A 144,179-nucleotide genomic window follows, 5' to 3' on the forward strand; every position below is an offset into this window, starting at 1 on the left:
AATGCATCCCCCTGCGCATATGCACATGACCTCCCATGCTCCCTATGCATGCACACGTGATCCCCCTGCCCCTGGTTTTGGGCCTAGTAGGCCTCCCTACAGCCTCCTGGGACCAAAATCAGGCTGTCGGGGGGAGGGGGGGCACCCCCCCCATGTCCCATTTTGGGCCTAGTAGGCCTCCCTACAGCCTTCTGGGACCAAATCAGGCTGTCGGGGGTGGGGGAGGCACCACACACACTCCATGCCCCATTTTGGGCCTAGTAGGCCTCCCAAAAGCCTCCTGGGAACAAATACAGGCTGTTGGGGGGGTAGCACCACACACACACACACACCATGCCCCATTTTGGGCCTAGTAGGCCTCCCAAAAGCCTCCTGGGACCAAAAATGGGCTGTGGGCATGCCCCCGTCCCCCTGCGCATACATGCGTGACGCCCGCACATGCACGTGCAACCCCGCGCATGCACGCGTGTCTCCCGCGTACACCCCGCCTCACCGCATCCCAAAAATCAGCTGGCTGGCAGGAGGCGTGCACGCATGTGCAGTGCAGCTGAGCTGGGCGACGGCTCGCATGCCAGCAGAGAGGGCTCTGCATGCCAGCTGTGGCACACGTGCCATAGGTTCACCATCACGGCTCTATACTTATTCATACTGATGATCATATCTAGTTGGGTAATGAAATGTCTGCAAGCAAACAGCTAATTTCTGAGAACATCTAGGACTCCACAGGACTCCATATGTAACCCTGGGCTACATATGTACTCTTACATTGGAAAGGAATAGCTAAACATGCCCGTCTAGCTTTCAATAGATTTGAAAGTTTTTTCCAAGGCAATGCTCTGTCTTGGTTCCTTGGCCAAGGGTTTTCTCTGCCTTTTCTCATTCAGATTCATTTTACCAAGAAAAATATAGAGACATCAATGCATCTTGCACCTATCAAATGCTAGGTTTTAAGGGAGGCAGCTTTGTCCTCTCCTTGCAAACCTCTAGCTGTGGTGTACCAAAGGAAAATCTCCAGAAAACTGAACTTCTTGTGGCCTTCTGACAATGCTATAGCTACATCTGAGCTTCAGTAGAAACGGAAGCAGAATGTTTGGTGTAATGGTTAAGGTGCTAGCTTGGAAACCAGGGGTCTGTGAGTTCTAGTCCTGCCTTTGGCATGCAAGTCATCTTGGTGACTTTAGGCCAGTCATCTCTCTCAGTCCAACCCACCTCATAAAGTTGTTGCAGTGGGGTAAAATAGGAGGAAGAAGTAATATGTATGTTTGCCACTTTGGTTTACTTATAAACTAAGAAAGGCAGAATAACAAATAAATAAATAAAGAGAGAAGTAATATATAATGTCTGCCATCCGTGACTCTCATTCATGACTTATTTGTTTGTTTGTGTTGGAGTTGGGGAATGGCTGCTCCTAAAAGTTATACTTAGTTGCTTATCTCATGCATTCATTTATGATATTTCTCCAGGCCTTTGGGATTCCTTCTGATTGCTCCGGGGCCCAGTCCTGAAAGCAAAGCTGTCATCATTCTGGGACGTGGGAACAACATTCAACGGAGTTATGTTATTGAACGATTTCCTATTGCACGGAATTTTAAGCTGCATGGGACTTTGTCCTCTGTCGTCATTTTCTAATCAATATTGGCAGAAAGGAAATTAATTCTCATGAAAGATGATTAAGGAAGTGGATGAGAGAGAGCAGGCATTATCCTAGCTAGAAATAAGCTTCATCTCATTGATCTCTCTGAGAAGAGAGAAATAGAATATACAGGTCCTTGATTTACAGCCATTTGCTTAGTGACCACTCAATGTTGGAACAACTCTGATAAAAGCGACTAATGTTTTTCCAATGAACATTGCAGCATCCCCATGGTCACCTGATCAAAATTTAGTACTGATCCATAAAGCCTTAGTAAAGCCATACTTGGAACACTGCATTCAGTTTTGATCACTATAATGTAAAAAAGATGTGGAGACTCTAGAAAGAGTGCAGAGAAGAGCAACAAAGATGATTAGGGGCCTGAAGGCTAAAACATATGAAGAACGGTTGCTGGAACTGGGTATGTCTAGTTTAATAAAAAGAAGGACTAGGGGAGATGACCTGTTTTGCAAGGTACCTGAAGGCCAGACAAGGAATAATGGAATGGAAACTGATCAAGGAGAGATTCAACCTAGAAATAAGGAGAAATTTTCTGACAGTGAGAACAATCAACCAATGGAAGAGCTTGCCCAGTCAGAAGTTGTGGGAGCTTCATCACTGGAGGCTTTCAAGAAGAGACTGTACAGCCATCTGTCAGAAATGGTATAGGGCCATGATAGTGAACCTATGGCATGCGTGCCACAAGTGGCACGCAGTGCCCTCTCTGTGGGCACGGGAGCCGTCGCCCCAGTTCAGCTCGGTCATGCATGCACGCGTGCCACCCGCTGGCTAGCTGGTCATCAGGTCTCTGTTGTGCATGCACAGGGGCAGGGCATGTGGGGGTGCGCACACACATGTGGGGCCACGGGGTGTGTGCGGGAGACATGCATACATGCGTGGGGGGCGGAGTGCATGCACGGGGGGACAGGGTGCATGCGGGGAGACGCACATGCATTGGGGATAGGGCACATGTGCGGGGGGCACACACGCATTGTATTTTTGGGGTTCGGGCATGCACGTGTGCATTTGCATGCATACACACGCTTTGGGCACTCGGTCCAGAAAAGGTTAGCCATCACTGGTATAGGGTCTCCTGCTTGAGCAGAGGGTTGGACAAGATGACCTACAAGGTCCCTTACAACTCTGTTATTCTGTTACTCTGTTTGGCAACTGGTTCATATTTATGCTGGTCACAGCATCCTGGGGTTATGTGATCCCCTTTTGTGACCTTCTGGCAAGGAAAGTCAAATGGGGAAGCCAGATTCATTTAACAACCATGTTACTAACTCAACAACTGCAATGATTCACTTAACATCTGGGGCATAGGCGTCCAACTCGCCGCATCACATTGCCATCACTTGACAATTTGCAACGTTTTCCCTATTTGAAGAGCTGGGGTGGGTGTGGCCTGCGCGTGATGCCTCTGGCCCGTGGGCCACCAGTTTGACACCCCTGATCTGGGGCAAGAAAGGTTGTAAAATGTGGCAAAACTCATTTAACAATTGTCCCACTTAGCAACAGAAATTTTGGACACAACTGTGATTATAAGTTGAGGACTACCTGAATTGTAAAACAACTCATAATTCAAAATAGTTTCAGAAGCTGAATTTTGACCCACGGAAATTCCAGCATAGTTAGGCTTACCAAAAGACAAAAGAGGACAGACCTACAATTAACTTTCTTGGTATCCACAACCAAAATTACAGTGAAAAATGAAAAAAAGTACTTAGGCCTGCATCTGTATGAAATTACTTTTCCCAGCATCAGAAAGCATTTTTTTCAATCACATTATTTTTCCAACAACTCTTTGCTTTAAAAGAACATTGTTGTTGTTGTTATTAGTTGCGAAGTTATGTCTGACCCATTGTGACCCCATGGATAATGTTCCTCAGGCTTTCCTGTCCTGTCCTCTACCATCCTCTGGAGTCCATTTAAGCTCAAACCTACTGCTTCAGTGACTCCATCCGGCCACCTCATTCTCTGTCGTCCCTTTCTTCTTTTGCCCTCAATCGTTCCCAGCATTAGGCTCTTCTCCAGTCAGTCCTTCCTTCTCATTAGGTGGCCAAAGTATTTGAGTTTTATCTTCAGGATCTGGCCTTCTAAAGAGAATTCAGGGTTTGATGGCCTTGCAGTCCAAGGGACTTGCAGGAGTCTTCTCCAGCACCATAGTTCAAAGGCCTCAATTCTTTGGCGCTCAGCCTTTCTTATAGTCCAACTTTCACAGCCATACATTGCAGTTGGGAAAACCATAGCCTTGACTATACGCACTTTTGTTGGCAGGGTGATGTCTCTGCTTTTTAGTATGCTGTCTAGATTTGTCATATAAAAGAACATATATTAGTGATAAATATAGAATTGATAATGATGCACTTTCCAAATTTCACCATACAAACATACATAAGTCATGCAATCTCCAGACTATAGTGATCATATATTTGAAGGCAATTGATGAAATTAAGAAGTTAATTAAATAAGATAAATCTAGGCTGCCATTTCTGTCAATGGACAAGAGAATGAAAAAAGTAGGCGATTAATAAGGTCTGAATGTTTGAATGGCTACTGTAGTGAAAACAATAAAAAAGCCTACAAAAGACCCAAGATTTGATTTTAAGGGTATGCCTGCCAGACAGAGAATATGAGGATGAAAAGGAGAATATGTCCTCCTTTTGCCATTCATCTGTTAACCCTGAGAATTCTAATGTTAAGAATTAAAAGAATTTTAATAATTAGTAACAATCATAGGAGATTCTTTTTTAAAAAACAAATTTTATTGGTTTTTTTCTTTTCTCCTCTCCTACTTTCACCCACATCTTTTTTTTTTTTTTGAACAGAGTGTTGGTCGTTTCTTATCTTATCCAATTAGTCAAATTCAAATATATTTTACTCAATTACAATTTTTGTCAATATCATCTTCCCCCCTTTCCTTTTTTTTAAATATACCTCAGTATTTCTATACTTGCATACATAAACACCTTCTTATCCCTAAATTCTAACTTTACTATTTGTACATATTTATCCTCTTTTATTCTTAAACAATTTATTATTTTTCTTAATATCTTTATATTTGTTTGTTCAGAGCTGCCTTTCTTCCACTTCATCTTTTTTTTTTATTATACAGCAATCTTTCTCCTCAAACCTAACCTTTCCCTCTTCTCCTTCCAACTTTCTTTCCCCACCTTCTTCTTCTCTTCTCTACTTCCCCTTCCCTTCTAATCATAGGAGATTCTTATCCCCACTGAAATAATTGGCCAAAACTAAAAACTAAGTTGCAATCAAATAGGTATATTTTAAGAAAGATTACTGTAAAACTCACAGAAGCATATCTCTGCTAAACAATCAACTGATAAGTAGTAAAGCCAATTATCTAGATAAAAGTAATTAACCAGACAAAGAATCTGTTCATCCACACTTCCTCAAAACCACAAATAGGATGCCTTGAACTATCTACACAACAAAGGCAAGCAGACAGACACAAAGGACATTTAAGATTGACCTTTTGACAGAGTCATACACTAGAACCAACACACACACACAGACACACAGACACACAGACACAGACACACACACACACACCCCAATCAAGTAAAGGTAAAGGTCCCCCTTGCACATATGTGCTAGTCATTCCTGACTCTAGGGCAGTGTTTCTCAATCTTGGTAGTTTGAAGATGGGTGGACTTCAACTCCCAGAATCCCTCAGCTAGCAGCGCTGGCTGGGGGATTCTGGGAGTTGAAGTCCACCCATCTTCAAGCTTCCAAGGTTGAGAAACACTGCTCTAGGGGGTGGTGCTCATCTCCCTTTCAAAGCCAAAGGGCCAGCGCTGTCCGAAGACGTCTCCGTGGTCATGTGGCCGGCATGACTAAACACTAAAGACACACGAAACACTGTGAACCACTCAAGTATCACACACTAAAACCAGCACATCCACTCCCTCAAGTGTCATACACTAGAACCAGCAAGCATCCCCATCTCTCAAGCCCATACCAAGGACCAGTTCCCCCATAAAACAACCTCTCTGTACTCTGTACAAAGAAACCTCTCGTTTTCTTTGTGGTTACTCCCAGAAGCAAACCTCTTTGCTTTTGGGAATAAATCAATCATCTCCTTTCCACATAGCATGCATGGATTTCATTCTGATTTGTTCTTGCATGAATTGGGACCCCAAATTATTCATCTAACAAACCACAACACACCCCTTCTGCTGGATCTGACAGGATGAGTGCATGTCACCTGGCAGAGGCAGTCCCTCAAATAAGCTAGTCCTGACCAGATATCTCTGGATATCTCCAGAGATATCTTTACTGCTGGGCTGGTGCACCCAGCAGTAAAGTAAATGCACCAGTAAAGTGCATTTGAGAACACCAACTAGCAGTCAGAAGATATGATGAAAATTGCTTTGTTATGCATTACTTGGACAGACTTAACTGTAGTTTCAGCTGGGAAATTGTGAGCATCCTAGGTCAAGCTAGGTCTAAAACTGACCAAATATTCTTGGAAGTGTAGAAAGTTAGCACCCACCCCAGTGGTGAAATCAATTTTTTTTTACTACTAGTCATGTGGGTATGGCTTGGTGGGCATGGTGTGGCTTGGTGGGCGTGGCTTGGTCAGTGTGGCGGGGAAGGATTGTAGGAAGTTAGCACCCACCCCTTTCCTAGAAGAATGAAATATTTTAGGAAATATTAAAAAGGCAGAATATTATGTTTCCCTGTATGAGAACTGGAGAAGCATGTTTTAAAGACAAAGCAGTTCCCACCTTCCTGCCCCCACCCTTTTGTTAATGGGCCAGAGGCAGAAACTCAATTTTTGTCAATGGACCATCATCTGCAACGCAATGGGACCCATTTAGCAACAGAAACTCACCACACGGCACCTGGGAAGATTACGTCAGCCAGCAAGGCTAACTAAGACCCCCACCCCGTGGGAGTCTGACAACCAATCAGGATACTCTTTCGGGGCCCCAGGAAGTTCAAAGCCAGAGAGAGCATAAAACCCGGGGACTCGCTGTATCTCGGCCCTTTTTCTGTTCAGGAATTCAAACCATGTGATCCTGTCTACCATTAAACCATCTTTCCAAGCAATCCCCATGTTTTCAGTGTCTTATTTCCCCACTTGGAGCTGAACCCAGGAGGATATTTCTTCTAACAGGATACCGCAAAATCTCCACTCCCACCCCACTCCAGGGGAAGGATACTACAAAATCTCCATTCCCACCCCACTCTGGGGCCAGCCAGAGGTGGTATTTGCCGGTTCTCCGAACTACTTAACATTTCCGCTACCGGTTCTCCAGAACCTGTCAGAACCTGCTGGATTTCACCCCTCTTCTAGAAGAATGAAATATTCTAGGAAATATTAAAAAGGCAGAATATTATATTTCCCTGGATGAGAAATGGAGAATCATGTTTTTTTGAGGCAGGAAGCAGACTCACTATTAATAGTCTCCACCTTCCTCAATAGCCCATAGCAGATGTCAGCACTTAAGAGATAAAGAGATGGCTAGGCCTATTCATAAGCAAATACCCTCACCCAAGATCCAACAAAGGTAGGATTAGCCCTCAGCCACAATAGGAACTGCCAAAGCCCCTTCTTTACATCACCCAGCAAGATTCAACCAAGCCTAGGACACAGACAGCCTACAAAGTTAGCTAAGATTCCCGCCCCCTGGGAGTCTGACAGCCAATAGGATATTTGCCCTTGACACAGGAACATGAAGCTCAAGTTCAAAGCCAAAGAGAGGGTATAAATAACACTCATTCTCCACTCCATGTGTACAGCTGCCCAGGACCTAAAACCCATGTGGTCCCGTTCACCATTAAACCATCCTTCCAAGCAGCCTCCATGTTTCCAGTGTCTTTTTCTCCACTTGGAACTGAACCCAGATGAAGATTTCTTCCAACAGAAGCTTGGCACTCAGATAAATCAGCCATCAACAGAGGTGACTCCAGAAAAATATAGCAATAGCACTTAGATTTATACACTGCTTCACAGTGCTTTGCAGCCCTCTTTATGTAGTTTACAGAGTCACCTTATATTGCCCCCAATAATCTGGGTCCTCATTTTATTGACCTCGCAAGGACAGAAGGCTAAGTCAACCTTGAGCTGGTGAGAATTGAACTGCTGAACTGCAGTCAGCCGGAAGTCAGCAGAAGTAGCTTGCAGTACTGCATTCTAACCACTGCTCCACCACGGCTCATAAGAGTCGTTACCTAGGGAAAGTGGTCTGAAATATTCTTTAAATCCTAGAAAACAAGGTAAGGACCAAAGGAAAGGGAACATGTTTGCTACAGTGCATTCTAAAGAACTGAAGTGGAAGTGTTTGTCTACCCTGAAAAGGAGCACAGCGGACAAAATGTACAGATGTAGGGAGATGACCTTAAGAAGCAATACAACAGTCTTTAGGTCAGGGGTCCCTAAACTCTTCAGCTCATCAATCCCTTCATGAAGTTTCAGATTGGTCATCGACTTTCAAATATTTATTATATGAAAATAATCCAATAAATACAACTGTAACTAATAGTACTATGAAAACTTCCAGACATTTATCTACTCCTTAGATCAGGGTGGGGAACGATGGGCCTTTTATGACTTGTGGACTTCAACTCCCAGAATTCCTGAGCCAGCCATGCTTTATTCAATAAACCAGAATTATTCTAGCTATGACTCAGGACATGTTTACCAGGCCATTAAAATGTAAATCTCTCTGTGTCTGTCTGTCTGTCTGTCTGTCTGTCTGTCTGTCTGTTTTTCTATCTATCTATCTGCTCGCAACAGAATACCTTATGCCACCATGCTTGAAATTTTGGGCTTAGACAACTTAGAACTACGCTGCCTTCGGTCTGACCTAAGTGTAGTACACAAAATTATCTGCTACAATGTCCTACCTGTCAATGACTACTTCAGCTTCAACCACAACAATACACAATCAAAGAATATATACAAAGTCAAGGTAAACCACTCCAAACTCCATTGCAGAAAATATGACTTCAGCAACAGAGTGGTCAATGCCTGGAATGCACTACCTGACTCTGTGGTTTCTTCCCCCCCCCCAAAACCCCAAAACTTTAACCTTAGACTGTCTACTGTTGACCTCACCCCATTCCTAAGAGGTCTGTAAGGGGCGTGCATAAGAGCACCAATATGCCTACCGTCCCTGTCCTAATGTTCCCTTTTATTTGTATCCTTAAACATGATTTCATAATCATGTTTATACTTATATCTGTTATCTTATACGTGCTTGACAAATAAATAAATAAATAAAAATAAAAAAACATCTATCATCTTCTTGATGAAAAAAAAACAGAACTGAGGGCTGACAGTCAACATAACATTTGTTTTGTGCTCTCTTGGTTGACCTTCAGCTGGTTGTTATTCTTTGTAGTCCCTTGGAAAATATCTTTCTACAAAGCCATAATTACAGGGGGAGATAAGTCTATATATTTTGGGGGCTACCTTGAAAAACAGACCTAAAATCAAGTATTCTCTAATGAATTTGGATAATGAGCAAGAAATTTTATTCTTTTTTTTTATTGAAAAAGTTTTCAAATACAGATTTTCCCCCCTTTTTCCCCCCCCCTCTCCCTCCCCCTCCCTAACCCCCCCTCCCCACCCCACCCATCCCCCCCTGTGACTTCTTCATAACAAAAAAAACCTAATTCATAACAGATTACTTACTCCCTCCTCTAGATATTGACCTTTACTTACTAAAAATATTATTAATATTATAACATCCCCCTTTATCCATACATTTCAGAAAAGAGAAAAGAAAGGAAAAAAAAGGAAAAAAAAAAAGGACATTATACTATGACATTATAAAATAACTTCTCCACTTTAAAACTATACAATAAGTCCTACTTTAACATTTAATCTTCTATGTATATTACTATAACATTTCAAAGCAGCCTTCCCCATCAAATCTAATTTAACATTTATTCCACTCTATCCATTTCCTCCACTCCCCTAAATATATCACTTAAAAATCCCTTTTCTTAGACTAATCAATCTACTAACTAGCTTATTCACCCACTATCATGCAAAATTACCATACACAACATTTCTTAATATCTTTGATTCACTGCCCACACTACTTAAAAATATATGTCTATATTTTCCATTATATCTAAATAAAAAAAAAGAAAAGACAATGACTTTAAATTTATAATCCATATAGTATCTTCTTTAAGGTCTTTCCACTGGATTGGTAGAACCAGCATCCATAATTGGGTAACATAGCTTGCTGGTGCAACAGTTTATTCAAGATCTTCAATCATATCTGCCCCCATCAGTAGTAAATATCTTCTTATATATATAAAAGTAAAAACAACCACCCGAGTGACATTATAATTATATTCCATATAGTAATAATTGTGGGTTTCATCAGGATTATTAATTCCCGTCATCGTAGTGGGTAACAACCCGATCTTCTGCATGCCCCAGCATAATTCTCTTGCCTTATAATTCAAAATAATATAATATATTTATCAACACACAAAAAAAATTCCAAAATGGATAATTCAAATCCATCAGTTTAAGGCTCATTTCACGTCCCCAAATTACGGCCATGCAGAGATCTGCCACAATCTTCAGGATGATATTAACCAATACGTCGCCTCTTCTGTGTTTACACATAGTCATTCATATTTTAAAGTCACTGGCTTCACTGTTGCCTGATTTAGAAATTTCTATTTTTATGCCACCTATTTCTTTTTTCCTTTACTTTTTGTGGGTTTGGTTTCCATCCTGGTTTCTTTTCTACAAATTGTGTATCATCTGGTCGGATTTTGTTCTGCTTTGTAGATTGGTCTTGTTGGTTTTGTTTTTGTATCTCATATTTCTTTTTTATCCCTTGTATTTCCCCTAATTGGTTTCCATGCTTGTCCTTGCCTTGATAAGTCATCACATTAAGGTTAGATGCCACTTCTCTCAGATTTGTAGATAGTCCAGCTGGGGTATCCAATAAATCCAAAGGCAATTCATCTGGTACAGTCTCTATATTTCGATATTTTACCTTTATTTCCAGCTCCTTCTGCTTATCCTGTATTATACCTGAAGATGTTAAGTTCATTTTCAACCTATTTTGATAAAATTCTTCCGCTCTTTCAACAGTGTTTAGCTGATATCTTTCTCCTTGATATCTAAATATAATACCAACTGGGGCGTCCCACCTGAATGAGATATTTCTCTTTTTTAACTCATTCATCAGAAAACCAAATTTCTTCCTTTCCATCAATATCTTAGGTGGGAGTTCCTTGTAAATCCAAATCTTTCTTCCATGCAGTTGCAACTTAGAATTGAAGGAATTTTGCACAATGTTATTCCTAATTTCTTTATCTGTAAAATAAATCACCACATCTCTAGGCAATTGCCTTTGCTTGGCAATCCAAGAGTTGATTCGATAAACTCTGTCAATCCTACAAAACACTTCATCAGGTTGAACCTTTAGAATCCCAGCTAGAAATTCAGAAGATATTTTCCTTAAATCATCTCTATTATTTTCCTGCAAACCTCTTAATCTTATCGCATATTCTGTAAAATTATATTGTACCATTAAAATCTCTTTTTCAATCTTCTGTTGCAGATTTTCTGCATTACCATACTTTTGATCAGCATTCATTTTAGGTTTTTCTTCTAAGCTATTATCCTGAATGTTTATCAAGTCATTTTCAATTTTTTAGATTCTATTGTCCAATTTATCTTGAGTTCCTTCCATTTTAGACTCTAGTACATTAGTATTTGTGTCCAACCGCATCATAAATTCTGTAAAACCATTAGCCATTTTTGAGAATTTTTTCTCCAAAAAATCAAACTTAGATTTCACCAATTCTTTAATTTCCTGCTTAAATTTTTCAAATTGCTGATTCACAATCTCCTCCCTTCTTTCAATCTCTTCTATAAAAAATTCTATTATATTAAAATCAGGTTTCTCAGACTGAAGAGTTAAGACTTGTTCCTTTAAGTTGTTGGTGGGGGAATCCCCCCACCCTTCTTGTTTATCTGACTTTATGAGTCTCAGTGCCATGTTTCCGCCCAGGCAGACTTTGTTAAAAAAAAAAAAACAAGAAAGACTTCTTTCTAATCAACAACAATATCAGGTTTCCAAGGGAGAGAAAAAGAGAAAAAAACACAGGAGCGAAGTTTTGTCTACAAATGTAGCCAGTGGTATTTATTCCGCTACATTGTAGTAATAAAAAACAGAAGGACTTTCCCTTTCAGCCTCTCCTCCAGCCGACGCCATTTTAAAAGGCTTTTTTTCCTCTTTCTTTTCCTCCTCTCTCTTAAGTAATTTCTTTTAAAAAATCAGTAAAATACTTGCGGTTCAGTATTACAGGTCCAGCTCACATTTTCTTTGAGTAGTCTGTTAAATTTGCAGGCTTGCTTTTGACGCCTGGCTCTGCATCAGCAGAGGTCTCCCAAAGCCCAGAGCAGCGGCTGGGGATACGGGGCATCTCATCCGCTCCGTCCCAAAAGTAAAGAAAAAACTTTTGGGACTCCGCAGAGAGTTCTACCCACCCCTGCCGGCTCTATCTCTGTTTCCTCATGGAAACGGAGTTTTTTCGAGCCGCCATTCCGTTGTGAAGGCAGCTCTGACAGGCGATGGAAGCTGACGATCCCAAAGGAACGTCTGGCAGCGACAAGCAGCAAACCGGAAGTCAAGAAATTTTATTCTTAATGGCCACCTGACTTTCTCTATTGTTAGGAAGGCAGGAACCCACCATATTTTCTCACTGAAATTTCAAAAAAAACCCTCCCCAAAATAAAAACAAGTAACTATTTGGTTTAAAGGGTTAACTCTAGTAGCTGAATTAAGGCAATTATTTTTTTCTCATATGACAGGCACACTACAATAACACACAATGATATGGGAAGTCAAAACATGACTGAGTCTTTGGAGAGGGGCGGCATACAAATTGAATAAATAAATAAATAAACATAAAATTAAAATTGTTGAAATCTTGTGAACTTTTTGTGCAGGAACACTGAAATTTTTAATATTTGGGACATATTTATTTTTCATTATTTTTCATTTAATTTAGAGATCTGGTAGCACCATTTTAGGCTGGTTGGCCATACCCGTGGTTACCATGTGTCCATTTTTAAACAAATTTATGACTCACTTCTTTTCCAAATTTATACAGGACTTAAATTGGATCCACTTAAACTGGATTTCATTGATCTACATTAATTATAATTTTTTTAATATTCCGCCTTTCATCATAAAACATTTCCCAGTTAATCACAAAATGCAAAATGTCAACACAAAACATTCATTAAAATAATAACAGTCAGATCAAGTCAGAACATGTCAAATTCAGTATAATATCCTTCTGTTTTAATACTTAATTGCATGATTGAGTAAAAGACCTGAAGAAAAGTAATTATTTTCACTAAGATCTCATCCACACCTCTGTGGTTGGAAGATGTCCCTTTAATTCCTTAAGATAGATCCTCCTTAAAACCAATTCTAAAGCTTTGTCTCATTCCCAGCTCACCACTGAGACCATCTGAACTGATCCAATGATATACAGTAATAGCATTTCCCATCTTCTAACACCAGCCTTGCTATGCTTCCTAGCAGCTCTGATGACAATAGGGTAGCAATTGGGATTGTTCCAGCTACTATTGATGGTTTTCAGTTGCTGAGTGTGTTCTCATTCCTCTCCAATTTCTAGTAACTTCTGACCATAAGCAGGAGTGATCAGGATCTGGACATCTACCCACAAAAGATGTAATTAGCATGTTGCAAAGCCCTTGTCGATCATTATTCAGATTCCTTATCAAGAAAGAGAATATTTGTAGCTCAGGGTTGAAATGAGGGGTCCTTGGTCAGAGGTGGTATTCAGCAGGTTTTGACCAGTTCTGGAGAACCGGTAGCGGAAATTTTGAGTAGTTCGGAGAACCGGCAAATACCACCTCTGACTGGCCCTGCCCCCAGCTGATTGGGAGAAAATGGGGATTTTGCAGTAACCTTCCCTTGGAGTGGGGAGGGAATGGAGATTTTACAGTATCCTTCCCCTGCCATGCCCAACATTCCAGGCCACGCCCACCAGGCCACGCCCACAGAACTGGTAGTAAAAAAATTTGAATCCCACAACTCTCCTTGGTGCTTTCTGGGATTGCTTGTTTTCTTGCAGTCGTTTCATTAACCTAACTAGGAAAAGTCATCAGTGTTAGATTCCTTATCTTCAGGGTCTACTGTTTCATGTGAGACAGTTAGACACATAAAGAGAATGCTCAAACGGACAGATAGCTCTTATCATGGAGCATTGTGGGCTGAAGTGGAGACAGCATTGCTTATTAGCAGTAGCACTTAGACTTATATACTGTTTCACAGTGCTTTATAGCCCTTTCTAAGCAGTTTACAGAGTCAGCATATTGCCCCCAACAATCCGGGTCCTCATTTTACCGACCCTCGGAAGGATGGAAGGCAGAGTCAACCCTTGAGCCGGCGAGAATCGAACTTCCAAACTGCTGGCAGTCGGCAGTCAGCAGAATTAGCCTGCAATACTGCATTCTAACCAGTGCGCCACCCCAGCTTTCCTTTCAGTCATCTGTTGAGCAAAGAGTAAGTGGACCACCGAAAGAATGAGCAAGAAAGAGATTCGTGGGAATGTGAGAAAGGCAGACAAGCAAGAGAATGAGAGAACAAGCAAGTGAGAGGAAGTTGGGAAGACCAAGTGAAGAAACAAGAACCTGAGAGAGAGAATGTGTGTGTGTGGAAGAGGAGAAAACCCGATGAGTGAAAGAAGAAAAAGCAGAGTGAAAGACCTGCGAGTGACATCGTGAGAATGCAAGAAAGTCAGAGAGCAAGAGATACAAACTGAGCAAGCACGAGGAACAGAAAAAGGGATTTTGTAGGGTAGGTGGGGGCTTCCCAGGAAAATAGGAGAGGATCAGCTTCTGAAGGATGGGTAAACTGATGGGTGTAATCCTCTGTCAAAACTCACTTCCTCCTCCAGCAGTTGGTGGTTGTTTTTCCTGGCAGGAAATCCACCAATTGCTTCTCTTAATTTGTCAGACATTAAAGCTGTCAGGAGAGCACCTCCCACATGTCTAATTAGTGAGGCAAACCAGAGATTATGTCAGGCCCAGCCCACAAATGATATAGTACAATCCAGTCAAAGTTCTTTATTTGTTTGTACCATATAGAAAAAAATCTTGTCAGACTAAAACTGTACAGGTTTCTAACAGAAGGTTTATGGTAGACGCATATATTCGTATATACCAGTGATGGTTAACCTTTTTGCCATCGCGTGCCAAAAGTGGGGGGGAGCGTGAGGGGGTCACATGTGTGTGTGCCCACACCCATAATTCAATGTGCCCCACCCTCCCATACTCCCCCGTGATGGCACTGTGGGACAGGTAGGCCCTTTTTTTGCCCTCCCCAGGCTCCAGAGGCTTTCTTGGAGCCTGGGGAGAGCAAAAATGGCCTTCCCCACCCCCTGGAGGCCCTCCGGGTTCCGGTAGGACCGGAAGGCCCGTTTTTCACTCTCCCCAGGCTCCAGAGACTTTCTAGGAGCCTGGGGAGGGCGAAAAGGGCCTCCCCCCCCAGAGGCCCTCTGGAGGCAGGAAACAGCCAGTTTCCCAACTTCCAGTGGGACCGGTAGGCCCGAAAATCAGCTGGCCGGCGCGTGAATGTGTGCTGGAGCTGAGCTAGGGCAACACTCGTGTGCCTACAGATATGGCTCTGCGTGCCACCTGTGGCATGCGTGCCATAGGTTCGCCATCACAGGTATATACAGTATGTTAGCTTTAGGAGAATTTAGCTCCTATAGTCCTTTATTCATTTAGTGGCATTTAGCAATTGCATGATGGGATATCTGGAAGCTATTAGAAGGGTATGATCGGAACAAACCAGAAGCAAATTTAATACTACTTTGTTATGAAACCAGCAGCATTTTTCACACTAAGGCAGAAATTTGAAAAATGTTAGATTATTTTAATAAATTAGCAAAAAGGTTTGTGTGAAGTACTTCTAAATCATTTTCAAATCATACTCAGGCCTAATGCACATACATACATGCATATGTGAATATAAATAGCTATATTTATCATGAAACCAATAGATCATGAAAGAAAAAAAATGCAAAATGTGTATTGATATTGTAGTTTTATTTGTGCAACAGCAACAACAAAAAAATGTCTGTAAGAACTTCATGAAGTCTGGGGTCACCATACCTGACCTGCAAAAATCCATATGACCAATAGGTGGCAGCAAGGAAATAGGGAAATAAAGCCTTAGCTGCCATCTAGTAGTCATCTGATTTTTTGTAGCTCTACAGCAGTTCCATCAGTAGAATTTAAACCGTTCAGTAGCAACTTATATTTTTAGACAGAATGAAGGAAACTCTTTAGATCAGGGGTGGGCTGCTGGGGGGTTCGCAGGGGTTCGGGAGAACCTCTAGCTAAGATTCTGTGCAGTTCGGAGAACTCCCAAACCCCACTCCTGGCTGGCCTCGCCCACTCTGCCCCGCCCCTTCCAGGAGTCCCCATGTGGCCCGTTTTGGATGCAAATAAGTGCAGGGTGCACACGGAGGCTCAGGAAGGGCGAAAAATGGACCTACCAGAAGTTCAGGAAGGCCAGAAAGAGACCAGTTTCCAGACTCCAGAGGGCCTCTGGAGCCTGGGGAGGCCGGGTTTTTTTTATGGTCAACACAGCAAACCAGAAAATATACAAACCAGCAACATTCTAAAGAACTTTGTTGAAAGCATTGAATACTTTTGGAAAAATGAAACTTTTCATTTTGCAAGCATTTATTTGTCAGAAAAAGATATATTAATTGGAATATATGTTTTAATTGACCATACAGTACTTGCATCCTCAGAAAGCATATACCTAGGCCAGGGGTCTCCAACCTTGGCAACTTTAAGGCCTGTGGACTTCAACTCCCAGAATCCTCCAGCCAGCATAGCCCTGGGAATTGAAGTCCACAAGTCTTAAAGTTGCCAAGGTTGGAGACCCCTGATCCAGGCAAAAAAGGCTATTAAAACTCTTGAGAACATAAGGAGAGTCTTCGTCCTCAGACTGAAACTCAATCCATTTGAATTTCAATTGTCAGTCAGATCCACTCTGGCATAAAAGCAATAACCGCAAATTACTTCTATAATTCAACTCCCAACGTTGATTTTACAAAAATGAAGGCAGAGATTATCTACACAAAGGCCAGCTGAACTTGGATTTAATGTCATTGTACCTTGGTGTTTGCTTTCAGAATATTACAATGGTACTAGAGATGTCTCTTTTTCCTCTAGACTGGGCGGGGGGGGGTCAAACTCAATTTCATTGAGGGCCACATCAGGGTTGTGTTTGACATCAGGGGGCTGGGGTGGGCATGGCCAGGTTGATGACACTCCTGTCCAGGGGTGCTTGTGGCGGCCTGCAGTGCCTTTGCCAGCGAAAATAGGCTCCCAAGCTCTGTTTTCAGCTGCCACGGCCTCCTGTAACCCTCTGCCAGTGAAAACCTTGGTAGTACAGTGGGCTAAGGCACCCTGTTATTAAGCTGGTTATTAAGACCAGATGCCTGCAATTACTGCAGGTTCGAATCTCGCCAAGGCTCAAGGTTGACTCAGCCTTCCATCCTTTCTAAGGTAGGTAAATTGAGGACCCAGTTGTGGGGGCAATAAGCTGACTTTGTATAAATATACAAAAGAATGAAGGCTATTGCTTAGCGCATTGTAAGCCGTCCTGAGTCTCCGGAGAAGGGCGGCATATAAATAAATAAATAAAAAAAAAAACAGTTCGGGAGGGTTTTCACCGGCAAGGGAGGCTGTGGCAGCCAAAAACAGCGCTCCGGAGCCCGTTTTCGCTGGCAGAGGCACTGCGGGCCGGTCCTTCGTTGTTTCCAGGGCAGCTCCGCAGGCCAGATCTAAGTATCCTGAGGTCCAGATTAGTGGTGGGTTGCCTCTGTTTCGGACCGGTTCTATAGAACCGGAGTAAAACCAGAGGGAGGCTCCTCCCACTGACCCCAACATCATCAGAATGCTTCTGCACATGCACAGAAGCTTTTGCGCATGCGCAGAAGAGCGCACCTACGCGCATGGCCCCATTGCGAACTGGTAGTAAAGGTGAGTAGAACCCACCCCTGGTCCGGATCGATCCCCGGGCCTCGAGTTTGACACCCCTGCTTTAGACAATCTGTCCAATGAATGGTGGTTTGCATAAACTCCCAGGTGAGTCAAGAAAACTACAGTAGGAATAAAGAGGGTTGCAGTGAGTTACTTCTTACTTAGTTAGTTTTTTCCATGGTGTAATCTAATATCTCTGGAGGATATGTTTGGAGAATGTGGCATAAATATATAGGTAAAATAATAAATAGGACGGCTTCTGTTATATTAGATGCAACATAACATAAAAAACAGGCACAGCTTTAATCATGGCCAGCAGTCACGGCCAGCATCTTGGCTTATTTGACCATAGCCTGCAGATAGCTGAAATACATTCAAGAAGTTTACAGACATGCCCAGCAAGATTATAATCACTCTCCACCATTGTTCCCTAGGAATGATATTTAAATCATGCTGTCTGCGATTCTGGAGGTAGTAAATTAGAATAGAGATTAAAAGTCATTAATTAATAGTCCAATCTGCCCTGATTTCAGAGCTATCTTTTTCAATGGTCTAAATAGGCAGGCATCATTTTGGATGACTGCATATTTCATGGTTTAGCTGTGCACTCTGTAATGATACAGTTTTATTAGTCCCGAAAATTGCACACTTTAATGGATGACACCATTTAAATGTGAAATTAGAAAGCACTAGAGTTATAAGACAAAAGACAGGGAAGAAAAGTTCCTTTTATACCAGAGGCAAAAAATGGCCTTTCTAATGAAAGACTTAACTTGTCAGGAGATTCTGCTTCAGAAGTATTTATGGAAACCCTCAATGTTGGACAAAGAGGTTTGAGGAAAAGTCAGTGTGAAACTGCACTATTTCAATTTAATTCTGGCTTGGTTCTTTTCTTTTAGGGCTTGTGTCAAAATTAGGATTTCCTTGCATAATTAAGGCAGGAAGATGGTATTATTAGCTACCACTTTTGGCAATCTTCCAGGCCAGCCCTCCAACTATTTTGGCTTTATGGCAGAGTGTCTAGATGGAAGCCCGCTTGGAGTTTGCAAAAAAGCACCTGAAGGCAGTGGTGGAATTCAAATTTTTTTACTACCGGTTGTGTGGGCATGGCTTGGTGAGCATGGTGTGGCTTGGTGGGCGTGGCAGGGGAAGGATACTGCAAAATCTCCATTCCCACCCCACTCTGGAACCAGCCAGAGGTGGTATTTGCCAGTTCTCCGAACTACTCAAAATTTCCGCTACCGGTTCTCCAGAACCTGTCAGAACCTGCTGAATAGCACCTTTGCCTGAAGGACTCTCAGACGGTGAGGGACAAACTCTTAAGCGGACTTTCATGTGTTTTGCATGGAGGAGAGGCTTCCATCTAGCCACTCTGCCATAACCCCCAGATTGGTGGAGGGCTGCAGTCATGGTTGTCCTGCTGGAATTCTGTCCTATCTCCACACAAGATCTCTGGAGCTCAGTCCGAGTGACCATTGGTTTCTTGGTCACATCTCTTACTGAGGCCCTTCTCCCCCAATTGCTCAGTTTGACTGGGTGACCAGCTCTCGGAAGAGTCCTAGTTGCACCAAACTTCTTCCATTTGAGAATTATGGAGGCCACTGTGCTCTTAGGAACCTTCAGTGCAACAGAAATTTTATTGTAGCTTCCACAGATCTGCGCCTTGTAATAACCCTGTCTCTGAGCTCTGCAGGCAGTTTCTTTGACCTCATGACTTTTGCTCTGCTACAATATACATTATCAGCTGTGACATCTTTTATAGAGAGGTGTGTGCCTTTCGAAATCATGTCCAATTGATTTAATTTACCACAGGTCGTCTCCATTCAAGGTGTAGAAACATGTCTGCAATGATATAGAAGAAATGGGAGGCACCAGAGCTAAATTTCACGTGTTTTTGCAAAGGGCCTGAATACTTATGCCGAACGTGATTTTTCAGTTTTTTTCTTTTTAATAAATTTATAGACATTTCTAAAATTCTGTTTTCACTTTGTTGTTATGGGGTACTAAACAGTGATGGGTTTCAAAATTTTTTGCTACCGGTTCTGTGGGTGCAGCTTGGTGGGCATGGCATGGCTTGGTGGATGTGGCTTGGTGGGCAAGGCAGGGGAACGATAGTGTAAAAAATCTCCATTCCCACTCCACTCCAGGGGAAGGTTACTGCAAAATCCCCATTTCCTCCCGATCAGCTGGGACTCGGGAGGCTGAGAATAGATGGGGGCGGGGCCAGTCAGAGGTGGTATTTACTGGTTCTCCGAACTACTCAAAATTTCCGCTACCGGTTCTCCAGAACTGGTCAGAGCTGCTAAAACCCATCTCTGGTACTAAATGTAGATTAATGAGTGGGAAAAAAGAATTTTAGCAACTGTAGAATCAGGCTGCAGCGTTACAAAATTGACAAAAGTGACGGGGTTCTGAATACTTTCTGAATACACAGTATATACTAAGAGAATACACAGTATACACTAAGAGACACATATCAGTGATTTGATGGCACATACAGGTGGTTCTCGACTTAATGACTACAACTGAGCCCAACCTTTATGTTGATAAGCAAGACAGTTGTTGAGTTTTGCTCTATTTACAACCTTTTTTGTCACATTGTTAAGTGAATCACCACATTTGTTATATTAGTAACATGGTTGTTAAGTGAATCTGGCTTCCCCATTGACTTTGCTGATCAAAAGGTTGCAACAGGTGATCACATGACCCTGGGCACAGCCACTGTCATAAATACATGCCAGCTGGCAAAAGCTCTGGGAAGAAAACTATAAATTGACAATGGCAAACACTTATAAAGAAAATTTATCCAGAGCCCTTGCTTAGAGAAGTGAGAGGAAACACGGAAGTAAGAGGAATGAAGATTAGGCAGGAGGAAGTTAAAGTCCAGGCTTATGCAGACGATCTTGTATTTATCTTGGATCAACCACTGGACTCGGGCCTGAAAGTATTATGCTTGATTAGAGAGTATGGGAAAGTAGCGGGATTATTGATGAATGAAGAAAAAACTAAAATCCTAGCAAAAAATATGACTCAGATGCAAAGGCAACAGCTGGAGCAGTTAATGGGTTTAAGAATAACAAATAAAATTAAGTATCTGGGTATATGGTTGACTGTCAGATGCTCTTCCATAAAGGAGGATAACTATCTTCCTCTTTACAGCCAGCTGCTCAGAGACCTAGAAAGATGGAAAAATCTCCAGCTATCAATTTTGGGAAGGGTGGCAACCATTAAGATGTGCGTGTTACCCAAATGGTTATTTCTATTCCAAACAGCCCCGGTAAGGTTGAATAAAGAGTTTTTTACAAATTTGGATAGGAGTATATCTAAATTTATCTGGCAGGGAAAGAGGCCGTGGATTAGACTTAAAATGTTACAAGAACCCAAAAATAGAGGAGGATTTGGACTCCCAAATTGGGAGCTCTATCACCAAGCAGCGAACTTGATTTGGATGAAAGAATGGATGGTCCTACAAAAGAGACGACTTTTGACATTTGAGGGAGCCGGTCTTCAACATGGCTGGCACTATTTCCTATGGCCGGGAGCATCCGGCCGCCCTAGACACTTTGATGATCACTATTTACGTAGGACGCTTGGGTACACTTGGGAAAAGGTTAGAAGAAGAATATATTCAAAAGTTCCATGTTGGATTTCGGCGCAGGAAGCTCAGATTTACCCGACATTGTATAAAGGGGAGAAAACCTTGACGTATGAAGTTTTTTTGGATGTTCAGGGTAATCCAAAGTCACGAGAATTATCAACTCTTCAAGGATATAAGATAGACTGGTGGTCTTATTCTTAAGTGCACTCCAGGTATAAAAAAGATTTATATAGTGAAGGAATCTACCGTAAAAGACAAGAATTGGATAAGATCTTATTAGAAGGAGGGAAAGGGATACTATCTAAATGTTATGCATATTTATTGTCTCTGCAGATAGGACAGGATGTAGTGAAGGATTGTATGATAGCATGGGGGCGAAATTTTGGATATCCCCTTGACTTCCAGCAATGGGAACAGATTTGGTTGAAAAATATGAAATTAACTATGGCTTCTTCATACAAAGAAAACATATATAAAATGGTCTACCGGTGGCATCTCCCCCCGGTGAGATTAGCTAAAATGTTTCCCGGGACATCTGCCTGCTGTTGGAAGTGCGGTTACAGTAATGGAACTTATTTTCACCAATGGTGGACCTGCCCGCAGGCGGTTAAATATTGGAAAAAAATATGGCAATGGATTTTGGAAATTACACAGATTAATTTGGAATTAAGGCCCGAGATTTTCCTATTGGGGGCAAAACCTTTGAATGTTAAATCAGATATATGGTTCTTGTTGATTCACATTATTACTGCAGCAAGATTAGCGTATGCGCAGGAGTGGAAAAATCAATACTTACCAATAGATTTGAAAATAATATATAAAATTAATGAGTGTGCGGAATCAGATAGATTAACTAGATTGATCAATGGTAAAAAAGATTCAGAATTTTATAACAGTTGGAAATTATGGTACGATTGGGTCCAGAAAAGGTGGGATAGAATAGATATATGATGATGTATATATATATGATGGCAAATATGTATGTATAAAGGAATGACTTTATATTTATGGACAATGTAATCACATTATACCATGGTGGCAGGATTGTATATTTTATTGGTGTATTGGTGTATAGAATATATTAATAAAAATTATTTAAAAAAAAAGAAAATTTATCCAAAAGGTGTATATAATATATAAGTGGTACTTACAACCAGCGAGATTAGCAAAAATGTTTAAAAATATGTCCACCAAATGTTGGAAATGTAATCACAAACCGGGCACATACTACCATCTGTGGTGGACATGCCCAAAAGCAAAAAGATTTTGGGCGAAAATGCGTATGCGGTTAGAAAAGAATGTTAAGACAGCATATAGATTTTAAGCCAGAACTATTTTTGTTAGGCATAATAGCAGAAAAAAATGACAAAGAGAATGTATATTTGATATTGCATGTTTTAACAGTGGCAAGAATTGCATTTGCACAACATTGGAAACGCAAGGAAACACCTACAGAAGATGTAATTCAAAAAATATTGGAATGTACAGAAATGGACAGATTAACACTGAAGATAAAAGAAAAAGAATACTTTTGAACTTGGAACTTATTTTATTAATGGTTCGACAACAGAGGTAGAAATTAGGAGATTGAGATGTAAATGAATTGACCCAATCAGTACACTGTTCTTTAAGCACATATTGTATGCAAAGGGAAAAAAAAAACAATAAAAAAAAAATAAAAAAAATACATGCCAGTTGCCAAGCATCCCCATTTTGATCACATGACCACGGGGATGCTGCAACTGTCATAACTATGAAAAACGGTCATAAGTCACATTTTTCAGTGCTGTTGTAACTTTGAATGGCCACTAAACAAATGGTTGTAAGTTGAGGACAATCTGTAATTAATTGTTTTGATTTTATGGTGAGACACTGTGGTTTTTCCAATATCCTGGAACTATCCTAAACATTCCAACATATTATCTATATCAATGCAAAGCTTATATATTTGAACGTTCGGTATTCATTTCAGAATTTTTCAATCTAATGTTGCTTTAGTCTCCGTATTTGCATTTTTCTACCATTCTTATAATTTGTCAATTGGACTGAATACTTTCCCCCTCAAAAGCTTATGCTGCAAATTATATTAAGTGACATTACGCAGGCCATTTTAATAAGAAAGCTAACAATTCTATATTTAGTACAAAATTGGAAAATCTGAACTAACAGTTCAGGATGTAAGGTACAATGGAAATATACCTGTTCTGTATATATACCTGCTGCATATAATAGTTAAACCAGCAGAAGCCTGTTTAGAATATGATCCAGAAGTTATATTGCCAGTACAGACAAGTATGTAATACATCTACAATTTTATTTATAGTGTAAGCAAAGCTTTCAACTTCACCCACATTAGATTTGATCTACGAGTTTTCCAAGGGCAAAACACAAAAATAGGTTGTTTTGGTTTGTCAGCTTCCTGCATACACTAATCACTTGAGTTAGTGATTGGAATAAAACAAAACAAATTAACAGGATAGCTGTCCATACTGATTTTAGGGATAATTTTACGTAGAGCAGCAGCTTTTTGAAATAAGCAGATTAAGGATCAAGGCATAAGCAGTCTTGTACTCCAAAGCAAGAGGGAATCATATAAATCTTCAGATACTACAGGTACTCTTCAATGTATGACCATTCGTTTAATGATAGTTCAGTTACACTAGCCTCAGAAAAAGTCGTTTATAACCCAGTCATTGCATTTACAATGGTCATTGGATAGCAATTTGGTTCAGGGGTGGGTTCTAAATTTTTTTACTACCGGTTCTGTGGGCATGGCTTATTTTGTGGGTGTGGCTTGATGGTCATGTGACAATTCTTTAGGATTTAGCAGAGGTACTGGTCTACCAGGCTTTTAACTGTTTGCAGGGTACCGATCTACCCATTTCTTTTTGCAGGCACTGATCTACTGATGTATTTTTGCGGGCACTGGTCGACCCATTTATTTTTGCAGACACCGGTCTACTCATTTGTTTGCTTTTAACACTGATCAGCTGTAGGGCGGCCCTTTGAAGCCCCGCGGCAAGAGTTTAAACAGTTTTTTCCCTCTAGCCATCAGCTGGGACTCAGGAAGCAGCAATAGATTGGGGGTGGGGTCAAATAAAAGGTAAGAATAATGCGGGGGCGGGTGGGGGTGCGGAGGGCTGGGGGGCAGAACCGGTTCGATGATGTCATATTATCACGGCTACCGGCTCGGCGGAACCGGGCCAAACTGGGAGGAACCCACCACTGATTTGGTTGCCTGGCCACTACATTGGTTATGGGATCACGATTTGCAATTTCCCTAGCTAGTTTCAAACAAGCAACTTCAAATGGGGAAGGTGGATTTGCTTAACGACTGTATGATTCACTTAATGACCTCAGTAAAAATGGTAATGAAATTGGGTCCAGTTACGTGATGATTCACTTTACAATTGCTGTGACTAACAGCAGAAATTCCAATCCCAATTGTAATCATACATCAAGAACTGTGTCCAATGTAGTCCCTTAAAATGAAAGCATTTCCATATATTTAAAGTGTGAACATTGAATGTCGATTACCATGTGTGTCAATTCCCATTAAGGATACCAGGTGAAATGGTAAGCGGAAAAACTTTTTGAGAGAAAATATAGAGTACAAGAGAATGACTGTTGGAAAACTGATAAGGGAAGTATACAATGTGTATAGAAAGCAAATATTGTAAAGAATCTCATCAAAGGCGGCATCAACAATACAAAGCTATTCTGATAGAACTTTAAAAAAAAATGTTTTCAGGAAAGAAACCTCTGGCAGAATGAATAGCAATTAAAATTAAAATTAAAATAAAAAATGGAAGCAATTAAAAGTTTGGGGATGAAATTGAAACGAGGAAACCCAGATACGCATTTCTATGAGAATACGGGTGAAAAATAGAAATTCCGTTAGTGTTCAAGAAAAAAAATAGATGAAAGGGAATACATCATTACTGTGGGAACTACTGAAAAATGGCAAGGCTGACATGTACAAAGTACATCTGGGGAAATGTTAAATATGGATTGGCCTTTCTTGAAGCGGCTTGCAATTTTCACGGTGGGCAAGGGATGCATCTGCACCTAGCATTTGGAAAAGTACTATTAAGCCCTTCAAAAGAGGCACAGTTGCCTCCTCATGAGTAGTCAAGCTCAGGGGGTCTCCAACCTTGTCAACGTTGGCTGGGGAATTCTGGGAGTTGAAGTCCTCCAGGCTTAACGTTGCCAAGGTTGGAGACCCCTGGTTTAGGTGACTGGTGGTGTGCCTGTCTCCTCTCTGCTGTGTGTGTCCTTGGGTCAGGAAGTGTGGACTCCCATCCTTATTGTTAATGGGCAGGAGCTGCTCCGGCCTGCCAGGTCAATTTGCTGCAGCTGTGGCTTGCCTCATTTAGCCTCAGCCTGTTGCTCCTCCGATTGTCCAAGCCGAGGCTGTTCGAAGCACTCTCCTGAACTCCTGAACTCTGATCCTGATCAGCACTCGGCTCCGTGTTTTCCTCTGCCAACTCACCCTCTTCCTCTGAACTTGCATCTTGGAGGGGTTTGGAGGCGGATCCGTAACACGAGGTTAAGAATAAAAGGCAATGATGAAGTGGGGGGGGGGCGGGGGAAGAGGCTTGTATAGTGGATACAATGACAGAAATATGGAGAAATATAATGAATGCTAGTATGAAATAGATTTAGGTGTAATTTTTTAACTTGTGCCTTAATTTCTTTGGCTTACTGTTTTTAACTCTGATGACTAGAACTGCGGGGTCAAGTGTCGCAATCAGGACTTTTTTCCTTCAATAAACCGGGCGTGGGCATGGCCAGTGTGATGCAACCGGCCCCGTGGCAGTGAGCTCGACAGCCCTGCCCTAGAAGTTAAATGTTTTTTTAAAAAATTTTTTTTGATTTATATGCCGCCCTTCTCCAGACTCAGGGCGGCTTACAATGCGTTAAGCAATAGCCTTCATCCTTTTGTATATTTTATACAAAGTCAGCTTATTGCCCCCACAAACTGGGTCCTCAATTTACCCACCTTAGAAAGGATGGAAGGCTGAGTCGACCTTGAGCCTAGTGAGAATTGAACTCGCAGTAATTGCAGGCAGCTGGATGTTAAATGCTGCCTTAGGAGGCATTAGCCTCCTACGCCACTCAGGCTCCTCATACATACATGTATGCACATAGTATGTATGTACACAGGGAAAGCATAATTGGAAATGTTGAAGGTAGTTGTACCTTCAACAAAATTAACGAAGTAGACTGATACTATTATCTTAAAATGTTCCAAAGGTTTTTTTTCTTATGTGGAGATTAATATCAAATGGCCTATTATTAGTTTAAATCAGGGGGTCTGCAACCTTAAACACTCAAAGAGCCATTTGGAGCCATTTCCCTCAGAAAAGAAAACACCGGGAGCCACAAAACCCTTCCCATGCCTGACTATTTCTTGAGCGGCCACAAAACTAGCATATTTAGTTGAATTAATCGTTCTGTTTTCTCCTGAAACTTTTCTTTTCTTGGATTTATCCATGGTTGGCCTACTGGGGGTGGGTGGGTTAAAAGCTCAATTAATTGCATGCTGGGGGGTGTCGCACATTGGCGGTTGTAACACACATTTTGAGTTACAGGGAGCTATAGCAGAGGGGTGAAAGAGCCACAAGTTAATGACCCTTGGCCTAAATGCAGGCTATGAGTTTTTACATTAAACCTCTGTAATTGTTAATGATCAACCAAAAAATATATATCAAGACAAAGCTATAATGCAAGTTTTATTGTTCTACACCAGAGCATAAATCAATAGATGCGTCATAATTCTTTCCTGGGTTCAGAAAGATTTCTGCAAAGTAAATTATACTCGTGAAAACATATGAATGACCCATGCTGGAAAGCACCTGTGTTGTAACTAAATCCTATGCAATTTTATTCAGATGCAAGTTTCTGCTCAATGGGTCTGACTCTTCTTTTAGTGCACCCTGCAACCCTACACACACACTTTATCCTGGGTGATAGATCTGTGTTTGAGACTGAAGCCCTGTCACTTATGAATAGAGTTCCCCTTGATCTATGCTTCTCCTTCAATTAGGTTAGTAATCTATAAAGAACTCAGGAAAGCACTTATTCCAAGAACTGGTTTTGATTTGAAAAATCTTTGTGGCTCGCTGTAAGAGATTCTCTTTTCTATATATATTGGTATCAACCGTTCTATGCTGCCCAGTTTGAGAGTGTCATTTGGAAATTCCTTTCTTCTCTATAATAAACCAAGATACAGCCCACCTAGCACTTTTCTTGGGATCCCTGCATAGCATATCATTCTTAGCCAGTGAAAAGTTCTTATAGATCACATCTCTTCTAGGCATTGCAAAAGCAATCGTTGAATATCTCTGGCCTGATTCTGTGTCTAAATCAACATATCAGAGACCAAATCTAGGTACTCCATTAAAAAGGTAAAAGGAATTTCTTTTCAAGTCTCACACAAGTTTCAATTGTTTTCTTCTGCCCTGGAATGTAAAGTGTATGCTATACTTAGTGAAGTTACATATTTGTAACTAAAAAAAAAAAAAATGTGGAAAAAAAGTTTGTTGCAGCGACAGGTCTTTATCAACACTGACATATCATTATCAATAATCTCGTAGGTCGCTCTCCAGTCCATATATCTTTGATTTTAAGTTTTTAAGTTCTCCTTGTAGCTTCTTGGTTCTCTTGTTCCCTCGGCGAACTTCATGCAGAATTGCAAGATCTTGGTCGGGTCCCACGTTCATTACCACCTAGAAAGAAAAACAATTTCAAAGGAAGAAGAGTTTGATTTTGGAAAAGGAATACAGAAAGTTTTGAGTAGATTTTATTGACTGATGGACTGAAAGGACATATATGGCTGCCCATCTCAAGAACAATAATTTTGGGTGGCTCACAAAAACAGCAGTAGAAATGTAACCAGAAAGAATGAAACCATCATCAAAAGATAGTTCCTAGAACACCCCCTCCCCAAAACACTCAGTCATCAACATTTAACAATTAATGGGGTGCAGCCACTCCCTAACTCAGGAGTCTCCAATCTTGGCAACTTTAAGACTTGTGGACTTCAACTTCCAGAATTCTGGGAATTGAAGTCCACAAGTCTTAAAGTTGCCAAGATTGAGTTAGGGCAGGGATCTCCAATGTTTGGGAGATTTTTAAGGCCATCTGGAAGACTAATAGGTAAAGGCTTGTGAGATCTGGGGAGGATGTTGCATAGGGCAGGGGTTGGTACAGAGAAGGCACACTTCCTAGGTCTCACCAGATAACATTTAAGGAAACGGGAGAATGTACTTATCCTATCTAACCTAGTGCAACCTTGGGTAGATATCCTCAGGGAGAAGCCATAAATAACTTGACGCTATACCACATACAGTTTTAAAGATGATAATCAGCACCTTGAATTGGACTCCAAACAATAATGGTGTCCAGTGTAGCTCACAGCAATTGCATAACACCGACAACTAAAGGGTGTCCAGAGGTGCAAGATGCAGATGTCTTTTGGCCAGTTGTAAATTTTAGATGGTCTTCAAGGGTAGCCCCACGTAGAAAATATCGTCATAATCCAACCAGGCAGTGCCCAGAGCATGTGAGCAAGGCCTCTTGCTCCAGGAATGGTATAATTGGTGCAGAAGATGGAGCTGCACAATGACCAACACCCCCCCCCTTCCCCCACCAGCCATTGCCATCACCTCAATCAGGAGCCCCAAATCTAGGATAAGTGTGGAATAAGCTCTGTGTGGTAGAGTTCTACCTTGGCAAGAATCAAAGATGGTACCCTCATCAGATTGGGGGGGCATAAAAATCAGATCCACTGCATCATGTTATGGTTGTGTCATGGGTTTGTTTCTTCTGATCCAGTACCTCACAACTTAAGACAATGGGTCAGAACCCAAATGGCATTGCCTGGCTGACCAAGGGTAAAATTTATAACTGGTTATCAGCACACTGATGATACAGCACCCCATACTGGGAGGACTAGAACTTTCTTCTTCCTAATCCAGTCTCTCTTTAGCCACCACATCATCTGGCTCTTGGTAAAAACACACTTAACTGAAAATAGATTCTGCTAATTATTGTTTCTGAAGTTTGGAAATTTGCATTATTTCAGAGGAATTGTTATTTTAACCTTTTCTACCTTGAAAAGTTGCTTCTCCACATCCTGCAGCTTTTGTTGGAATTGTTTGATATCGTTTTTAAACCCTTCCACCTCCATGGCCCGCCTTTTTTCCAGTGCCTCGTAGCGCCGGGTCATTAACTGTAGACGCTTTCCCATCTTTTCTGACTGTTGCTACAAATGTGGAAGCAAAACGTTAAGAGTATAGTGTGATCATCAGATATCTGTCAGCAGTTCTCATGGCAAGATAGAGGAAGGAGCTACCATACTTAGTCAAAGTTGCCCTCAAAAGCCATTTACCTTGAACATTTCTTGACCTAAATTTCCTTCCTCCCGAGTCTTAGACAACTCCTCTTCCAATGAAACACACTGTTCTCGATACATGTTTGCTAATTTCCGCTCCTGGGTCAACTGATCTCTTAATCCCTGGAGGCGAGATTAAAAAAAATCTTTATTTGAGCAGCTAGAAGGAAGTGCAGAAATGGTAACATCAATAAATAATTAAGAAAAAAAAAATGACTGGCAAGAAACTTTTATGACATCATTTCAATGCACCTGTCAGAGTTCCAAGTAACACCCCCCAATGAAAGAAGACTCCGAGGCTTAAGTTTCCTCAAAGTTCCTGTTTATTGAAGATGTCATATTGGCACATCTGGGAAAACCTGAATCTGAAAGTTTCCAGGTTTTCCCCACCCAAGTGAAAGTTGTCCCTGCCCAGCACCCACATGTCCATCACGTGGCCCAATCATCCACCATCCAAACTGGAGCCGCTTCCCAGTCATCTGACTCCAGGTGCCAGGGCAAGGTGCCCTTGACTCTCAGAGAAAGAAATGTTATTTTGACTACATATCATCCATACTCTATGCCCGTGATGATGAACCTATGGAACGTGTGCCATAGGTGGCATGTGGAGCCATATCTGTGGGCATGCGAGCATTGCCCTAGCTCAGCTCCAGTGTGCATGCGCATGCCGGCCAGCTGATTTTAGGCATTCTGGCTATTTCTGGCCTCCGGAGGGCCTCTGGGTGGTTGGGAAAGGCAGTTTTCACCCTGGAGCCTGGGGAGGGCAAAAAACAGGCCTTCCGGTCCCACCGGAAGCTGGGAAACAGGCCATTTCCAGCCTCCAGGATGGGGGGGAAGGCCAAGAAAGCCTCTGGAGCCTGGGGAGGGCAAAAAATGGGGCTACCGGGCCCACTGTGCCATCACGTTCCAAAAGTGGGGGGAGCACAAGGGGGTCGCACGGGCATGCGCCGGGGAGGGGGAGTGCATTGAATTATGGGTGTGGGCACACACGCGCACGACCCCCCCGTGCTCCTCCCACTTTTGGCACGTGATGGCAAAAAGGTTAGCCATCACTGCTCTATGCAATGCCCCCTCCCATTTTCCCACAGAAGAAAATGTGGCAGGCCTGAAAGCCCAAATGTAAAAGATGGCTTCTGGGTCTGACAGGACCATGGCATCACAGTATTGAAGTTGTATGGTACAGGTAGTCCTCAGCTTATGACCACAATTGAGCCCAAAATTTCCATTGCTAAACAAGACATTTGTTAAGTGAGTTTCGCCTCATTTTACGACCATTTTTGCCACAGTTGTTAAGTAAATCATTGCAGTTGTTAAGTTAGTAATACGGCTGTTACCTTAATCTCTCCTCCATATATTTTGTGAATGTTCTGCTCTCCTTGAAAAACACATCTGACAACTTTTGGCTTTCTCCTCTTGAAAACTTCAACCTTCTCACTGGGAGGTGATCTCTTGGTGAAACTTTGCTGATGAGGACTACTTCTCCATTCATCCAATGTAGTGTCCTGCTTCTCTGGGCTAGCAACCCACCAGCTTTGACAACTTTCATAACTCTGATTGACGTGATCCTGGACCGGACTACCATCCTTATAAACCCTGCTCTGCTTGTGTGCACATTTACATTTGTCCATCTTCCTCAGCAGAGTGTCCTTCTCTGCCATCCAGGATTTTTCATTTGCTCGTGCATCAAACTTTATCTGCAGAAAATCTTTGGTACTCTCATATAGCAAATGTTGAGCTTTATGGTATCTGCGGAGAGGCAGGTTACAATAAATTAGTAACTGATTTATTGGCCAATTTATACTTTAACTCCACTACAAGGGTGAATCAGGATGTGGAACAGGAAGCAACAGCTTCAGTATATCGGCGTGTCCTAGGTTTATGGCTGCTGTGTCACCAAGTGTATTCTGGATGTGAGTCTACATGGATCTGGATCCTAACCCAAATTGGATTAGTCATCTAGGACTCTATTCTGATTTGCAGCTCTCCAGGATTGCTAGACAAAGATTTATCACAGAACCAATATAGTTTTGGTGATTGAATTTGGAACTAATTATCCATGTAACAGCTAGGCTCAATTACAATATGATGGACTCTTTCCTAAGTAATAACATTATCTAGAAGTAATCACTTACAAAACAATCTATCCCACACATACTGTAGCAGAGGTTAAAATCAGAAAGATCATTTAAAAAAAAAAAATGATATTTTGCCCAGGGCAGAATAAAATGCTTTTACAACACCCAACGTATCATTCCTTTTGGTATGTGATCTCAACTGGTCTTTTGCACCTACTTTTCAGTAATATCTTTGATCTGTTCCTGATCTCTCTGATGCTGCACCTGAGCTTCTTCGATACGGATGCGTCGATCTTCTAGCAGTGCTTCAGTCTGCTCCTTTGACAGCTTAGTCTGTTCTTCTAGTTGAGCTTGAAGAGACTCCACCTGAATCCACAAAGAAAAAAAAAATCTGAAGAATATGCTATAATGCAAATAAAAGCTTTCCCTTGCAAAACAGCCTCGTTTGCAGATTTTAGCCAGTTTGATGTAGTGAATTAAGGTGTCGGACCAGAACAGGGGTATCAAACTGGTGGCCCGTGGGCTGGATGTGTTACGTGCAGGCCACGCCCACCCCAGCTCCGTGAAGGGGAAAAAACTTCATGACACATGACGCCACGAGTTTGACACCCGGGATGTCAAGAAGAAGAAAGGAAAGTTCTAGTTCTCTCATAGGTGCAGAAGGTGGCTGGGTGATTTGAACTCTCCAAGTCCAACCCACTGTTACTGGAAAGATTATGAGGAGGGAGCATTATGTATTTATTTATTTTTTTTAGAAAAGCATCACAGTTGTATTTCCAACCACTGAATGTCAAAGATAAAATGATTACTGAAACTGTCATCTGCCATTAATCACTTGTTCTTTCTTCGGACCATACATTTCCAGAGTTGCTCTCCCTTCTCCCAACTTCATTCCCTTCATCTGTCTCAATATTTGCATAGCCACAATTCTCTGAATGAGAATAAGGGGGAAAATGTAGTTTACAGCAGACAACTCTCTCTTGTAATAAAAGATTGCAAACCTGTTAGGTTACATTGTACTAGGAGCCCCGCCTGGAAGAGAAGCGGGGGTCCATTCAAAATCCCTTCAATGATTGTAGTAACATAAGAGAATAAAATGTTAAGGTGAGTCCTGGGTAACTTGATCAGAGACCCGATTAGTGTATAAGGGCGTGGGAACATACATCTGCATAGCTAAATTTATTATTTATTCAATTTATATCCCGCCCTTCTCCTGCAAAATTCTGATGAAACAGTGACATATTACCAGGAAGAGAACTGTATAGAAATGGCTCCTGAGTCATCAATTCTTGTTCCTTTCAGTCAGTCAAAGCAAAAAATCAGAACTCTTGGGGATATTATCTTGTCAGACTTCTCTTGATGGATACCAGATCTGGAAGTTTCCCCAGTGAGCCATTCAAGGCTGCAAATCTCTTAAACTTCCAATTGCAAAGCCAAGACAGCATCCCAGCAACGGCTGAGTAATATATAGATAGGTTCTATTAACAGATCTACTACATTCTTATGCCATTTTTCCCCCGCTCACACTTTGTCATGTTCAGTGCATGCTTTTTGAGTGGGAAGAATGGTTGCTAATGGTTCCATTGTGGTGAACGGCTAGTCTAATTTCAGCTTGTTCTGGTTCTCTCCTTGACAACACCGTCTCTAGCGTGACCTCTTTTGCAATCTTTTGTTCAGTAAGGCAGTAAAGTCAAACTAGGTGCCTGAGAAAACGGTCCCTTTTTAATGCTCTTTTGGTAGTCTCTACTACTTTCTTTCTCCCACTTTTCTCAGGAAAGACACACCTGAAATGGAACAGATTAAGGCCCTTAGTACCAGATCTGTCTATAATAGATCCAACTTGTACACCAAGAAATGGTGGATTAGAGGGAAGACTGGCATCCATTACCAAAACCTGGCCAGATGAAAATACCCTTCATTATGTTGTTTAACCGGGATGTAGTCAAGATTCCAATGCAGGAGGGGCAGGGGTGAAATGTTCCCGGTTCGGACTGGATCACCCGATCCGGTAGCGATGGCGGCGGGTGGTTCGGAGAACTGGTAGCAAAAATCCCTGCGCCCCCCTCTACCATGCCCAGCTGAGCCGCACGATCATCAGAGGCTTTTTTTTTTAGTTTTAAAAGCATTTTTTCTACAACCTCTTCCGATGAAAAAATGCTTTTAAAAGTAAAAAAAAAAAAAAAAAAAGCCTTTGATGATCGCGCGGCTCAGCTGGGATCCTCAGAGGCTTTCCAAAGCATTTTTTTCTGCAATCTCTTGGCCGAAGAGGTGGTTAAAAAAAAAATGCTTTGAAAAGTCTGACGATCCCAGCTGAATTGCCTGATCAGCAGAGGCTTTTCAAAGCATTAGAAAAAATGCTTTGAAAAGTTTTTTTTAAAAAAAGTTGGCCACGCCCACCCAGTCACATTACCCCCTACCAAGCCATGCCCACCGAACCGGTAGTAACAAATTTTACATTTCACCCCTGAGGAGGGGTGGAATGTCAGTAGTATATCACCATGAAATGTAACCATGTTCATTACCATATACACATTCTTTAACACCTTAGTAGAAGAACCGATCCTGACTTTGATTTGATGAACTGAAACCCAGACCAGCATGGTGATTCTACAGTTTTTCACGTAATCCTACCAATTACCTGTAGTAGGAGTGTTTGGTTGTCTTTTTGGTATCTATTTGCACATTCGGGTTTCTCTCTTCTATTTTTAAAACCTACAAAGAAAATAAGTGACAAGATGTTATCCCATTCATTTTATTTATCTGAAAGGTTTTCTTTGAGGTAATGTTTTAAGGCCACAATAGTTAACAGAACAGAACTATGCACTTACTATGAACATTCTTTTTCTATACACGGAAAACCAAGTTGCTCTTTGCCCTTGCTCCAAAAGAAAAAATTAAATGCCTGAATTAGGGGGAAGAACCTCTTTCTTAAAGTTGCAGGGTAAAAGAAGAGAAAAAAACCCTATCAGAATAAAAACTCAGGATAGTTTTTTCCCTATGATAAAAACCATCATCTTCATTTGCTGTAGAGAAATAATTTTTGCAATCATTTCTATTTCTCTTTTCCTACAGTGGAAGGAGGCATCCTGAAAACTGAGATATACTAATGGTGTCCAAAAAAAAAAAAGGGGGGGGGGATTGAAAGAACTTCAGGAATGTAGGAAGGCAGATTGTAACAGATTTGCCAATGGCAATTATGGGAACTCTGCTAAGAAAAAAAAAAAAGCCTGAAGTAGCTACATCCTTTACAGAATGGGTCACAACTCTCTCCAAAGCAGCAAGAGGAATAGGAATATTCCTTATTGGCCAAGCGTGACTGGACACACAAGGAATTTGTCTCCGGTGCATAAGCTCTCAGCCTACATACGAACAACAAGTGATAAATCAAAAGATAACAGTAGGAGTAGTAGGAAAGATGAGAAGGGATAATGGAAATAACAGCCCTACCACATGGGTGTATATCTTTAGGCATAAGACAGTGCTATGGGAATTAAGTGTGTAGCAGAGTGATGGCACGGGGGGCGGAAAAACTGTGTCTAGTTGTTTTTGCATGCAATGCCCTGTGGCTGCGTCCTAGCCCTGATTGCATTGGTATCAAATAGCTTGCTCTGTTTTACTATTATTTTATGGATTATTATATTACTTTATTATATGATATGGGTAGTCTACAGCTAGATTTACAGTCTAAGACTTGTAGAAACTTAATTCTAGTCCTAACCAAGGACCTATGAATTATTAAGGTATAATAATAATATTTATCCCACCCTTTTAATATATAACTTGAGGCGGCAAACATGCCTAATACTCCTGCCACCTATTTTCCCCACAACAGCCTTCTGAAGTGGGCTGAGTGACTGGTTCAACGTCACCCAGCTGGCTTTTCTTGCCTAAAGAAGACCTAGAACCTATATTGGTTTCCAGGACAGCACCTTCACCATGACACCAAACTCTCTCTCCAATTCTCTCATTCTAATTCTACATGCTATTGGTAAACCTGAAACGTAGAACAGCCTGTGTATTTCTGGACTCATTGCTTACACCAAAAGTTCTTATTGATGCGCCACAAAATTATATAGAGGTAATCCACTGGTGGTTACGCTACTATGGCTGAAATCAAAGTGATTAGCACAAAGAGGGGTAGTCATACGGATAGTACTTCAGATAGCAAAGGAGAAGAACTGCTATTTAGAGTTTGTCTCTTTTTGACTGGTAGTTAAAATTTCCCCTGTTGGTGTTCTGCCTATCTGAGGGATTCCTGAAATAACTGAGAAAAACTTTTAGGTTTTACTTTCTTTAACGAATCAATGTGACCAATTCATTGAATTAACCATAACAATTGATCAATGGAATAGCTTGCCCGCAGAAGTTGTAGGTGCTTTGTCACTGGAGGTTTTTAAGAAAAGACTGGACAGCCTGTGGGAAATAGTATGGGGTCTTCTGCTTGAGCAGGGGGTTGGACTAGAAGACCTCCAAAGTCCCTTCCAGATCTATTCTGATTGAAATTAGTTTGAGATTCTTTGGGAAAAGAAGCCCACGTAATTCTGTGCAATGGAACTTAGCAGGAAAATCGCTGGGAGGGCATGTTTTCTCCCTCTATGGCTGTTCCAAATCTTAGCCTTGTCTAGTGAAAAGGAGAAACCCAGTTTTTAGGAAAGGAGAGAAGAGGAAAGATTTCAGCTCAAATCATTTAGGAAAAATTAAAGTACAACTCCCAAATTTACAGGCAGCATCTTGAGAGTTGTAGCAATACATTCATTGGGTACCGCAAAGGAGAAGGCTAAATATTCAAGTCCAATTAGAGTCAGATCTTTTCCATAAAACCCTATGGTATCTGAATGTTATCTCTAATGTTTACTCAAAGTAATTTTTATTTTTCCACTGACCTATTATTGAAGTGTATTTGTCACATCCTTCCTGGGAATCTCTTTTAGTAGGTGCAGGTAGTTGATCTATAGTGACCTATAATAACCAAAACATTGCTCATATTTTATTTTATCAAAGTATTTCATATACACATTAGACACAGTAATTATAAGAAATAATAAAATATATAGATAACAATGATCTAGTTTCAACTATTAATGTTATGCTTGTATCTTAATATTTCTTCATACATTTTCCTACCTCTTTTACCAAATTGTGCAAATTAACCTACTTGCTCTAGTTAATTTTCCCCATTAATCACGACTACCCTGTCTTTTATAACTTAATTTTCCAATCGATGTTGATGTGTGAAATAATCTATCATTTACTGCAAGTCCTTCAGATCTCAACTAAGAAGGCGGCATAATCTGGAGCGATAGGTATGTTTATGTTTCCAGCTGATAAAAAGTCTAAAATCACTAGAAGCATACATTTTTATTAATGTATTAATACATTAAACCACTAGGGGGACATCACACAACTTTGCTTTACACTGTTTAATGTCAAGCTATTACCTATGCGTTGTTTTCTCTTGCATGCTTTATTTCCTTCATATACCCACTTTTAAAGCTTTCACCAACCAATCTCCAATTTCTTATTTCTGTGAAACACCCCATGCCTATTCACTTTAGCATGTCTTTTCTCTAGATCAACAAATATAAACTTTCTTTTTTGAAATTAATTTTTCAATAAATCTATTGAAGAAGAAAAAAAATCTGGTCTCTGCTCACTTCTCTGTCAATAAAATGCTGCATTGCATTTCCCAAACCTTTCAGTCAGCATTCACCAGTTTCCTAGCACATTTAATAACAATAGCACTTAGACTTATATACCTCTTTACAGCCCTTTCTAAGCGATTTACAGAGTCAGCATATTGTCCCCAACAATCTGGGTCATTTTACCGACCTCAGAAGGATGGAAGGCTTGAGTCAACCTTGAGCCTGGTGAGATTCGAACTGCCAAATTGCAGTCAGCAAAAGTAGCCTGCAGTACTGCACTCTAACCACTGTGCGCCACCATGGCTCATTTAACAAACTGATTTGCTTCTGACTGTGTCAGCGACTGCATATACTTCCAAGCTGGTAATATTATACTGGCTTGCAGCATAATCTCTAGATTAGAGATCCAAGTTTGCTCAGAATACTTGTGGCACAACTGGAATTTAGTTGTACTTGTAACACACATGACAAAACCGAGCAGTGCTGTCTTTATCATGTATAGGTAATGTTGCAAGTAGCACAACTAAACCGTCTCTTATCATTAAAAGTCATTCCTATGAAAGCGGACCTATATAATTATTTATTTTTAACAACTTGACTTGAATGATAGATTGACCAACCTTGACTTACAAGGCTTTCTGGAATTGTCACTTGGAAAAGTATTGGGTTTAGGCCTATGAGGCACAAATTCATCAATTTCATTAAAACTTCAATTTATTGATTTACATTAGCTTTTGCCTGAAAATTTATGCATGTGATTATGTTTATATCGTGCTCTTTCTCTGAGAACTAAAGGGTACTTTTCATTCCAAAAATATATTGCAGTTCCTTGAATATATTTTGCTGCCTTTAAAAAAAAGATCTTGTTGCAGCTACATTTTATATCATTATTTAAATCTTTTTAATAAGCCATAACAATAATGTAAGTAATGTATTATATAAAATAAACAAATGGAGTAAAAATATCTAGGTTAATTGATGGTCCTTACCTTATTTGGGGGTTCTTGGTGAAAATAGGTAATTTCACCCTCATCTGTTCCTAATAAAGCCAAAAGATGTTGAATCTTCTTTCTGTCATCTAGTTCTCTGTAGATTGAAAATAAAGCAATTTATTTTCTGTCCTCTAAATCCCCGTGCATTGAAAATAATGCAATTTATTTCTGTTCCTAAATGCTGATGTATCCTGCACTTTTTGTTGACTTCAAGGTTCACCTAAATCTCTGAAAACCATTTTTTAAAAATTTTACATACTCTAGAAGTTTTCTTTCTTGTAGAATCTAACCACTTTTAAGTCTTCACGAAAACTTTATGGCAAACTAATGGTCGGAAACACTGTGTTTAAAATGTAATTTCTTCTCTGCTGAAGATATTATTTCTCTCAATGTCTTCTATTTCAGAAAGAACAAATAGAAATTAGAGTAGCACCTTATGACTAAGAACGTGAACTTGAATCTTTAGCCACCAGGAGGCAATGTTGGCAAATCATTTTATAAAATAGAGGCTGCTTAAAATCAGATGCTTTGGAAGAGGAAGTTCTATTTTAGGACTAAGACATACATATAAGTAGAAATGTACCAGCATAACTCCCGGGACCCGTATCAGTCCAGATATGGTAATTCTAAAATTCCTATCATAGGATTGCAAAAAATAATATCCCAAAACAATGGGAGAAATCCTCTGTGCTTGACTTGCAACAGAGTAAAGTTGATAAATATGAACTGTTCATATGTGAATTGGGCTTGTTGTTTTTTGTTCAAACAGAAAGGCAAGAAAGGATTCTGAGGATCTGATACAATTTCTTGGAAATTATTTTTATGAAATGGATTATCTGGCCCTTTTTTGGGGGGGAGGGAGATTTTTGATTAATACTCTATTAATTGAACAAAACAGATACCTCTCTTACTCAATTGGATGTATTTATTTTCAACATTTTTATCCAATATTTTAGGTAAGAGAAAAATATACTGCTCAAAAAAATAAAGGGAACACAAGCAGAAGACATCCGAGATCTGAATGAATGAAATAGCCTTATTAAATACTTTGTTCATTACATACAGTAGTTTATACACTGTTCAAACTAAAGGGAACACAAAACTACTGTATGTAATGAACAAAATATTTAATAAGGCTTTTTCATTCATTCAGATCTCGGATGTCTTCTGTTTGCATTCCCTTTTTTTGAGCAGTGTAGTATATTTGGGATCCCACACTGATATATATACTGTACAGGTAGTCCTCCACTTACCACCACAATTGAGTCCAAAATATCTGTTGTTAAGTGTTAATTTCATTTGTTAAGTGAGTTTTGCATGATTTTACAGCCTTTCTTGCCCCTGCTGTTAAAGTGAATCACTGCAGCTGATAAATGTCCGGTTGTTAAATGAATCTGGCTTCCGCATTGATTTTGCTTCTCAGAAGGTTGCCAAAAGGGATCACATGACCTTGAAACAGCAACATGAACCAGTTGCGAAGCATCTGAATTTTGCTGCAAAAATTGTAACTGTTCTGTAGTTCAAATTGTATTCCAGTGAGAAAAGAGAAGATTCATTTGCAGTTTTTCTCAAGAAAACAGCAGAGGAATGAAAGGGTCTGTAAGTTTACTCTCTCACTGACAGTCTGCATCTTTGTCATAGATCCTTTCCCCTAAGAAGCAAGTACCAATTATATTCCAATGTCATAAAATAAAAAGGTAAGGAAGAAGCAAATTGCTCTCATCTGCATTCCATTCACACACATCTTATTTTTTGCCCAAGTGCAAAATTCCAATATATTTCAAATCTATAAATCCCATCAATCTCTTGCCATTTTTCAGTGTTCCAGACCAGGCCACAAACCTGATTTTCAGTCGATCGTTTTCAGCATAAAGGCGCAGCACATGCTCTCTTTCTTGAAAAAGGTACATTTGCACGTCACTCAAAGCCTTCTGCAGTTCTGCAATTTCTTCTTCTCGCTGACGCATTTCCCATTGCAACTTGTGCTGTGGAGAGAAAAAAATATTATCAATCCCCTGGCAGAAGAAACAAAAGTAGAATACAAGTTTTCTCAAGACCACGTTCCATCCCACACCCAAGGGAACTTCTTGACAGAACGCTAGCATTTAGCCTGTCAAGAAGGTGCTTAATATCAAGTTCTACAAATTGTAACAAGTGTTTTCTTCATGCTTACCATCTCTTCTGTATGCTGAGAATGGTCTTCTAGACTTCAAACATCAATGGAAGTTCAAGTAGCTATTAAGTGAACTGTCCAGCCCTCTCTTAGCCCTATTACAGGGGTCAGCAACCTGAGGCTCTGGAGCTGCATGTGGCTCTTTCACCCCTCTGCTGCGGCTCCCCGTCACTCAAAATATGCATCCCAACTGCCAATGTGTGACACCTGCCGGCACACAATTTATTGAGCTTTTCAACCCCCGGTAGGCCAACCATGGATAAATCCAAGAAAAGAAAAGTTTCAGAAGAAAACAGAACGTTTAATTCAACTACATATGCTAGTTTTGTGGCCACTCAAGAAATAGTCAGGCATGGGAAGGGTCTTGTGGCTCCCGGTGTTTTCTTTTCTGTGGGAAACAGGTCCAAATGGCTCTTTGAGTGTTTAAGGTTGCAGACCCCTGCCCTATTATAATCATTACTTTCCTCTATGCTTCTAATGTTTGTCCTATTTTCTAATTTAGTTCCACTTTCTTTTCTCTTAGCATATCGTATCAAACTCTCAAACTATAAATTGGTTGGTTTATTATCTACATTCGGCTTCTTCAATAAAAACACTTTTAAGGAATAGACCAGGGAACAGCTCTACTTAGACCTAGCAGAACTACTGTGAGCCAGAATAATCGCTATGGTATTGGCTTAGCTTAATCAAAGATCAGTAAATGAATCAAGAGAGGATAAAAGTGCTTTGAATAGGACTACAGAACTGCCATGGTCCTTGGAACACAACTGCTGTCTCCCATTCTTAAGGAGTATAGTCTACAAATAAAATATATATAAGAGGGAGTCAAGCTATTCTCCAAAGCACCTGAGGGCAGGACAAGAAGCAATGGGTGGAAACTAATCAAGGAGAGAAGCAACTTAGAACTAAAGAGAAATTTTCTGACAATCAGAACAATTAATCAGTGGAACAACACGCTTCCAGAAGTTGCGAATGCTCCAACACTGGAAGTTTTTAAGATGATGTTGGATAACTATTTGTCTAAAGTGGTGTAGAGTTACCCTTCCCAGCAGGATATGCCAGGAAGGGATTGGGCCATGAAATCTTGCCTCATATTCCTTCCTTACTTGTATGGAGAACCTTGTTCAACTGGCCTCTCACTTTCCTGGGTGCCTCATTTTCTTCCTGGGAAAGTCAGCATCCTAAAGAAAAGCAACACTTCCTTGCACCTCCCAGAATTATCTGTGTTTTCCTTTTTTCCCAATGTGAGTATAGAGTAATAAAATAGGGAATAATAGAGCAGCAACAATAGCAATAGCACTTAAGACTTATATACCACTTCACAGTGCTTTTACAGCCCTCTCTAAGCAGTTTACAGAGTCAGCCTATTGCCCCCCAACAATCTGGGTCCACATTTTACCCACCTCGGAAGGATGGAAGGCTGAGTCAACCTTGAGCCGGTGAGATCTCTCCTCACAGTAACTCATGTCCTTGTCACCTCACGGTTAGATTATTGCAACGTGCTCTACATGGGGCTACCCTTGAAAGGTGTTCGGAGACTACAGTTGGTCCAAAATGCAGCCGCGCGAGCTATCGTGGGTACACCTAGATACACCCACATTACACCAATTCTCCACGAGCTGCACTGGCTCCCTATTAGTCTCCGGGCACAATTCAAGATGTTGGTTATTACCTTTAAAGCTCTACATGGCTCAGGGCCAGGTTATCTTCGAGACCGCCTTCTACCACATAGCTCCCAGCGACCGATAAGATCCCACAGAGTTGGTCTCCTCCGGGTCCCGTCAGCTAAACATTGTCGGCTGGTGGGCCCATGGGGGAGGGCCTTCTTTGTGGCTGCCCCAGCTCTCTGGAACCAGTTACCTCCTGAAGTCCGGACTGCCCCCACCCTATTGGCCTTCTGAAAAGCGGTGAAGACCTGGCTTTTCCAGCAGGCCTGGGGCCATTGATCTTGCTGTTGCGATCTTGTGAGATCCGGCCATGAATGATGTGAATCGGTTTTAATGTTTTAATTTTTAAATGTTTTTATAATGGTTTTTTAAATGTATTGTAAGCCGCCCTGAGTTTTCGGAGAAAGGCGGCATATAAATTGAACTAATCATCATCATCACCATCATAACTGCTGAACTGCAGCTAGCAGTCAGCTAAGTAGCCTGCAGTACTGCACTCTAACCATTGTGGCACCTCAGCTTGGATAACAAAGTTATCAATTACTTAATGTTCCATATTATCTTAGAATTTATTAACACAATGCACATGTGTAAGCATGTGTACACACACACGCATGCACAGAGCACTTTGAACCTTTTTGATATCACATCTATTGACAAAAAGCATAATTATGCAATGAAAATTATTCTTTTCATCCTGCTTGTTTTTTAAAGCCACCACCCAAAATTATATATTTTAAAAAGTGAAATATAGTTTTGGTTTAATTTAGGTCAGACTAGAATGCATTCTCCTGTTAAGACTCTGAATGAAAAACAAAGATGGAAGCAGGAGAATGCTGCTTCAGCTCATATTGATTCTTTTAAAAACTAAGGCGGATAAAGATTTCTTTCACTATCAGTGATTTAAAACAGTTTTTAAAAAAGTATGAGGATTCAGATAAATATAATGTATGGAACCAAGTTCCAGATAATTCATATTTCTCTTTAATACTTTTCAGTGAAAATGCCTTCTATGTAGCTTTGGCAAAAAATTCAAAGCCATAAAAGGACAAAGGAGTAAACCTTGAAGCTTCCTTATGTGGCTTTCCAGATCACTCATCTCTTGGTGGATTAATAACCTGACTAGGTGGCTCAGTGGCTAAGACATTGAGCTTGTCGATCAGAAAGGTCGGCAGCTTGGCGGTTTGAATCCCTAGTACAGGTCTCCTGTGTGAGCAGGGGGTTGGACTAGATGACCTACAAGGTCCCTTCCAACTCTGTTACTCACTCTCTTTTTCTTACCTGTTCATCATAAGACGCTTTGTACGTCTCCAACCGTTTGACCAGTCCTTCATGTTCTTCATCGAATTCTGCAATCTTCTTTCGATAGTACTCCAGCAGCTCCCGAGAGGGACGAAGGTAGGCCAGACGTTCATTGATTGAAGGAAGAGGGGTAGAATCATTTTGGTGAGGCGAAGGAGAGAGAGCACCTTTGGAAGCAGCACATGGAGTGCTTGATCTGGAAAAGATAATTAAATACCAAAAGAAGAGTTAACATTACTAAAAGCTTTTAACCCTATACTTGCATGTGATCTTAGACTCATGTGGGACACTGAGCGGAAAGGTATTATAAGGCTGGGAGTGGTCCCTGAAACAGGATTCCTGCCTACAATCCAGATTAGGATTGTTCTGTTAAATAAGGACTTTTAAGAGCATTTATTTTCATTTAATTTTGAAAAGGGTAGAAATTAGGTAAACTATGCACCTTAATGAAAGAATGCAATCTGTTTACTCATTGCTGGTTGCTACAGGCACAGCATAGCTGGCTGGAGAATTCTGGGAATGGAAGTCCACAAGTCTTAAAGTTGCCAAGTTTGGGAACCCCTGGTCTATAGGGACATCAATACATCGTGACATCTCTTCAACGGGCAAGATTAAACTTTATTGTAATTTGTTTTAATTATATTATTAATAATTTTGTTAATTATATTACATGCAGTTTTAAGCACCCACAGTGATCTGACTTTGAAAAGGGTATCACACCTCAAACAACAAATTCATAAACTCCAACAAAGGCCCAAAATTTCAGCTTTGCCTACTCCTGAGTATGTTGCTTTGGAAACTAAAAATGGGATGCTGGGAGGTCTATGAATCGTGCTTTGCAAGATTCTTATTACTCTTGAGATAAATGAAGAGGAAAACAACAAAAGACATTTGAAATCAGCATCTAATTCTTTGACTTACTTTTTGCAAGGTGTTCTTGGAGAAGTAGCCATGGCGCTCGTTCTCCCCATCTGCAATGCATTTAATATATTGAATTACTGAGCCATAAAACATCTCTCACCATTTGGCCTTTATCCAAAAAGATCAGAAAACAAAAACATTTCTTAGACCTTTTTTCACAATCTGTCCCCCTATGCCATAATAAAGAACTTAACGAGATGACTTATACCAATGGTAGGTGTAATCCAACTCAATAAAAATGGGATAGCTCATGGATTACTGTAGATTCAAAATAAATTAGTCCAATTCAGCTCTGATCTGTAACAGCTCTAAAAACTGGTCATTTAAGTTATCTTAGGTTTATTTGTAACACCTGCTGTAGAACTATGGCTTGGTTCATATAATGCAGCTATGTGGTTTCTTTGGTTTGTCTTAGCACGCTCTATGAAGTATTGTGGTTTGAAAGGCATGGTTTATGGATGAAAGTCTTTTGTGGACCGAATCAATTGTGGCTTACTTGTAGTTAAACAACAATGATTGAAACAATATGGGTATGACACTAATGTTTGTATTATTGCAGCTCTTCCATTAACATTTAACTTTATTAAAATGTTCCAATCATTAAAACAAACAATCCACTGAAATCTTTAATATAATTTAAGAACTTCACTCACGCAAGTGAAGTTCAATTCAAATTTACTATTCAAATTGTATGGAAAAAAATTGTTTGTATTCCAATTAAATTTAGTTCCTCTTTTCAGCTTCCTTAATCCTCCTCCAGTGAACCTCACTTATTCAACACACCTTCCCATAATCCACTTAATGGTTTCTGGCAGATTTATTTAGCCCACTTTTAAATGCAAAATTTCAGGTCTGGAATATATTAAATAAGAATATCTTGGTGCATAAAACCAATTCCTCATCAATACAGCTTTTCAATGAACATATGTTCCAAAGATATACTCACAAGAAACTTCATATATTGTAACGTATGGTTTCACTGTGCACATCATTCACCACAAAATTAGACAAACTATACACAAATTCAATTCTACTCAAATTAAACAACCAGAATCTCTCACTAGTCCATGTTAATAACCATATGCATCTATTGTTCTATCTCTGGGCCTCCAAGTCAGCATTTACAAGTTAAGAGTGTTCCCAACATATTCGTTCGTGCTTACGGCATCCAGTTGTCTTATACTACAATTATGATTTGCATTTCCTTCAGGTTCCTTTTTTAAAGAGTGAGAAACTAATATGCTGCAACCCTAACCATTTAACAATGTGCTTGAAACCCACAGGTATCTTGGAGACATCCTTAGAAAATAAAATGGAGGATAATTGAAACCCAGTGCTTTATATATTGGTATATCAGTGTTTGTAGGAAGCAATCCCTACTTCCTGCTATAAGCATAGAGGATGCCTTAGTTTGTTTCTGCATAAAGGGCAAATACATTCTTTGAAAAAGTTTAGCCCCACCTCTTGTGCTTTTGAAAATTAAGGGCTGATATTGAACTGGATGGGTCAGAAGACACAAAGCAAGTTATTCCCTATAATCCTGTAGAGTTCACCAGTTCACAAAGATAAAGAGTCCACTTTATATTTAAATCCTATCAAATATGCAGTTTCCTAACCCTTTAAGAATACATACAGGTGTCGTCTGTCTAAATAGAGGAAAGCAAAGGGTCCCTAACTATAACCTGCCTAATCATCTTCTATTCCATTCAAACTACAATGTTAAAGGATTTACTTTTAGGAAAAAAACAAAAAACCCGACAATGGCTATGCTTAGGCAACACTGTAACCTGTATTGAACCATGGTTTCTCAACCTAATTTTTTGGGCTCTTACCACGTACTATACCAGGGGTCCCCAAACTTGGCAGCTTTTAAGACTTGTGGACTTCAACTCCCAGAATCCTCCAGCCAGCAATAGCTCTGGGAGTTGAAGTCCACAAGTCTTAAAGTTGCCAAGTTTGAAGATCTCTGTACTAGACTATAAGCTAATAGTGTGGGAAAGGCTTGTGTCACATGCCAAAGTATGGTTTCCCAATGCATAGTATAAACCAGAGGTCTTCAAACTTGGCAGCTTTAGGACTTGTGGACTTCAACTCCCAGAATCCACAGCTGGCTGGAGAATTCTGGGAGTTGAAGTTCACAAGTCTTAAAGCTGCCAAGTTTGAAGACCCCTAGTATAAACAAAGCTGGGGGGTGGGGTGGGGCTATATTCAAGATAAGATTGAGTTAGGGGTCTGAAAGGAAGTTTTAAGTCCAACAAGTAATGGAAGATTCATTGCTGGTCAATTGCTTCTGAAAAGTGATAGTTTGCAGTTTCACCCAATAATTTTGTGAGTTTGGCTATAGAGGGAAGCTTACTACGCAGCTGAAAAGGAATCCGACCCCCATACTCAGCCAGCTCAAACCCCACATCAAAACCGTCATACTAATGCAGGCTTCCTTAATAAGAACTGAAAATAAAATCAAATCAAATCAAAACAACGAAGCACGTTTTTTTTGGTGGAGAGAATCTGGGTTTTCCAACCTCTTGAACGGGATACTTCTGGTTTAACGTCAAAAAAAAAAAAAAAAAAAAGGACGAAAGCAACCAGAAGCTACACTATTTTCCCCCCTTGTCCTACCAGAACGCCGTGCAAACCCGTAACACACACCCTTCTCCGTCCCATTTGGAACCAGAAGTTTGTACTTCTCCTCTACGAGACGCTAATTCTGCCGTTCACGACGCCGCTGCTGCTGCTGCTGCTCTCAACGGAAAAACCCAAAATCAAACAACGGGCTGCGAAAGCCCTCCAATCAGGAGAAAGGAAATAAACGAGGGCCCGATATTTTGGCCAATCACAACTCTCTACTCATCACGGCTCGTGTACTACACCTCTGCCGGTACAATAATGAAGGCTAAAGAGTAATTAGAGTCGATACACGTGTGAAGAATTTCCTTGGGTCGTTTTGGCAACGGGATGAAAGTCCTAAACCGATTGGATGAACGGAAAGCACGGATGGTTTTAGTGCAGTCCACATAGCCGAGAACACGAGGTCTCCTTAAGGCTGTCTAGCATTTCCATTCCTCTTCTAGTAAATAATTCGTGTATTGCTTATTTCCTGAAAAAGACCCTTATTCACGTTATTGCACTAACAAAAAGCTTGTGGCACAATATTATCTAAAGATAAGCAACAGTGGACTATCCACAAATTGCTTTTTATCCTGTGATTTAGGAGCACTAAATAGAATTTAATACTGTATTTACGTGCAGAAGTTAAATTCTTCCTGGTGCAGGATAAGATTAAAACCGTTTTAAAATACTAAATTATGAGATATATTGTGTTATTTTAATATTACTAGTTATCATAGTTTATTTTCATGTGGGAATTCCTTGATCAGAATTGACATTTATATAATAACACAGTTGGAATGGACCTTGGAGGTCATCTAGTCCAACCCCCTGCTCACGCAGGAGACTGCTGTACTGATGACCTTTCTGATCAACAAGCTCAGTGACTGAGCCACCTAGACAGGCTCAATTATAATATAATTACATGTATTTCCAGGACTCCACCAAAACATAATTGAGAAATAATATGTACCAGTTCATGAGTTTGACAAATTTAGTATAGTTTAACCCTTTTGATTAAAAATAGAGATTAACAACCACTGGGCAGGCATGTGCATGTGCATATGAAATCTTGTAAGTTGTGTAACCATCCATCTTTGAACACATTAACCAATTAGTGTCCTAAACAGGTTTGGCAAATTGGCAACAGGTTAAGTAGTCAAGGTTAATTGTAACTAAAGATTTTTAGCAATTATGTTAGTAGCATTACTTGTCCTATAAAACAGAACAATTCGGTATATTTATTAAGTCTAAGCAGATTTTATTATTCCATATTTATTACCTACATTTTAGATTTTGTAATTGGTATTTTATTACTTCTACTTTGTGATATTGTAATATTACTATTTTTCTACTAATTGTTCTATAAGCAATGTTGGAAGGCAGTTTATAAATCCTTAAATAAATTTTAATAGCCATGTAGAAAAGATTTTTATTTCATTGCCCAAAGCAAAATTGTAGTACTATGGAATGAACCCTTCCTGGAAGTGATACCAGCTTTCAGAAGAAAGGCATGATTTCTGGCAATTTAATTATTAACTTAGCCAGATTTTCTTAGTAAGAAAAAGTATAACAATAAATGGAACAATCAGCTGCTTGAAAATCTCCCTTTATTTTTGTTTAAGAAATGAAAGTCATTGTAATATCCCCATTCCATCTTTGTTTGAAGCTGACATGAAATGGCAGGAAATTTTAGGCTTTGTTTCACGGATTTAAAGATTACTTCAGGAAAGCACCTCAAGTGTTTTACATTATTTGAAACAATGGTACCCCTTCCTGATTTGAAGGCACTCAACATAAGAATGAATTTGGCATTTCTCCCTCAAAGAATCCTTTTCAGGATAGAAATGAATGAAATCTCCTTTGACTGAAGCTCAACTCCTTCATGGACGCATCTATACAGATTTTGGGGCAAAGATATAAAAGGGTTTGCCTTTGTTTCTGTTGTTTTCCTTCCCTGGTGTAGCCTGCAGTCCTTGTGGTCTTCCAACGAAGTACTGACCAAAATCTTTTTCTCACATGCAAGTCAATGGCATTTTTTCCCCTTGTGTCTGCACAATGTTCTCTTACCATGAGTAATATAGAGAAAAGTAATCCTTGGTTGTCTTTTAAGGTTACAAGAAGTAACATTTCCCCGTTATTCCAACACAGTTGAGGATGTCCAAGAGGTGTATACAATCATCCATGACCTTGAAGAGCCGTCAGGTGACTGGCAGCGACTTGGAACAGAGGCAGGATAGAGATCAGCTAACAGGGGCACCAATTTCACGCTAGTGTGGTTTTCTGCTATTTAAGATGCTGGTAAATAGTATTGCCATTACAATAACCATATTTTCTTGGGGAGAAAAACAAAGCACAAATCTGAAGGGTTCATAAAAATAAATATATTTTAAAAAATAAAGGGCAAATTTGAAAGGGGTTCATCAGACGTAGTTTTTTTTCCCACACTTGGGTTTACAAAGGAAAAACCAAGACAACTGTATTGAACAAATCTGCACTGTATTGTGAAATAAAGGACCATAATTTATAACGAATGTTGTTTATAATGTGATTTTATAATATAATGTAACTACAACTGAACAGCAGCTAGAAGGCGGCCCAGGTCTGGGCCCTACTTTTTGAGCCACCAAAAGAAAACAGGTGAGCCACAGGCGCCCCATTTTTTTTCAGCAAAAGAGAGGAAAACAAAGGTAACCATTCCAAGATACAATTAACCAATTATCTTGCACGAATATTCTCTTCAGCTGTGGAAGTTGTTTTAGGGCTTGAAGTTCCAAGATGCTGAGGGAATGCTAATTACAGTTTTGTAGAAAAAGAAAAAGAGAAAAAAAACAAAAACACACCCTCTTCTCTCGGGGACCCGACAACAGAAGATCTCCCGAGGAAGTTCGTTGAGGGACTGTGAGGGGAGGGGGGGGCAGGGCGCTGAGGTGGCCGTGTTTTTTTATGGGGGTTGGGGGGAAGAAGGGGCGGACGGTTACTGTGGAGACAGGATGGGCGGGGCCTATGGGGGACTTCAGTACTGTACTTGGCGAGGCTGGTGAGACTTGTAAGTGGGCGGAGTCTGGCTTTTCTCTTTGTCGGCCGGACGGGAGAGGAATGCGAGGCTTAACTGACGGGATAGTCTTGTGAGAGAGGAGCGCGCGACGGCCAGCTCGCGGCCTGCAAGGATTGCACGGAAAGGGGCGGGGCAGAAGCTATTCACAGAGCCCGAAAGGAGGGGGGGAGGGGGAAAACGAGCTTTCGGCACCGGAAGTTCTTGTGGTAGAACGGACTCCGCCGAAAGAAAGACCTGCGCGCACGCATACATACTCTTTCTCCCCCCCCCTCCTCACTACTTACTCCCACACCCACCCTCGCTTGCTCGCTCTGCGACTAAGTCCTCTCAGCGCCCTCGGCTCTCTTCTTAGCGTTTTGCCGGGGCTCCCCCCTCAGTTTCGTCGGACGAGGCGCTAAAGCGAATAACGCCGAGCGAGAGAAGCGCTTCAAGACCGAGAGCGGTTAAAAACAACAACAACAGAGCCGGGACTATCTATCTATCTCTATTTTAAAACAAGATCAGCGGAAGGATATGATTTAGTCGCTTCCGCGAGAAACGTAGGGGGGGGATTTAACTGAGACGCGTCACTTCCGCTGAGCCTCAAGAAGGGGAGGAAAAGGAAAAGGAGAAAAAAAAAACATACACACACGCAAAGCAGCACAAATCCTTGCGAAGGGGGGGGGCGAACAAAAACAAACGGGGGGAGGGAGAAAGAGAGAGAGGCCTGAACCGGCCTTGAGGGAACTGCGGCCTCGCCTTCGAAGGACTCCTCTGCTCGTCGGCCGGAATCGCCTTTGCTCCTCGCTGGGTACCGGGATGTCCCTCCGCCCCCTGGTCCATCTTTGAGCGGTTTCGCCTTCTCCTTCCCCTCCTCCGCTCGGCTCCGCTCCCCGCCAGCCGAGCTCCTTTCTCGTCCGGGTCCTGAGGCAGCGGCGGCAGGGACGACGGCGCCGACGCCATGTCGGGGGACGACGACGGCCTCGATGGGCCGCACTACGTGGCGGAATTCGTGCCTCCGCCCGAGTGCCCCGTCTTCGAGCCCAGCTGGGAGGAGTTCAGCAACCCCCTCGGCTTCATCGGCCGCATCCGACCCTTGGCTGAGAAAACGGGCATCTGCAAGATCAGGCCGCCTAAGGTACCGCCGGGCCGAGGGAGGGAAGGATGGAGGAGAAGGTCTCCGGGTATCTATCCTCGGTCTTCGCTCTTTGAAGAAGTTGCTTCCCCCTTCTCTCTCCCCCGCTTCCCCCAATGGCCGCCCGCCGGCTCTCCCCCTTTTGAATTCGGATGAGGCTGAGGGAAAGCAGCCCGGGCCTTTTTTTTTCTTCTTCTTCTTCTTCTTCTTCTTCTCCTCGAGGGGGTTTTTCTTCGGACTTTTTCCGAAGGTCTTTGATCTTTTGCAGCAATGGCGTCTCTTGTCACGATGGGCCGACGCCGAAAGAAGGGGAAGAAACCCCCCCCCCCCCCACCACCCCTCTGTTGATTCAGGGTTAACTTTGCTTTACAAGCCCCGCTAATAATAAGCCGCCTTTTGAAACGTTTTTCGGAGAAGCGAGAACGAAGGGACGATATAAGGGTTCAGGCAGGCGAAGGAGGCTAAATTCTTACTCCCGGGGAAGGAGAGAGAGAAAGGGAGCTCCTAATGGGTGATGTTTAAAATACCGTCTCTGGTGATCAAGTCTAGCCAGATGGCTTAAATTTATCGGGAGGGGAAGGGAGGGATTTTGACTTGTGTTGCTCTGATGAAGTGGTTGTGGGTGAGCTAAATTCTGACAATTCCGGGGTAGAAAGCTCTGGCTTTTTAAAAACTCGATCCTGGCCTCCATGAAAAAAAAAAAAACGCATTTTGTCTCTTGTATAGCCCTGGGTTCTCCATGGAAATAATTTTCTCTTTGTATCTCTTTGTCTAGAACTACATAGTCCCTATTGTACTGTGTCGTGTACAGCCCCAGTAGCTTTCTCTGTATGTGTCTCTATCTCTCTACTGGTTTTCTTGGTTGTAAATATTTAAAAAATACTCCCGGTTCTTTTTCTACTCTATGTTTAAAGAGCTCTTGTAGGTTAAACCATCGTGTTAATTTGAAGAAAATCTCCTTAAAAGAGATTAGAATGCATAGTCCTGAATAACTCTTTTCTAGTACCTTATAGACACTCCCCTTCATCAGCCAAGGTCAGTCTAGATCAAGGCTTCCATCTTTGCTCCCTTTCAGTGCAGTAGCAGTTTTATTCACCTGACTCTTTTTAACTCCAAAGTGATGTGATCAATCTGAGATTCAGCTCCTTTTCCCCTCTTTTCTGTCATCTACTCCAAGAATCCAAAGGATAATGGGGAAAACAATTATAAGTCATAGCACTTGCCAGCTTTTTTCTTTGTCACTTAGTTATTAAGAGTTATAATAACCAGGAATTTAATTGATGCTGATGGAGGAGTTTTAGGCTTCAATTTGCAAAACATTGCTTTTAAGGTATAAAAAGATATTTAACATAGATCAGCTACAATAACAAGTAAAAAAATTCTTTGGAATGAGGTCTAAGTTATGCAGGTTCTGTAAGTGCAGGAAGAAACAGCCATTACATTTGTATCTCTAGTGGGTTTTTTTCATTAGCTTTGTGTGCAAAGCGATGGAAGTCATGTATTTGGCCTTGTGACATATTACTCTGAAGGAATGCTCATTTTTGGATCTTGTCAAGTACATCAGATTAAAATATCTATTGGAATGAAACACAATCATTCCCAGTCTTATTCAGTTTAAATGTCTCATTTTAACTTATTTAACACCTGCATAATGAATAGGTTACATTGTCAAATAACAGCTTAAAAAGTAATAACTAGTGATGAATAACAGATGTTCTGATTCATATTAAACGTTTAAAATAAACTGTCATTCTGTATTTCAGTATAGCTGGCTGCATTCTAGCTCATTGCATAATTACAAATACATTTAGTTGGAGAGAAATACTATGCTTTTTAAAAAACAGTCATGAAAAGTAGCAATAATTTCTTTACTTGTATGAGAGAAAGGGGGGTTATAAAGAAGTGAGCAGCTGCTGAGTGATGTGCCATTTTTAGAATATTTATAGATTTGTAATTTGGGTCAACATTTGTAACACTTTTTTGATTAGGGACATGCAAACAATTCAGTGCACTGATTGTACTGTGTATGGAATGGGCAAATTTGCAAAGTTCAGGTATGGAGAGAGGTACATGGTCTATCTAGACATGGACCTGAAAAACCTTTTCTGGGGGACAGGTGTTCCAGGGTGGGAAACAGGAAGTCAAACATTTTTGATCGAATAAGGCAGCAGCAAAGGAAGGCACTGGGAAAATGGAGAGGGGGCAGATAAGCCGGTGGAGTGTGCCATGCTTGAAGTCTGGTGTATTGGTGCGCTGGTCATATGGAAGAGGAGTTGGAGAGGGTGAAATACACTACCCTTGTTCTACTTATCATGGAAAATTCCTCTGAAATTTCTCTCCATCAAAATCCAGAACAATACAAATACTTCATTTATGGCCAAACTGTATCATGCCCAAAACAATCAAGTTAAAGTTCAAGAAAGTCAGATTCTAAATTGCAACATAGTGAAGCCTAGCTTTGTTCTAATAATTTTGTATTCTTTTCTGTGTAGTATTAATCTACTGTATATGAGTTCTGGAGTTGCTAGGATTAGGGCATATATAATAAATTGTATGAAAACTTATTCATTTTGTAATACTCTTTCTACCTGAAATATTTTCAGCTTTTCATGGAATGCTTATAAATCATTCAAAAGTAAAAAGTTAAAAAAAAAAAAAGAATACATGAGTTGTGTTTGTTGTTTTATTGAAGGCTTGTATTTTAAATTTGGCTTTCCTTCTTTACCTGTTTAGGATTGGCAGCCTCCTTTTGCATGTGATGTGCAAAACTTTCGTTTTACTCCACGGGTGCAGCGCTTGAATGAACTGGAGGTAAGTTTCTAGTCATCAGTATTCAACTAACTTAGAATTTTTTGGTGAGATGGTTCGATGAATGACCTGAAAAGCCCACACGGTTTCTTATGTTGTATTGATATAATTACATAAAATAACTCTCCCAATATTTATGAGTAAATTTTGTTTTAAAAGTACACATTAAATAACTTTCTGATGCTCCAGTAAAAATGACAGTTTACTAGAACTAATTTCTATCTGGATTCTTTTGTCAGTGCCAGTGGCTCTCTTGGACACTCCTTATTATGGCAGGAGGAAAGCATAAATGTATTCATTATTTAACCATTATTGCATTCTTGATAATTCTGCTTTGCAGCCCTTCATGGGTTAGAATATAACACAAGGGCCTGGTTATGATCTTTTATACTGCAGGGAGAATCTACAGGAATATATTAACCTAAAGCAGTTGAGGTAGTGTAGCTAATTAGTGTATCTTATCTCTTCTGCATTATGCAGTAGACAGCACACGAGGGAAGAGCTGATCAGCACTCATATTTCATGGATTTTGGTAGAACTTAATATTGGTAATGACTAATTCCATAGTAATGAGTATCTATGGAAGATGAAGCTAGTTCAGACTTAATATTAAAATATAGTTTAAGATTGAGAGATTATAGTGTATTATTTTGCTCTTCTTCCAATCTTGCCAGTATTTGCTTTTATGTTTTATCTTGTCTTATTTGGGCTCAATAAACATGGATTTATTACTGCTATGACTTGTTTTAAGCAAGTGATCTTTAAAGTAGAGTTCCAGCTAATCATTATTAGGATTAATCACAGTTTTGATTTCAGACAATTTGAATAATTGTCCTTAATCTCCCCCCTCCCCCAGGCAAGAGAAAGCAACATCTTTTGCCAAAGTCTCCTAAAATTTACTTAAGAGGAACTTAAGTGTGGAGAATGTTATACAATTTTTGGTATACCTGGATATACCTGTCTGTTTCCATAATTCTTTAATGATTTCCCCTGCTGTTTTCAGCCTTTACTAAAGTGTGGAATTTATTCATTTATCATGTTTTAAGGACCCCCCCTTGCAGAATTCATAGTAACTCCATAAGTATGATATTCAACGGTTTCTCTGAAACAGCTGAAATGGCCTCTGTTCTTTTGTTTCCATTTGTTTTTGTGGACAGAAAACTTTTGCATCAAATTTATATGATACCTTTTGCTGGTTTGATTAATAGGCAATGACTAGAGTGAAGTTGGATTTCTTAGATCACCTAGCAAAATTCTGGGAGCTTCAAGGGTCTACACTGAAAATTCCAGTAGTAGAAAGAAAAATATTAGATCTTTATTCACTGAGCAAGGTAAGCGGGGAATCTGTAGTGGTTTGGTAGGCAAGTAATGGATATCTGAACTAGCTTTTCCACTGTAAAGGGTGCATAACTCTTTTGTAAAGAGTTATTCATATTAGGCCAAGATAGTCTGTAACATACACCAGTGCATTTTTGTAATCAGAACTGCATTATTTTTATCTAAGGCAGCAAGGATTTTTTGTGCATATAATATTCTGTATCAGCAAGCTATAAAACATTGTTTTAATTTAGAAATCATTACATAATATATTTCAAGCAGTCTTCAAATAAATGATAACCATTGTAATTCGTTTGAGAAATTAAGGAATGACTGGATGGGAAGAGTAAGAAATATGTTGAGATTTTTGAGAAGTCATTTTTGTTAAGTTTACTATGAAATTAATATATTGAAAACTTCCCAAAATAATTAACTTCTTTACAATTCCTTTTAAAAGTGTTAAATCTTCATTATAGTGCAATAGTCAGCCTAAGTTAATTAGTACTGTTTATTCTTGATCAAATTTTTGACCAAGATTCTCCTAAAGCAACATTTCACCTTCCTGCTCCCATAAAGGTCTTCTATTCCCTCCCTAGTACACTATACATTGTTACTTTATTGTTACTGTTGCACCTTCTTTAAAACAGTTTTAGCAAAATGTAAATAAGTCCTCTATTTTAAAATCAGTTTCTTTGTAATTGGCTATGTTTTCACTTTTTTCAAGGTCTGTCCTTCACAAATCTTTCGGTTGTTTAAACCAGAAAGAATGAGTGGAAGAGAACAAAAAAAAAAACAAAAAAACCCCATTATTTTTACCAAATAATGATGACAAACTTCATCTTGAAAGCCCCTATATACACGCTCTACTTTGCTGCTTTAAGGATCTTGACATAAACTTTCATATGAATTCCAGATTTTCTGAATTAGATAATTGCAAGTCAAATTAATGTGTTTCAGAACATGACTAATCAAACTGAATGTTTCAGGCTCTTGTGTGGTTAAATGGCAGATGTGCAAACTGCTTAGCTAGTTATTTACATGTGTATATAAGAAAACTTTTGGAGGAAGAAAATGTCTAGATTGCTTAAATAATGTTTGTGGTTTTATATCGCAGATGCTTTCTTTGTATCCGATCTTGATCTGTAGAAATCTGCAGCCACGTTGTTTTTAACTTTTGTTTTAGATTGTTGCCAGCAAAGGAGGATTTGAAATGGTCACTAAAGAGAAGAAATGGTCTAAAGTGGCAAGCCGATTGGGTTATTTACCAGGAAAAGCAACAGGTTCCCTGTTGAAGGCACACTATGAACGGATCTTATATCCTTATGAACTTTTCCAATCTGGGGTCAGCCTTATGGTGAGAGTATTTTATTTGCAAGAAATCAAATTACACACTTTTTTTTAGTATCCTTGTCTTACACCAGTTCATTTAGTGGCGTTCAAAGTTACAGTGGCACTGAAAAGTGACATGACAGTTTTTCACATGACCATTGTAGCATCCCCATGTTCATGTGATCCAAATCCCAGACACTTGGCAACTGACTCATACTTATGACGGTCACAGTCATTTCGTAACCTTCTGACAAGCAAATTCAATGGAGAAGCCAGATTCACTTAACAACCGTATTACCAACTGGAAAATGAGGCAAAACTCACTTAACAAATGACTCATTAGCAACAGAAATTTTGGGCTCAATTGTGGTCATAAGTCAAGGACTACCTCTACTAGGTTGACATGTCTAATGTGCATTTACCTTACTTAAAATGTCTTGTTAATGAGAACCATATTATTTGGGTTTTTTGATCTCTTTATTTGTATCTCTTTAGCTAGATAAGATGAGAACACTTTTGAAAGAAAGTCAAACTTGAAGTTTTTTTTTTTTTGGCTAAATAAAAGCATTTGGAAAATCTGCTAACTTTATTTTTCATGGGTCCAAACGACTGTTTCAAATGTACCGTTTGAAACCAGATTGACATCCCAGATCCAATCAATCTGTTGTCCTTTTGTGTTGTGGTTCTGTAGGGCATCCAAAAGCCAAACTTGGATCTTAAAGAAAAAGTGGAAGTTGAGGAAGTTGCTGTTGATGCTCAGTCTCCTCCAAAGCAGGGTGCAAGAATGAATGTTGTGCTGAAAAGAACCAGACGTGTGAAGTCCCAGGTACTCAGGCTATTGGCCACCGTAGATAGACTGCCTTTAAGTTTAGTGTAGTGCAGAAGCATTAAAAATGCTGTGGCTTTTATCTGATCATAAGATTTGTGCAAGGAGACCACAGTGAGACTTTTCAAAGTGAGTGTATGCTAGATAAAAATGCAGTATAATCTAACAGTTCTTCGGTTGATAAACCTATTTAAAAAAAAACCAATGGATTTTATTTGTGATAACTGTTGAACTTTGCATGAGCATCATCTGGTATAGCATGTGGTTCAAACTACAAGCTGGGAAGTTTGATTTTTCTCCTTTAAAATAAACTGTCTTAGAGGGCTTAGGCAAGCTAACATCTCAAACTTAGTCTAAATATACTGTGTTATGAGATGATCTACCTTATAAACAATATGTTTATTGAATGCATCAAAACATTTAGTACAACATACACAACTGTGTTATTTCTAAGTTTGCTACCCTGTATTCCCCAAAATAATAATTATCCGCTGATAATAAGCCCAATCGGGCTTTTGAGCGCATGGCAGTAAGGCCAAGCGCTTATTTCAGGGTTCAAAAAAAATATAAGACAGGGTCTTATTTTCAGGGAAACACGGTATATATGTGTGTGTATTTAATCTATATACACAAACGTGTGTGTGTGTGTGTGTATGTATGCTTACGCAATATCAGCATAAAAGACGAGTTTGGGGTTCTACTCCGACTCGATTCAGACTATTCAAATTTTTAGTGTGAGGAGGAGTAAAACATTTTACAAATACGTGGTTGCCAATTAAAGTAGGCAAATGCTGGCAGCAAGGAGTATTTTCTAGACAGTGTCTGGCTCTTCTATATAATTTCCCCAGTCTTTAGTAAAATAACTATTTTCTCCCATGTGAGTTAGGAGACTTTTCATCAGAATTATGTACTACCGATAATTATTTAAATTCCATTCTCTTCCAGTTTGACTCAAAGAAGCCCAAGAGAAAAGTTGTGTGTATCTTTGGCCACCAGGTCCCTTCCCTACAATTCTTAAAACTAAAAACTGATGTGCAGCTGAGTTACTCACAACAATTGTATGTGTAGGAACAATAGAAGGATCAGACAAAAAGGGAATAAAATTGGGCGAACCACAAACTATGAACTTTATGTTTTAAGAGTCCTACATTTATTGGCAATATTTCATTCAAATTTCTAAGAAAAACTGATTTTGATGTTTTGTACTTTTCCCTTGTTTACTTCCTTGGGAAGGGCAAAACTCTTTCATTATAGGTCTGTTTGCCTCCTATCCAATTCTCAAGGTTCATCTTGTTTTGCAGCTGTTTTTGGAATTGGATATTTAAATTAGGTAGACAATTCCCATTGGCATACTTTCGTAGATTACAGTGGTTTTCCCCAGATTCTGCTTAAGTTTTCCTTCGAGGTTAAGGTTAAAAATATATTTTTTAAAAAACTTTTCAATTCTTTAAATCTGGATTTTATAATGTGTTTGTTTTAAGAAATGTCCTTTAAAGATGTGCGCCCTTTACAATGTGTTGGTTAAGGCTGAAAGAGATCATTTTCGTTCTAGCATTTGAATGGCCATTGTTCCCAAATTGGAAAAGTGTATGAAGTATCCAAAATAATTTCAGTTGTATTTATGTAGCTTTAATAGTAAAATGTTGATAGTTTTAAGGGACATCTGCCCTTGTACCTTTACAGACAATTCAAACAAGCAGCCAAAATAAGCATCAGTAACCCCACCCCCTACTGTGAAGAGTATAATTAAAATAACAGGATACTTCCCCAGTAATCTTTGTACCCTTTTTTTCATCTCCTCCTTAAAACACAGTTGCTGTCACTAATTAGCTTTAATTGGGATTGTTGTAGAACAGAAGTAGTCAGGTTGTGACCTTGCTATCATCAGTTAAAATTGAATTGTGTAGATAGAAAACTTGGGGAGGCAGCCCTAGCCACAACAAAAAATGACCTAATTACAAGCTCTTTTGTTATATTTCATGTGATTTGAATATTCAGAACAAAATTAAACAATTGCATGTTTTCAGAAATACTTGGCTTGTGGAATGGATAGAATTATAAAATCATTTCAAAATGTTAAGTACCAGGCAAACAATTCTGCCTGTGTTTGAGAATTTCTGTATGTAATATCTGGATGTGAAATTTGTAGTTCCTAATAGAATTCTTTCTATGGCTTGAATCAAAACAGTTTTATAATCATTTTCTTTTAAATAGTTACTAGTTTAAAAAAATCAGATAAGGTTAAAGGAAATCGTTTTAATCTGATTTTTCTGAGTCTCAGTTTCTATTGTCTTCTAGTACTCCACATGTTACATGATATTTTCACCACCAGGATTTTCAGCATTTTTAAAAAGAATATGATATGTTAAACATTTATTTAGGAAATCTGTTTAAAATATTTAACTTGTGCAAAAGAGAGCACTTATTGGAAGTATAAGGCATTGTAGGTTAGAATATCAGCGAGAAGAAATAGAACAGTTGATGCTTATTATGGGCTATAGGTAATTGTATTTTTGCTGATGTGGTACATAATAGAATATAATGGGTTTAAAGCAAATTAGTAGGATATAAATGACAGCAAATGCAATATCAAAAAAAATGTATTCTTATTTGTTTCAACATTTTCCTTTAATAAATAATATCTTTTTTCCTAACTGGTTGGAGAAAGTTCTTTTTAAAATGCATAGTAAATGGTCTCTATATATAGAAGTATGCCATTTAATTATCTTCTATTAGTAGTTTGGATGCCATTCCAAGAAGGGTAATTTGTATCATTAGTCTGAAACATGTTGAAGATAGTGGTAGAAATTAAAATGTTGATCCTTTGAAGTGCCTTAGTAGCATTGTTCTTGAAAAAGATATCTGTGAAAGTTGGAATTTGATCCAGCTCATAACTTTTAGTAATCCAGCATAGAAAGTAATTACTTTCAGCCTAAATAGTAATGGTGAATTTATGTAATCTTGTCTTTAGGCAGAGGGAGGAGAGGTGAGTAGAAATACTGAATTGAAGAAGCTTCAGATATTTGGAGCAGGACCAAAGATGATGGGATTGACGTTGGGGACAAAGGAAAAGGAAGGTAAGATTGCAATTCAAATTAACTGTTGACTTTTTATTATTGGTAATGCAGAATTTTACCACCATTCATATAATTCTTAACAACTGGTGTAATGTTATGAGTGGCTCGTCCCACTCGTGCCGGCAGAGGACGCATGTTGCGGATCCCATCAGCCCAATCATTCCGGCTGGCAGGATCCAGGAGGAGGGCCTCCTCTGCTGTTGCTTTTGCCCTCTGGAACTTGGTGCCCCCCAATATGAGGTTGGCCCCAACCCTTCTGTCCTTTTGTAAGGGCTCAAGATGTGGCTTTGGCAGCTGGCCTAGGGCTCCAAATGTGGGAACAGCACAGTGGAGGTAGTTGATCGAGTAACAACAGATTTTATTTATTTATTTATTTATTAATGGAACTTGTATGCTGCCCTATCTCCAATGGACTCAGGGCGGCTCACAACAATTAAAACAAAGCAAACAAACCATTAAAAAAAATTCAGGTTAAAATTAACAGAAATTCAATAAAACCCAGTTAAAATTCTTTTTAAAACCCACATCAGTCCAGGGCGGCCAGGTGAAATAGCCATGTTTTCAGGCCACGGCAGAAAGAGCGAAGGTCGGAGGCCACCCGGAGCTCCAGAGGGAGTTGATTCCAGAGGGTGGGTGCGCCCACAGAGAAAGCTCTCTCCCTGGGGGTAGACAGCCGACACTGTCTGGCCGACGGCACCCAGAGTAGGCCCTCCCTGTGGGAGCGCACAGGGCGATGGGAAGCTGTTGCTGGCTGCAGATGGTCCACCAAATATCCCGGCCCAGAGCCATGTAGGGCTTAGGATCCCACTTCTCCCCTACTCCTCCCCACCCTTTTCACATGTCCTTAGATTTTAATGTTTGATTTTAATTTATTTATGTTTTAATGTATATGTAAAAACATACTTCAATTACGTAAGCTGTCCAGAGTTACCCTATGGTAAGATGGGCAGCCAATACATTTTATAAAGAAATAAGTGAATAAGATGACTAAGTTATTTTCAGTCTTGATAATGCAAAATGTTTGCTTAGCTTCATTTAGTGTTGTAAATACTGGATATTCCACAGTTGTGTGTATGTAATTAGTTGTCATTTCTTGGAGCAAATGCAAAATGAATTATTGTGAGGCTTTTAACCTACCCAAATAGTGTCGTGGCCTCTGATAAATTCCGTATTCTTGGTTTAACAAAACAATGGGGTATTTGTAAAAAAATGTGTGTTTACATATTGCATAGAATGGCATTACATAGGCATAAAATTGTGAATCATCATCTCCTTTTAATGACCCCATAATCCCTTGCGGGGGTGGGGGTGGAATCTAGGCAATTGAATGGAGCTGAGTGTTTACTGGCTGGATGCTCTTCCTGTTGCCAATGCGGAGTTATATTCAGCAAATATATTCTCATCGTGCCCAGAGAGAGAAATATCTCCCTCTACCTAGTATCGAACTCACAGCCTCCTGATTGTGAGGCGAGAGCTCCACCTCTAGGCCACCGCACCACTCTATAGGCATAAAATTGTGAATGAACTAGTAAATTAAGGCTTTATTGGAGTTGGAAAAGATACATTACTGTACATTCAAGTTAAATTTAGTTGGGAAGGATTAGGTAAAAAGTATTCTCTTGGTGCAGGATTGTGGGTGCTTAGAATATTCTACTTGTGAATCTATCAACTGCTGACCAAAAAGAACTTCTGCAATTGTGTATCTGGATTGGCTTTTCTCAGTCCATTTTAGAAACACATTTCTGGGAATAGATTTGTATGCTTTGGTCTGATTTCCAGCTTTGCAATAGAAAATAGGTCTGGTTTGTGCAGTTACTCCCACATTAAATCATACAGTGGAAAAAAACTAGAGATCTGTCCTACCCATATTCTTCTGACTTCCATTTTTTTAAAAGATATGAATCTTGTAAGATGAAAGACATGAATCTTTGAGAAACTGTTTTAGATTCATTTGGCAAAATGTTTTGTGAACTGCTATGCTGTAGCCCTTTGTTGCAATCATGTGATAATGAGTCTTGTGCCTATTGCTTCATATCATCAAACAATACATCTAATATTTTGCTTCTGTTGCCTGCTGTATTCCCGATTTCTGATTTCTTTTGTGGTTTATGATTTATGCATTCTCTTTTTCAGATGATGTTCCTCGGAGACGCAAAGGTACCAGATCTGAAGCTTTTGGTATGCAGATGAGGCAGCGGAAAGGGGCACTATCTGTCAACTTTGTAAGTTTGCTTTACCACATGTTAGTCATTGATATGTTGTTGCATGTCTAGGCTATGAAGATATAGGTAAAGGAATAAGAAAATAAAATGCCTACATTTTATTAAAGTTGTTTGAAAATTAGGGAAGTGGTATCTATTGCTGTGTTTGTGAATAGTAGTCCATTATTAAAATTTGTAGCTCAGCCAAAGTTTTTGTAGTCCAATTTTTACTCAGACTAAAACTATTTTGTATCTTTCTGTCTCTGATCTCAGTTGCAACTCTCCATTTTCTACACTTGTTTTCCTAGGAAGTAGATTTGTGATTTTTTTAGAATTGGTATGGGAGTTGATGCAGATGTACAACTCCATCCCTCATTGTCCACTGTAGAGAACCAGATGTTTCCCATTTAAGTTTTGGAAACTGTCCTGTGGCATGAAGGATAGTAATACGTTTGCGTAACAACTGTCAGATTATATATAAATGTCATGAGATTACAAGAACTTTACTTTTCTCCAGGTTGACTTATACGTCTGCTTGTTTTGTGGTCGGGGAAACAATGAGGATAAATTGCTGCTGTGTGATGGGTGTGATGACAGCTACCACACTTTTTGCTTAATACCTCCTCTGCCTGATGTTCCCAAAGGTGACTGGAGATGTCCCAAATGTGTTGCTGAGGTATAGTTTTTGTAACATATACAGCATAGCACAATGCACGTACACACATGTACACAAGGAAATCTCTGTTAATTATGGCTATGTGCAGCATTTGGTGGATTGTTTTTATGTTTCTATTAGAAGGGGCTTCTGCAAAATAATTTGCAGAATGCAAAATAGTAAGTAATAAGACTTAGAGAGCTTGTAGCTGAAAAAAACTTTTGAGCTTAGTTTAGTTCTAGATTATGCTAAGGAAGCTGCAACACATGCTACTGAATGACTATGGCAGATATTTGTGTCTCTTGAAAACTCACAATCCAACTCACTTTGTTTCTTTCATATTCTTTCTATAAGGCACCGCAGTAAATGCAGGCTTCAGATTTTGAAAAACATGCCTATCTCTTAGATATTCTAGTTGGCCCTTCTTCCTTAAATCCCAGTCTAGAATTTTCATCTGTAGAAAGTAATTGAAAACTTTCTTTTTCTCAAAACTTGGTGAGGAAAAGATTGATCCATAATTGATTGATTCCATTATAAATACTACTTTCTTCTTCTAGGAGTGTAGCAAACCACGGGAAGCCTTTGGATTTGAACAAGCTGTTCGAGAGTACAGCCTCCAAAGCTTTGGTGAGATGGCAGACAACTTCAAGTCGGATTATTTCAATATGCCAGTCCATGTAAGTGGGTCATTGTTAATATCTTCATGACAGCAGATTATATACAGTTGCAAGAAAAAGTATGTGAACCCCTTGGGATTACGTGGAGTTTTGCATGAATTTGTCATAAAATGTGCTCTGAATTTCATCCAAATCACAACAATAGAAAAACACAGTCTGCTTAAAATAATACTACACAAACATTAGATGTTGCCATGGTTTAATTGAACATAACATGTAAATATTCACAGTGCAGGGAGGAAAAAGTATGTGAACCTTTGGACTTAATAACTGGTTGACCCTCCTTTGGCAGCAATAACCTCAACCAAATGTTTCCTGTAGTTGCAGATCAGACCTGCACAATGATCTGGAGTAATTTTGGACCACTCCTTTTCACAAAACTGTTTCAGTGTAGCAATATTCTTGGGATGTCTGGTGTGAATTGCTCCCTTAAGGTCATGCCACAGCATTTCAATCGGGTTGAGGTCAGGACTCTAACTTGGCCACTCCAGAAGGCGTATTCTGTGCTGTTGAAGCCATTTTTTGTTGAATTACTTGTATGCTTTGGGTCATTGTCCTGTTGCATCACCCATCCTCTGTGGAGCTTCAGTTGGCGGACAGATGGTCGTACGTTTTCCTGCAAAATGTCTTGATAAACTCTGGAATTCATTTTCCCATCAATTACAACAATCCATCCAGGCCCTGAGGCAGCAAAGCAGCCCCAAACCATGATGCTCCCTCTGCCATGTTTTACAGTGGGGATGAGGTTTTGATGTTGGTGTGCTGTGCCTTTTTTTCTCCACACATAGTATTGTGTGTTCTTCACAAACAACTCAATTTTGGTTTCATCTGTCCACAGTATATTTTGCCAGTAGTGCTGTGGAACATCCAGGTGCTCTTTTGCAAACTTCAAACATGCTGCAATATAGATTTTGGACAGCAATGGCTTCCTCTGTGGTGCCTTCCCATGTACTCCATTCTTGTTTAATGTTTTCCTTATTGTAGATGTGTCAACAAAAACGTTAGCATGTGCCAGAGATTTCTGTAGGTCTTTAGCTGACACTCTAGGATTCTTCTTTACCTCATGAAGCATTCTGCGCTGTGCTCTTGCAGTCATTTTTACAGGACGACCACGCCTAGGGAGAGTAGCAACATTGCTAAACTTTCTCCATTTGTAGACAGTCTGTCTTACCATGGACACATGAACATCAAGGCTTTTGGAGATACTTTTGTAACCCTTTCCAGCTTCATGCAAATCAACAATTCTTGATCGTAGGTCTTCTGAGAGCTCTTTTCTGCGAGGCATGGTTCACATCAGACAGTGCTTCTTGAAACCAGTAAACCCAAAACAGGTGTGTGTTTTTAAAGGGCAGGACAGCTGTCAGCAACACATCCAATATCACACTGATTAGAGTCAAGGTTGGCTCACTCCTGGCTCCAATTAGCTCTTGGAGAAGTCATTAGGCTAGGGGCTCACATACTTTTTCCTCCCTTCACTGAATGTTTACATGTTATGTTCAATTAAACCATGGCAACATCTAATGTTTGTGTAGTATTATTTTCAGCAGACTGTTTTTCTATTGTTGTGACTTAGATGAAGTTCAGAGCACATTTTATGACCAATTCAGGGAAAACTCCACGTAATCCCAAGGGGTTCACATACTTTTTCTTGAAACTGTGTGTCCTTTTGTACTGAGAGGTATGTTAAAATTCAGCATGATGTGGTCCAACTCCCTCAAATTCTGCAGATTGTAGAAAGTTTTATGAATAATTTATTTGACAGTTGATTGTATTTTTAGAACTTAAAATGCTTTTAGTTATCTTTTAGAATTATATTAATTTTATAGAAATTAGAAAAGGGAAATTGAGTTTTTCAGGGCAGCATGGATTATATATCGTTAATGGCCAGGAGTATCAGAGCTCATTGGTGTGGTCATGTAAAATAAAATTTGAGGTACTCTCAAATTTTGGTAGTTCTCTCGAAATTGACATATTTTTATACAGTATGCATGAAAGCTTTATCTTTAAATTCCAATCAGCATTACCATAGCTTCATCAGACTTTGAATGTGACCACCTTAATAAAACTTGTCCCAGCAGAGTTCTTCCTAAATCCTACTTATCTATTTTATGAACTTGTTGTTGGTGTTATCATGAGATTCATATCCCAGCTTTATTTTGTTCAGGTTAAAACAACATACGTAAAACTCCTTTCCCCTTCTTTCTGCCATAGCAACCACAACTTTTTGAGGTGGGTTAACCTGAAAGGGAACGACTCACCCAAAGTCAACCAGCCAGCTTTTTTGCCTAAGGGAGAACTCATGGACTCCTAATTTGTAGTCCAGAAACTTAAACGTATCAAACTGTTGCTCCAATAGTCTATGGATCTCTTCATTAAAGTTAAAATAACACCATAGAATTCAACTTGTATTTCCAGCTGCCCTGTGTGAAAAATAGCCCAAATTACAATAGGACAAATTACATTAAAATTGCCTAAAGCCCAAAGAAAATATACTGATGCTTTCTTTACATCTCTTTTTATCAATTATGAATACTGTTCCTGCATTAAAATGCAAACAATTTAAATGTGTGCCAAGAAAACTAACACCAGTTAAGTTATAAGCACTGGCAGACCTACTATGACTTGCAGACTTCGAAACCTGAGCTCCTCTTGATATCTCTCTTGGGCTTTTCAGATGGTTCCTACAGAATTGGTGGAGAAGGAATTTTGGCGACTTGTGAGCAGCATTGAAGAAGATGTAATTGTGGAATACGGAGCTGATATCTCATCCAAAGATTTTGGAAGTGGCTTTCCTGTAAAGGATGGGAGGCACAAGCTAATGCCAGAAGAGGAGGTGTGGCCAGGATATATAACTTTGATGAAGTTTGCATGCTAGAAGGCAATATTTTAACTGGATTTAGGTTTAATGCATTTAATTTTTTCCCAATATTGAGAAGAGATAAGTCGTTTAATGTTTTCCCTATTATTCTGTTGGCTGTAATTGCATCTGGCATTAGCATGCTGGGATCCTATGAGGACTGAATGATGTGCCTGTCCTATATTGCTGAGTGCTGAGCAGAATTTTCATACCATAGATCCGTGATGGCGAACCTATGGCACGCGTGCCACAGGTGGCACGCAAAGCCATATTAGTGGGCACGCCAGCTCAGCTCTGGGGCGCATGCGCGTGCCGGCCAGCTGATTTTCGGGCCTTCTGGGCCCACCAGAAGTAGGGAAACAGGCTGTTTCCTGCCTCTGGAGGGCCTGGGGGCAGGGTGGGGAAGGCCCGTTTTTCTTTCTTACCTGGCTCCAGATCCTCTCTGTGTATCTGGGAAGGGCGAAAACAACCTTTCCCACTCCCTTGGAGGCCCTACGGAGGCTGAAAGGGCCCATTTCCCGGTTCCCAGTGGGACAGGAAGTGACGTTTTTTCCTGTCCCCAGCCTCCAGAGGCTCCTAGAGAGGCTCCTAGAGACTCCTAGAGAGGCTCCTAGAGACTCCTAGAGAGGTTCTGGATGTTGGGGACAGCAAAAAATGTCACTTCCTGTCCCACTGGGAGTTGGGAAATGGGCCCTTTCAGCCTCCGTAGGGCCTCCAAGGGAGTAGGAAAGGCTGTTTTCGCCCTTCCCAGATACACAGAGAGGATCTAGAACCAGGTAAGAAAGAAAAACGGGCCTACCAGGCCATCATGTGCCAGGAGCGGGGGGGGGGAGAGTGGGGAGGGGGTTACGCACGCATGCGCGTGGGCACGTGCGCGTGCAACCCTCCCCCACCCCCTCTCTCCTGGCACGCGATGGCAAAAAGGTTAGCCATCACTGCCATAGATGTAGGGGGCTTGTAGGGGTATTCACCTATTAGGGATAAATTCAATGTAATTAACATACAAGGATGTTGGAAATGGTAATTTTGCTTTGGATTCCATACTTTGGCCAACTAAGTAGTGTTAGACTGATAGTGCCACTGTATGTGGTAGAGGATAGAAAGTTCAGAGGCAAGAACAGGATATACTGTGTATTTATATGGCTTATTGAGTGCAACTGGTCTGGAGCTGGACCCTAAACCCATAAGAGAGAATTTAGAGCAGAGGTGTCAAACTGGCAGCCCACGGGCCAGATGCATCATGTGCAAGCCACACCCGCCCCAGCTCCGTGAAGGGAAAAAACATGATATGTCACATGACGGCAACATGATGCAAGTTTGACACCCGTGATTTAGAGTGAGGCAGTACGTTGTGGCATAGCCATGAAGTATAAATGCTAAAAATATTTGTGATTTTGAGCAGTACACTGATTTCTTCCTGGTCACTTCTTTTATGGAGTTTGTTTTGTTGACAGGAATATGCTCTTTCTGGTTGGAATCTTAATAACATGCCAGTCCTGGACCAGTCTGTCCTTGCACACATCAATGCTGACATTTCTGGCATGAAAGTGCCTTGGCTTTATGTGGGAATGTGCTTTTCTTCTTTCTGTTGGCACATTGAAGATCACTGGAGCTATTCCATCAATTACCTGCATTGGTATGGAGTGTGTGATATGCTTCTCATAATAATAGTGATAAGGATTGGCATTTTTTTTTTTTTTGCAAGCAAAGTGTAAATCAGTTCTTTGCATAGCATTGAAGAATAGGCATTTGCCTCAAGTGTATGAATATAGTGTGGGAGTGGACATGTGTTCTCAAAAAACATACAGTTATATGCTAGCGCTTGAAAATGTATGTTGTGGAAAAATCAGTAAGAAAGAAAATTAGATTAGAAATTAGATTTGATCCACAGGTGGGTTCCCATCTTATAACTGATTTGCAAATGTTCATATTCTTAAGTATGATTTGTGAAAATGGCTAGGAATAGTAGATAGGTCTTATGTATATTCCTATGTCCCATAGGGATGCAGTGGCTCAGTGGCTAAGACACTGAGCTTGTCGATCGAAAGTTCAGCGGTTCAAATCTCTAGTGCTGCTTAACGGAGTGAGCTCCTGTTACTTGTCTCAGCTTCTGCCAACCTAGCAGTTCGAAAGCACATAAAAATTGCAAGTAGAAAAATAGGGACCACCTTTGGTGGGAAGGTAACAGTGTTCCGTGCGCCTTTGGCATTTAGTCATGCCAGCCACGTGACTATGGAGACATCTTCAGACAGCACTGGCTCTTCGGCTTTGAAACGGAGATGAGCACTGCCCCCTAGAGTCAGGAACGACTAGCACATATATGCGTGGGGAACCTTTACCTTTACCTATGTCCCACAGCTTCCTATATGCCAGGAAAGGGTGGCCTCTGGCATTTAGTCCAATCTAACACAAAAGAGGGGATACATCTGATTATGCTTTATATTAAAGCTATTGATGGTGTATAAAAATAAATAATAAAATATGCTGGAAAATATTTCAAATATATGGGAAGGATAAAGTTTCTTTTCAACTTTTCAGATGTACAGAATAAATACTGTAAATTGAATAATTATTTTTTATCATTTGATATAATTTGGTTGGTGTGCAGTTAAGTTATGGGAAATTATTGTCCATGCAGGAAGCTAATGATCAAGTTGTCAACTCTTGGCCTGAAGTATCTTGTTTTTTGGCCAGGTAGCAGCACTGCTTTTGAAATATATTTGCTTGCATTTGTTGATTATAACTGGAAGTTTCAATAGAACATATTTTATACCATATGTTTTCTTTTGGATAATGGATTGTAGGGGGGAACCAAAGACCTGGTATGGAGTGCCTTCCCACGCAGCAGAACAACTAGAGGAGGTTATGCGAGAACTGGCTCCGGAGCTGTTTGAATCACAGCCTGATCTTTTGCATCAGTTAGTCACTATCATGAACCCCAATATTCTCATGGAACATGGTGTGCCTGTAAGTAAATGCAGACTCTTTCTCTCTTTCTCTCAAGTTTAACAATTTATGCCCCACAGAATAAGTTAGAAGATAAATTCTTAAAACATTTCAGTTCATTTTCACATTCCGTGTACCAGATGGCGTCTTTGTAGATCCACCCATGGATATTCTTAATTGTTGGTTTTCTGAGCCACTCTGCCTTTCACTGCTGTTATCTGTAGTGCCCTTCATGGTCAGAATCTAAATACACTGTTCATTCCTCTTCGAAAAAAGCAGTTTCAAAGAATAGTTCACTAGATAGTTGTCTAGAGTGGATAGACCTAGCCATAATACTAAAGTGAACTCTAAATTTAGTAGATTTTCCATGCAACAGGCAAAATTGGTTCATACACACTCCCAATGTGTGCCTAAAATTGCATTTGTCATTCTGCCTAAGTCTCAAATATATTCTAGATTCTACTTTGGCAGTTACCCATTTCCCCAATTAGTATATTGAGGGTTTATTCTGCATGCTTCCATTATATAAAGACTGAATTGGCATGGTACACTTTACTTGGTTCCTAAAACTAGATAAAGCTTTGGACCATTCCATGAATAAATGAACAAGTATGTATTTGATTCATTTGTTTAATTGGTTTCTCTTACCTAATTTTATTGTGTATGGGAAAGAGATATTTTAAGTCATATTTATGCAAAAATATGGAAAATTCAAAAGAGTTTAAATGTTTTAAGTATCACTGTAATTGAGTAATCATCTCACTCCATATAGGACTGCTTGCTCATTAAGATTTTTAAAATCAGTTTAGGTTTGCCTAGTTGATGGAAAATATTCTTGAGTTTTGTACCTCTCGTGACTAGATTTTTTGCGTGGGTGCACGTTAGAGATTAGTTAGCTACTGTGAATCTTTTTAGCAGAAATATAGGATATAAATATTTAAAGAAACGCTTGTAGCTGAGGTGTTAGCTTTCATTTTCAATTATGTAAGTGTGGCTGTTGTGATCATGTAGTATTCTACATAAAAGTTGCAGTTCAGGTTTTGTAGAAGTTACAATTCACACAAGTGATGCTGATTCATTTATAAATTGGCTTAGGATCCAGCACTGTACAGTAAATTGCTATAATTGAAGTCTTTAAAAAAACAATGTGTTTAATATTTCAGAAACATGGGCACATAACATAGATATATGAGCATCAATCTTGTTTTAAAATGGGCATTTTCTGGAATTAAAAAGTGTTGCCAACTGTTAAATGGTATTCAAATCTATTTATCAACAGTTTCTCTACTCTTTGTTAAGAAAATAACATATGGTGCATTCCCAAAGCTTTTAACCTTTAAGTAGGATTTAACTTACAGGTAGAGGAATTTTTTTTTTTTTTAGAAAACTGTAGCATGGGATTCAAACCACATGTAAAAATGAAATGGAATCTTTTTTATATTCTGTGCCAGTTGAAGTAGTTGCTTGTTGAATAAAGTCTCTGAAGTCCTTGAGGAAGTACAGGAAGAGATGACGTGCATGTGATATAGGAAAAGTTCAAGCACATGTTAAATGCTAAATCTAACATTTAGAAAACATCTTACAGTCATTCAGAATAAAAGGCTGCCAAAAGGCTGCCACCTTGTCTGCTGGTAACATGAATTCTGCAGTAGTTAGTACCGCTCCCAAAGCACCAATTCATCAGCAGACAAACTGGTGATTTGCTTCTGGTGGCCTGTTGCCACCCAAGATATGCAATTCCCATCTTATTTTTATCTTCTTTCTGGGTAAATGAGTATAATTATAAACAAAGTAGTGACGTGTAGTCAACTACCATTTCCTTTTTCTAAGAACCAAGGACAGTTTAGCGGATTGTTTCATTCTGCTTTGGAAGATTGTTAATTGTGCAATGTTTATATATATATATTTTCTTCAAATTTTTTTATTTCTTGTATTTAGGTATACCGGACCAATCAGTGTGCTGGTGAATTTGTTGTGACTTTTCCCCGTGCCTATCATTCTGGATTTAATCAAGGCTACAATTTTGCTGAAGCTGTGAACTTTTGCACTGCTGACTGGGTTTGTATGCGCCTAGCATAACCTAGATTATTGCTAATAATTTTCCTGGGCAATAAAAATCGATTATTTTGATGATACTTTGGCCAAACTTAAAACAACAAACTAGTTTGTAAATAGATTGCATTGGATAGTATTTTAACAATTTGTTAATTGGTTTGTTAATTAGTTTCCATTTCTTTAGTTTCTTGATGCTAGCGTGGAACTAGGCAGTCAATTATAATAATAATTCAACATAAAAATTTATGAAAAGTTTTACATCTGTACTCATTCGGCTCCTTTGTACACCTCACACTTCATACTTCCCAGTTATAATATTCTCATAAATATTTACAGATAATGGAATGATCAAAAACAGTTTAAAGTAATATTCTCTTCAGTTCAAAACCTAGGAATTTGAAATCTTGCAACATTTCTAGCAGCTGTGAGATGTAATATTGGGGCCAGTATGTGGAGATTACATCATCCATTTGAAAGTTAAATCCTATGCACTTTGGATAAATAGAGAGATGTTCACTAATAATTTATTGGTTCTAAACTGAAATCCATGCATTATATTATAGAATATATGAATTAGTTATTCTAATTAATAGATTAACAGAGTTGGAGCAAATAGTTCTACTTTCGTGCTGCTTGAAGTAAGAAAGATATATTATATTCACCAAAATAATGTACAGAAGAGGCATCATATGCACTATCCTTGCATTTGACAAGCGTGCAGAAATAACATATGAAATAGCTTGCAGAATGAGTTTATTTCTAGTTACGATGAATGAAGTTCTCGTTTTATGAAATCATTTTTAAGATGCAACATTGACTCCCTATTAAATAATATGCAAGCTGTAGGTATCTTACTGAATGAACAAACTTGTTGTTGCCCTGCATCTATATTAAAACAATATCGTATTACTATGTCACTGATTTAAAAAATGAAGTCTATTACTTTAATGGCTTTTAGATTTTTGTGTAGGGTATTATTATATATACAACAATGTGAAATCATAGCTGCCAATCTTTAACTGGTATTGGCCTTTATATGCATCAAATTTATTTGCTATCCATTTCACGGTTCAGATGACTTTGAGTGGCTTACATCAAGATAAAACAAATATTCATGATTATAAATATAAAATAGATTAAATTATAAAAATTAAAATAAACTCAAAAACAAGGGCTTGGAGGGGAGAGGTGGCAAATCTTTTCTGTTAGTACACCAACCATCTTCAGGCAGCAGTATGTCCTTTAAGACCCGATGCCATTTGGCATAGCCAGGTTTTAAGTCCAGGCAGAAGAAGAATATCATGGCTTCAAACTCTAAGGGACTGGTTTGGACAAAACTCAGCAGCACTTTTTCGTGCGGCTATTGATGAAAATAGTATCTCCAACATGATCGCCAACGTCAGATGACGGATATGGCACAAGAAGAAGAAGATTTTTAAGTCTTTTCCAGAAGACTAAAACAGAGTGGGGTGGGGGTGGGGGGCTTGTCTCCTGAGCCAAGATGTAGGTAGGAGCCACTGGGATTAACAGTGAATAAAGATGATTACACAGAGATTAGCAGTGAGAAAAATAAAGATGATTGCGCTGGGATTAACAGTGGAATAAAGATGTATTTTGTACATTGGGATTAACAGTGGAAGGATAAAAGAAAAGGTTAAATTAGAAAATCGATAGCTATAATAATTGGGATATTGTTTAAATATGTATAACAATTGTGATAACTTGAACATTTATTACCTAAGTGAAAAAGAAAATAAAACTGAAACAATATATGATTATGATTTATAAACAAAAATTACTTAATTGGTGTTATATAAATGGTATGGTTTGATAGATAGAATTTAGAATAATTGGGAAATTATGTTAAAAAGCATTATTTGAACTAAGAACTATGTTTAAATGTTAAATTGCTATATTTCTAAAATTAAAAATATAAGATTTAAATTTGATAAAGTAATAATGAAATAAAGATTTAATGAGCATAATGAAACATAAATATGTTTGAATTGTATTGTCAATAGTGAGAATTTAGGGTAAGAATTGTTGTATTATGAGTTATTAATTGAATTAAGAATTAAGGTGGGTTAATAGAAGGGTTATTGTTTTGATTAAGTAAATATGTGTTAATTTTTTTTAAGATGGTATTAGTTGTATATGTGATCTAAGATTTAGAAATAAGTGCTATGGCAAAATAGAATAGATAAAATTTTGTTAAAGATTTTGTTAAAAATTGAACAAAGTGATGACCGGATCAAAGCTCTGTTCCAAAAGGATGTAATTTGTATGTTTGGAAAAAAATAAAAAAACTTTTTGCAAAAAATAAAATATTTTTTTATTTCAATGTAATCATTTAATTTATTTTAATATATAAAATAGTTAAATAACTGTGTATTTAATTTTGAAATTACTATAATCCATTAATTTTGGATTAGATTTCTCAGGATAATATAAAGAGCTGGGGTTTTGTTGTGTTTATTCTTGCTTACTGCAGTGTAGTTTTTTTTGCTCAACTGATGAAGAAAGAATATAGCTACAGTCAGGAAAGGTTGATTGGAGATTGGCAATTTCAGACTTGTTAAAATGAAATTACTCTTGAAATCTATTTTCTGTACCCGATCATTCAACCATTTTCCTTGTCATTATTTTCCATTTCATTTTAAGAGTTTTAGTCACCATGACCTCTAGAAACATTATCCTTGGATATTGCACTGCACGGTGCCTGGCGTAATTTCCCACTCCTTTAGTTAGTACCATTTTATCTGTTTTTCTGTTTGTCTTTTTAATTTCCTGTCTCTCAGGCCAGGAGGAAAAATAGGTCGGCAATCTACTGGGACATGGTTCTAAATCAAAAGCTCTTGTGTTCCTTGCATTTCTAGCTTCCAATTGGACGGCAGTGCGTAAACCATTATCGACGCCTGAGACGTCATTGTGTGTTCTCTCATGAGGAACTAATCTTCAAGATGGCCGCAGATCCCGAGTGTTTGGATGTTGGACTGGCTGCCATGGTCTGCAAGGAAATGACTCTCATGACAGAAGAGGAGGCGCGCTTAAGGGAGTGTGTTATGCAGATGGTGAGCTTAGGGCAGGGGTGAAATCCAGCAGGTTCTAACAGGTTCTGGAGAACCGGTAGCGGAAATTTTGAGCAGTTCGGAGAACCGGCAAATACCACCTCTGGCTGGCCCCAGAGTGGGGTGGGAATGGAGATTTTGCAATATCCTTCCCCCAGGAGTGGGGAGGGAATAGGGATTTTGCAGTATCCTTCCCCTGCCATGCACACCAAGCCACACCATGCCCACCAAGCCACGCCCACAGAACTGGTAGTAAAAAAATTTGGATTTCAGAGCTGGCTTGGGGGGATTTTGAAGGGGTTGGGGCTGAGCAAAGAAAATGTTAAGGAAGACTCACAATTCTTGGTTTAAGATCTTTATCAGATTTGCCTACTGTTACTACAGGGAGTGCTGATGTCAGAGGAGGAAGTGTTCGAGCTGGTACCAGATGATGAGCGGCAGTGCGCAGCCTGCAGGACCACCTGTTTCTTGTCTGCCCTTACATGTTCCTGTAATCCCGAGCGACTTGTTTGCTTGTATCATCCAAATGATTTGTGTTCATGCCCTATGCAGAAGAAGTGTCTAAGGTATGATTTCCCTGTGTTGCTCTTAAAACACTCCCTGTCTTTAGAACAGGACACACTTTTCCATTAAAATCAAGGAATCCTTTTTTGTTTGTTTGTTTGTTTGATTATGACCAAATTCAGAACGGTAACACATCTGTCCCACTTCTTCCTGACTGAGCATTGCAAGTTGTTTGAAAGCTCTTGTTTCCTTCTAGATATCGATACCCACTGGAAGACTTCCCTTCTTTACTATACGGAGTGAAAGTCAGAGCACAATCGTATGATACTTGGGTCAGCAGGGTGACAGATGCACTTTCTGCCAATCTTAACCACAAAAAAGGTGAGATGCGGTTTTGTTTCTTGGAAAAACTTGTTCAGGGAAATCCTGGATAGTAAATTAAAATGTTCCAGCTTAACGATATCACGTTTCCAATCCCCAAATTTGGAAGGTGAAACATGAAAGTTGAACCAGTTATTTAAGAAAATTATCTCCTCAGTGTTAATGTGATGTAATATCTAGAATGTTACTTAAGGAGCAGAAACACTTGTATTCTGTATTGTATAGCCGTTCAGTGCTCAATCAGTTTGTTCTAACCCAGGGGTGTTAAACTCAAGGTCCATGGGCTGGACCCGGCCTGTGGGGTGCTTAGATCTGGCCCATGGGGCCAGATCTGGAAACAGCAAAGGATCGGCCTGCTATGCCTCTGCCAGCAAAAATGGAGGGCCACACACAGCCCTCCCGGGCCCCATTTTCACTGGAAGAGGGCTAGCAAAACAAACTAAAAGCAAAACAAAACGAAAGAAGAAATGTTTCCTATTTTGCATTGGGAGAGGGAGGGTCTGAGCGAAGTCCTGTCTTAGCACTTGGCCACCACAGGTGTCCCCAACATGAGTGACTTTGCTCTGGCCACGCCCCTCTGGCCACCACCACCCCTGAGGTCAAACACAACCCTGATGCGGCCCTCAATGAAATCGAGTTTTGACACCCCTGTTCTATCCCAACCATAAAGAAGCATGCAGATGAGGATATAAAACCCAGTCATGTACAGTATAAATCTGTGAAATTTTATCACCTCATCCATCTGAAATCTGGACAGATTACAACATACATAATAAAATGCAGGTAATCCTCGCTTAACAGTGGCAAGTGGGACCAGCAGCTCCAACACTTAAGTTGATGCAGTTGTAAAGCAGAACATCCCGTAACAGTTGTGGAAATTCAACTTGCTCCCATTAGGTGAATTCTGCCTGATCACCATTTGCAAATTCTGCCTACCAGCTGCTTGTTGGTAGCTGGTAGTGAAGCCAACAAATAGTGATCACATGACCATGGGACTTGTTCAGGGAAGTTTTGGATGGTAGATTGAAAAGTTTTGGCTTTAAGGATTTCACTTTTCCAAACCCAAATTTGGAAGGCAAAGAAACCACCAGTTCACTTTGTAATTCTGAGCTGGTTGCCAAGTGCCTGAATTATGACTTCATGACCATGGGGAGACTATGAGGAATAAGTATCCTCTTTCAGTGCTGTTATAACTTTAAGTAGTCACTGAACAAGTGTTCACCGATTGAGGACTACCTGTATAACAGCTTTCATTTAATAGATGATAATATACTGTATATTAACAGCATTCCGTGCCCCTCGGCATATAGTCACCCTGGCCACATGACCACAGAAACATCTTTAGACAATGCTGTCTCCTTCGACTAAGAAATGGAGATGAGCAACCCTTCCTCCCCTGAGTGAGACATGATTGTACAGGGGAAATCTTTATCTTTGATATGGGTGTATTTTTATTATACACACACATATATACCCACACAATGTTTAAGAAAGCTAAATGTAACATTATTAAAATTACATTGATAAATGCCATCCTGAGCTCCTTGGAAGATGGGAAAGATGAAAAATTAAATAAATAAATTTAGCATGCATACGATCCTTTTAAGTCTTAAATATTGATGAAATAAAAGGTTTATTTCAAAAGTTATTTTCTATAACCATACATGAATTTCAAGAATGTTAGGCTAACTGGTGTCCAACGGTGTAATGTAAGTTCAAACTTACATTAAGCAAAGCCATATGCACAGATATTAAAATCTCAAAAAAAGTCTTAATCGGGAAAACTTCTACTCAGTACTCTAGAATCAGTAAAGAAGGATATACATAGGCTCCCCAAATATTAATGGTTGGTTCTTTGAGGGAGATTACCGTAATATAAGTTTTTTTTAAAAAAAAAAATAGCACTTGTCTTTAGGGCGTTCTGTAAAATCTGTATTAGAGCAAATGACTTTACAGTCATTTTTTTTTGCAGATGTGATTGAGCTGAAAGTAATGTTAGAAGATGCTGAAGACAGGAAATATCCAGAGAATGACCTCTTCCGTAAACTGAGGGATGCTGTGAAGGAGGCAGAGACTTGTGCTTCAGTAGCCCAGCTGCTTTTGAGCAAAAAACAAAAGCACAGGTATGAGCAGGCATGTAATTTTAAAACCAGCCACATGAAATGTTCACGGCCCTTTCATAAAATAATAAATTGCACTTTGCCAAATGGACTCTTTTCAAGTGGAACACGTCAGCTGATATATTGCCAGAAGTTTAAAAAAAAAAATGGAAGAGCTATTTACAGTTGTCTGAGTTGTGCTCTGAAAAAAATTATAAGAGTGAGCAAATTGGAGAACTTGTGCAACTTGTGTCTATTAAAAATGTTTGCAAATGTATTTAATTAATAAATTTATTGCAGTATTGGTATTTGGGAGTTGCAGTATTAATTATTTTTAACCAGTTTTTAACATGCAACTAAAGGGAAGGTGGTTTTCCTACTATTAAATCTTGTCAAGATTATTTAGGGAAACCCAATATCTCACCATCAGAATTTACAAGCGACTTCTCATACATGATGCCTTGACTTGACATACCTTCAATATGCGGACATGGTGCTGATTTAAGCTTAAACTGATTAATCTTTCTGGACATTTTTATCTCTTCTCTCATATATTTAGTGCTATTGTTTTGGTTAATTAATATTATTGTTATTAATAGAGAATATCAAAATGAAAGTATTAAATTATAAACATTTGTGTGAGAGAGGAATAATACAGCCTATTCTACAAAGGCATTAATCAAGATGACAATTCTGTAATAAGAGTTTTTCAATTAAGAAATCTTTTCTTTCATGGCACTTGTCTAACTTCACTGAATGGTCTATCCAGAGAAGAGCTTCTAACAATAACAGAAATGTCCAGTCAAATATACAAGTAGTCTTCAGTTTATGAGGGCAATTTGGAATGGAATTTCCATCACTAGATATATTGTCACATGACCACGTTGCTTAGCAATGTCAATTGCCGACATCCTAGTTGCCATTATCAAGTGAGAATCTCATGTGACCTTGACTTCCAACTTCCTGCCTGCTTCTCCATTGACCTTGATTGTCGGAAGCTGGCAGAAAATATTGGAAATCACAATCATGTGTCTGCGGCTAGCTTGTGATGTTGTTATCATGAGCCGGCTGGGGATGCTACAATGGCCAGAACTGTGAGGACCCATCAAAAGTACCATTTGTTCAATGCTGTTATAACTTTTGAATAGTTAATAAATAAATGGTCATAACCCAAGGACTGCCTCTATAAGGGAAGAACGTTTCTATAACTATTCTTACCTCTAAGCCATCTTAGCCTTTAAGACCAACGTCAACTTTGATCAAGCTTGCTTAATTTTTTCTACTAAAAAATTGTTAAGTCTTTTCAGCATCAATTTTGATGGATATTTCTGAAACTAGTAATTTTTTAAAGTTTATGAATCTTATTTAAGCTTTAAAGTAAAAATCTATATAAAATTAGTAACAGGAAATGTTACTATTTTATTTACACTATTCTCTTTTATATAATAGACTGAGTTCAGACAGTGGAAAGACACGGACTAAACTGACCGTAGAAGAACTGAAGGCTTTTGTTCAACAGTTGTTCAGTCTTCCGTGTGTCATCACTCAGGCTCGACAAGTAAAGGTGAGTTTCTGAAGAAGGCTGCATTTGGATAGAGTTAAAAATTGCTATAGAAATACTTCTTCAAATGAAATTTTATAAATTAGTCCATTAGAAACTCTTGACAACATTTTAGTTTTAATTTCAGTAAAACATTTTAAGATTTGGGCTGTTGTTTTGAACCAAGGTACTTTGAAGCAAGTGAATATTTTGTTTCTAGGTCCCTTCAAAACCCTCAAAAAAAGTGATTCCCCTTACTGTGAATGGTTGATTTGATATTGTTTGCTGCAAGAATTGTTTTAAGAATACTAATTTTTTTTTTGCCTGCCTCAAACAAACCTAGCTAAACATTCAGGTATTCCTTTAATGTCTGTTACTGCCTCCATCACTGTCCTGAATGGTTGCTTTGTTCTAAACCCTTTTAAAAGAACCTGCTGGATGATGTTGAAGAGTTTCATGAGCGTGCCCAAGAGGCCATGATGGATGAGGTCCCAGACTCATCCAAGCTGCAGATGCTGCTAGACATGGGCTCCGGGCTGTATGTGGAACTTCCAGAATTACCTCGTCTGAAGCAAGAGCTACAACAGGCACGTTGGCTGGATGAAGTGCGGGTGACTCTTTCAGACCCTCAGAGAGTCACCTTGGATTTGATGAAGAAACTGATAGACTCAGGGGTGGGCCTAGCACCACACCATGCAGTGGAGAAAGCCATGGCTGAATTGCAGGAGGTGCTTACAGTTTCAGAAAGGTGGGAGGAAAAAGCCAAAGTCTGCCTTCAAGCAAGGTGAGGGGTGTTTTGTTCACTGTCTTTATGGGTCCGTCAAGAGTTGAGCGTATTTCAAAGGCCTCCTGCCAAAATATGGCACACAATTTTCTTTGGATAAAATCATAAAGAGAGGGGAATCTAATGGATATTTTGTTTATTAATGAAGTCAGCATCTCTGAAAAGGTTACATTGCTGAGCCTTTCTGAATATGGTGTTAGAAAAGTCTTTTGCAATTAAGTTCATATGTTTTTGTTTCAGACTCTTTGAGTTAGATTCAGTGGTGAAATTAAAAAAAATTCCCTACTGGTTCTGTGGGTGTGGCTTGTTGGGAGGTCATGTGACTGGGTGGGCATGGCCATCTCGACATCGCTCACATAGAGGGGCTCCTCACTGGCCCCTCTCCTCCCAGCCACTCCTTGTAGCGAATGGCAGGAAAATGGGGAGGGGAATATTCCTGCCTACCATCCTTCCCTCAGTCTGTGTTGAGATTGAGGAATGGATGACAGGCAGAAAAATCCCCTTCCCCATTTTCCTGCCTTTCACAAAAAACGGCTCCATTCCAGCTGCTCCTCTCCCCCCCCCCCCGTCCCTCTCCCTCCTGGGGACTACCTTAAAAGGGACAGGCTGCAGCAGCTCCGTTCTGAATGGAGGGAGAAAAGTTAGCATTCTCTCTGCTGCATTTAACATTGAATTCTGTGGAATATCGAACGGCCGGAAGAGGTGAGCAGCGACTGGCCAGGCATGGGTGGGGCCAAAGAGGGGTAATCACTACCGGTTCAGCGAAATGATGCCCATAATCCCTAGTGGTTCGTCCGAACTAGTAGGATTTCACCCCTGGTTAGATTGGATAGAACATTTGCTTGAAGAGTTCTTATCTGTCTTAAACTTATTGATCCAATTGAGCAAATTATTTTCAGCCTTGACAGAGTGCCTCTGAGGGTAGAATAGGATAGAATAGGGCAGCCTCATAAATGTCTGTAAGATAAACTCATATTGACGACTTCTTAAGAGGTCATGCCTTCTTTACCACTTATCTGGATCAGTGCAATGTGCTGTATGTGGCGCTCCCTTTCTAGACTACTCATAAAATGAAACCAATCCTAAATGCTCTGCCTTCTTTAGTAGGAGTAGCATTTGTCACCAATGTTTGGATCGTATTGCACTGGTACTCTGGACACAACCTGGCTCCCAAAACTAATTCCAGATTGTAATCATTATCTATAAAGCCCTGTATTGCTTGATATCTAGATATATGCAGGACCAGTTTTGCCATCTGGGGTCAATTTGCCCAACTCTTACATCTTTGGAAATACTATCAGTTGTGACATTCTTCTATTCCAGTCTCCCCCTAAAATTAGAAACATCTGACCTTCCTGTTTTGGCCTTCCGCAGCTTTTGAAAACTGAATAATTCCAGTGAGTCTCACGATGAGTGCTTCAACCCAGTTGAATTATTTGTGAAATTTTTAGCTTTAGCTTAATCCCTTTTGATTATATGCCCCGAAGCCATTAAATAAAATAATATACGAGATTAGCATTATTCCTGATGTAGCTGAGGTGTTCGCTGCATGGTATTAGTCCTGTTTTATAACTGAGTTTTTATTTTTGATTTGGACCAGGAAATAAGATTGTAATGGCTTTTTTTCCCTCTGCTCTTAGACCTCGACAAAGTATTGCCGCTCTGGAAAGTATTGTGAGTGAAGCAAAGAATATTCCAGCTTACCTGCCCAACATTTTGGCATTGAGAGAAGCCTTGCAGCGTGCTCGAGATTGGACAGCCAAAGTAGAGGCCATTCAAGTATGTTTAATTCCAAACAGTCCAGCAAGTGTTCAGATACTGCCTTCCATTATAAAGAGTCAAATAATAAAATTGTGATACTCTCTTGCTTCTTGCTGCAAAATTTACTTGTTTCGCATAAAGTGAGGATTCTGGCTCAGGTTGTAGTTAAACTTAAAATTTAATTACAGGTACTCATAGAGGGGTTAATTGCTGAATCTGAATATTTTTTAAATAAAGCCATCTACTAATTAAGAGACTTATCTAATAACACACAACTCCATTTGACTCATTTAAAAATAAATGAATAAAACCCCTTGTTAATTTCCCATGCCCTTTGTTATTTATTCTGCAATAATTGTATTCTCTTGCTCTATTCTTGCATTCATGTTTATTGGGATGTTTTATCGTGTTAATCCGTTTTATCATTGACTATCCCGGTAATAGCTACATTGAAGATCAACATATGGTTTAAAATAATGCAGCGATTAAAATCACGTTTTAAGTTGTGATCAGTTCCTTTTGATCTATTATGAGAGAGCATAGACGAGAATGATTTTTTTTAAATCCACGCAGAATGGAAGTAATTATGCGTATCTAGAGCAACTTGAGAACCTGTCTGCAAAAGGTCGCCTCATACCTGTCCGTCTTGATGCACTGCCCCAAGTTGACTCACAGGTAGCAGCAGCCCGTGCATGGAGGGAACGCACAGGCCGAACTTTTCTGAAGAAGAATTCAAGCTACACACTTTTACAGGTTAGTTGGGAAAACAGGTACTGGGATCCAGAGAAGCAAGTTATAATACTTTGTTGCTAATGATCTTTTTTCGTGCAAGTGATTGATGTAGCCTTAAAATGTAAGTTAAGAGTTTAAAAAAACAGCAGTTTTATATAGGTAGTCCTCATCTTACAACCATTCTTTTAGCAACCGTTCAAAGTTCATAAAGCAGAGAAAAAAGTGACTTATGAGCAATCATTCGCAGCATCCCCACAGTTACATGATCAAAATTCAGGCAATTGGCAAACTGGCATGTATTTACAATGGTTGCAGCATCCCAGGGTCATGTGGATCATCATTTGTGGCCTTCCCAGCCAACTTCCCACAAGCAAAGTGAGAAGCTGGATTTGCTTTACACTGTGTGATTCACTTAGCTACAGTGATTCGCTTAACAACTGCAGAAAAAAGAGGTTGTAAGATCAGGCACAAGTCAATTTCCTTGCTTAGCAGTGGAAGTTCTGGTCCCAATTAGGTTTGTAAGTTGAGAACTACCTGTATAGAATTTCATTATTGGTAGTACAGTGGTCTAAGGCACCCTGTTATTAAGCTGGTTATTAAGACCAGCTACCTGCAATTACTGCAGGTTCGAATCTCGCCAAGGCTCAAGGTTGATTCAGCCTTCCATCCTTTCTAAGGGAGGTAAATTGAGGACTCAGTTGTGGGGGCAATAAGCTGACTTTGTATAAATATACAAAAGGATGAAGGCTATTGCTGAGCACATTGTAAGCCGCCCTGAGAAGGGCGGCATATAAATCAAATTTAAAAAAAAATTGCCATACAGAATTTTAAGGTTTTGTAAAAACACTTCTATGCCTGATCTCTTTTTGTTGCTGTTGTTGTTGTTGTTGTTGTTGTTAATAGGTTCTTAGCCCTCGAACTGACATTGGTGTATACGGAAGCAGTAAGAATAGACGAAAAAGAGTAAAGGAGCTGATAGAGAAGGAAAAGGAAAAAGATCTTGACATGGAATCCTTGAGTGAATTAGAAGATGGAGTAGAAGAATACAGGGATACTGCAGCTGTGGTGAGGGCCCATATTCTTTTGGTTATTCTTTTTTCCCAGTAGGAAGCTCCGATATCTTTTACTTTACTGTGAATCTAAAAGCCTATTACTTTTAGAACATTAAATCTTGATTTAATGGACCTCTTGGAGGAAAGGCTTTCTATTAAATACAAATATCTATTAAATCAGAATTGCATTGATGTAATTACTTCATTTATGTAATGACAGAAGTGATGCTTCTATATATTTGCTGTTAGTTTATAGTAAATTGATGCAGGTAACATAAAATAACTTTGGACTTAAAGAATTAATATAAATTATATATGTAGAAGCTTCTGAAGCAACAGATTTGGTCCATTATTTGGGGAATCTGAAGTAAAATGGTGTCTACTCATTGGAGGTCCAGACCAGAGAATCCAGATTTTACAGGATGAACTAATAGCTATTAGAATGCACGTATTGTAATAGAAGCCCCATTAGATGTCAGAGTGATTGTTTTTTTTCACTCTGTTGGGAAGATGGAGCCATTGAAAGGTACTCAGTAGCATTCGATCGGAGTTAACTATTGGTGATAATTCCATTGGTAAAATGAAAGAATTTTCAGGGTTTACCTTGTCATAAGTTCTATTTTTTTTTTTAAAAAAATGGGACCCATGTGTGTTTATGCTATAATTATTAGTCTAATTATTTTAGTCAAAAAATTATAATTTTTTTGAATTCTTATTGATAAGAAACTGCTAAGAATTGCATTTTACATATGCAAATCTTTTAAAGTTTGATTTTTGTTTATGTGTCATCAAGTTGTAGTCAGCTCCTAGAGACAACTAACAACACATCTCTTAGGTTTGCAACCATTATTAAAAGTAAGCATCCTATATTTTATTTAGTTATTAGCATTTTCATACTTTGAATATTCAGTGGTATTAGACTTTTAAATTAGATATTAGAGATAACATCTCATCCTTCAAGATAAAATTTGGAATTGTCCATCCATGCCGTCATTCTAGTTACTGATTTATATGTGACTAGTACAGGTAATCCCCAAGTTATGAGCATTCATTTAGCGCCTGTTTGAAGTTACGAGATAGACACCCCCAGTGTTTATGAGCAAGTCCCAAAATTACTAATGTTGCAGTACCACGGCAGTTGTTCACCCGTGCGAACAACTGCAGAGGTCTGCAACATCCACCCTATTCCCCCTGCCCTCAGTCCCCACAACTGCTTCCCCCTCCCATCCTGCTGCACCGGACTCACTTATCTTACAAGATCTGTCTCTTCTCTGCCACGTTTTCTTTGCTTTTGAGGGAAGAGGAGACTTGATGGAAGCCCCTGGGTGCTTTAATATTGCACAAGTTCAGACCCCCATCCTCTTGCAGAGACTGGGTGCCTGAACTCTCGCGAGATCACGGACCCCAGAAATTTTCATTCTCAGCGTGAAAAGTGTTTGCGGTGCTTGTCTCCTGCTCCTTCCCCCCAACTCCTTCCCACCACCACTGGGACACTTTTCGCCCTGATGGAGACTGGAAGCTTTATCTGCATGCAAATGGGGCCTTTGAAAACGGAGGGATTTGCTCTGTTTCAAACGCCCCATAGGTGCCTATGAAGCCTTTGAAAATGGGACAAATTCCTCTGTTTTCAAAGGCCTCATAGGTGCCTATGGGGCATTTCAAAATGTGACAAATTTCTCTGTTTCAAAGGCCTTATATGGAGTGTTTCAAAATGGAGCAAATCCTTCCGTTTTCAAAGGCCTCATAGGTGCCTATGGGGCATTTCAAAACGGGGCAAATTCCTCTGTTTTCAAAGGTCCCATTTGCACACAGATGAAGCTTCCAGTCTCTGTCAGGTCTCTGTCTGGGTGAAAAGTGTCTTGGTGGTGGCAGAAAGGAGTTGGGGGAGGGGGGGGAGTAAGAGACATGCACTGCAAACACCGTTTCCGCCCAGGAGCTTCCATCAACTCAAAGGGAAAGAAACTGCGGCAGAGAGGAGACAGATCTTTGCAAGGTAAGTGACTCCAGCACGGCAGGGAAGGGAAAGCATTAGGTATGTTAGTGGGTTGGCGAGGCCTTGGGAGCCTGTTCCATCACTAGGCTCCCCAGAGCCTTCTCTACCCTGAGATACCTCATGTGCACTTAACAAACCATGCATTCGCCAATGCATTAAATTAGCGAATGCGTGGCCGAAAGCAGGGAGTGATCTCGTTCAATGTATGAGATTCACTCCCACGAATCATCGAGGTATGAATGGAATGGACAGGCTCCATTACATTCGTAACTCGAGGACTACCTGTATAGCTTATTGATATTTTAATAGACCATATTTTTGAACCTTAAAACCTATTTTATACTTTCTTGAGTTTTCAAAATGTCATTCTTTGCTGAACATCCTGCTAAATATTTACTCTTGAGCACAGAATAAACATTGCAGTTGTGCAGATCACTTTAGCAAGCATGAATTCATTTTGGAATAATTACAGAATCTACTGACCACAAATTGATTTTTATTTGTAGCTTTAAATTTATAGCTAGCATAATTGTGAAATATCTGACAACTCACCAAAGCCCACCTAAAGGACTCAGCAAAATAGACCAAAAATGGGGACGTTAAGATTTATAGCCACATAATTTAATTAGTAGGCAAAACTCAACTTGAGAGATGATCATACTGATGACTCAGAGCTCTGTATCTTTTTCAATCAATACCAAGACGGCTTTTGGAAATCCTAAATCTGTTTGGACACAGTGAGCAGTTACATATTAATGTGTTAACTGACCTATAGTCTAGAGAAGGTGAAAGCCTTGATGGCCAATTGAAATCTGGGATTTGGAATTATCACATGTTCTTGCTGGAGTACCACTGTGAACAAATGTGTCATCTGAAAATGCTTTGGGATCTGGCACTGTCTCAGCAGTTTTAGATGCTGCAAAATATCTTAGCCAGGTTATTATTTAAGGTACATCTAACATTTAGGGCTAAATTTTGAAAATGGTTTGGAAGAGTCTTCTGGAATTTGCAAAGAGTCTAGAAACATGGGTGGTTGCTTCAATTCAGTAATGCAGCTTTATTTTTTAAGAAATTAATTTAAAAAGTCATATCCTTTTTTTTTCCAGGCTCACATGGTTTGAGGATCATTCATAGTCTTATGCATTCTAAAACAGCTCTTATAGCCCTACTTTACATAAAACTGATATAATAGAAGGGTTGAGCCCATAAGCAAAAATGCCGGATATCTCAAACATTTTTTCTAAGAAGCCCTCTGGGTCTTCATAGCCACGTTTCTCTCTATATTTATATCATATCATATATGGTATTATATATAATAATGGAGGTCTGTAACTTATAACTCTTGGTAACTTTAGATGTTAAAGTGCAAAGCTTCCCTGTTAAAGAAGAGACAATCGAAACTAAAATGGAAAAGGTATGTCCCAGGCATATCACAAGATGGCAGTAGTCTCCTACAAATGCTAAAAAATATTTGGAAAAAAAAAACTTTAAAAAAGAGACAAAGATTGGAGAATACCAGATTCTACAGAAATATTCTAGTTACACAAGTAAAACTTTCCCTACTTTATGCAGAAAATAGAATCAGGGGACTTTACCACCGAACAATAATGCAAAGATTAAACCTAATGTAACACATCCAGCAGTTTCCCAAACCAGATATTTCCTTTTTTTCAGTTATTTTTGGATTTCCTGGAAATACTGGGATTACTGGAAATCCCAGTAATTCTGAGGCTCCTGGGAAGCCGAAGAGACCTTTATTGTTTTCTCCTGCTTCTTTCTCCAGTTTCTCTCCATTGGTTCTGCCATCTGTGTACTTTTTTTGTTTGGAAAGAATAATTCAAGCAGTCTGTCTCTGAGGGAATTACTGGGTTATCTCTCTCTGTGTGTCAATACGACAAGCAGCATCTTTTTCTCCTGAAGGTATTGATTTTAGGTCTGTACCTGTCTGGCAGGTAGATTGGCAGGCTGTGATTATCAGCTTGTAAGTTGTCATTCACATCAAGTGGTATGAAACTGCTAGTACTGTACAGCCATCTCTGAAAGCCCCCTTATGTTTCTTGACTCATGATGGATGAAGTTAGGTTGATGGAAAAGATTTTTTTTCTGCAGCAGAATTCTGTCTATGAACTTTTTAAATATGGAAGCCAGATTAGACCTTCATAAGTAAGTTTCAGGTGGTAATTAAAGATGATACAGGTAGTCCTTGATTTATGACCACAGTTGAGCCCAAAATTTATGTTGCTAAGTGAGAAAATTGTTAAGTGAGTTTTGCTCCATTTTACGTCTTTTCTTGCCACATTTTTTAAGTGAGTCACTGCAGTGGTTAACTTAGTAACATGGTTGTTAAGTGAATCTGGCTTCCCCACTAACTTTCCTTGTCAGAAGGTCACAAAAGGTGACCCCAAGACACTGACCCCAAGACACTGCAACAGTCATAAATACGAACCAGTTGCCAAGCATCCAAATGTAAATCATGTGACCATGGGGATGCTACAATGGTCATAAGTGAGAGAAATGGACATAAAGTCACTTTTTTCAGTGCCATTATAATTTCAAACGGTCACTAAATGAACTGTTGTAAATCAAGGACTACCTGTATTCTATTGAAAATGTTGATGATTTTAGATTCCACATACAATTATTTTTCACAAGTCATTTTTTAAATTTGATCCAGGTATATGAGTCAACCTTGAGCCTCGCTAGGCTCAAGGTTGACTCATCCTTCTGAGGTGGGTAAAATGAGAACCCAGATTGTTGGGGGGCAATAGGCTGATTCTGTAAACCGCTTAGAGAGGGCTGTAAAGCACTGTGAAGCGGTATATAAGCCTAAATGCCATCGCTGTTGCTATATTAAGATTTTAAAAAAAGTTGCAGCTTGGAACAAGTATTCTGTTGATTCATTTATACCGTGTATATATAACAAAATGTTGGACCAGTTTAGGAATGTGAATCTTGCCAATGAAACTCATTGAATGATTCTCTACTATTTCCCCCTCTGAAAAGGTGGCTGTCTTCAAAGACCGGGAACAGAAAGAGGTTGAAGCCATGCACGCCCTCAGGGAGGCCAACTTGGCCAAGATGACGATGGTGGATCGCATTGAAGAAATCAAGTTCTGCATCTGCCGCAAGACGGCCAGTGGATTCATGCTACAGTGTGAACTCTGCAAAGACTGGTTTCATAGTACTTGCGTGACCCTTCCCAAAACGAGCTCCCAAAAGAAGGGCTCCAGCTGGCCTGCCAAAGAAGTCAAGTTTTTGTGTCCACTTTGCATGCGATCTCGAAGGCCTCGTCTTGAGACAATTTTATCCCTACTAGTGTCCTTGCAAAAACTCCCGGTACGGTTGCCAGAAGGGGAAGCATTGCAGTGCCTGACTGAGCGAGCTATGAGCTGGCAAGACCGAGCACGGCAAGCCCTGGCCACTGATGAACTATCTTCTGCATTGGCGAAACTTTCTGTGTTGAGCCAGCGTATGGTAGAACAGGCGGCACGCGAGAAAACAGAGAAGATAATCAGCGCGGAGCTCCAGAAGGCAGCTGCCAATCCTGATTTACAGGTATCCATTCATTTCTTGGGTGCATATAACAATTCTCCCCTGTGCATAATGACCTTATTGCTTGAGCCTTGTCACCCAATTCGATCTGAATGCTCCCCTTCTGGAACCTAAATGTTGATGTTTTGTATAGAGTTTTTAAACCAGTCCAAATGACCAAAACTTAGTTGTTGTTTTTTAGAACATAACTAAATACACATTAATTAGCAGAGGCTTTACACTTTACAAAGATTTAGGAACAAATAGTTATATTCCAAGGCAGGAAATTCCAAAATCTTACAAACAACACAGCTATTCAAACACGAATACAGTAGATTTTTATCACTCGAGAATTGTACTTCTGGAAGTTAATGTGAAATTGTTTTCTTATTGGGTATTCTTTTTTCCTACTATAACTATCTCTTTGGGACTTGCATCTCTTTACACTTACATTCATTTTTATTCCAGTTATCTGTGACCTTTCAGGCACTGAATGCAGTTCCTAGCATTCTTTGCCATTAATTTCCTTGGCTAGAGCTGTTAGAATATGCAGTCCCAGTGATTATAGGGTAGCAACATATTGCCAATTTCTTCTATATGCCTTCCTTTGCTATGTATTGTAGAGAATACCTCTTATTTTGAAATTTCTGCTTGCTTTCTAGCAAGAATTATGTAAAAAGTTATTTTCAAAAGGGTTTAATTGTTTTTCTTTGTTGAAGTTATTTATTAGCATCTAATAAATATAAATATATCAATCCCAAATGATTATTAAACATTGATGATAAATGTTTGTTTTTGTTTGGTGCCTTCGGTGTCTAGAAAATTCTAATATTTTCAGGTGCTGTATCAATTACCAACACCAATATATTACAGACAATGATTATAAAAGTGAAGAAGCAATGATGGTGTTCTCAGCATCTGAACAAAGAGAGTATTTATAGTTGTGTCTTAGAAGCTTAGAAATGAAATTTCAACTCTTATTGTTAGAAATATAATTTTAAAGCAAATAATTAGTTTCTTGTAATCTGATCTCTGTTAATCAATTTAAGTAACTTTTGTTGCCTTGTTCACGCTTTACCGGGTGCTTTTTTAACTCAGAAAGTTTCTTCACATAGGGTCATTTGACTAGTTTTCAGCAATCTGGGTTTAATCGGGCTACGAGTAGTGTATCCTCATCTCCTCGACAGACTATGGATTATGATGACGAGGAGACGGATTCAGATGAAGACATTAGGGAAGCATATGGCTATGAAATAAAAGTAAGTCTTGCCATAACATTTCTGAGCTCACTATTGTTAATAATTGTTTTATTCCTTCAGTGGAACTTCACCAGTAACAAACTTTGTAATCATATACTGTAAAGTTGTTTGATGCAATGAGATGATCAGGAGCCCCTTGGGAAATTTTGATTTAAAAAAAAAAGTTAGTGCAGACTTTACATTTTTAGAAAAGCAAAATGCATAATCCTCTTTTTCATTCTGCTATAACTAGCTTTGCCATGTATTGCTGTAGGAACTGAAAAAACGTCACTGGTTTTACCCGCATTTAATGTAACAAATCTTTGGCAGGTTTTATTAAAACAATTAAATCCTGCTCCATAATCTCATGTTTCTGCTGTACTTTTCTTTAGGACAATGCCAGTGTAAAGTCTTCTAGCAGTCTGGAGCCTAACCTCTTCTGTGATGAAGAAATTCCAATCAAATCTGAAGAAGTAGTAACACACATGTGGACGGCTCCCTCTTTCTGTGCTGAACATGCATATTCATCAGCTTCAAAAAGCTGTTCTCAAGGTAATTCTCCCCTCCCCTTACAATTATATCTAGATGCCATTTATTTGTTATTGCAATTTATAAGCTCCTCAATTCACCAAAAATTCTCTAAGCAATTTATAAATTAAATTAATAAATAAAGCACTCTGGGGTCAGAAATTGGTGAGGATATGATTCTCCAGACATTCGCTTTGTAATGTTTTGGAGGCTGTATGAGCACAATACTCTCTATTATCAAGTACTACAGTTGTGTATTTTCCCAGGCTTCTGCATAAACCTGCAAAAAATGTAGCTTGTCTTAATGAGTTAAAATAATTCTTAAAGCAATGGTATATTTTTCTTAAAACTCACATAAAAATCTAAAAAACAGTGTGGCTATTAATGAATAATAGACAGGTAATTGCCCAATTTCTTTCAAATCATTTTCAAAACATGATCACTTTTCTATTTCTGTAATTGTAACTGCAACTTTAGAAGGTTTTCAGAAATTGTATGTATCTCTGGGGTCTTAGGTTGTGTACTCCAAATAAGTGCTTAGTGGCACCTGGGTAACAATTAACTATAGATTCTGAGTTTCTTTAGAGTCTTAAACCATCCAAATGACTTCATGTCATTTTGCCTTTCTATAATTAATGAAATCAAAACTTAAGTCTTTTTTACATTTCATGTTATTTGTTTGTTTTCTACCCTTTAGTCTTAAACATTTTTTTCTTTGTGTTTCTTTTTGAAAGGTTCCAATACCCCAAGAAAGCAACCCCGTAAAAGCCCTTTAGTTCCTCGCAGTTTAGAACCTCCTGTGCTTGAACTCTCTTCTGGAGCCAAATCACAGCTAGAAGATCTAATGATGATAGGAGATATCTTAGAAGTATCTCTTGATGAAACCCAGCACATCTGGCGGATTTTGCAGGCCACACATCCACCCTCTGAAGATAGATTTCTTCATATCATGGAGGTAAAGATGGGCATTTTCTATCATAAAATAGCAAAGTCACATGTAAAATTAAGGTTGGCAAAATGGTATTGCAGAGAGCACTGCTGCTGTTTCATCTCTTTATTGGATTGCCTCCTTCTAATTTACTTGTCAGGATTTGCTTCCTTACCAAAGACTTCCTTAAAGCCCCTATCAGCTCTTCGCATCTGCCCTTTACTCCTTTTTTAAAAATTTCTCACTGAATCCATACAGTGAAACATTGTACCATTAGTGGGTTTCAAAACCTGTTGCTACCGGTTTGTTTGTGGGTGAGCGTGAGCGTGCGCGCGTGCCACTTCTGTGCAGAAGCATCCGGGCAGGTGGGCGGAGCCTCCCACCACCGACGCTACCGGTTTGCCCAATCCAGGGCGAACCGGTAGCAACCCACCACTGCATTGTATCACATATTCTTGCTTGAAAGTCTGGAGCATCCTGGGGTAAGCATCTTATAATTTGATGCAAAAATATCCTGTCCCTATTTCAAGTGCCAGGAATGTGGGGTCATTCCTATTTAAATGCAGCAAAAAGCTTGTTGATTGCCATTAGCAGAGGAAACCCAGAGTCTAAGGCTCTGTTATTGTAAGATGTACATATATATATATATCCTGCCTTTATTATTTTTACAAATAACTCAAGGTAGCAAACAAATCCGGCAAACTTTCCTCCTCCTATTTTTCCTCCAACAATGACCTTGTGTGGTGTTTGGGCTGAGAGACAGTGACTGGCCCAACGTCACCCAGCTGACTTTCATGGCTAGGGTAGGACTTGAACTCATGATCTCCTAGATATTGAAAGTGAAATGGTCAAATTCAGCCTCATGAAAAGAATTCATTTTTGAGGCAGAGGAAGAAGAAATATATCTAGGACTCTTTGCAAATGATGACTTGCTTTCCATTCCAATCCTTCTGATTGGCTCTTCCCAAGAAAGCAGATAACTAGCTTGGGTTATATGTATGTTATTTTACAAGTTGTTTAACACCCATTTGGTTCCAAAATAGAGTGTGCCACCTTAGACTTTAAATTGGCATTGTGATTATTATTTACTCTGCCTCTTTTCCTCCTGTTAATGAGTTTATTCACTCACTGGAAGTGCTGTGTGCTTATGGAAACTAGCTTCTTCATATTGCTTTTATGATACACAAGGGAATAATCTGGCAATTATCAACTTCTTTTGTTTCTTGAAGGATGAGAGCATGGATGAGAAGCCATTAAAGACCCGGGGAAGAGATGCTTCGGAGAGAAAAAGGAAGCGCAAACTAGAGAAAGCAGAGCAATTCTTTGGTGACATGAAGCAGAAGTCTAAAGAGCTGAAGAAGTTGGAGAAACCAAAGAAAAAGAAGCTAAAACTAACAATGGACAAGACAAAGGAGCTGAACAAACTGGCCAAAAAGCTGGCTAAAGAAGAAGAACGAAAGAAGAAGCGTGAGAAAGTGGCTGCAACGAAGGTAGAGCTGGTGAAAGAGTGCACTGAAAAAAAGAGGGAGAAGAAAGTTTTGGACATCCCCTCCAAGTACGACTGGTCAGGAGCAGAAGAGTCAGATGATGAAAATGCAGTATGTGCTGCACAAAACTGTCAGAGGCCGTGCAAGGACAAGGTGGGTCACCTTGATTGATGTTTCAAAGATCATTGCTTCAGACCCCAGGGCTGTATCTTTGAAAGTTTTTGCCATGCTATATTTAAAAGGTCAAAATACAAACCAATAACATGTCTGTTCTTTGATAAGGGAATTTATGATTTATTTATCCATCAAATTTATATGGCTCCCTGTCTCACAAAATATGCCTCTGGGCGGCATACAACACAATTAAAATAATAAATACATAGAAAGAATCATTATTAAAAAAAATATAAAACAGTCATTATGAGCCACGGTGGCGCGGTGGTTAGCGTGCAGTACTGCAGGCTACTTCTGCTGCCTGCCAGCTGCCTGCAATTTGGCAGTTCAAATCTCACCAGGCTCAAAGTGGACTCAGCCTTCCATCCTTCCGAGGACGGTAAAAATGAGGACCCAGATTGTTGGGGGGCAATATGCGGACTCTGTAAACAGCTTAGAGAGGGCTGTAAAAGCAGTGTGAAGCAGTATATAAGGCTAAGTGCTATTGCTAAGTGCTATTTTTTTTTAAAAAAAAAAAACTCACTGCCAGTAGAGAGTGAACATCAATTACAGTGATGGAACCATTGTTAAGATTTCACTGTTCTCCTGGAACCCAGGCCTAATTACAAAGCCAGGCCTTGAGGGACTTCATGAACACCTAACCTAACTTCAGGGGGTGGAGATGTTACAAATGGTAGGCGCCATGCCAGAGAAGTCCTGCCTCCTGGAACCTGCTAAGCATAGATCCGTACTAGCAGAAACCAAAGCATGCCTTCTTTATCAGACCCATTGGAATGGGGAAATATAGTCAGGAAGTGGTACTCATTCAGATAACCCAGCCCCAGGCCGTGAAAGATTTTAAAGATTAAAACCAGCAACTTGAAATTGGGCCCCAAAGCAAACTTGGCAACCAGTACAAACTAGAAGCACACATAACTCTTCACTCTGCTGCATTCTGCACCAATTGATGTTGTTATATATATACTGTTTCAGTATGTATATTTGATAAGACTATGCTAAAGCAGATTCGGTCATGGCCACTGGATTTTGCTCATCAGCAGACAATTAGTAAAGAAATTGTGAATTTGTATATTGTTCTTTATAAGTTTTTTTTCCCATTGCCTCATCTGCTTCCCTGATGATGCTGTAAGAAACCTGCTGATATCCAGAATTCTCTATTACAATACTGTTCCTTTGTACTGAAGTCCCTAAGATGGCTATCTTTATGAAAGAAAATTAATCTTCCAAAGATTCTTGCACAAAAGCTTTTAAGTCAGTTGAAGGAAGCCACATGCCCTGTTCTATTCTTCTCCCTGGTAGTAAACCTGCATAGGTTTTTTGAAGTGATCGGATTCGATTATAGTAAATTTCATTATTTTCCCCCTTTGGAGAATTTTTGCAGGTCTGCTTGCAACAACTATGCATTCCAGTCAGAAACAGTCTTCTTAGAGCAGTACTCTCAGGAGTTTTGCAATTTTGTTTAGGGAACTTCCCACAAATCAATTTTGGATATATATTTACTTCTATATCAGCGATGCCTTAAAGATAGCTAATGCATATGTGCAATAGAATACTTTATCATGCTTGGGAACAAAGGAAATTAAAAGTGTATTGTCCAATAAGAGAAGAGTTTTGTTTCTAAGTGAGCAAATAACAAAAGCTGTTCCTTTGTGGGAAATGTAAATCCTGCATAAGGACTGAAGCTGCTGCAAAAATTTCCATATGCTGCAAAAGACAGAACTTTGCTGCAGGGCTTAACTGCAGAAAACTAAGAAGCACTTTCTGAAGAAATTAAATCATTTTGTTGTATGAACTAATCACATACACAATAGATTAATATATACTATGCACTGGTTATTTCATTTTGTATAAACTTTGTAAATAGTGGTAGAAATTAATTTAAAATATACTACCAATTTATGCCTTTTTATTAAATGCTTGTCCAATTTAAAACTGTCAACTGCCAAGAGATTGGTAGATTTTTTTTTTACAAATCACAGGAAAGATGGCAGAAGACAGTTATGTATACTTGTGTCCTAACTATATTATTATTATACTTAAGAAATCATATTGGTTAATTTGTCCTCCCTTTAATAGTAGCCCTAAGGAAGCATAATGATATATGCTGAATGACTCATTTCAGGAGATGACCTGGAATGATAAATTTAAAACAGTCATTGGAGTTTACTGCTTAGTACTCCAGCTTCAAGGTTTAATTTAATTTAATGTATTAAATTTGTAATGACATCCAATTCAAAATGACTCTGGGCAGTGTACGATACTAAATGCAGATAAGATTAGCTATGCAGAAAAACTTGGCATATACTGGCAACCAGCATAGCCAGGAAGCAGATGTGTTGCACCGGCATACAAAACCACCTGGGTTGCCACATTCTGGACTATCTGTAGCTTCCAAGTGGTTTTCAAGGGTGACTTCATATACAGTGTGTTAGGGTAATCCACACACAAAGTGACCAGACCATGAGTGACTGTCCCAAGGCACTTCCGATTCAGAAATTAGGGTACTTCGTACACGAGATAGGTCTGCATGAAGCAGGAAATGGGATCCAGGAAGAGTCCTAAATTGCATGCCAGCTTTGAATGGGCTAAAGGCTCACCGATCAAGGCAAAAAATGTGGAATCCTTGGATCCAGGAGGGGATATGTACCCATAGCAAGGGTGGGTTCTACTTACCTCTGCTATCGGTCGCAATGGGAGCGCACGCGCACACTTCTGCGCATGTGCAAGATAGTTCATAATGATGCCTGGGCGGGTGGGCGGAGCCTCCTGCCACCGTTACTACCGGTTCGCAAGAACCGGACCAAACCAGGAGCAACCCACCACTGACCCATAGCTATTCAGTCTTGCCAGGGCTGAGTTTGAATGTGTTGCTCATCCAGATTATGAAGATATTTAACACCCTAATTTTTAATACGAAGGAAAAGCTCTAGGTGCTTTGAGAATTAAGATGTTAAAAAGTAGCTCTTGATAGCTGCCACAAGCAATGCTCCAAATTTAAACTGAAATGAGCTCGAGAAATTGTCCGCTCTAGGGTTCTTTATTGAAGGAGTTGTTTTATCTGACTTGGTAGTCATCGAAAGATCTGTTAATCATGACCACCTTGGCCATACTTGACTTTTAGCTGAGTTTTCTCCTTCAGTCCTTGTCTCAAAACATAATATTGAATAAAAAGCACAGCTGTCTCATCTGCACATGCATAATATCAAGTACCAATTTGTATGCATATCATGGTATTTAGTGACATGTTTCGCTCTTAATTTCTTTTAGGAGTGAGAGTGCAGTCTGCCCTGTAAAGATTATCTAATGGAAAGGCACAACTCATTTTGCAAGCCTTTGAGCTTTCACCTGTCATAATGTCTAAAGTAATTTTATGAATACTAACTCTGCAGTTATCTTATAAAGCTTGTGTGTACATGTGCAGGCACACACATCCACACATCCATCGAATTTGTAAGATTATAAAACATCTTAGCAACTCTGGGTGGTGTACAATATTACAAATGAGCTAAAAACCTATTATCTTGATAACATTTAAAGGTGCAGCAAAATTAATGGAAAGGACTAGATAATAATTATGATGATTGTTTTCTCTAGTATTAGAAGGAAAGTGAGCAAGAAAACATTCGCAGTGTAGTTGAAATCTGTAATCTTATGGGCCAAAATAGGAACAGGATGCTAGGCTACATTGGCCTTTGATCTGATCTAGAAGTGATGTTACAGGTGTAATCCTCAAATTATGACCTCAATTGGGGTCAGAATTTCCATTCGTAAGCAAGATGGTGGTTAAGTAAATTTTGCCCAATTTTATGACCTTTTTTTGCCATGATTGTTAAGCAAATCACTGCAGTGAAGTGAATCGTACCCACATAAGCGAAATCTGATTCCCCCCCCTCCCCTTGACTCTGCTTGTCAGAAGCCAGCTGGGAAGATTGCAAATGTTGATCACATGACCTCTGGATACTACAACGGTCATAAGTGTGAGAACTGGTTGTAAACCAAAAAGGGCCATTGCAACTTAGAACAGTTGTTAAATGAATGGTTGTAAATCGAGGACTACATGCCGGTTTACTTCCTGGCTAATTGTGCCAATCTGCAGAATAAATTTATGGAGATATAGACAGTACAAAGACATCAAGCAAAAGAGTCACAGTCTTGGTCTTTGTTATATTACTTACAAGCAAGTTAATAGAAAGATACTGTAGCTTCCAGGGTATGTTTCTTGAAAATATATTTCACCGGATTATATTTTTCAGATAACTGTGGCAGCAGATAAAAATACAGATAAAAATAGTAGTATCTGTTAATTAGTTTCAAAAACACTTCTCTCTTTACTCTTACTCCTGTGATATTCGCAGATCAGAATGCATGCCAATATTTAAGATTTAAAAAGTTAATTGGGTGCAACTGCCTGAAGGCAGCCTCTTGTTTTTTCCCCACTAATCCCGGCCATTGACAAGTAAAAAAGTTAGTATATTCCAAGAGATGTAAAATCTTGTTTACGACAGATCTGTAGCAGCTCATTAACCCAGTTAAGTAAATATAGAGATGGTTCTCCTCTTTTCCAGAAAGTAATATCTGCCCATAATAAATGTCTTTGTAATAGATTAACTTGATTTCAGATTTGGACAAAATGATGATGGGTGTTATCCATTCAGTCGCGTCCAACTCTCGACAAGGTCTCTCTCTGTGTCTTCCGATTTTGCACTACCTCCTTGAATTGTTCTATGCTGCGGCTGGTGTCGGTTTCGATGGTGTTCAGCCACTGTGTTCTTTGGAGGCATGGTTTCCTTGTATTGCTAACTTTTCCAGCATAATTGCTTTTTTCCGGTGAATTCCCCTGAATGACATGGCCAAAGTAAGTGGGACACAGTTTTGTGATTTTGCCTTCCAGTGACATGTCTGGTGTTATGCGCTCCAGCACTTGCTTGTTAGTCCCAACAAATATGCAGAAACCTTCTCCAGCACCACAGCTCAAACGAGTTTGGGCAAATTATGAAATTCAAATCTTCTCTTCTTCTCCTCCTCTCCCCCCTTCAAATCAGTCTTGATGAACTACATAGATGAACACGTTAATGGAATTAGTTATTGGGGCAGACCTAGGATTATCATGGAGAAGCAGAAGTTGGTTGGTAACCCTGAAAGTCTTGCCTGGATGTAGGTGTTGGGAACCACCCATTTTTTTGGCGGGAGTACCCATTATCAGGGAAATGCATTAAGCACTGGGTGAATTTAACATCAGATTATTTATTGTAGTGATGTAGTGTTGTAAAAATAACTGCTACTTTTCTCTCTCACTGCAGTTTGGATAATTCAGGGGTCGGCAACCTTAAACCCTCAAAGAGCCATAAAGGTCCTAACCAGAAGCTCCAATTCTGGAGCCAACCAGAAGTCCGGTTCCCCCACCATAGAGTCTCCTCCTAATGCAGTGTTTTTCCTCTACCTGTCCTAACCAAAAGTCCTATCAATTGTGGAGCCGACCAGAAAACCTGCCCCTTGCCATAGAGTCTCCTGGCATACCATGCTTCCCCTCTCCCTCCCCAAACCAGAAGCTCTTCTCAAAATTGTGGCACGACCAGCAACAATGAGCCGCAGCCAAGGGATGAAAGAGCCACATGCGGCTCCAGAGCCACGGGTTGCTAACCCGTGGGATAGTTGAACAAAATCAAAGCCTTTTCTAGCCAAGTCATAAAATGTAAACAAGACTGCTGTGTTCATCAGAATGAAATCCAGATTTAAATTCCTGCCCCTCAGAATGCTCTGCATTGGCAGGATCTGAATCCAGGATAGCATCTTTTTTAAAAAAAACTGCTGCTGCAAGTGAACTACTTAGAGACAAGATGAAGTAAAGAAAATGGGATTGGATATCAGTGTTGGAATATTTCCCTCACTGCTATCATTTTAACACTTCCACCTACTTGAATTTCCTTCTTTGCCCTAGTTCTGCCAATGTATAGTGGCCATTAATCTTCTACTCCCTCTTTGCAAACAAAAGCTAAAACAGAAAAACAAACCAGGAATCCTTTGAGTAGTGATTTACAAGCACTTGTGGAAATAAAAGTAACCTGAGATTAGAGCATCAAAAGGAGGGGGGGTGGAACCTGTTTTCAGCATGGATGAGAATTTTACAGTAGGCCTACAACCACTGTAGGTTAATGATGAAGCTAATTTCTCTTAAGAGTTCACGATGGCAGGGATTCATGGTTATGTCAGCATTATATGAAATTACAGTGAGTCATGTCTTTTGCCTAGGTAGTCTAATATTGTCTCCTCAGGTTGGGAGCAGCTAAACTTTATTCCCAGATAGGGTCTATAGTTGTTGGATACTGAACTCAAATTTTCTGATCTATTCCTGAACTCTAGATTTTCCCCTCAGGTGTTACATTTCTTTCCAGTTTACTGTTAAAATATAGATTTCACTTTGAACAGAGAAGGCTCATCATTTTATCTCCCAGATTCTTTCTGAGGTTATGAGGATAAATGGGAAATGAACAATGTAATTATTTTTTAAAAAAACGTGTTTGAGTAAAATAGCTTTGGCTCACTCTCAACTTCTGTTGACTCTGGAAATGTTGAAACTATGTATAATATGGAATGTTACTCCATTCTTCCAGCTGTTTCCTCAGCCATCTTCCTACTTTACCCTTCCGACCCTGAGATTTCTTGATCTTCCATCCAACTATTAATCTTGTACAGCTTCCAAGTTCTACATATGTTTGTCTAGGTACTGCTACCCCCATTGTTAAATGGATATCACAAGCCATTTCTAGCTTTGCTATCATGATTTGTCAGATCTCGCTGATAATGGTACAATTTTCGTTCGTACGTTATTTGTTAAAAGCGTCAGATATTTTGCACATAATGTATTTCAAAGTCACAGGTAATATACACTATAATGTAAGAGAGTTGATATTTGTATGGATCTTGTATTCCTCTGGATTTTTCATATTTTATAAAACTTACTTGTATATGAGTGACTTGGAATACAGTTTTGATGCTGAAAATATAAAATACATACATGATACTTTCCCCTTAAAAAGGAAGTATATTTAGGTTATCAAATACTGTCCCAAAGGTGCTTTTTCAAGAGGTGATGGGGCTTTCTTGTTTTTCTTTGAAGATGTTTCGCTCCTAATACGGGTTTTTTTTTGTTCCATGCTCATTCTTGGATAATATCCACTCAACCTCTAACCAAGGTGTTTGCTAAATGATGAACTCATGCAATTTAACTAACATGCATATATTGTGTCTTACAGGTAGACTGGGTGCAGTGCGATGGTGGATGTGATGAATGGTTTCATCAAGTTTGTGTTGGTGTCTCACCAGAAATGGCAGAAAGCGAAGATTATATCTGTATTAACTGTGCAAAGAAACAGAAGCAAGGAGGAGGTAGTCCAACACAAGCTCACTTCCTGCTGAGCTACAAGCTACCCATGGAAGACCTCAAGAAGACAAGTTAGCAGCTACTTGGTCTTGATGGGACTTGAGGGAAATGGAACACTAAGAATGTGTGAAGCTAACACAGCCGCTTGGAAAGCTGCACTTCCGGCAGACATACAGCCCTATAGTGGAGCTGGCCATACGTAGCTGGCTTCCATTACATGAAGCGGATGTCACAGGCAATGGGGTACTGGCCCAGCTATGCAGATATCATCTTGTTTGAAGGCCCAGTCAGTATTTTTACTCCCATGTTTCCTGCGGAAGGCTGAGTGTAGCTGCTGCCTTCAGACGAAGCAGATGTGAGGCCCATGGATATATATGTATATATATATATTTTGCCTCAACAGTTTAAATTGAGAGCACTCTGGAGAATCTTGAGCCCTCTGAGTTGCCCCATAATGGCATGTTGGTTGAGAGGAGATGGTTTTCCTTCAGCCTGTTCAGGTCATTGAGGCAATGTTACGGAACCTGCTTTAAACGCCACACACCAGGAGGATAGGAAACTCCTTTCTCTTCTGCTCTTAGAAGCAGAAGAACTGTAGATCTCGAAAACATTGGCTTTGTATTTACCCCAAAGAAATTTGGATCGTAGTTCTTCTGGGGGAAAGCTCACATATTAATGAATTCAGAGCTAAGGCATGTTACCTTGGCAAAGCACTCCTTCCTGCTTTGGTAGCTATTTTTCTCTTGTCTTAAGCTTTACCAACACACTGTCACTAAATTGTTTAAAGCAAGGTGCAGCTGGTCATGGATATCATGAGTGCATGAGATTTTTCTAACGGGTTGCAAGCAGCCCAGCTTTTTCTTGATTCTGCACTGATATGTCTTCTGTGAAAATCTAAGTCACAGTATCCCCAGCATCATCAAGTTAGTCTTGCAGTACCAATAGGCTGTCCATAAGATGCGGTTTGCTTCCTCGCCTTTAGTTGTTGATGAATTTAAAGGCCTTCATCTGGCCACAAATCCACTTTAACTTCCCCGCCCCTCTGTTTTCTGGAAGATAGGTGGCTGAGGAAGGGGGGGGGGAGTATTCCCAAATAACAATTGTTTTAGTAAACCCATTTTTTTAAGGACTGGTTTTTACTTTTTTCTATGTCTCGGACTACTGACTTGTTCTACAAAAATAAATAGATTATTTTTCTTTGTTTTTATACTTACCACGGTTACCAGCAGCACAGAAAGAAAGAAGGAAAAAGAAAGAGGCTCACTAAACAAAAACCTGCCTGCAGGCTTGGGTTTTTTTACTTCATTCCTTCCTTGTAGTACAAGGAACTTAGCAGTTACTCCCCACATCCTTGTTCCCCCTGCTACCTGTGTTTTAAATAGGTAAAAAAAAAGAAGAAGAAGAAATCATGTGCTACTTTCCTATTGGGGTATGTTTGGTTAGCAAGGCCTCTTCGTCCTTGCTGTGTTCCAGTTTTTGCTGGGTTTTCTGTAAGTAAATGGCTGAAAATAGCCATAGTGGTGTCTCCCCCCACCCCCCATTTATCTATTGTGTTTCCATTCTTCTACAGCTCTAGATGTGTTGTAACTATAGCGTCCAGTCTTCTTAGCTGCAAGGGTTGGGATTTTCTAAAATATAAAAATGGTAGTGTTCTGCCTTGCCTGTTTTGTGTCCCTTCTGTTATACCTGGAATTTACAGAGTTCATTGGTAAACATCACTATCATGAGGCGCTACATAGACTTCAGCGGCCGTATGATTCAGATAAATATAATCAAAATCTGGGATCAGAGGAAGATTTTCAAAGCTTGGAGTTGCACTAATGGCCTACAGTTGCAAGGCTCAAAGTTTTCACTGGGTGCCTTCATTTGATCATGAGACTGCTGAAAAAAGGAAAAGCGCTGCCACATTTCTTATATATTTTGATTACATGCTTAAAGAGGCAAGTTACTTGTGCTTCTGTTTTAAAATTAAATTGGAAAAATAGCTTACCTGTTCAGCAGGTCAGTGATTATAGCTAACATTCTGAAAAAAGAAAAAGAGATTTGCAAGGTTCCTCGTTCTACTGCATTAACGCTGGTAGTCCTTTTTTTTTTTTTTTTTAATGCAAATTGAGCTTTAATTCACATGTTCCTGGCAGTGGCTATAAGGTAAGAAAACACAATGGTTTACAAGGAACAAAGAAAAAGAATACTAATTTTCAATATCACCACACAACACGTTAAAAGTACCAAGTTATAATTGGGATCTCCAGCTAACATTTTGACCTGATGCCGAGTATATTCCAGATAGGTGATTCGATGTTTAAAAAAGCATTCAGAAGATTTGAGTGAAGGAGGTTGAGTATTTACTCGTCCAATCTTTGTTAACTAGTTTTCATTTGTTAATAGAAATTAAGGTGAATCAAGATTTTATAATCTTTCTCTTTCACCAAAAAACATACGAATATAGATTTACAATTTTCCTTTACTTTTCCTTACTTTTCTTGTCCAACAGCCTTTTGACATTGAAAATCTTTCTCAATCTGTTTCAGAACTGGATTCTTATTATTTTTACATTGTTTATTTATCCGACCCATCCTCATCTTTGTGATTCTTTTTTTTAAAGTTTCTGTTAAAAATAGGACTCTGAACAGACCACCTTTCAGTGACCGAGGTAGGGCAAGAAATCAGCAACTGGCACTGTTCTCCAACAATGCTTAATGATGGTCATCTGTTGGGTTTCTTATTAGCTAATTGGGTTAGCCTGAATGTATTAGCATGGCTTATTCAGGTACTAATCATCATTAAGTTCTCATTTGATTTGTTAAGTCTAATGTATTTATGCACATAATACCCTAAGAAGAGTACTAATACAACCATGTCAGAAGCACCGAGTGCTTTCATGGTGAAAGGATTTGCCGTTGCCTGGGGGACACCCAGTTGGGGGCTCTTTTGTGTCCCCATGAAGTTGCCCACCGAAGTGGTGCCCATTAATCTACTGGTCACCTGCTTTCGAACTGCTGGGTCTGCAGGAGCTGGGGCATGTGATGGGGACTCCTCCCGCCCCGCAGCAGCAACGGGTCCTGAATGCAGGCCTGCTGATTGTCAGCCGAGCGTTCCAATCTCGTGAAGTTCCCCGCATTTAAATGAATACGTACTGCTACTACTGTGAGAACTGGAGAAATGTACTATATTCACATTTTGCAGACCACTTATGGTGTCTATGAAACGGAAAGGAAAAAAAAATTCTGCAAAATGCGAACACAGAATCGTAAATTCTTGTCCATCTGCTAATCCCTCCCCCTCAACCCCCAACTATCCTTTCTGCACCAGCCTGTCTGTCCCTTTCCCCCCCTCTTCTGAAATCAGCACAAGGGAATTGCTCTCCAGCAATTGTGTGATTCCCACGGACTATGGATTTACTGGCTTGGCCTTAGGTAGTCAGTTGTGTTGCATGTACTTTCTTTTCCTTTCTCTATAGCAGTCTGCTTTCTAGAATCGGTTGTAAAGCTGTACAAGAAACCCTTTGAGTGTATATCACACATGAATACTTTTAGGATTGTTGCATGATCCATACGCCCCATTAAAATTGATTCTGGGGTGAGAGATGATAAATCTTTTCTATGGCTACATCAAAAGAGTGGGGGAAATGTCACCATTTGGAAGTGATTCAAGAAAACAATGAGAATAACGAATTGAAAAGAGTCCTCCAAAGGGAGATGATATAAATTTGGTATATTAGTGTTGATAAAAGGATACGATATTACTATTGAACTTTGTGCATTGTTATGCGGTGGGAGAGGAGAAACCCCTTGCAATCTATTTGCTCTCATTCGAATTGCAAAAAGACAGTTTCTGCTTCAGTATTGGAAAAGGCCTTCTAGCAGAACAGGTCACCCATAGGGCCAGATCCCGAGGGCTCCCTTTGATTGGATATATTCAAGAAGAGGTTGCTTTTAAAAGGATTTGGAAAGAGTAATTTAGCTAACCTAGATGGATGCATACATTGGCAGTAGCAGTGGATTTAACCGCTGCCTCCTTCTGAAACTTCCTGCCGTCAAATCATCTACCTGGAGTTTCCTGCTTCCTGTTGAATAAAGAACGCCATAAAATACAGCTTAAGTTGTGATGACAAAACTAGTCGTTTTATATGGTAAAATGACAGATGGACCCAGGAAGGTAAAGGGGGGTTGTTACATGATATTCTATAATGACCAAACATACATTGATAGTCATTTCATAAAGCTTACATTAAAAAAAAAAATATAAATAGAATGGTATAGTCTGCATCTGGCATTTTTGGACCTAATGCTCAGATGTGGAAGAGGAAGCAATGGTTGTGCAGCTTAAAGGGCTGGTCGAGTAAATAAATGGCAAGTTGTGCAAAACGCACTCTTTACATCCCAAGGTGTCTACAGGAGCACTATTGTCAGGGTTCCCACGAATGCCCTAATTAAATCATGGAGTCTCGAGCCAAGCTTCAAAAGAAATCCAGTTATTAGGAGCGTCATGTCGGCACGTTCCCAAATTAAGCCAACTTTGACCTCATGTAATTTATGGCCCCAATCATGACCCTGTTTCCTCCCTCCCTCCCACCAGGGTATGTCATCAATAACATTCACCAACAGAGCAATTTAATGGGTTGTAGAGATCACTCCCCTCCAGCTGCTGTAGGTAATCCTGGGAGACAGCCTTGAGAAAGATATGTCTGGAATGTGCTCCTGTCTTTGGCTGCCGTGCTGCTTTGTCGGTTTCCCATCCCACTTGCCTATCGCAACTTGAGAGCAGGCCAGGGATGCTTTGCGGGTTGACAACTGTACTGATTAAGAAATAGGTGAAAGATGATGTGGGATAATGGCAAGACAACAAATTCCAGTTCTGTTGCTTACTGGGCTTTAGTGTGCCAAGATTGTTACGGTTTGTCTCTAACCAGGTCAGTAGAAATGGATGTAAGAATACTGATTCTATCTGGTTCTCTCACTGACAGACTAATCTATGCAGCAAGGAGTTTTGTAACTATATTTTTATATTTGATTTTTGTATTGCTAGCTATTTTAAACATTGGATGAGATAGTAGCCAAGGATTTAAAATGCAATTAATTTGCATATTTTGCACTTATATTTTAATTACAATAATATATCTTATTTTGCTCTTATGAACCAGCACATACCAAACCTCTATATCACATAAGCAACACTTATTTTTTTCTTTTTACCTGTGTTCAGTGTTTAAAAGTACACATTTCTAGTTTATCAGCAACCAAGAGATCGTTCCCATTGCAGGTTTCACGGCCATAATTGCACCTATGCACAAATAATCCTTACAATTCTCACAGTACTAATTATGTATAACCTTCATCAGGAAAAAAAAAGTTACAGAAATAGAATTTGGAAAATAGAAAAATTCAAATGTTTCGGTCTTCTCTGTAGAGCTAAAGTCAGAAGGTGGAGATGATGGACTAGTATATTAGCTGGTTGTGCTAGGAGGTAATTACTCTCAACATGCAGGCAGAATAAAGGTCCACAATAAAAGACTGAAAACACAAATATTACTCCCCATCTCTTTGGGCAAAGTATGCCATGATTTTTGTAAGTTGTACAGAATCCATGTTGGACAGAAAAATAATTCATGTTTTTGAAATACGAGAGCCGGTTTAGTGACATGCTTAAGGCATTAGGCTAGACAGTGGGAGTCCTTGAGGTCTCTTAAGCACAATGCCAGCTGGATATCCTTGGGCCAGTCAGCTTCTCTCGGCCCTAGGAAGGAGGCAATGGCAAATCACTTCTGAACAAACTGCCAAGAAAACTGCAGGACTTGTTTAGGCAGATTCCAAGAACTGAACATTATTGAACAGAAGAGGAAAAAATCAAAATCTTTAGCAGCATCTCGGCAATGTTAATTCTTGGACATAGTATTCTAAGGCATCCTTGTCTACTGAAACCAGATGGGTTATTGCTGTAGCTGAATTTAGGGAGTGAAACTACTGTAAGCTTATGGTGCACTATCTGACATCCACCCAAGTGAAACAACATTTATTCAACTTCTTATTAATTAGTTCAGAATTTGGAATCTCTGAGACGAGGAAGGTAAACTGTACAGATCATAGGTTATTGAATTGTGCCTAACAGAGTAATTGCTTGCCTGTCTTAAGCAATAGGTATATCTAGAAGAGCATAACAATGTAATGTAGAGTTGGTATCTAGCAGGTACCTGACATCCCCATAACAGCAATACAGCATGCAATGTTTTCATACAGAATTTTAGTTCTCGATCTTTAATTCTGGTGGGTTAGTTGGCAATGACACTTCTTAATTTTGCAAAATTAGAAGGGCTGGTTTAATAACTTATTGTTGAAACAGACTGTAGTTTCTTGTAGAACCTCATTGATGAAATGTGCTGGATATTGGCCTGGTTGATTTTTATTTAAAAAAAAAAAAGGTTGGACCAATTCACGGAACTCATGGAGCTCAAGGCCTTGATGGCAGTGTGACTGGCTCTAAGACCATGATGATACTGGTGGGCAGTGCTTATAATCTTATATTTAACATTCTCATCCAGTTTCATGTCTCACTTTCTGGCAGAACTGTTGCTAGCTGCATTTTTTCAACAGCCCAGATCTATCTGTAACCAGAGGGCAGTGCAGATGAAATAATGTACTAGCAACTTCTAAAAATGTTTCCTTCGTACTTTCTGAATTCCATCCAACTTTCATTGATTTCACTTATACAACTTTAACATGCTTTTTATTGTTAAGATGATTTTCCTCTAGTTTTTCTTGTTAAAGTCAATATTACTTCAAGAAAATGAAATAAGTTAAAAAGAGATCATGAAAGTCCTCAACTTATAACCCCGTTCATTAAGTGAGTGTTCAGTAATAGCGTGTTTCCCCGAAAATAAGACCCAACTGAAAAATAAGTGGTAGCATGATTTTTCAGGATGCTCGTAATTAAGCCCTACCCCCAAAATAAGCCCCAGTTAAGATTGTCAGCCAAGCGGACACATTTAGTACCATATATCCCCCAAATAAGACCTAACTGGAAAATAAGCCCTAATGTGTCTTTTGGAGCAAAAATGAATATAAGACCCGGTCTTATTTTCGGGGGGAAACGGGTAGTTCTGTTACATTTGCTAAAACAGATTTCCTGAAGGTTTTGGATACCACTAGGTATTTTTTTAAGAGATGAAAATATATGTAACCAATTCTCAGTCATTTAGATTAATCATTTAGAAAACCTCAACTGAAATACCAATTCTATAAAAGATACAGATTTTACAGAAAATATTCAGACACATAATCTATTTCCAATTATATGAATCTTACATTCATTTCTCAAACAGTAGGTATTCTGGAAACTTATGGTTAAAGTCTGAATATGTGAAGCCATTTTAATTTGTGATGAAGGAAGAAGATTTAACATAAAATATGATCATGAAATTCGGAGGGCCCAACCCTTATGCCTGACAGCATTGATTGAAAATAAAACGCCTATGTAATTTTGGAATTATGGCTTATTTTAAGACCACCATCAATGTGACTCCATATTCCAAAGGATAGTCATGAATTCATAAAAAGCCAGACAGTCTTTACATACAAATATTTGTCAATTTATACTCCATCTTCCTGTGTGTAAATACTAAAGACTGCTTAAAGATCGAGCTACAGGTAGTCCTTGACTTACAACAGTTCATTTAGTGACTTTCAAAGTTGCAAAGTACTGAAAAAAAATGACTCATGACCATTTTTCACAATTATGACCTTTGTAGTAGCCCGATGATCACATGATCAAAATTCAGACTCGTGGCAACTGACTCATATTTATGACAGTTGCAAGGTTCCAGGGACATACGATCCCCTTTTGTGACCTTCTGACAAGCAAAGTCAATGGGGAAGCCAGATTCACTTAACAATCATGCTCGTAACTTGACCACTGTGTCAACTCGCAAAGCATCCCTGGCCTGTTCTCAAGTTGCCATAGGCCAGGGGGGATGGGAAACTGGCAAAACTGCACAGCAGCCAAAAACAGATGCACATTCCACGCTTATCTCCCTCAAGGCTGTATCCCAGGGATACCTACAGCAGTCGAAGGGGAGTGACTTCTACAACCCGCGAAATTGCTCCGTTGGCGAATGTTATTGATGACACACCCTGGGGGCAGGGTGGAGGGGAAACAGGGTCATAATTGGAGCGTAAATTACGTAGGGTCAGAACTGGCTTCACCTGGGACCGTGCGGACATGAAGCTCCTAATAAATAACTGGATTTCTTTTGAAGCTTGGCTCAAGACTCATGATTTAATTAGGGCATCCGTGGGAACCCTGATACACTGCAGGGATTCACTTGACAATTGTGGCAAGAAAGGTCATAAAATGGGGCAAAACTCACTTAACACATGTTTCACTTATAATAGAAATGTTGGGCTCAATTGCCATAAATCGAGGACTATATGTACATGCCAACCTTGAGAATGAAGGTTAAATCTATTACAGGCTTTCTTAGAATGCCAGTAACAAATGGCTTGTCTCCTCTTGAATCTCTATTACCACATGGACATCCTTTGATTTCTCTTAGGTGACCCTGAGCTTTCTGTATTTGCTTTCACAATATGATTCCCCATTAAATATGTTATGATCGATACTTAATACATAAGTGGGTGCTTAGAAATCAGGGACATAAGAACGTTACTTCCAGGGCTGAAGAGGAGAAGAGAAATTAGGATGGATATTCCTGCAAAGGGTTTAAAAAAAAACAAACAACAACATTGCAGCCACAATGCAAGAGAGCAACTTTTCTATTAAGGAGCATCCGAAGTCCTGTGTAGTTTAGTGAACAGCCCTTTTGTGGAGGGTGGGGGGGGGGTGTTTGGAGGAAGGAATGTGGGTTGGGCAGAGTCTAGAATTACACCATTGCAGAATTGGTCCCCCCCCCTCAATGCTTTAAATAGCCAGCACCTTTTTTTTTTTATGATTGCTTTCACATTTCCCCCGTCAGCCAGATCCCTGAAGCTCATTTTTAAGGTAACAAAAGAATTCCATACTTTTTCCTTTTGTGGCATACATGTATGTAATCATGAAGTGACAGGTGTGTTTGTGTGGTGTTGCTGAACTATTTTCACTTGGTAAAGTAAGTGCATTTCTCTATGCTTCCTTCGGCTAAGTATTTCTCAACTTTTGCAGCTGTTTGAACTGTAGTATTTGTTTAAGATGTGGGCATAGGCATCTTGATTTTCTTCACAAAATACACAAAGATTGTTGGTCTGATAGAATAAATTAACTGAAAGGGTTTTGGTCCTGATGGAGGGGGGAAGGCTCAGCCAATGGCATGCTGTTTAATTTCCTTTTTAGATAGATACCTTTATTCTTAACCAGATTTCCAGAAGGGATAGATTAATGGATCTCCTTACCCATGATTTATTGCTTGATGAATCTGTCAAGGCATGGATGCAAACCAGACTTAGATGTACTTCTAAAGTTACCTGCATATAGAAAGGCAGACAATATGATGTAGGAAAATTTAAGATTTGGGGAGAACTTAATTAACATTTTCAACATATATATACTTAAGTCATGGAATATGGTTCCATAGTGGAGATCAACCTCTAAAAATTTCTGAAGAGATTACATGTAATGTTTAAATGATGTCCCCCAATCGGATACAACCTCCAAGCTGTACTGCGTGAAAACAGTACTGTTGCTGAAATACAATTTCCAATATCCCCATGAAGCCTTATCAATCAGCAATGCCAGATGGCAAAGATAGAAATTGAGGGTCTACTATAGAAGGTCACCAAGTTGGGAGCATTGTAGAACAGATTCCCGTCACTTCTACCTTCCTCTCTCTTTTGGTGAGTTTATAAGATGCTGGTTTTCATAAAAGATCAATGCATCTATCAGTGAAAATAGCTTCTGAGAACCTCAGAACTAACATTTTTTGGTAAAAGAGAAATTGATGAGAAAATTTCAAAAGAGATTAAAAAAATTAAGTGCATTAGTGTTATGTTACATTTCAAAAATAGCCTGAATGGAAGCTTGACACCAAGTTTCTCGTGAACTTGAGTTTCTAGGTCCATGCATCATGCTGTATCAAAATAAAGAAATTACATTGTCTTGGTGAAAAAGGAAAATCACCCATTGGTCAACTTGCTGATTTTTACTATTACTCTCTTCCTCTAAATGGGGCACATAACCATCTTGGAAGCTTCTACTTCACCTTAATGAACCACATAAAACCTTCTGAAGCCACCACTGGAAAGGCAGCAAATGGACATATATATTCTGCTCAATTGTGGCACATACGTGAAGGTTAGGTATGGAAAAAGTATGTACATGCAGCTCAATCCTGTTTGACTGTAAATATCCAATCCTATCCCTTCTGGGTCTTCAACCTTTGACAGCACAAGAATGTCATGCAAAATGAATATAATCTGAATTTGCATACATCAGTCTGAGTAGCGCCTACAATGGACTTCTGCCTGACTTGTATAGTTTATAAAACCAGGTACACAGTCCCATCTGCAGCTCCCATCACTTATTAGTTATACTGCTTAAAACCAATCAGTCTGAACCACCCCCCCACCAGATCTTATTAGGTACTTGGTGGTTTTCATTGGGCCGTCAGGACCTATAACATTCACAAATCACTGCCTTTCTGGCTTCTACAAAAATACACAATTTATTGTGTTCTTTCGTTCACTGTCTGCAAAAGACAATATCAGCGCATCAATATATAAAACAAGCATATTCGCTAGAATTTACCATCTAGATGCTAACTGACGTGACATATTAAAGCAATATAATTTCAAAACCCTCCTTTGAGGGTTTGAACAATCTCACTTCTTTCCCCATTAGGCTCTAAAACAAACACACACAGACACACACACACCAGTGGTGGGATTCAAATTTTTTTACTACCGGTTCTGTGGGCGTGGCTTGGTGGGCATGGCGTGGCTTGGTGGGCATGACTTAGTGAGCGTGGCAGGGGAAGGATACTGTAAAATCTGCATTCCCACCCCACTCCAGGGGAAGGTTACTGCAAAATCCCCATTTCCTCCCGATCAGCTGGGATTCAGGAGGCAGAGAATAGATGGGAGCAGGGCCAGTCAGAGGTGGTATTTACCGGGTCTCTGAATTACTCAAAATTTCCGCTACCGGTTCTCCAGAACTGGTCAGAACCTGCTGAATAGCACCTCTGACACATTCTCCACACACAAACCTCTAGCTAAGATTTCTAGAAAACTAACTCTTTGGTGCCATGCCGTGATCATCTGGAGTTTTGCAACTAACATAAGACAGCTTTTAATATATGTGCCAGTTGAATATTCAACCAGAAATAATAGTAGTGTGAAATGAAAATCTTGACCATGGTTTAGGACTATTATAAATGGCCTTTTAAAAAATAAGGTGATGAAGTAATATACGATGTACTATGTAAACAATGGGCTGTCACCAAAATCTTTTTGATAAACTGATTCTAATCAAGCTGACCCTAATCTCTACAGTTAAAAAAAAAAACATTAAAAGTGCAGTTGGAAGATGCAGCATTCTGGTCATAAAATCCATATGCTGAATGTGCATATCTGAATCAAAGAAACTTCATGCATTGAAGATAGGGTCTTTATTGGTCTGGGACTATAAATGAAATGAAAATGGTACACTCTTCTATAAATAGAATAGAATGACAGAGTTGGAAGGGAATTGGAGGTCTTCTAGTCCAACCCCCTGCTTAGGCAGGAAACCCTATACCATTTCAGACAAATGGTTATCCAATCTCTTCTTTAAAACGTCCAGTGTTGGAGCATTTACAACTTCTGCAGGCAAGTTGTCCCACTGATTAATTGTTCTAACTGTCAGGAAATTTCTCCTTAGTTTTATGTTGCTTCTCTCCTTGATTAGTTTCCACCCATTGCTTCTTGTATAATCAGGGATTCAGCTTTCCAGACAAATTAGGTAAATATATTTGTCCTTCTCAGATATCTATACTCAAAGAAAGCATACAAGTTGAACAAATAAATCTATACTCAAAGAAAGCAAACTTGGTGTATGTCTCATTTTAATTGGATGGAGGATTGGGATGGCATATTGTCTATAGATGGAATTATTTTAATTTTAAAGTAAAGCATCTTAAACAGGATAAAAATGGACTCTGCTTTGTGAATCAACACATAAGAACTCCTACGTAGTTCCTGTGATGGTCAGTTCATTTCACAGGCTCATACGTGTTGAAAAAGTAATGTTAACTTTCATTCATTTTAAATCTTTTCCCCAGCACACTTTCCAGCATACTGAAACAAACAAACAAAAAATACTATTGGTATACAGAAAGCAAAAACTATCAAAAATGCTATTAAAACATCATTGAAAAGCATTTGAAAACCAAAACTGGAAGGGTTTCCTGCTAAGACTGGGAAATGTAGGAATTGCCTAATGTTGAAAAAAACCCAAAAATGAATGCACAGAAACCATTGAAGAAGGCATTTGACTCATGGCTAGGGTGCCACCACTGAAAAGACCTCTCCTTATTTAACTCCTTTTAAAGCAGCTGGGCCTCCATAGAGGTCCTTAATATAAACAAAAGCTAATATGGATTGTTGTTGTTAATTGCGAAGTTGTGTCCGACCCATCGTGACCCCATGGACAACGTTCCTCCAGGCCTTCCTGTCCTCTACCATCCTCTGGAGTCCATTTAAACTCACGCTGACTGCTTCAGTGACTCCATCCAGCCACCTCATTTTCTGTTGTCCCCTTTTTCTTTTGCCTTCAATCTGCTCACTTTTGCCTTCAATCTGCTCATTGGAGAAGAGCATTAGGCTCTTCTCCAGTGAGTCCTTCCTTCTCATTAGGTGGCCAAAGAATTTGAGTTTCATCTTCTAATATGGATAATCGGGCTGAAAGGTTTAACCTTAAATCATATTATAACAAACATTAGGGTAAACTCAAGTGAGGGCATTTGATGACTACAAAATGAATCTGAGAAAGCAAGGTAGGTCCAATATTAGTGACACATTATGGTCCAACAATGCATTTGAACTTATCAATTTTGGGTTGACTTTAAACTAAAGTCAACAGAGTTTGCAGTGTTTTCACTGGATTGTTGGTTCAAGTGAAATAAATTAAGAGAATAAATAAAATACCAGTGGTGTACAAAATATCAGGACACGTTGGCTGAAAAGATGCGCTGTGAGGAACCAGAACATTTTGAAAGAAGTCTCTTAAAAATTAAGCTGTCAGTGTTCTTTGAATCCAAAGTAAACACCTCCTACCTCAGTGAAGACTCTGGGTACATCTTGTGCACAAGGAACATCAACATTTCCAGCTGTTGTCAGCAAGTCAACTGGGCTGTGAACTCTTGAGCAAATCCCTGAGCTTGTTTCTCACTTTTTCTTCCAGCTTGAATTTGATTGTTGTAAGCATAACAGCGGGAGGGCAAACAACAGCACTGGTCTTTTGAAGGTGGAATGGATTACAGAGTCCCTGGGGCAGTGATCAATGGAGAAATACACGCACAACTCACTGGAGAAACAAAGAAAAAAGAAGCAGGGAATGAGACTCTAGATCGGGATCACTGGAACAACAAGCTGGAATACGTGCTGTCTGTGGCAGGAGAAATCATTGGTTTGGGGAACGTTTGGCGGTTCCCTTATCTCTGTTACAAAAATGGTGGTGGTAAGTTCAACTTTTGTTCTATTTACATTGGCGTGTGATGAATTTCTTGACTATGTGCCTCTTAGTGATTCAAACGCAGAAGACGCAGTTCAGCAAAACTTTTATTAGGACCAGTCAAAATGATGCATAAGAGTATGAAGGATTTTGAATTCTCTTGACCGCTTCACTGAGCAAATACTTACAAAAAGCAGGGAAAGAGCGAGAAGGAAGCAAATCCCAACATTAGGTGAGATGATGTAGCCATGATGTCTGCTTCAAACGGAGGTCTTCAGCTCTTAAAAGGTAAAGGTTCCCCTTGCACACATGTGTTAGTCGTTCCTGACTCTAGGAGGCGGTGTTCATCTCCGTTTCAAAGCCAAAGAGCCAGCGCTGTCCAAAGATGTCTCTGTGGTCATGTGGCTGGCATGACTAAACGTCAAAGGCACACGGAATGCTGCTACCTTCCCACCAAAGGTGGTCCCTATTTTTCTACTTGTATTTTTTACGTGCTTTCAAACTGCTAAGTTGGCAGAAGCTGGGATAAGTAACAGGAGCTCACCCTCTTACGCGGCACTAGGGATTCAAACCGCGGAACTGCCAACCTTTTGATCGACAAGCTCAGTGTCTTAGCCACTGAGCCACCACGTCCCTTCTCTTCAGCTCTTACATTCTAATTTATACTCTGCAGTCCCATCTAAATGCAGAGTAACGATAAATGCTAGCAATATCAAACACGCCAACAATTAATGTTAAAACCTTTCCTGCTCATCAGGTAAATTGGGATGAAAAAGAGGAACTTATATAACCCTACTCAGTTTCCTATCCAAATCCAGTGCCCCATTTATTATTCATTTTTTTGCTGGGCATAAGGTTCCTTTCTTTAATTCCTGGAACAACAGCTGAAGTACACTTTAACTAGTCAACATTTACCCTGGGAGCTTCCATGGAGTAAAACCTGATCTTTGGTACCACTTGGTGTCTTAACCACTGCAATCTACTTCTCCTTTCCAAATCTAGGGCCATTCTACCTATGCAGTTCTGTGGCAATGCTTGCTGAAAATTTTGGGAGTTAAAATCCACGTGTTTGGAGATACCAAAGTTGGAGAAGTGTCTCTGTTCCTTCAAAATTAATCTGTAAATATAATTTGCTAATGAAAAATATGACTACATTGTACCTTCTTCATAGATTGGTTGCAATTCTATCGAGAATCCCAAAACGATCAGCAGTTTACAGAAATAAAAGACAAAGGAAAATATAATGTTCATAGTAAACAATACTATAAGAACAATTATGTAGTCATAAAACATAATTGCAATCATCCCATCTAAGCATCACCCATCAGCATAAATATAACACACCACCTTTCTTTTCAGAGCACACCCGGTGTCTTCTTTCATTTATCCTCATAACCTAATCTCTCTAAGGTAGATTGGATTAAGTAACAGTAACTGAGACAAATTCATTCGTGCTGATTAGTGAATTGAATCAGGATTTTCCCATTGACAACATGTACACCACAGGGGCTCTATCTCAGAATTGATGCACACGTAACTTGGGAAGTCTTCCAACTTCGTACACATAAGCAACAAACCTTAACACAACTGTCCCAAAGGTGGTTTTTCCAAAAGGCAACTGGACTTACTTTTTTTTTCCCTTTGAAAACATTTCGCTTCTCATCTAAGAAGCTTCTTCAGAACTGAACTGAAAAAGCTTCTTAGGTAAGAAGAGAAACTTTTTTAAAAAAATTTGATTTATATGCCGCCCTTCTCCGGAGACTCAGGGCGGCTTACAATGCGTTAAGCAATAGCCTTCATACTTTTGTATATTTATACAAAGTCAGCTTATTGCCCCCACAATCTGGGTCCTCATTTTACCTACCTTTGAAAGGATGGAAGGCTAAGTCAACCTTTTCAAAGAAAAAAAAAAGACAAGAAAATCCAGTTGGCTTTTGGAAAAAACACCTTTGGGAAATCCATGACCTGGATAATTGAGAATCTGCATAGACACTTAACACAACTATATAGACCTCTGCTTCAACCCCAGAGCACAGGAAGGAAACATTTTCTTTCAGATTAAGAAAATTATATTGCGATAAAAAAATTAACTTCCTCCATGGGTACTGTAACTGGAATTATCTTTCAGCCACTCCTGTGTTTCATATTTATTTCTTGATTTAGTTACCACAGAGTTATATAGTTGTAGAGTTCCAACAACACCCAATGCCATAGAGACCCATCCACAGAGGGTGGACAGCACTAAGACACCATTCAAATTTCCCATAATGCCCACAGAGATGTTGTGTTGGGCATTGCAGGAAATCTAACAATGCAGTTTGTGCTACTGATAAAGGAGAATATTTGTGGCTCAGGATTGAATTGCAGGGTGGGTCCTTGGTTGTCCCGGAGCTTGGTGGTTTTCTATTTTGTAAGGCCTGTCAGGTAAATCCCAAGCAGGGGCTCTTCAATTTAGAAAGGCATTTCTTTAGATCAGGAGTGACAAACATGTGGCTCGCAGGCCGGATGCATCATGTACTGGCCCCGCCCCTGCCCAGTTTAGCAAAGGGGAGGGGAAAGTCCCAATACATCATGTGACACTGCTGTGATGATGCAAGTTTGACAGCCCTACTTTAGATCCTGTCTCAACTGGTCAGATATTTGTGCACATATCTTGTTCTTGCTGTTTATATAAAGCACCACAGAGCAAACAAAGAATACAGTCACCATGTACTTTACTGCTCAACTATATAACTGTAACAGGAAACAGGAAACTCTCCTCAGAACAAACAGAACCATAGATTATAACTATACATGCAAACTAAACACTGCCATCTACTGGCTGAATGATTCTGTAGTTACTGCAATACAAAATATATTCTAACACAGTGGTTCTCAACCTGTGGGTCGGGACCCCTTTGGGGGTCGAACAACCCTTTCACAGGGGTCGCCTAAGACCATCAGAAAACACATATTTTCAATGGTTTCAGGAATAATTTTATGGTTGGGGGTCACCACAACATGAGGAACTGTATTAAAAGGTCGCGGCATTAGGAAGGTTGAGAACCACTGTTCTAACATGTATTCCAACACTTGGTTTTTCTCCAAATTCCTTTCTGAATATAAGCATGTGTTTTTACACCTATTCCTAAAGCCTGCAGACTATTATATCAAAAGCAGCCATTCTATCCAATTTCACATAAACAACCTGGAAATGTTTCACAGGAGTTTTAATACACAATACTATTTTTTTTTGCTGGGAATTCATGCCTGCTTACCCCCCCCCCCCACTTCTTATGTATTAGCAGCTTTGGAACAAAACACAGAAGGGGTTGAGAAATGAATAAGATCCCCTCCCTTCCCATCATAGTTGATGGAGATTAGGCTGGCTGCCATTTTGTTTCCAAGGAATAATTTCTTAATTAGGATCAGGGGATAGTGTTCATTTTTTAAAAAGTTAATAAAGAATGTGGTTGTTCTTTTGACGGATATGCACTGCAAATACAAAGAAACTTGCATTTGAGCTTTTAGAATTGTTAGATAATTTATCACTCTCCAGCTTTACTGTTTTATTCTAATCAAGGGTATTCATTTTAATTTTATTTTAATCGGGGAAGGGGTTGCAGAATGTGATCAAAATAAGAGCCTCAACAATGTGATTGAGGCTTGTCACAATATATATAAAAACTAGTGCGCCTTTGTTTGATTGTGACCATCATCTGGATGATTTGACTATATTTGTGGACATCCCTGATTTTAATGTTGTACTTTAATATTAATGTTATATGGTAGAAACATTCAGGTTAAGTGATTCATGAGCAGTACAATTAGAATCAGTGATGGCTAACTTAAAACCTATTAAATTTAATGACATTAATTCCAAATGCTATCCATTAATTTTAGAAATCTGATGGTAGTAAATTAACACAGTATACTAGATTTTTTTTTTAGCAATAGCACTTAGACTTATATACCGCTACATAATGCTTTACAGCATTCTCTAAGCGGTTTACAGAGTCAGCCTATTGCCCCCAACAATCTGGGTCCTCATTGTACCGACCTCAGAATGATGGAAGGCTGAGTCAACCTTGAGTCAGTCGGGATCAAGCTTCTTGCAGCAAGCAGAGTCAGCCTGCAATACTGCGTTCTAACCATTGTGCCAGCATGGCTCATTTTAAAAAAATGGTAGTATATTTCAGTAAAATATTGACACAAATAATACATTACATAACTTGCCTTGTTTCGAAGCTCCTTTGGTTTACAAAATTAATCCAGATCAGCCTCCCACCCCCTTAACTATGCTGTCAAAGAAAGTGTTTGTAAGCATATTTTCTTACAAATGGATTTGACCGGAGTCTTCTTATCTACATTACATATAGCTTCCTTTCCTATTTCTAACGATGAACTAGACATTTTAAATATTTCATCATCTGTCTGTCCTTTAAATTCTGGACACTAAGCAGATATCTTCAACGTATGATTATGGGGAGCTAGCACGAAAAAAATGATTGCATATAGGAAAATTTGGCCAACGGACAGCCTTAACAATCAAATCAATGAAGCCATAGAAAAATATTTCTTCCTTCTTGTATAAATAACAGGCTTTTATAGATTATTTATATCTAATATCTAAGTGTTGAAGAGGTTGTCAAAAAAGGGGCATAATGTCCCAGAGCTAAGTTTATTGTATTTATTTACAAGATCAAATCATGAGCTTAAAAATAAGGTACTCATTATTTACTTAATCTTAACAGCCAAATTAAAAATTATGCAACGTTGGAAAATGCTAGAATACATAACAACCAAGTTGTGAATTAATAAGGCCTTTTCAACTGCTACTTTAGAAAAGAAATACAAATTAATGAAACGTCAACAACAGGCGCTACAGTTTTATCAATCCTGGATGAATATTATGGTTTATATCAATAGCAATAGGTTATAATGGAGCCAGTTGGGTCTAGTGGTTAAGGCACCAGGCTAGAAACTGGGAGACTGTGATTTCTAGTTGTGCCTTAGCCATGAAAGCCAGCAATCCATTTCAAAGGGTTGTTATTGTGGGGCAAATAGGAGAAGGAAGGTGTGGATATCTGCCTTCACTGCCTCGAGTTATTTGTAAAAATAATAAAGGCAGGATACAAATAAATAAAATATAAAAAAAACAAATAACGGGAAGAGAAGGAAACATCCGTTGATTGGCTGCATTCACACATACATCAGCCTGCCTAATATTTTAATCAGTGGTGGGATTCAAATAATTTAACAACGGGTTAGCCCAGGTCAGGTTGGCTATCGTGGGAGGCATGGTTCATCCCCATCCTCCAGCTCGGCCGCACATGCAGGATGAGCAGAGATGGGTTTCAGCATGTTCTGACCAGTTCTGGAGAACCAGTTCTGGAGATTTTGAGTAGTTCAGAGAACTGGTAAATACCATCTTTGACTGGCCCCGCCCCTATCTATTCTCTGCCTCCCAAGTCCCAGCTGATCTGGAGGAAAAGGGGATTTTACAGTATCCTTCCCCTGGAGTGGGGCGGGAATGGAGATTTTACAGTATCCTTCCCCTGCCACGCCCACCAAGCCATGCCATGCCCACCAAGCCACACCCACAGAACCAGTAGTAAAAAATTTTGAAACCCACCACTGAGGACGAGCCTACTGCGACAGCCAACCTGATCCTGGGTGAACCGGTTGTTAAATTACCTCCCCCCCCCACCATCAAAGTGGATCCTGGGCACTGCGCTGCAATGGAGAAATGGGCAACGGAGCGGCCAGCACAAGGGAAGAAGGAGGGGAAAGTGGCTTTCTGTTCCCCTCGAGCCAGCCGCTCCATTGCCTGTATCTCCATTGCAGCACAGTGCAGCGCAGCACCCAGGATCTACTTTGATAGCGGAGGGTGGTAATTTAACAACCAGTTTACCCAAATTGGTGAGAACCGGCTGAGTCCCACCATTGATTTGAATGGAATGAGGCCTGTAACAAATTGCAATTGGCCCAACATTGTTTATCCAATCCAATCAACCTATCTTATCTTCTGACTTCTAGATGTGTTGAGACTTCCAGATGTGTCAACTCTCACAGTGAATACATCTAAAAGGTACCAGATTTGGAAAGGAGAGTTCTGATGGTGTCTATTGGCACCAAAAGGAAAAACATTGATCCCAGCTAACCGGTGTAGTTCATCCACCTGTCTAGCAAAAGATGCTGGAAGAATAGTATTAATTTTTGAACAACTACTATTTATTTTGGGAGTTTGCAACTTGGGAAACAGCGTTTTCTCTCCTAATAAAATGCTTCTTCTGGGGAAATTTGACATGAGCATGTCTTCTTTCCCTCAACACCCTGGACTAAATATCAACACTTTTTTTTTTTTTTTTTTTGAGAAAGAGCCTGTCTGGGGTTCTATTTGTGACATAAAAGAATGAAGCCAAGGAAATGTTTTCAGTCCTGAAAGGTGAAATTATTTGCAGCTTAGAGGCAGAGACGTTCATCTCCACCAGCTCTATTGATGTAACAGTTGAAGCAACTGTTTTGAGTGGGATTTTCAATCAGAAGAATAATGAACCATTTTGTTTTCTACAGTTAAGAAATCTGCTACAGTTTTGAAACAAATGCATGTTTAAACTCCTTCTCGGATGTGTGTGTGTGTGTGTGTGTGTGTGTGTGTGTGTGTGTGTGTGTGTATGTTTTCTCAGGTTTTCGCGGGTGTTTGTATGTAGGTCTTTGGTTATTCGGGTCTTCTCCCACGTAAAATTGGAAGTGTCTTGGCGACGTTTCGACGAAGTCTCATTCATCATCTTCAGGCTGGTGTTCTCGGCTTCGTGCTCCTGGAAGCACGAAGCCGAGAACACCAGCCTGAAGATGACGAATGAGACTTCGTCGAAACGTCGCCAAGACACTTCCAATTTTACGTGGGAGAAGACCCGAATAACCAAAGACCCATATATATATATATATATATATATTTATATATATATATGTAGTGTTAGCAAGGGTAGAAATCTGCTGCAGTACAGGAATCATTCCACAACCTGAGAGGGAGAGGGAGAGAGAGGGAGAGGGAGAGAGAGAAGGAGAGGGGGAGAGAGAGGGAGGGAGAGGGAGAGGGAGAGAGGGGAAAGAGAGAGAAAGAGAGGGAGAGGGAGAGGGGGAGAGAAGGAGAGAGGGAGAGAGAGAGAGAGAGAGAGAGAGAGAGTTTTTGGGGGATGGTTTAGAATTCTGGGAATGACTAAGGAATTGTTTTCTCTGTTTTGTTTTTTCACAAGTCTGCCTTTAATCTGACTTTCTGGAAACTTGAGGGAACAAGAGGACTGTACAGATGGAGTTTTCATAGAGGAGATTTTGATCTCTGGCCTGAATTTGCTTGGATTTGCTTCACAGACTTACCTAAACCGCTTTCCCATCCTAACAGCATGAAGCGGATTAGCTAGTTTCACACGGCCCTCTGTTTTTGTTTTTTTTGTTTGCCCTTTCTCTCATGCTTTCAGGTGGAATTTAAAAAGTGGGTTCTTTTTTTTTTAGTTTTGTTTCTATAAACCTGGAATGTTCCTAACTTTGGGTTTGCTTCCCCCACAGCTTCTTTGAAGGAACTGGGGTTAGAACTGAGCTGAACTGTTTCTCTTTTTAATAAATGTGCACCAATCTCCTAACACTTTCTCATAGACTTCATGCCGAGATTCAGAACCAGAGAATCCAGTGGCACCATCTGCAGTGGAAGAAGGAGAGAGAGAAATATAGCTTTTTATATTTTTTTTTACAGTGGGCTATTGAAAACAAAAGTGGAGATAGAGACGGAAGAAAGTAAAGAAAGTGAAGAGAAAGACAGTGACAGTGCAATTTGAAGGTAGCTGTCATTTTGAAAGCAGAGAACAAGGAAGTTGTGGAGTGTGCAGAGAGACTGAAATCAGGTCCAATTTAAAGTTCAAATAGAATTTTTAGATAACTATAATTTTCTCTTCTTTTCCTACTTATTGTTTATAAATATTATATTTGTCATTGGTACACTATTAACTACTGCCGCATATCTACAATAGATCCAAGCTTTTAAGGCTCTGTGAAAGGCGTGAAGGACAATCGAATCTCTGGTGACATGATGATCTAAAGGGTGGACACCCTGATTTTATGATCACGTTATCTTTACTTTCATTTATTTCCCTACCAGAGTGGCTTTTACACAAAAGTTGTAAAGCAAGAGCAGGGGGCACAGGTGCCTAGCAATTAAGATGCTAGGCTTCTTGACTGGAAGATTGGCTGTTTGAGACCCAAGTACCTGGGTGAGACTGGATGAGCTCCTGTACTTGCCCCAGCTCCTGCCCACCTAGCAGTTTGAAAGTATGCAAATGCGAGTAGATAAATAGGTACTACTTTGATGGGAAGGGAGCAGCGTTCCGTGTCCCTCAGCGTTCCGTGTCCCTCAGCATATAGTCATGTTGGCCACTGAGGCATTTTTAGGCATCACTGGCTCCCTTGGCTAGGAAACAGAGATAAACACCACCTCTTAGAGTTGGAAACAACTGGAGAGGGGAAACCCCCCCTTTTTTTGTGAAGCAAGAACACTAAAAAAATAAAACGAATCATATCTAAGACGTTCCTATTCCAGCAAGCCGGCCTGACCTAAACTTCTCCTCTTTTAAATGGGAATTTTAAATTTGGTTTTAAATTATTGGGGTTTTAAATGTGGTTCAGCCAAATTTATTTAACTTGTTTTATTTCTATTTTAAATTTTGTATTTATATGTTTTATTTCATGGCTGTTCACCGCCCTGAGTCCTTCGGGAGTAGGGCGGTATACCAATTTAATAAAATGAAAATGAAAAATGAAAAAATATCTTTCTGAGATTCCTTGAAGTCTCTCAGGCCAGCATTCATATTTGCTATTGATGGCCAAGATATAAAATGCTTCATTAAGACTACAGTTTTCATACCGTTCATAAAGAGGGATTATATTTTGCTTATGGATTGGGTTAGTCATCTTTTTGTGAAAGTGAGGTATGATGCAGTCACTGCTTTGGAGATCGATTCACTAGAGCTTCAAATACAGTTTCCCTTTGTAGCAGGAATAAAATAGAGTCAAAATATTCTAAACTCTACCTTAGAGTTAGCCTCTGGGGACTGCTCTAAGCATTACTACATTCGCAAAGCATTTTGAACACACCAGAGTGCTCTCAGGTGCTACTATTAGCAGAAGCAGTGTAATTCAGCACAATTGTTTTGTATTACTGCACAAGTCATCATCTCTCATGCAACTTCTCCCACTATTATATAGAACTTATTGCTATCATAACACTCCTCCCCGCAAAGGTTACTATCCAATATTTAATTAGATGGAAGGAAGCCATACAAAGCTCAGTGGGATTTCAGTAAGGCTTATTACTTTATGGCAACATTGCAACTTACAGAAAAGGGCTTCTCAACCTTAGCAACTTTAAGATGTTTTAAGAAGCCATGCTGGTTGAGGAATCCTGGGAGTTGAAGTCCACACATCTTAAAGTTGCTAAAGGTTGAGAAACACTGTTGTAGAACGTCTCTTTAATGTCTGGCCATCTCTCTCTCTTTTTTTGAATCTGTAGGTGCCTTCTTCATTCCCTACCTCATCTTCCTTTTCACCTGTGGAATTCCAGTGTTTTTCCTGGAGACAGCCCTGGGACAATATACCAGTCAGGGAGGGGTCACTTCCTGGCGGAGGCTATGCCCTCTTTTTGAAGGTATGTCAAATTTTATTGTCAAGCACCAGAAGAATCAGAAGATCCAGGAAGTTCAAATGGGTATAAAGAACTATTGCAAGCTTAAGTTCTCTACAAGAAACTGAACTATTAATGGCCAAAGCAAATTGGCGGTAGATAACAGTCAAAGGAATTCAAGGTGGGCTGGACTACTATCTCTTGTGGGTATGAAGGAACTCATGACAGATGACGCGTTTGACCCCTCCTTCAGGCTCAGCCTATTAAGTGCATCGGCCCCTGTTACATGGTACCTTGGCACAAAGTGGTAAGGGGGACAAGTGGTTGGCCATGTTGTAGTGCAAAATTCAAACCTTTTGTATGCATTGAGAAAGTCTGCATTATGACATCATTTTGTCATAATCATGGCTACTTGAATGTTTGTTTGCCTAAGCTGTGCTGCAAACCTATCGTAGTTTGTAATTCAGGGTTAATGGTCTATCATATAGTGTGATCTTAGCCAAACTGAACTTATTAAATAAATCAGGGTTAAGTACAATATGTGAACTCTGTGAGTATATTCTGGGAGGCTTCTAATATCAGATGTGTGTCTAATATTAGAACAGTATATAGACTTGATCAGATAGGGGTTTGTTTTTTTATTCACTCGACTGCAGGACATTGATAACAGGGTGTGGTAGGCGCAAACAACCAGACCCACACACATAGAGTTCAAACTACTTTATTGCTTTATGCCTATTTCACAGGAATCTTCTCAGGCCGGCAGCTTTTACCTGGGAAAGACTAGATAAGGCTAGGAGGAGGGGTCAGAATTTGCCCTCTTGTGTTTAACTAGCAAGGCCAGACTAATTCCCTGATTGAGTTCTCCTCATGACTGGGGTGGTTGGACTCCAATAGAATGGTATACAGCAGTGACCCCCAACCTTTTGGGCACCAGGGATCGGTTCCTTCAAGAAAGGTTTTTCTACGGATTGGCGCATACCGTGGATGGGGCTTTACTTGTTTGCACAGCGCAGTTGCTGGCATGCCATAGACTTGTGCCAGTCCATGGACCGGGGTTTGGGGACCCCTGGTATAAAGCAAGTAAGAACTTTTGAGAGTGTCTTAAAAATAATAAGTGAGATAGACTCTGTGGGAATATCCCATATGTTCTCAGGAGAAAAATCCACCTGGGGGATAAAGTAAACAAATCAACAGGCTCTTGTGAACAAATACTCTTTTTCTTTTTCTTTTTTTTTTGGTAACTTCAAAATATGCAAATTCAGTAGGGGGGAAAAAAGGATCACCACCCTCCCCCAAATTCCAGAATGTAATTTGGATCCCAAAGGTGTAATAGCATTGTTGCAAACTCTGCTTCTAATTGGAACTCAAAGATTACTAATTGGATGCTGTTTATTATCCCAGGAATTGCTGCTCTTGCTGTTTGATTAAAATAACCCAAATGCCTTAATCTGGGGAAAAAAATGGCTGAATATACAGAATGGAGTGAAATCTGGTAGAGATAATTTAAAATGCTTACACGAAAAGCTCTAGCAATTTTAATTCAAATTGCTGGGTCTTGTTTTTGTCACCTACCGCACACAAAGAAATGGAAGTGACTGCAGTTACTTCTGAAACATGACAAGAACTAGCTGTAGAAGCAAATGTACAGCTAGTCTTCATTTTATGACCACAATTGGGACCAGGATTTCTGTTACTAAGTAAGGCAGTAAGGCTCATGTTGCATTATGAGCCACGGTGGTTAGAATGCAGTACTGCAGGCTACTTCTGCTGCCTGCCAGCTGCCTGCAATTTGGCAATTCAAATCTCACCAGGCTCAGCCTTCCATCCTTCCAAGGTGGGTAAAATGAGAACCCAGATTGTTGGGGGCAATATGCTGACTCTGTAAACCGCTTAGAGGGGGCTGTAAAAGCACTGTGAAGCGGTATATAAGTCTAAGTGCTTTTGCTGTTGCTATACCCAATTTTCCCATCTTTTTTTTGCCATGGTTCTTAAGCAAATCACTGCAGTTGTTAAATGAATCACATGAACATTAAGTGAATCGAGCTTCCCCCATTGACTCTGCTTGTCTAAAGCCAGTTGGGAAGGTCACAAATAGATATCACATGACTCCAGGATGCTGCAAATGTCATATATGCCTGCTGATTGCCAAGTGCCTGAATTTTGATATGTGACCATGGAGATGCTATGGAAGGTCATAAGTTTGAGGACAGATTGCAAGTTACTTTTTTCAGTATCATTGTAACTTCGAACGGACACGAAATAAATGTTTGCAAGTCTTGGACTACCTACCGTGTTTCCCCCAAAATAAGACCCTGTTTTATATTTTTTTGAACCCTGAAATAAGTGCTTGGCCTTATTGCCATGAGCTCAAAAGCCCGATTGGGTTTATTATCAGGGGATGTCTTATTTCGGGGGAAACAGGGTAGGTATGCACAATGTATATACACAAGATGGAACAGCTGACCTTTCCCAGACCCATTAGGTGAATATTGGCTCCAAATTTGTTCTTCTCTGAACTTTGTTTAGATGTGAAAGCATCAGATAATCAAAGGTTATCTTGGTATGTTCATTTCAACCATTCTTTCCTTCCAGCCGTTAAGCCCCCTGAAGGTTAGGATGGTATCTTGCTATATACTTTGTAGATCTTTATTCAAGAAGATCTTGTTAATTTGTTTTTAACATGTAATTTTTGTTCCTGGTTTATTTTTTTCTTACTGTAGGGATTGGGTATGCTTCTCAAGTGATTGTGGTACTCCTTAATTTCTATTATATTATTGTCCTGGCTTGGGCCTTGTTTTACCTCTTCAGTTCATTCACCATAGACCTTCCATGGGGCAGCTGTGATCATGAATGGAATACAGGTAATATTTATATTCTGCTACAAGGCATTGGCTACTCTTTCTCTGAACAGAATCTTATTTTTTTCTTAAAGCCATTGACATTATTTCATGTTCTGTTGCATTTCCCTTTTATGCTTCCACTCATTATTGATTTCCTTAATCTCCCACCCAGAGGTGGTATTCAGCCGGTTCGTACTGGTTAGGGTGAATCGGTAGCGGCAACTGTGGGTGCACCCACCCACCCCTGCATAATGCTATCCTACTTAGCCATGTTTTTGAGGCCAGGCGCATGCGCGGAAGGCCCATGCACGAGCAAAGCGCATGCATGATTATGGGCGCAGCTCGTTGCGCCCATGTAACACCTCTCCTACGCGAGCTGCACTGGCTCCCGGTGGTCTTCCAGGTGCAATTCAAGGTGTTAGTTATCACCTTTAAAGCGCTCCATGGCTTAGAACCTGGGTACCTATGAGACCGTCTTTTGCCACCAATAGCCTCCCACCGACCAGTTCGTTCTCACAGGGAGGGACTACTCAGGGTACCGTCAGTCAAATTATGCCGACTGGCGACTCCCAGGGGGAGGGCCTTCTCTGTGAGGGCTCCAACCCTTTGGAATGAACTGCCCCCGGAGATACGAAATATCCCTGATCTCCGTGCTTTCCGCCGTGCCCTCAAAACCCTGATGTTCCAACAGGCGGGGCTAAACATATGAACATGTGAATGTTTTTAAAATGTTATCTAATTTTAGGTTCTATTTAATTGGGCCAAACTATGTTATAATAATAATTTTAATTAGCAATTTTATGATGTTTGTATATCTATATTTTTCTTGACTGTACACCACCTTGAGTCCTATGGGAGAAAGGTGGTATAGAAATATAATAAATAAATAAATAAATAAATAAATAAATAAATAAATAAATAAATGCGCAAAAGGCCAGGTGCATGCACAGAAGGCATGCACGCGCATGAAGCACGCATGCATGCCGGGTGGTGAGAACTGGTGGTAAGAATATTGGAAACCCACCGCTGCTCCCACCTCACTTCTTTGTATATTCCCCAAGATAAAAAAAACAATGTTTATGAGAAATGTGAAAGAAATCTGTTTACAAAATAAACTAAAACCTTGTTGCTACTCAGACAATTGCACACAGAGGTGGGTTTCAGCAGGTTCTGACCAGTTCTGGAGAACCAGTAGCAGACATTTTGAGTAGTTTGGAGAACCAGTGGAAAAAAATCTGACTGGCCCCGCCCCCATCTATTCCCTGCCTCCCAAGTCCCAACTGATCGTGAGGAAATGGAGATTTTACAGTATCCTTCCCCTGGAGTGGGGTGGGAATGGAGATTTTGCATTATTTATTTATTTATTTATTTATTTATTTATTTATTATTAATTAAATTTATATGCCGCCCTTCTCCGAAGACTCAGGGCGGGCTTACAATGCACTTATAGAAATAGCCTTCATTCTTTTGAAGCCTTCATTCTATTAGGGCTTTTGGCCCCCCATAAACGGTGTTTCTACAAAGTCAGCTTATTGCCCCCACAATTCGGGTCCTCAATTTACCTACCTCAGAAGGATGGAAGGCTGAGTCAACCTTGAGCCTGGTGAGATTTGAACTCGCACTAATTGCAGGCAGCTGGCAGCTAAGTGCTACATAACAGCACTTAGTCCGCTGCACCACCAAGGTCTTTACCCTTCCACTGCCACACCCACCAAGCCACACCCACCAGAACCGGTAGTAAAAAATGTTGAAACCCACCACTGCTTGCACAGAATAGCTATCATCTGATTTTCATAGAACAGAGTTTGAAATCGTATCTCCTGTTTGCTCCATGCAAGAATCCAAATTAAAACAGCCACAGGATCAGTTTCTCTGGCAACTTTCTGTGGTAAAAAACAAAACGTATCTCTTTCTGAAAGATGTGAAAGAAACAGGACATAGGTTTCTGAAACTCAAGGACAAAAAAAAATCCAGTTATTGGTTTTAAAAAGCTTTATTAAATGCAACCTATCCTTTCCATAGATGAAGAGAACTGTATTTTTAGATAGGAATATAGCCCACGACTGTAGTTTTTGAGTATCCTTTCAGCAGCAGGAACAAATCTGTGGTCTTAAAAAAAAACCTGATTCGATACAATCTTTGGTTTAAAAGCTGTCTGCAAGTAACTGTTTTTAACAATGTTCTTTTCCTCATTTGTCTACTGGTTGGGAAAACGGAAATGTGAGAAGAACAAGTCCTCCCTTCTTTTGGTTCTGGTCCGATCTTCCATTGGCCTAAGGTCCTTCACATAAAAAGTATTTCTACCAAGGGGTGGGCTTCAAAAATTTTAGCAAGTGGTTCTCTGCCTGGTTGCTGGATGGGCGTGGCCATGGTGGGCGTGGCCTCCTGCATCACAGAGGGGGGGCTTTTGCCCTCCCCGGCCTCTGGAGGCTTTTCTCAAGCCTCCGGGAGGACGAAAATGGCCTCTCCGGGCTCTGGAGGCCAGAAACACGCCTGTTTCTGGCCTTTCTGAACTTCCGGTAGGCCCATTTTTCACCCTCCCTGAGCCTCTGTGTGCATCCTACACTTAACTGCATCCAAGTGGGAGGGGCAGGGTGGGGTGGGAGGGGTCAGCCAAGATTGGGATTTGGGGGTTCTCCGAACTGCACAGAATCTTAGCTAGAGGTTCTCCCGAACTCCTGCAAACCCCCAGCTGTTCCTACCCTAACTTAAGGTTTTGCAATTCTATTGCTATCTTTTCCTAAAGATGATTGATTGTACCCCGTAACATATTTTATTGGATGCATTAAAAGTATGTGTGGCTTACTTTATAGAGAACTGTGTGGAATTCCGGAAGAATGCCTCTCTAAATGTGACAGTGGAAAATGGCACCTCTCCTGTCATTGAATTTTGGGAGTAAGTAAAAATCTTAGCCTTCTTTCTAAGAAGCGTCTCTTTCTCCAATAGTGGCCACGAGCAATTCATATGCGTTTTTCATTGGATGCACTAGTATTGGTATAATAATCCTTCATATATTCAACTAGCATAAATATTACCAAATGTCCCTTCACTTATTTCTTACCAAAATCAAGCAAAGGTGCTTTATTGGAACATCTCCTACCAAGAACTTTATACAATAATGTAATAAAGAATATAAAACCTTCAGAAGATCAGCTTATTTTTAGAGGAACGAAAAGCATTTCAGGTAATAATTATTACCCTATCTTCAGATGCAGGATGTACCTGACTGCCAGCTGAAGATAAAGATAAGTTGATAAGACGACTCACTTTCACTTTAGGGAAACTAAATATTAGGTTGGCTATCTCTGAGGATGGCACCTAACAAGACAGAGAAATATCCTGTCAATATTTCAAAATGGATCCTCCCCTAATGTGATTTTCCCTTAGTTACCTACTAAATACGTGTCCCAAATACTGCATTCAGTTTTGGTCGCCACGATGTAAAAAAGATATGGAGACTCTAGAAAGAGTGCAGAGAAGAGCAACAAAGATGATTAGGGGCCTGGAGGCTAAAACATATGAAAAATGGTTGCAGGAACCGGGTATGTCTAGTTTAATGAAAAGAAGGACTAGGGGAGACATGATAGCAATGTTCAATATCTCAGGGGCTGCCACAAAGAAGAGGGAGTCAAACTATTCTCCAAAGCACCTGAGGGCAGAACAAGAAGCAATGGATGGAAACTAATCAAGGAGAGAAGCAACTTAGAACTAAGGAGAATTTCCTGACAGTTAGAACAATTAATCAGTGGAACAACTTGCCTCCAGAAGTTGTGAATGCTCCAACACTGGAAATTTTTAAGAAGATGTTGGATAACCATTTGTCTGAAGTGGTGTAGGGTTTCCTGCCTATGCAGGGGGTTGGACTAGAAGACCTCCAAGGTCCCTTCCACCTCTGTTATTCTAAATTTCTAAATATTTGGAAAGCGCCAGCTAAAAGAAAGCTGTTGCAAGGCAACATGTAAAATACATTATGGAGAAAACAGAAAACTGTTTTTTTCCAGGACTACAAATGAAGCAAAACCTATTCAATATTTCATTCACAGGCGAAGAGTGTTAAACATTTCTGACGGCATAGAACATTTGGGCACAGTGCGTTGGGAACTGTCACTGTGCCTCCTTCTGGCCTGGATCATCTGTTATTTCTGCATTTGGAAAGGGGTTAAATCTACAGGCAAGGTAAGCAGCTTCGTTTCTTTTCTAATTTCTAGATACCTGTCAGGTACCCTGTTTTTCCCAAAATAAGACATCCCCTGATAATAAGCCCAAAGGGGCTTATTGCATGGCAATAAAGCCAAGCACTTATTTCAGGGTTCAAAAAAAATATAAGACTTATTTTCAGGGAAACACGGTACAGAGATTCAGGGACATCAGTTGGGTTGCAGGGTAGAAGATTTAGTAAAGATTTATTCAACATAAATCTTATATTTATTTATTTATTTTATTTATTTATTTTGTTGCATTTCTATGCCGCCCAACTCCCAAGGGATATTATTCTCTATATACAAGAATCTGGTCAACTTGAGTTCAACACCAAATTGGTGCCATATAAGGTTCAATGGAATTCATAAGCGGTTGGACAGCTGTGGGAATGCAACTATTCTAAGCTGATGATGCATTTAACTCTGTCCCCAACTCTGCCTGTTCTTCTTCTTCTACACTTGAGTGATGATTCTTTAGATTAGTTCATCTTGGAGCCAAGTAGAAGGGATCAACCATGGTGACCATGGTCTGAGATATAATTGTTGCAAAAGCAATAGGAAAAAGTGACCTTAATGCTATTGTAGTTAACTTTTTTTTTTTTTTTGGCAAATGGGACATCGAAGATATGGTCCAACACTATCACACTTGACTAAAAGGAGAAATTTCTAAAAAAAAAAAAAAAGTGAAGGGACGGAGTGAAAAGTAAATAGAAAGAAAAGTGAAGAGGGCCAAATCATGGTGCTTGGAAGTTATTTATTTATTTATTTATTGTTTGTTTGTTTATTTAATTTATATGCCGCTGGCTCACACTGAAGAATGACTGAGTGGTTTACAAATCATACATATTAAAATAAATAAAAAACAGTAGATAAAAAAGCCTAAAAAACCCCAAGACAAGAATGACACAGTGGTGACAATTTCCTTATTAATCCACCAACCCTAACCTCCAACATAGAACACCCCTGTCAGGACCCCAAGTCAACCCACAGAGTCACATTTTAATACCCTTCTGGAAGGACAAAGTGGGGGGAGGGGGAAGACCTCACCTCATTGGTAAGAGATATTCCAAGACCCTAGTCTGTTTCTTTTTTGCCTTTTCAAAATTGTACTAGCTGCATGTGTGAAAGATATGACTTGAAATAGGTATCAAAGACTATATGAGCCAGCAATGTGCAGCAGCTGCCAAAAAAGACAACACAGTTCTAGGCTGCATAAACAGAGGGATAGAATCAAGATCACGTGAAGTGTTAATACCACTTTATAATGCCTTGGTAAGGCCACACTTGGAATATTGCATTCAGTTTTGGTCGCCACGATGTAGAAAAGATGTGGAGTCTCTATAAAGAGTGCAGAGAAGAGCAACAAAGAGGATTAGCAGACTGGAGGCTAAAGCATAGGAAGAACTGTTGCAGGAACTGATTATGTCTAGTTTAATGAAGAGAAGGACTAGGGGAGACATGATAGCAGTGTTCCAATATCTCAGGGGCTGCCACAAAGAAGAGGGAGTCAAGCTATTCTCCAGAGCACCTGAGGGCAGGACAAGAAGCAACGGGTGGAAACAAATCAAGGAGAGAAGCAACTTAGAACTAAGGAGAAATTTCCTGACAGTTAGAACAATTAATAAGTGGAACAACTTGCCTGCAGAAGTTGTGAATGCTCCAACACTGGAAATTTTTAAGAAGATGTTGGATAACCATTTGTCTGAAGTGGTGTAGGGTTTCCTGCCTGGGCAGGGGGTTGGACTAAAAGACCTCCAAGGTCCCTTCCAACTCTGTTATTCTATTTCTATTTCTAGCTAAGTCTAAAGCTTGGCTTGAATAGAATAGAACAAAGCACACAACGGCAAACTAATGAAGCTGAACCAAGTGATCATTTTAAGAGGGGGATGGCACCTCTGCTTCGTATCAAGACCGTTTTTATCTGACACCCTCCCTTACTTTATACAAAATACTGTGGCCGTTTGGGCTTATAAATATATTTTTCATACATTTTTGGAGCCATTTCCAAGCATTCTGTTTGGAACATCTGGGAATAGAAAGTAATGAGAAAACAGTCTTCTCCTGATAAAGTGGAAACCAAAATGTGTTTTATTAGATCAAATGAAATAAATGCATAGCAGATGATTGTATAATTTTCCTTCACTGGAAAAGAAAAGATTATCCCGGATAGACTTGTCCACAATGATGAAAGTTTGCTAAGCGACTCAGGTAATTAGGTTTATACTAAGCCTCAAAATATGTAAAAATACATATTCCATGGGCATAAAGAAGATGGTCATATATAGGAGGAAGGAGTATAAAAAATGAAGCTCCATATAAAGGTAAAGGTTCCCCTTGCATATATGTGCTAGTTGTTCCTGACTCTAGGGGGCGGTGCTCATCTCCATTTCAAAGCCAAAGAGCCAGCGCTGTCCAAAGACATCTCCATGGTCATGTGGCCGGCATGACTAAATGCCAAAGGCGCACGGAACGCTGTTACCTTCCCACCAAACGTGATCCCTATTTTTCTACTTGCATTTTTTACGTGCTTTCAAACTGCTAGGTTGGCAGAAGCTGGGACAAGTAACGGGAGCGGCACTGGGGATTCAAACCACTGAACTGCTGACCTTTCGATCGAGAAGTTCAGCATCTTAGCCAATGAGCCACTGCATCCCTCGAAGCCCCATATACGGTCTATTATATAAATTACATTAAATATTTGAATTGACTGCCATTTTCTTTTAAATCCTTCCTTGCTCATTGGATACATGTCCTTTGAACATTCCTAAGTAAGTACTCCAACATTTTCTCAGTAAAAATATTGATTAATAAAACATATCGCAATTGTCCCATGAAGCTTGAATTTTGGTACCTCATGTATACACACCCTGTGTATAGACACCCTGAACACACAGACACACACACACACACTGTCACACTCTCAAAGGGCCTGATTTACCTCAAAATAGAAAAATGCCCAAAAGCAGTATTTCTCAACCTAGACAACTTTTATGAAATGTGGATTATTAATTCTCAGAATTTCCCAGCCAGCATGCCATGAAGTATCTGTCTTGAATGCTAGATGCCTGTCAGGTCCAAGGCCAAACTGAGTCCAATCCTTCATTTGCTTACACCTAATGGATAGAATCTGGCCAAACTAAAGCCATAACCGTTAAACCATGATTTATGAATGAAGATGGCTGTGCAAAATGTTTGTCCTAGAACAGTTTGACTTTTCTGAGTGTTCTGAAAACGCTTCAAAAGTTTTCTGATCCAGGGTAGTTTACCTGGGCCACCTCTGAAAAGATTGACAGAGCTATTTCAAGGCTGGAATATTCCATGATGGAACATTTTGCACACATCAGTTTTTGAACTAGCACATTTTGGTCATTTGACAAACCATGGTTAAGGAAACAAGGTTTTAGCATGATCTTAAGAATCCATCCAGGGAATGCATTACTCTGTCTATGTGATTCATGCAGGCATAGTTGCTGTATTGCAGAATATTTTTCTTTGAGCAGATAGTAACTACCGGTAGATGCCAAGATGGATTGGTAACTAAGCTGCATCCATGTCTTCACAGTTAGAGAGGTCTGTGGGATGTGATGTGCCTTGAAACTCCTTAAGTCAGCCTGGTGGAACCTGGTGCCCTGATTCCGTTAGTAAACATTTAACTCCTCTCTTGGCTTCAGTAAATAGAGTGTTAATGTGTGAATAAGGCAAAACAGAACAGGTTGCCCTTTAAAAAAAAATGTGTAGAGGTTGACATTTTGACAGGTGTAGCTTGGGTGACATCTGGAAGCCAATCTGCCATCTGCCAGAGGGATAATGAAATAAAAGCTTGAAAAACAGAGCCGGTAATCTCTTAAAGCCATTGGCCACTATTTCCTGAATAGAGAGTGAAAGTTTCTTAGGGGGAAACACATTATTTTGAGAAGTGAGGGGCAGTTGGCACACAGCTGACTTGATTTTATGCAATGAGTTTCAAACTTGGCAACTTTTCAAACTTGGCAACTTTACAATGAGAAGACTTCAACTCCCAGAATTCCCATGTTGGCTGAAGAATTCTGGAAGTTGAAGTCCACAGCCCAAAACAGGAGGTACTTAATTTCTTCTCTTTCTACTTTATATACTATTAAGCTCACTATTCCAGACACTTTTTGCAACACAACATGTGTTTTTGGTAGAGGGCTTCCTAGATTGTTTTATTTTTTTTATCTTCCATTTTTTTTTTATCTTCCCATGTAATAGAATCCCATATAAATCCCCCTCACCAAATGTTCCTGCCTGTTTCTGAGAGCGTGTCCCTCTTCTTCATAATACTTAATAATTAATGGGCAGGTTTTATTTTCATTTTAAATAGAAGGAATTTCCCAGTCTGGAATGATACAGTTCCTAGAAATTTATAGCATGTGGTAATTCTACTCCTCCTTAATTCTGGAATAAGAAAGTGATTTAAAGGTCTAGCATTGCTTGCATACATTTAAATGTTGCACTTTCCATGATATGGGTGGTGTAGAAAATAGGCAGCTATTTTTCACAATTAATGCAGTAAAATGGGTGCATGTGTTAGTCTACCGAAGCTGATTTTTTTTAAAAAAATAGTAATTTATTAAGAATTATAATTACAACAATAAAAACTGATACAAACTAAAAAAATCCCTAAAAGAATAAAAAGTAAAAGTAAAAGGTGTAGAAAAGAAAGAAAGAAAAAAGAAGAAAGAATAGAAAGGATAAAATAAAAAAGAGAATATAGTAAAAAAAAGAGAAAAGAAATATATAAAGAAGTGACTTCCCATCTTCATTACAAGTATAAACAATTTTGGTAACTTATGAATGTCTCTTAAAGTGGAATAAATGATCTCGTTTCCCCATATCCCATCTCTTATCTAACAAATCCATAAAACCTCATTCTTCATAAAACCTCAACATCAAGTGAAGTACTAGTACCATTTATAAAACCTTAATAAGACCACACATGAAAGACTGCTTCCAATTTTGGTCACCACATTACAAAAACAATGTTGAGGCTTTGGAAAAAGCGCAAAGAAGAGCAACTAAGATGATTAAAGGCTGGAGACTAAAACATATGAAGAACAGTTGCAGGAATTGGATAGGGCTAGTCTAGAGAAAAGAGGGACTAGGGGTGATATGATAGCAGTATTCCAGTATTTGAGGGGCTGCCACAAAGAGGAGGGGGTGAATTTATTTTCCAAAGCACAAGAAGGCAGGACAAGAAACTGGATGGAAACTAATCAAGGAGAGAAGCAACCTGGAATTAAGGAGAAACTTTCTAACAATGAGAACAGTTAACCAAGGGAACAGCTTGCCTTCAGAAGTTGTGGGTGCTTCATCACTGGAGATTTTTAAGAAGAGATTAGACAGCCATTTGTCCACAATGGTATAGGATCTCCTACTTGAACAGGGGGTTGGAATAGAAGACCCCCAAGGTTCCTTCCAGCTCTATTCTGACTGAGGATTGTTTAGTCCTACCATAGTCAGCAAAAGTGCATTAAGGATTACCAGAGATAACAATGTATTTATTTTAGTCTTGATCAAATAAACCAATTTTATATTCCCTTCTTTTGCTTCTAATAATACTGATAGTTCCTTCAAATAATGTCAATGTTCCAGTGATTCATTGTCTCTTCTCACAAAATTTTTCAAAATTTTAACAAGCCTCTTTTATAAATCCAATATAAGAAAACTATCCAGGTCACTCTGTTGGTTTGTTGTTTGTATATCTTTTAATTATTAAGAAATCAGTCAGTGTGTATCCTGTATATTCAATGTAACATGTCTTTCCATGTCATTCTTGTAGCCTGTCACTTTTAAATCCATTTTCAATCCAGTCTCAATCTTGTGAGGTAGAACTTGTTCTGTAACATCTTTTGTGCACAGTCTACCTATAGAGCCAGACCCCGTTAAAATTAATTTTTGGGACTATTGAACAAAAGTATCCTTAACTATGTCCAATGTTAAAATATTTTGCTTCATTCTGTATTAGTAACTGAGTTCAAGAGTTCTTCTCCTTTAACTGTAATATTTAGTTCCTTCTTGTTCTCTCTAGTGTCCAGTTTTTAAAGGTTTATGTTCTTTTCAATTCAAAAAACATTTTCCTATGGGAAGGATTCTTTATAATTCATTCCAAAATCTTATTTCAAATTTATGTAGACCCTTAATCTGTTTGTAACTTTCTAAAATCAAAGGTTTATTCACCATTTTGCTGTTAATTGTCCCCACCCCACCCGGTTTTTAAAGTCCTTAAACTTGAAATTAAAACTTCTTTCTTTAAAGTTTGAAGGAAATTCACCAATTTTCCGTCATGTTGATCCAAAAGTTTCAAAAAGGCTGAAAAATACTTAGTAAGCAATGTCTGATTGTGATTAGAAAGGGAAGAAGCAAATTTAATGTCCTTTCAAAGAGGTTGACCATGGTTTGAGCAAGATGACCATTCCCTCGTCTTCCAGAGTTTAAACTGCCGAAGAACGTTGTCTTGCAGTGTTGTCATGAGAAGCAACTGTCTGGAGCACTTGTGGGCAATCTCAAATCCTCTCTTTATCTGGAGTGGATTTTAAATAGCCCATCTAATTGATGGCTTCTTGTTCCCCAGCTCTGCCCACCAGCTCTGCCTTTTGCTAAGCCATCTTCAGTTTGTCATTTCTTCCCCAAATATCCCACAAGCTGATTTTTTTTTTCAGCTAGATGTTTGCATAAGGAATTATTGATTTACTGGATGTGGAGTGGATATCACTTCTGTTAAAAGTAAATCAGATCATGGTTTATAATTGTACTGAACAACCCTGATTTATGTTGACATTGTTACATTGTATAGGATATTTCTCTAAAGCAGGGGTGTCAAACTCAAGGCGTCACGTTGTCCAGGGGTAGGTTCTAAATTTTTTTACTACCGGTTCTGTGGGCATGGCTTATTTTGTGGGTGTGGCTTTTGATGGTCATGTGACAATTATTTAGGATTTAGCAGAGGTACTGGTCTACCAGGCTTTTAACTGCTTGCAGAGCTGTACCGATCTACTCATGTATTTTTGCAGGCACTGGTCTACCCATTTATTTTTGCAGGCATCAGTCTACTCATATATTTTTGCAGGCACTGGTCTGCCCATTTATTTTTGCAGGCATCGGTCTACTCATTTGTTTTCTTTTAACACTGATCAGCTGTAGGGCGGCCCTTTGAAGCCCCGCAGCAAGAGTTTAAACAGCTTTTTTCCCTCTAGCCATCAGCTGGGACTCAGGAGGCAGCAATAGATTGGGGGTGGGGCCAAATAAAAGGTAAGAATAACGCGGAGGTGGGTGGGGTGAAAGGGGGGGCAGAACTGGTTCGGTGACATCATATCGTCACCGCTACCGGCTCAGTGGAACCAGGCTGAATCGGGAGAAACCCACCACTGACGTTGTCATCATGTGACGTTGTCATCATGTGATGTTTTGAGACTTTTCTCCCCTTCGCTAAACTGGGGTGGGCATGGCCAGCATGTGATGCATCTGGCCCACGGGCCGTGAGTTTGACACCCCTGCTCTAAAGGGTCTGCATAAGAGGACTATATCTTCTGCATTAAATATCAACATCTTGGAAAGCCGCCTTAGATCACTTCTGGTTATCTATATAGCCAGAGTCTTCCTACATAAGAAGTCTACCACGGCTCTGGCATGGCGTATAAAAAGTTCAATTTTTACACCAAGTTCAAATTTGTAATCCCAGCTCCATGATTAATGTTCCTCTCATTTCCTGGATCTATTTGCTATCCCTCAGTGGTGGGGGTACGGTCTTCCTCTTAGATGAAGACTAATGAGTTCATGCTTTCTCCAATCCTCAGACTTTCCCCACAGGTTTGCAAATCCTTAGCTTCATTTCCTACCTTCATGAAGTTAATTTGCCATGCTGAGCAGCAATTCACCATTCTGCATTTAGACAAATTAATCTGCTACAACCTCAGTTGGGTAGCGCTAAGAGACCAAAAGTCCTAATATTGCATGTTGAGTAGCAGCAGCAGCAGCAACTCAGGATTTCGGAAAGTCTTCCCCTCTCCATTTGCTTTCTAAGAGATTAGAAAGGGATTTGTTTGTACTCTGAGGTCAGCAACTCATGGCTCAGGGCTTCATGAAGCCCCTATCCTTGATTCAAAATTTTGCTTTCAACCTCCAAACCCAGTTACTCAACTCTGACCACAGCTTTGCTCCTGAGGTTCTTGGAGGCTGATTTTAAAGAAAAATGTGAGCTCCACATGCAGAAATTATTCAGCCTTTTTTTATTGGCTGAATAAGAGCCTGAAACTAGGCGATCAGCATGCAAAGCATGTATTTCACATTTGGGAGAACCGAGGCAGCAAAGATATCCTTTAAAACAGTGGTGAAATCCAATTTTTTTTACTACCGGTTCTGTGGGTGTGGCTGGGTGGGCATGGCAGGGGAAGGATACTGCAAAATCTCCGTTCCCACCCCACTCCAGGGGAAGGATACTGCAAAATCTCCATTTCCTCCCCACTCCTGGGGGAAGGATATTGCAAAATCTCCATTCCCACCCCACTCTGGTGCCAGGCAGAGGTGGTATTTGCCGGTTCTCCGAATTATTCAGAATTTCTGCTACCGGTTCTCCAGAACCTGTCAGAACTTGCTGGATTTCAGCCCTTTATTTATTTATTTTATTTTATATCGAATTTATATACCGCCCTTCTCCCTAAGGACTCAGGGCGGTGTACAGCCAAAGTAAAAACATAAACTACAAACATTAAAATACAATTAAAAAGATATATATATATATATTTGGCCCCATAATTAAAAGCAATGACAAAACCATTAAAAACATTTTAAAAAAGTGTTTAAAGCCCTGCTTTAAAAGTTCCATAATTAGTCCATACCTAGATTTATTTTCCCACTTCTCATTACTTTTATTTTTCAGTTTCCCTTTAATGTACGAAGTTTGCTTCTTCTTTGTCAGATAATATCTTTGCAAATATCATTTTATAGCGATATACTCTAAGGTAACCTGAATAATTTTGGAACATTTCTAAAAATCAGATTAATTAAGAGAAAGGCTATGTCTACATTGAAGCATCAGCTGACCCAAAACAATCCTGCCTTGGATGCTTTTCCTAACACATGCTGGGATCCCGCTGTGTAAGGAAATGGCACACGATGAAAGCTTTTCTTACAGTTCTGAAACCCCAACAGAGGGAAAAAATGATGAAGGTAGTAAAGGGAAAAAACGCTTTTTCTAAAGTTCACAAGACTTGTTTCATCATTCCAATATCCCACGTTGGGAAGGAACATTGGATTAATTCTTGCTTATTTATGTAACTGGTGCTATGTAACATCTGGCTGAGGACTTAGATGAGGAGTTCGAAAAGGCCAGTTTTAAGTTTGTTTTCAGCAATGGATGCTCACTGCATGATTTGGGGCCAGTCTCATTCTCTCAGCTCAAAATGGAGGAGCTTCTGGATGAAAAATGAGAGAAGCCTGAAAAATTTAAAAAGAATAATAAATTCTGGACGCTCCAATCTACAATGGCTGATGTAGGCGGGGAGTGATATTTCATTTAGTCCATATTTTTAGGCAAAAAATATCTCATTTTTCAGACTTATTTATCCTGGTAAAACAACATTAGAACCATCATTAAAAAGGTACAACAAAGAATGTTCTTTCTGCATCAACTCGGGAAGTTCAGGCTGTCCCAGGAGCTGTTGATACAGTTTTATGGAGGAATTACTGGGTCTGTACAGAAACCAAACAGGACAGGTACAGACTCCACAGAGGTGGGGTTCACTTACCTTCCCTACTAGTTTGCAAATGTGAGCGTGCGTGCACGGGTGCTCTTTTCGCTCGCACATGCCACTTCTGCGCTCGCACATGCCACTTCTGTGCATGCGCATGGCTTTCTGTGCATGTACAGTAGTTGCGCATTACGTCCGGGTGGGTGGGCAGCGCCTCCCACAGTCGCTGCTACTGGTTCGCGTGATCTGGAGAGAACCGGCTGAATCCCACCACTGGTTAGGACTGCAGAAAGAACAATTGCAACCAGTCTGCCTTCCATAGAAAGAGGACTGAGAAAATATCTTATAGATCCCTCACATCAGTGGTGGGTTGCCCCCAGTTAAGACCGGTTCGCAAGAACCAGTAGTAAAACTGACAGGAAGCCCCGCCCACCGCCCCGGATGTCGTCATCAGCGATCTGCGCATGCGAGCGTGCGTGCGTGCGTGCGTGATCCCGTTGTGAACCAGTGGTAAAGGTAAGTAGAACCCACTCCTGCCTCACATCCTGGATATAAAACATTTCAACTCGGGACGCCGGAACAGGACAATTTGCCACAGGACAATTTGCTGCTGGACAATTCAACAATTCAATTTAATTATTTAAAATTATTTTAAAAAATATTTTAATTTTTGTTATTCACATTTTGTCCCTCCGTTGGCATCCTTTCTTTAATGATTCTATTCCTCTATTTCTTTGTTATTAGTGTCACTCTTGTCCCACAGTGAGTTGTTCTGTGGTGAGTTGGCCGTGGCAAATTGTCCCGTGGCAAATTGGCTACGGTGAGTTGGCCATGGCAGGTTGGCTGCAGCAAGTTGTTCATGGTGATTTGGCTGTGGTGAATTGTTGTAGACCCCAGGACACTGCTTATAGGTCATTGCATGCCAAAATAACTAGACACTGACAGTTTTTCCCCTCATGCCATCGTTCTGTTGAACACCTAATTCTCGCAGTACTGCCTAGTATCTATGTATATTTATCCATGCTGTAGTGTTATTATTATCCTTCTTGCTATCTACTTTCTCTTCTGATTGGTATTATTATTATTACTCTGTTGCTTTGCATGTAGACTGGGAGCTTCTACACCAGAGACAAATTTCTTGTGCGTCGAATCACTCTTGGACAAATAAAGTATTCTATTCTATTCTATTCTATTCTATTCTATTCTATTCTATTCTATTCTATTCTATTCTATTCTATTCTATTCTATTCTATTCTATTCTCTACTAGCTACAGTTCTAAGGATCACCATTTGTTGTAAATTTCACAATAGCAATGTTTTGTGGCATAAGCATTCCTAGATTATCTACTTTTATTTTTAGGCAGAACCTATCTTCGATGTTTACATTTGTGAGGTTGCCCATATTTCTGAATTTTGTGATCACTTTTTCAACTCTGATTCTTTAAAAAAAAAAATCCACTTATTTTTTAATTCTGTGTATAAGTTTTCTTCCCTGATCTTTTGCAACTGTCACCAGTGGGTGGCAAAAGAATCAATACCTCTGGCAAGTTCTCATCTCTGATGTAGGGGTGTTTTGGAAGAAGGATCTGTGTTTTTCAAATGAACTGGTGCTTTAGTTAGAATATGAAGACCAAGCTAGAAATAATGTAGGAGGAACCTGGGCCAAAGAACATTCATCTACCATGACAGTTGCAAGTCACAATAAAAGCTGTGTATTCCTGTCCAGGAGGTAATATTTCTCTTCTTGGAATGCAATCACTAGAAGGGAGCAGTTATAAGACTGGCTTTGAGTCTCACTGCAACGAACATCTGGTGATATCTGTAGACTTCAAGGTGTGACCCAACAAGGGTCATACAGTTTTAGTTTCTTATCTGTAATACGGTATTATGTTCTGATTATTTTAAAAGAGAAAGGATGTAAAAGTAACTATGTGAAGGAAGGAAGTTGGTTTGTGAAGTTGGAGGAGGCTTAATACATTTCATGGATTTTTCCATTTCAATCATCCTCCAAATCTCTCCTGAATTTATTTATTGTTTATTTATTGGTTCGATTTACATGCCGCCCTTCAGGGACTCAGGGTGGCTTACAATGCGTTAAGCAATAGCCTTCATACTTTTGTATATATCTGCTTAGTAGGGCTTTGGGGCCCCCTAAGCGGTGTTCTTTATTATACAAAGTCAGCTTATTGCCCCCACAATCTGGGTCCTCATTTTACCTACCTCGGAAGGATGAAAGGCTGAGTCAACCTTGAGCCTGGTGAGATTTGAACTTGCAGTAATTGCAGGCAGTTGGCGGCTAAGTGCTATTTAACAACGCTTTAGTCCGTTGCTCCACCAAGGCTCTGAATATTAGAGATTCAAGGATAGTTTATTGCACTAAACTCTCCCTCCCTCACTTTCTGGGGAGCAGAAACAATTAAACTGGACAAATGAAGCGAAGGAGAAATTTAGTTCTACTCCTTTAACTGTGCAATTCCAACCTAATTGCACCTCTACCCAACTGCTTGGAAATATTTCACTTTGCTTCTTCTCAGATGGACAATATGAGTTTTAAGGGAATGAGGGCATGATAGTGGTACAAAAAAACCCCCAAACCCTCTGTGAAGTGTTCTCAAACATTTTCCATTCCATCACAGCAGTAGCTTCACACGTCTAAGAAACTTGTCAAGGTATTTCAATATCAAAGAAGAAAACACTGGAGGGAGAATTCAAGTCCCCTTCAGATGAATGACATGGAATAAGTCCCTTGGAAAAAAAAAACCCATGTGAACTGGACTGAACAAAATTAATTTTATTATACAACACCATGAAGCAGTGAACAATATTTTGATCACAGTAGGCTTTCTAGAAGCGAAGTCCCTCCGAAACACTGTTTTAGAAACAGAGGGAATAAAAGGTCACATATAAGCCAAACATCTGTTATTGCTTCTTTGAATCAACATGAATCAGCAGTGTTGGATTTTTGCCAGGCATTACAACAAAG

The 144,179-nt window shown here is 39.6% G+C and overlaps 3 protein-coding genes across 6 annotated transcripts in view; 2 read left to right on the forward strand and 1 right to left on the reverse strand.

Annotated features, from left to right (window-relative positions):
• Positions 1-27,007: 27,007 nt before the first annotated feature.
• On the reverse strand, positions 27,008-50,005 carry CCDC77 (coiled-coil domain containing 77). 2 transcript variants are annotated; one of them, XM_034403088.3, is made up of 12 exons: positions 47,105-50,005; positions 44,456-44,505; positions 43,514-43,730; positions 40,235-40,377; positions 38,390-38,486; positions 36,642-36,717; positions 34,397-34,470; positions 31,976-32,124; positions 31,018-31,429; positions 29,681-29,806; positions 29,402-29,554; positions 27,008-28,016 (listed from the first exon to the last, which is right to left on the reverse strand). In XM_034403088.3, the coding sequence occupies exons 1-12, from the start codon at positions 47,117-47,119 to the stop codon at positions 27,870-27,872; spliced, it is 1,659 nt and encodes a 552-aa protein (XP_034258979.1). In that variant the 5' UTR covers positions 47,120-50,005; the 3' UTR covers positions 27,008-27,869. The 2 variants fall into 2 exon arrangements, with proteins under 2 accessions (XP_034258979.1, XP_087729828.1); XM_087873702.1 differs by having other exon boundaries at positions 44,456-44,563; positions 47,105-47,194.
• An 86-nt stretch (positions 50,006-50,091) lies between these two features.
• Positions 50,092-102,819, forward strand: KDM5A (lysine demethylase 5A). 2 transcript variants are annotated; one of them, XM_034403262.3, is made up of 28 exons: positions 50,092-51,237; positions 53,968-54,045; positions 55,251-55,373; positions 56,543-56,713; positions 57,380-57,514; positions 60,486-60,591; positions 62,725-62,813; positions 63,310-63,468; positions 64,005-64,124; positions 66,799-66,957; positions 68,436-68,617; positions 69,786-69,948; positions 71,866-71,985; positions 74,859-75,053; positions 75,435-75,616; positions 75,811-75,935; positions 77,908-78,058; positions 79,484-79,598; positions 80,003-80,358; positions 81,999-82,137; positions 82,693-82,872; positions 83,755-83,916; positions 88,900-89,451; positions 90,543-90,686; positions 91,058-91,217; positions 91,928-92,148; positions 93,351-93,761; positions 101,036-102,819. In XM_034403262.3, exons 1-28 carry the CDS (start codon positions 51,061-51,063, stop codon positions 101,237-101,239), a joined length of 5,079 nt encoding a protein of 1,692 aa, XP_034259153.1. In that variant the 5' UTR covers positions 50,092-51,060; the 3' UTR covers positions 101,240-102,819. The 2 variants fall into 2 exon arrangements, with proteins under 2 accessions (XP_034259153.1, XP_034259154.1); XM_034403263.3 differs by lacking the exon at positions 57,380-57,514 and having other exon boundaries at positions 50,117-51,237.
• A 7,267-nt stretch (positions 102,820-110,086) lies between these two features.
• Positions 110,087-144,179, forward strand: part of LOC117655397 (sodium- and chloride-dependent GABA transporter 2) — an 86,192-nt gene continuing 52,099 nt past the window's right edge. Inside the window, exons 1-6 of one of the 2 annotated variants that reach the window (XM_034402813.2) lie at positions 110,087-110,157; positions 114,526-114,801; positions 124,337-124,471; positions 127,171-127,311; positions 130,104-130,185; positions 131,334-131,466. In XM_034402813.2, the coding sequence (XP_034258704.1) occupies positions 114,594-114,801; positions 124,337-124,471; positions 127,171-127,311; positions 130,104-130,185; positions 131,334-131,466 (699 nt within the window). In that variant the 5' untranslated portion in view covers positions 110,087-110,157; positions 114,526-114,593. The remainder of the gene's footprint in view (positions 110,158-114,525; positions 114,802-124,336; positions 124,472-127,170; positions 127,312-130,103; positions 130,186-131,333; positions 131,467-144,179) is intronic. The other variant, XM_034402814.2, reaches the window with a different exon arrangement.

The sequence above is a fragment of the Pantherophis guttatus genome, chromosome 7 (genome assembly GCF_059756535.1).
Source record: "Pantherophis guttatus breed Tessera chromosome 7, ASM5975653v1, whole genome shotgun sequence".
In the NCBI taxonomy this organism is placed as follows: domain Eukaryota; kingdom Metazoa; phylum Chordata; class Lepidosauria; order Squamata; family Colubridae; genus Pantherophis; species Pantherophis guttatus.

What these genes read in the sequence shown, in the direction of transcription:
- CCDC77 (XM_034403088.3), bottom strand. An exon ending in CCAAGAACACCTTGCAAAAA is followed by an intron (nt 43,731 to 44,455) that starts GTAAGTCAAAGA and finishes TATCTTTTCCAG; the next exon opens with ATCAAGCACTCCATGTGCTG. An exon ending in AACGATCGACTGAAAATCAG is followed by an intron (nt 38,487 to 40,234) that starts GTTTGTGGCCTG and finishes TTCAATCTACAG; the next exon opens with AGAACTAGATGACAGAAAGA.
- KDM5A (XM_034403262.3), top strand. Translation starts at nt 51,061, where the DNA reads ATGTCGGGGGACGACGACGGCCTCGATGGGCCGCACTACGTGGCGGAA. An exon ending in CAATCTTAACCACAAAAAAG is followed by an intron (nt 75,936 to 77,907) that starts GTGAGATGCGGT and finishes TTTTTTTTGCAG; the next exon opens with ATGTGATTGAGCTGAAAGTA. An exon ending in ACAGGGATACTGCAGCTGTG is followed by an intron (nt 83,917 to 88,899) that starts GTGAGGGCCCAT and finishes CCCTCTGAAAAG; the next exon opens with GTGGCTGTCTTCAAAGACCG.